The 144,179-nt window shown below is 36.4% G+C and overlaps 5 protein-coding genes and 1 pseudogene across 5 annotated transcripts; 2 read left to right on the forward strand and 4 right to left on the reverse strand.

The window, feature by feature from the left end:
• Positions 1-13,192: 13,192 nt before the first annotated feature.
• LOC133803936 (very-long-chain aldehyde decarbonylase CER1-like) lies at positions 13,193-21,709 on the reverse strand. The gene is made up of 10 exons (XM_062242078.1): positions 21,650-21,709; positions 21,170-21,396; positions 20,832-21,064; positions 20,516-20,735; positions 20,051-20,429; positions 19,837-19,944; positions 19,556-19,756; positions 13,744-13,854; positions 13,488-13,661; positions 13,193-13,372 (listed from the first exon to the last, which is right to left on the reverse strand). The coding sequence occupies exons 1-10, from the start codon at positions 21,707-21,709 to the stop codon at positions 13,193-13,195; spliced, it is 1,893 nt and encodes a 630-aa protein (XP_062098062.1).
• A 2,326-nt stretch (positions 21,710-24,035) lies between these two features.
• LOC133804198 (ureide permease 3-like) lies at positions 24,036-24,775 on the reverse strand. Its single transcript, XM_062242357.1, has 2 exons — positions 24,548-24,775; positions 24,036-24,188 (listed from the first exon to the last, which is right to left on the reverse strand). Exons 1-2 carry the CDS (start codon positions 24,718-24,720, stop codon positions 24,074-24,076), a joined length of 288 nt encoding a protein of 95 aa, XP_062098341.1. The 5' UTR covers positions 24,721-24,775; the 3' UTR covers positions 24,036-24,073.
• Positions 24,776-26,987: 2,212 nt separating this feature from the next.
• LOC133805670 (uncharacterized) lies at positions 26,988-28,693 on the reverse strand. The gene is made up of 5 exons (XM_062243838.1): positions 28,683-28,693; positions 27,975-28,046; positions 27,567-27,624; positions 27,419-27,475; positions 26,988-27,311 (listed from the first exon to the last, which is right to left on the reverse strand). The coding sequence occupies exons 1-5, from the start codon at positions 28,691-28,693 to the stop codon at positions 26,988-26,990; spliced, it is 522 nt and encodes a 173-aa protein (XP_062099822.1).
• Positions 28,694-28,766: 73 nt separating this feature from the next.
• Positions 28,767-30,458, reverse strand: LOC133805671 (zinc finger CCCH domain-containing protein 66-like). Its single transcript, XM_062243839.1, has 3 exons — positions 30,414-30,458; positions 29,721-30,245; positions 28,767-28,958 (listed from the first exon to the last, which is right to left on the reverse strand). The coding sequence occupies exons 1-3, from the start codon at positions 30,456-30,458 to the stop codon at positions 28,806-28,808; spliced, it is 723 nt and encodes a 240-aa protein (XP_062099823.1). The 3' UTR covers positions 28,767-28,805.
• Positions 30,459-54,192: 23,734 nt separating this feature from the next.
• On the forward strand, positions 54,193-54,891 carry LOC133805672 (cyclin-P3-1-like; annotated as a pseudogene).
• An 81,584-nt stretch (positions 54,892-136,475) lies between these two features.
• LOC133805673 (uncharacterized) lies at positions 136,476-139,970 on the forward strand. The gene is made up of 4 exons (XM_062243840.1): positions 136,476-136,935; positions 139,267-139,325; positions 139,415-139,468; positions 139,947-139,970. The coding sequence occupies exons 1-4, from the start codon at positions 136,476-136,478 to the stop codon at positions 139,968-139,970; spliced, it is 597 nt and encodes a 198-aa protein (XP_062099824.1).
• Positions 139,971-144,179: the final 4,209 nt, after the last annotated feature.

A 144,179-nucleotide genomic window follows, 5' to 3' on the forward strand; every position in this document is an offset into this window, starting at 1 on the left:
AACCAGTAGAAATGACTGATTCATGGAGTATATCCAAAAGAGGAATCAACATATATCTAATGCCCAACCAAAAATACACAAACAAATAATAGATATAATAGGAAATGGAGATTCAGAGTTAGAGTCGACTTGGCAGTTGGGTGGAGTAGAAAATCGACTGGGTCCACTGAGTTAGAGTTGCATTCTTGAGGTTACAGCAGCCATGCCGACAAAGATTGAGATGGGAAGACAAATATGGTCTTTTGAAGTGAGAAGGAAATGCATGCACAGATGATGGACGTGAGGGAAGAAGAGAGACGAAGGATTGTTTTTTTTTTAAGCAATTGATTGATAAAGAGTAATAGATCCCACCGAAAAAAAATTCTAACCAGTTATTGGTTTTTAAGGGTAGTGTTGTATTTTAACAAATTTTTACAAAATAAATTGATCTGATGGCTGACAATCTTTATAGTTAAATCTAATGGTTAAAAATCTATGATAGATTTAGTCCCTCCAAAGCAAGTGATGGACTAAAGAATTGCCCTTATAATAATATTTGTATTAAAAATAAAAAAAATATAAATATAACTAGGGTGGGTTCGGAGTGGGTCACATCCCTCGCTATCGCCCCACTTGGTGAGAGCATTGTGACCCTCTGTTAGTGTGGTCTAGGGCTGTTAAATCCCTTAGAGAACTTCTATTTCTCAGTCATTTGAAATTTGGGATTTGGTGTTGTCGTGGCCATGAAGAATCTGTCTTGGAATTGTAGGGGAATTCGTAGATCCATTGCTAAGGCTGTGAGAGCTTTGGGGGAGAAGAGAAGATCACGATATTGTAAAAATAAATGCAATATATTATGATTAATATTGTGAATTAATTTGGTATCATTCTAGGTAGGGAATTCGAATTAAATTGTTTCCTTTTTTTTGTGTGTGTAAAGTGCTTGATTTTTGGACTACAGCTAAGTGATAACCTTGTATACAACCTATTTATAGGCTATTCTTGTATATGTAAAATTATCAATCAAATATATTTTTCCACACATTTTCGTTGTTATGGAGACCAAACTAAGCAAGATGAAAACCTTTTATTTTTATTTTTATTTTTATGGAAACTAAGCAAGATGAGAGTTATGTTAATTCTGTTTGGAGATGCCTGAGTTTTGCTAATGCGGTAGTGGTTTGGACAATTGGTATCACGAGCGGCTTGGGCCTGTTTTGGAAATGGGAAGTTGGTATTGAAGTTATTTCAAGCACTCAATCAGTCATTCAAGTGCATTTTCGGCAAATGGCTAATATGCTTGAGTGGATCTGCCTCTTCACTTATGCATCTCCAAATCGTTAGGACTGATCTAGCGGGCACATTTCAGGATTTCAGTGTTCCTTGGGCTTGTAAAGGTCACCTGAACTATGTGCTTGTTGATGATGAAAAAATTGGTGGGAGGGGAATGGAATGGCAAGGAAATGCTAGATAGGGTAGTTTGTTCCTCTAGCATGGGCTTTAAACATCTCTAAAGCTAGAGTTGAATCCTTGCCAATTTTAAATTCAGATCATGCTTCTATTTTCCTCTTGAATAAGCCTGTAAAGGTCCCTTTCCGTTTTTTGGATGCTTGGAGTAGAGACTCCCAACTGTTTTACACTTATCTCAAAAGCATGACAGATAGTGGTTTCAGATTTTAAGAGTTTTAAGCTAATAAGGAAAATTAACCGTACTTCAAAGGATTTAAAGGTGAGGAAAATTAACAATACTTCAAAGGCTTTAAAGGTTTGGAACAGAGAAGTTTTCGGCTTTTGGAATGAAAAAATAAAGGGTTTATACTTTTTTGGACCCTGTGTTTTTTCCCGTTACCTGTTTGGACCCTGTGTTTTGACAAATTACTTTTTGGACCCTATGTTTTGTAAAATGGTTAAAATATAACCCTAAACCCGATTTTGGTCAATGTTTTTTCAACTAAAATCACAAATAATTTACCAAACTAACAATTCAGAACAAAAATAAAATCATTCTGCTTAAAAACTGTGTTGTTATATTCAATTTTTTCTTCATCAAAATTGAGTTTAGGGTTCTATTTTAACTATTTTACAAAACATAAGGTCCAAAAAATAATTTGTCAAAACACAGGGTCCAAACAGGTAATAGGAAAAAACACAGGGTCCAAAAAGGTATAAACCCAAAAATAAATTTGCTATCTAGACTCCTTACTGAGGTCGAAAATCGTCCCCCTTCCATTAAGCTTGAGATAGCTGAAGTGGAAGAACGACAACATTTTATTTAGAGGCATAATTGAGAGAGTTTTGGTTGAGCAGGGGATTGTAATAATACTATTTATTTCACTCGTCAATTGCTGTGCGGCGAAGTGCAATTATGTATGGGATGTCTTTGAGAATGGCAAAGATTGGATCTTAGGAGGCACATGCGTGGGATCCTATTTCAGAGAACATTTCATCAATTTGTTAAATCAACAAATCCTCCGGAAGATTCAGAGTTGGATGAGTAAATTTTGCCTTCGATCTCGGATGAGTCGAACTTAATATTGGTCTCATGCCTTGACTCAGAGGAAGTTAAACGAGTGGTAAGCCTTGATGATTTCCCTGCAAAGTTTTATAAGCACTACTGGAGTATAGCTAGGCCGGATCTAGTGGATTATGTTAGAGATTTATTTCAAAATGGGCGTTTTGTAAGAGAAATAAACAAAACTTCTTTAGTTCTTATTCCAAAGTAGTCATATGCAGCATGTTTCAATGACTATTTCCCAATTAGTTTATGCAATGTGGCTTATAAAGTGATAGCCATGATCTTGCTGTTGACACCGCTTTTCGTCAACTTAGAACACAAGAGCATGGATTCAAAAATAGAGATATGATAAAATAAATAATACCATATTTTATAGTAGTTCGACCTAAAAAACATGACCTATGTCCACTTAGTCACTTTTATTGATATTTAAGCTTGAAGAACCATAGTTTCCAGCAAACTTACTGTTGTGATATAATTTGGTCAATAATGTGCAAGTGTACATAGTCACAAAACAAGTAATATAATGATAAGTGAGTATCGTCTCCACAGAGATTGAAATAGCAAATAATTGTGCACAAATTAATTACCAAACAATTTAATGGTGGTGAAAAATAAATTGAAAATGCTTGAAATAAACTAAGATGCTAATCTAAAAGCAAGAGAAATTCAATTTGTTGAAATGTGCTTGAACTATTAAATTCCCTTATGTCAAGTAACCTATAACGTTTGCGGTAGCAAAATTCCTAGATTTAACAATAATTCAAAATAAGTTCATTGAACTTTCCCAGATCCTATAGTCTTAATTTTTTCACCTAATTAAATATATTCCTATGCCAATTAAGTTTAAGAAGTCAATTTTAAGCTTCAATTCACAATTATTACACAAAGTAATTAACACATTCATATGCTATTGACAAAACATAATCTAACAAGATTATCTACTTGTGTCATTCAAGTTCCTCCATTATATTCAAACTTTCCATCAAAAATATAACTAATCATCTTGCCATTGATGGCCAAACAACAACAAAAATTCATCATTAAGCACATTTGAATGAACAATGGGAAATTTTACTAAAATAAAGTGCTAGAAATTGAAAACTAAGACATACAGATCGTTAATAATCCAAGCTTCGAAAGATCTAATTCATGACTAACTTAAGAGATACAAATACAAAATCAAAACAATCCATGAGTATTTAAAGAGAAAAAGCTACAAAAATTACAAACTTAAATGAGATTAAAGAGAAGAAAACAAGCCAAAGATGATGAATCAACAATCTTGTCTTCCTCCTCTTCCTTTCCTTCCCTGGATTCTCTTCCTCAAGCTTGGAATTTCTTCTTCTTTTTCTTCATTTCTCTTCTCCCTCTTTCTAAAATGGCAGCTCTCCTCTCAATGGTGGCTACCTCTCTTTTTTCTGATGCTAGGGCAATAATCCTGTCCCTAATTAGAAAGCCCACCACATTTGTCTTTATTTTTGGCCCGCTCATTTTTTTTTCTCTTCTAGAAAATGCTCCAAAATGCAGCTCATTACCTCTATTTTTTCCCACCTTATCATTCCTTGCCAACTCAATTAATGACATGCCAAGTGTCTCTTCTTCATATGCTGAAATTCCCGACTTGAATCTTGATGGAAATGCTCTAGCAAAATTTCCTTTGCTACAACAAAATCTAAAATTTCTGCACAAACAAAACTACTTAGAAGCCAATTTACTTTTCATCTTTTTCCTTGGATAATTCATGCATAAATTCATTATTTTCCTACTTTTAGCTCTTAAAAACTAAAAATACACCATAACTCACAACAACACAAAAAATGAAAATAAATTAACTAAAAATATCAATAATAAACATTCTTCGGATTTTGCATCCTCGGTGAGATCATTCGCCATTCCATGGCCAACACTGTTCAGGTATGTTTCTTCTCTTATTTTTGTACTTGTTATCTCTCCCTATAATTTTCTATATTGATCTCTTTTTATCCTTTGTAGAGAATGATCATTTTGACAAACCTATTTGAGTCTATCGAACAGTTGAAGAATGATAAGGAAAATGCATGTCGCACCCTTATGGCTGAGATAGAAACTGTTTGTGGCAAGAGGAATAGTTGTAGGACTGAGCTTCAGCAACTCAAAAGCTCTTCTTGTACAAAGATCAATCAACTGAAAGTTGAGATTAACCGGCTCCAGAAGTCTCATGCTGTTGAGATTGAGCAACTTAAACCTGATGTTGAAGCTTATCACCTTCAAACCCTTGAAGAAGAAGGAGAGATATTAAATAACATGTTTTTTCAGGTCTGGAAACACAGCCACATTATTGATTTATCATTCCTGAATGGAAGAGAGAAGTCCCTACCAGAGGCTTGCGAACAGAGACTTGTTGATGAGGAAAATGCTTCTGTTCACACATCCTTAGTGTTGGGGTTTTATGCCCTAATTAAAACTCAAATTCTTTGTAATCTCATTTTATTATCAATAAAAGAATAGAAATCATTTTTTGACATGGTCAATCACTTTGTTCACATGTTTTATTTTCATGATTATTTGTTTAATATAAACTTCTATTAAATCCCGAGCATATAGCTAATCTTATTTATAGTGACGTAATCACAGTGGAATATAAATATGATTATATGTTCAAAATAAGTTAGTCCTAAGATTAGTCAGTGCACCGAATTTACACTGACTTGCCAATCTACGATATGATCTACTTACACATTATAGTGTTATGTTCTTTCCAGAACATTAGCAAAGTAGATAAGATCGGATGTATTTGTTACATCGGACTAGACCGATATTGACAGTTGATAAGATAAGTAAACATACCGTTATTATCTATTCTAGTCATATCATATAGTTGACCATAGGTCAATTCAATCTCAATTCTGAGTGGTTAGTATTCTAACTGATTGTATTATTTGAGTTCTTTGACTTGTTTGTTACCAGCTTACCCTACGGACTAGCCCATACTTGCATCTTGGGAACTCGGTAGTATAATTGAGTGGGAGTGTTAAGCATAGATATGAACATCTATAGCTTCTGATGAAGAAGTGAAACGATGGTTTCCTTTTAGTTTGGTTCAAGGTGTTAAATGATAGAGATCTCATTTCAGTAATTAAATTAGTTTACTGAAATATCATTTACAAGGAACTAAGTGTTTTAAGGATAAACTACAATGATGGGTAAAACGATATTTTAGTCCTATCTCATTGTAGACCGTCTATAGAGGATTGAGTGACAATTATGGTTGTAACAATGGATAATTAATAGTGTATCTATATTTGTTATAGAGCGTTCTATGAATTCAAGAGTGCAATTCCAAGTCTATAGTGGAGTTACGAGGAATTAACAAGTTAGTAAATTTATTTGTTAGATTTATGATAACTTATTGAAGCTTGATTTCATAGTCCTATGGTCCCCATTGTACCTTGGATAAAATCATCTAGATAGTCTCAATTAATTGATTTAATTATCAATTAGAATTATCAAAGTTGACCAGGTCAATTTTGGATAGTTTCAGAGAGTTGTGTAATTTTGAGAAGAAAAGAGAAATTATGACAGATTTATTAATTAAGATAAATTGGTATCTAAATTAATAAATAAATTTAAATCAAGGTTCAAATTATAAATAATTAATTTGATAAAGGATTTAAATAATTATTTAATTAATTAAATCAATAGAAAATAATACAGGCCTTGATTTTAAGTCCAATGAGCTTATAATCAAATGGGAAATTTCACGGGTCTATAGCCCATGATAATTTCGACCTAGGGCTTCAAAATGACTATTATTTTATTGATTTTTTTAATTAAATTAAATGGCTTAATTGAGTCTATAAAATGAGTGCTTAGAGAGAAGTCAAAACAGAAGTTTGATAAGTCACAAGTCAGATTTTCTGATAGTTTTAGATTCTCTCTAAACACAAGTCCTTTTCTATGCCTCTTTGTTATTTTCTCTTCTTCTCTCTATATCTATCTCATGTGTTGAGAATTTCCCACACTGGTCTAGGTGGTTGTAAAGATACATTGGAAGATTGTGAAGAAAATAGAAGATCGGTTCAGTTTCTTGATAATACTCTGCGACAGAAAGGATACAAGAGTTAGAGAAACTAAAAGAAGGACTCTTTAATTCCGCTGCGTATACTGTAAGTATTCTATTCTTTGTTTCTCTTGAATTCAATTTTAGAAACATGTTTTAGGCTATCTCGTATTAATTTGTTTAATATTAGATATACATGAAAATAAATAAAGATCTTGTATAAGTTTTTCCAACACTTAGTACAGCCAGGGGATGGTGATGTTAGTTCAAGACCTGAAGATCACGTTACCAGCACTTTTGTTGACCCTTTAGCTACCTCGGGCAACCAAAACCTTGAGCTAGAGTCCTGATAACTTAATGTCTAGTACACCTTATGTTCAAGTATTTTGTACTAGTACACCTTTGACTATATTTTATTTTTGTTGTAGTCTGTACTTATATGTTGTACAGACAGCAGCAGCAGCAGCAGCAGCAGCAGCAGCAGCAGCAGCAGCAGCAGCAGCAGCAGCAGCAGCAGCAGCAGCAGCAGCAGCAGCAGCAGCAGCAGCAGCAGCAGCAGCAGCAGCAGCAGCAGCAGCAGCAGCAGCAGCAGCAGCAGCAGCAGCAGCAGCAGCAGCAGCAGCAGCAGCAGCAGCAGCAGCAGCAGCAGCAGCAGCAGCAGCAGCAGCAGCAGCAGCAGCAGCAGCAGCAGCAGCAGCAGCAGCAGCAGCAGCAGCAGCAGCAGCAGCAGCAGCAGCAGCAGCAGCAGCAGGAGCAGCAGCAGCAGCAGCAGCAGGAGCAGCAGCAGCAGCAGCAGCAGGAGCAGCAGCAGCAGCAGCAGCAGGAGCAGCAGGAGCAGCAGCAGCAGCAGCAGCAGGAGCAGCAGCAGCAGCAGCAGCAGGAGCAGCAGCAGCAGCAGCAGCAGGAGCAGCAGCAGCAGCAGCAGCAGCAGCAGGAGCAGGAGCAGCAGCAGCAGCAGGAGCAGGAGCAGCAGCAGGAGCAGCAGCAGCAGCAGGAGCAGGAGCAGCAGCAGGAGCAGCAGCAGCAGCAGCAGCAGGAGCAGCAGCAGCAGCAGCAGCAGCAGCAGCAGCAGCAGCAGCAGCAGCAGCAGCAGCAGCAGCAGCAGGAGTAGTAGTAGTAGTAGTAGTAGTAGTAGTAGTAGTAGTAGTATCAGTAGTATCAGTAGAGTGTATCAGTAGCAGTAGCTTAGGATCACGTTTTACTCAGTCAAAGTTGTTTTTACCAAACTTCAAGTGTGTTGAAAATGTGCAAAAACGTGTTTAAAATATCAGCGTATGCCGATATATCGCAGCTATAGGAGCCGATACATCGCCTAAGGTTGATACGGAAAATACATCGACTTTGCACGAAAAAAACCACAGAGGCTCGAAGGGGCAAGCGATATATCGCCTATAGGGGGCGATATATCGGCCCTTTGTTATGTTTTTGAAATTTCATGGAACCGAATTAGAACAGCCCTCAACAACCTAGATTTGCTCCTGAATGTTTTTGACCGAGTTCTGGGCATCTGTTGAACTGAAAATTCAAATTTATTCAATTATTATTATTCATTTATTTATTCTTTTTAAAAGGGGTTAGTTTCACTCCTTGAACTCTATAAATAGGACTTAGTACTCAACCATTTCATTCATTATTCAAGCATTCTTCAGAGGCTCCAAGCTGCTAAGTTTATTATAGAGAGAAAACACTAGGCTAGTGGAAATATTTTACCTCACGCTCTTGTGCACTGGCAGAATGTAAAGTCCCCCCATATGTTGCCTTTAGGAAAGTGCCATTAACAACTATTATAGGTTTGGATTTGTTCCAGCCTTGCAACGATTCATTCAATGCCATGAATATGAACAACAAAATGTTGTCTTCAGCTGTTTTGAAGTCCATCACTAACCTAGGATTTTTCTTTTGCAACATATGCAAGTAACTTGGAATCAGGGTATAAGATTCATTTGATTTTCCTCTTAAATTGTTCAGAGAGTTCTCTTTACTTCTCCAAGCTTTCATATAATTCATTTTGATCCCATATCTATCATTCAAATCACCTCTGATGTATGCTGGTGTGCATGTTGTTTTGATGTTGAGGAACTTTGGCTTTATACACTCTCCAATTAATTTTGATGTTGCTTGGCGTTGATCGCTGAATCGTATTTCCAGGGAGCATGTGTGTATTTTGTAGTACTTCCTGATGATGAACGACTGTGTGTTTCCATTCCTAGATGCTCTTTGGTACTACTTGCAATTTTCATCCAAACACACAATAGTGTACTCTCTTGTGCATGATTTTTGTACCTTGTATTGGAAGTGATTTCTAATGGTGAAGTAGCTAAGAACAGTCTTTAGTGTTGCTTTATCTTTGTATATTTGGCCGATTTCAACTTCTTGATGTTGAGGTTCGGTTATCACCAAAGCATCTAGAGTGTCGACTTGAGTTTCTTTATGCTGGATGTTTTTGAGTTGCTCTATAATTTCTTGAGTGACTATTTTCGCATAGTCGATGATGTCAAACATCTCAGTGTATGCTTCTGTGGTTTCTTGGGGTTGTTCGATTGTTAATTCAGCTGTTCGTGGACTATTTTCAATCAGTGGCACGTCTTCTATTATTGTAGATTCCCTATAGTTGAAAAAGGGCACGTTTGATGTTGTTTCCATATTTTCCACTGGGTTGACACATAAGGGATACTTTGTGAAATCTGTTTCTTTGATTTTGTGTTGCATGTAAAATTTGAGAGTATCATCTTCAACTATTTTTAGTGGTGGGTAACCTTCTTTCACTTGATAATGCAGTTGAATTGTTGTGTTTCTGGATTGTTCTGCAATTGCTGACATAGTTTCTGAACAAGATCCTTATATCCACAGTCTTTTTGTATTAATTGCCCACTTGCTTCAAAATCAACATAATTCTTGCTGTTATCCCAGTGTCCTTTGCTTTGTACCAGAATTGGTATTGATTCCATTGCCTAAAATGTAGATTATCAAAGTTTTTGTGGTAAAATTAGATTGTTATGGGTGACTATAATTAATTTAATATCATTTGTTGAGTTAATGTAGCGCAGCTACAACGCAAGAGCAACACAAGAAAAATGTTTGATAGTAAATTTAAAAGAAAACATCCTCATTGTTTTCATTGTATTTCGAAGAAATTAAAGAATCTTGTTCCTACCAGAATCAACCAGAAAGCAATCTCAGATATTAATAAATAACAATAAAATATTATAATCAACCAAACAATAACTAAGTTAAATGAATTGATTATATAAATAACACAATTTCAACACAACGCACCTGAGAATTGAAATTTGTTTAAGAGTTAATTTGTGTGAATTTTGGTTGATTTTGCCAACTTCATTTGGGTTCGATGATTTCCTATTGATTTGTTGTAAATTGCAGAAGAAAGATCGCCAGAATCCATGGAGGTCGGTTGTAGGTTTATCTGGCATTTAGTTGTTGTTTTTCTTTATTTTTTTTCGCATTTTTTATTTGAGTTTTTGATGAATTTTGTTCTAGATCGACTGAGCTTTTGATCTATTTGTTGTTTGCCTATAGCTTCGATCGCGATCAGTGGTGTGACATGGTTGATCGAGAGTTTTCGTCACTCATTGGCCATTGGAGAAGAAATTGCCGAGGGTGAAGAAGAGACCATATTTTTGTTATTTTTTTCGTGCTTCCATATTTTTGAATTTTTTTTTCTTTGGTCGTATAAACAGTATTTTTCCCCTTTTTTTTCTCTTTAATAAATTTATTTTTTCAAACACTCATCTTCTCTATTGTGTGAAGGAATTCATGAACCCAATACCCCCCCTCTCGTTTTTGAAAATGTCAATTTTTGTTTTTGTGAATATGTCGTTTGTTACAGAAAAATCATCATATGGAACTGGTGAATGGGTTTGGCGACTCGCCCTCCTAATATATTTGTTCTTTAACTAAGTCATAGAAAATATCAAATTATTATCTATAACCTGGACCGTTTAGCTCCACCGGCAAATCCACTTTAACTGTATTATATACTTCAACGCCGACATGTGTGTAAGAGTTCTGTATTTTTTATTTTTATTTTAGAGATGTATCAACGAGGTAAAAATGTGAATTTTAAGAAAGTTTGTGTGCGATGTTGATATTTCATTTTTTTCCCCATGATAATGCCTCACGAAATCACACATATTCTATATGTGCGTAATGCCATGACTCCGCGTAGTTAGATGAGTAACCAGAAAAAGGACAGAGATGGTCTTCTCCATTAAGAAGAATGGGTACAAATGATTGGAAAGCAAAAGACTGCAAAAACAAAATTTTACGTATATAAAAAATAATTAAATAATTAAAATAACAAATAAACATGAAAAAAAAAAGAGAAAAACAAGTGACACATTCAATGAGGCACATGAGTCTGTTAAATTAAAAAGCATAACCGAAAAGAATCAAATACAACTAAAGATACTACAAGCAAATGAATCACAACCTTCGAACTTTATATCAACGGATACAAAAAAGCCCCTAAGCGTAGAGGCAAAATGAGTGCCCGTACTTAAGCACTGCCCTATATGTCTATCTATATATATATATATATATATATATATGATAATTTTTTAAAAATATGGGTTTTATACCAGTGCAAAAATATGAGAATTATATATTTTTTAATTTGTATGATAAAATTTATTAAAGAAAAAATTAAAGTATGAAAACCACAATTAATAGCTAACTTATGGAAATGCCACATTTTTTTATATCATAGTTATGTTTTCTTTAATTTTGAAGGTAATTTATTTTATTTTTTTTCAAATTTTCCTTCATTTTTTAATTTTTTTCAGTTATTTTTTTTTCTTACTTATTTTCTCTTCCATTTTTTTTCTTTTTTTTTCCCACATCTTTTTTTTTTCTTTCCATTTTTCTATTATTCTTCTTCTCGTTTTTATTCATTTATTTATTTTTTCTTTCACTTGTATTGTTTTGTTTTTTTTTCTTCATATTTTTTAGTTTTCTTTCCTTTTTTTCCTTTTTCATTTTTTTCCTTATATTTTTTCTTCCTTTTTTTATTTATTATTTTCGCCTTCCATTTTTTTTTCTTTTTTCACACATATGAGTTTTTTTTTCTTTCTTTTTTCTTCTTCCATTTTTCTTTTTTTTTTCTACCAATTTTTTAATTCATACTTTTTTCTTTCTATTTTTTTTATTATTTTTCTTATTCTTCTTTTCATTTATTCATCTGTTTTTTTTTCCTTCATCATTTATTTTGTTTTGTTTTTTTTTTTTCATATATTTTTAGTTTTCTTTCCTATGTTTTTTTCCTTCTTCTTTCTTCATTTTTTGTACTTATTATTTTCTCATTCCATTTTTTTAATAGTTTTTCCACTATATGTAAAAAAATTCAAATAAATTTTTTCAACATTTTCTTTTTACTATAACCCTTATAGCAACACCAAAATTTGGAAAGAAAACTAATAAAAATATGAAAACGTGAATGAGTAACCAGTTATCTTGATGGGAACATTTTCAAATCTAGAAAAAAAATTTATATGAAGAAGATGGGAGAGAAGGGAAAGGGGGTGGATCTATTTTATTTTTCTATCTTCACAGATGTGAAAACTAGTTACCTTCCCGTTCTTTGAGTGTATATTTCTAGGGGTAACTGGTTACCCATGTTACTAAAATCACAGTTACTTCTTCTTCCTTTTTTTAATGAAGTGTTCTTCCTATTTTTCCTTCAAATTTGATGTTTATTTTCATATTTATTTTGATGTTACTCATCTCAGGATAACTGGTTACCCCTTTTGGTACATGTTATTTAACCCAACTCTAAGATTTTTTTTACACAACTGTCAAAGATCAATCAAATAACTGGTTACCTTACCAAGAATTTGAAAAAAGAAACGTAAAATCTAAAAAAAAAGGAAAAAATGTTTATAATAAATAAAAAATAATTTTAAACACAATTCATATTACAAAAAAAAAAAAAAATACAAAACAACCAAAGAAAAAATTAATATAAAATTAGTAATATAAAAATAATATAAAAAAAAATAAGCTAAAAAAATAATACTTAAATTACAAACATACCCTTCCAAATTAATAAAACTTGACTAAGAATAAAATTATGACATAAACCAAATTTTATAAAAAAATATGAGAAAAGAAACTCATAAAAGTGAAAATTCTTAAAAAACCATAGATTAATTTTTTTTTTTGAAAAAAAATCCATATTTTTGCACACTCTATTAAAAATCCCACATGAAATTTAATTTCCTCTATATATATTATGATATAAGTAAAATAATAGACATTAAATTAAAAGAGTTTGGTTGGGCCAAGTATATGGCCGAAGAAACCCTAGCAAAAAGTAGGCTGATTTGGACAGTTTAACCTGTTTCTGTGTATCTAGATTTTTTATGTCATACAGCTAGCACCAATTTGTAGTAGTATCATGCTATGTATTTTATATTTAAATAAGCAAAACCAAACAAATGAAATAAGAAAAAAATATTAGTTATAAGTACTACCTACTAACATGATGAACACACATTAATAAAATAAACATTGATCCCCATTTAGAAGATATTATTATTACAGAACTTTGAAACTATCATATTTGTTATTATGTAAGTTTTATATAAGAAATAATATTAATTTAGTCTTAACTATTATATGTATAGAATAATAATTATAAGTTAAAATTTGTGATGAGCAGATGTGATTGGTAGTGGCTGAAATCCATGACGAAGAGTGGCTTCCCAAACTTTGTGAATATTGGCAATGTGAAAGCCACACTCATGCTCACTCCAGCCTTCTAAGCCATGTACTATTCCTGCTATACGCCATGCACTCATCACTCTTCTTGGCAACCAATTCTGTTCATAAATTCAACATTAATTTTTTCAGTTATATATATACATATATATAATGTAACAATTTTCATGCACTAACATAACATATATGTATAGTCAAATTAAATAAGATATATACCTCACATGAATGAAGATTCTCAAGAGATGTAGGAGTGTGCATTGCTGGTGTGTAGTGGTAAAAGCAATCCTTGCGAAATGGGTGAGGTGGGAATTGCGTGAAGGGAATGAATATTGTTCCCTTTGGAGCTTTTACTTGTTCCTCTTTACTCACTCCATCTCCCACTAACCAAATCTATATATCATTCACTAATTCTTATTATTGACTATAACAACAATTATTATTATTGATCATAAACTTCATTAATATTAATTACCTTTTGAGAGTAACTTTTCGAGAGCACCAAACAATTTTTAGTGGTGGAACTGGATATGTTGATTAATGATTTCTTGAGTTTCTTGTACTCGTCATCCTTAGAAGAAGCTACCTGATCATAAAAATAAAAATATTATTATGCATATATATATATATATTACTATACTTAAAATAAAATCTTTTTTGTATTGTTCATCCTTAGGGTTTTGGTTCCCACATTGATAGAGCAACAATCGTTGATTGAAGGTTTGTGAATTTGGGATAGAGAAAATAGTGATGATTTGTTGTAGTTTAGAATATTTGATGAGTACTAGTAGTGGTGGCTAGAGTAATGATGGGTCATGATATTATAGTTGATGTTGTTGAATGGACAAGTGAAGAAATTTGGGTTTGGAGGAGTAAAGTTTATGTTTTAGAGAGTAGAGGATAGTAGAAAGTAGTAGAGTTTTATTGATGGTTTGTTGTTTCTGGTATACCATTTGCTAACCATAATGGGGTATTTATAATGGCTATCCTATATTTTATATTTGTGGCTAGAATTACTTGTTCTAGATCCTTTTTTTACTAGAATGAATATTAACCACACAAATTTTCTTGTTTCTCAAGCATAACTAGAATGTTCTAGACTTAAGTTTTCTAGAAATGCTTATAAGAAATTCTAGAGTAATTTAGTTCTACAAATATCTAGAAAATTATAGAGTAAAGTATTCTACAAATGTCTATCATATTCTAGAGTATTCAAGAAATGTGTAGCAACTTCTAATACTCCTCCTTGGTACACATTTTAGTAACTCCAATCATGCCTCGTAGTAGCTCGAACTTTTCTCTTGGTAGTGCCTTTGTGAATATATATGCTAACTGTTCTTCAGTCCTGCAGTGCTTGAGTTCTATTTCTTTGTTTGTTTCAGCTTCTCTGATGAAATGATACTTGATGCTTATATGCTTCGTTCTGCTGCGAAATACAAGATTTTTGGCCATTGCAATAGCTGATTTGCTATCGCAGTAGATCTTTGTAGCTTCATTTTGTGATTCTTCCATGTCTTCAAGTATTCTTTTCAGCCATATAGCTTGGCTTATAGTCATTGCTGCAGCAATATACTCTGCTTCAGCTGATGATTGTGCAACTGTCGCTTGATTCTTTGATGCCCAGGAAAATATCCCTGATCCAATTGTGAAAGCATATCCTGATGTACTTTTCATGTCGTCAACCGATCCTGCCCAGTCACTATCTGTGTAGCCAATGAGTTTTGACTCTTGCGTGACTCCATACCATATTCCGTAGTTCTTTGTCCCTTGCAAGTATCTAAGGACTCTCTTGGCTGCTCCGTAGTGAACTTGACTTAGACCGTGCATGAATCTTGATAGGAAACTGACTGCATACATAATGTCTAGTCTTGTAGCTGTCAGATAGAGTAAGCTGCCAATTAAACTTCTAAACTTCGATTCATATGCTTTTGGTGACCTGTCCTCTTTCTTGAGAGCTTTATTGTTGTCTAGTGGAGTTGATACTGTCTTACATCCCTCCATTTTGAACTTCTTCAATAGTGTCTTTGTATACTTCTTTTGTGAAATGAAGATCCCATCTTCTTTTTGAGTTATTTCAATCCCGAGAAAGTAGTGCATTAAGCCCAAATCAGTCATCTCGAAACTCTTCATCATGTCTTCTTTAAATTTCTTGATCATCTCCTTATTGTTGTCTGTATAGATGAGATCATCAACATATAGAGAGACAACAAGTGTATCACTCGTACCTTGAGTCTTGATGTAGAGTGTTGGCTCACTTTTGCTCCTCCTGAATCCTTGTTCAGTGAAGTAGCTATCAATCCTGCTATACCAGGCTCTTGGAGCTTGCTTTAGGCCATATAAAGCCTTTTTTAACTTGAGAACTTTAGCTTCTTGTCCTTGCACCACGAACCCTTGGGGCTGCTCCACATAGATTTCTTCTTTGAGATAGCCGTTGAGAAATGCTGACTTCACGTCTAGTTGGAAAATCTTCCATTTCTTCTATGCAGCTAGAGCAATCAAAGCCCTGATTGTGTCGAGGCGTGCAACTGGAGCAAATGTTTCATTGTAGTCAACTCCATGTTGTTGTGAGTATCCTTTAGCGACTAACCTTGCTTTATGCTTTTGAATCGAGTCGTCTGAGTTGAGCTTTGTCTTGTAAACTCACTTGACTCCTATAGTGTCTTTGTCTTGTGGACGATCTACAAGCTCCCAAGTCTCATTCTTCTCGATCACCTTTATCTCTTCGTTTATAGCTTTTCTCCATACTTCTTGCTTTTGAGCAGCTTCAAAGCTTTCTGGCTCCATAAGCATTAAGTTGCATGTCTCGTAGATCTCTGCTAATGATCTCGTTCGCAATGGTGGTGAGTCTGGCGGGGATTCTATGACTTGTGTCGTTTCCTCCGTGGTTGGTTGAGTTGGAAAATCATTTTGATCAAGTTCTTGTCTCGACAATAGAGGAATGTTGACAATCTTTCTTTCAACTTCTTCTGTCTCCCAATTGTATGTTGCATCTTCGTCGAATTGTATGTCTCGGCTGATTATGAGCTTCTTCGTTCCTAAGCTATAGACTCAATAGCCTTTTGATTGAGTACTATAGCCTAAGAAAATTCCTTTCTCAGTTTTCTCATCTAGCTTGCCTCTTTTTTCTTTTGGAATGTGAGTGTAGCATATGCTGCCGAAGACCTTAAGATGCTTTGCTGATGGTTTCCGTCCACTCCAAGCTTCGATCGGGGTCTTATCTTGCACAACTTTGGTTGGACATTAGTTGAGCAAGTAGACTGCAGTGCTTACTGCCTCTGCCCAAAATCTTTTTGGAAGACCGTTCTCCATGAGCATAGCTCTTGCTATCTCCATAACAGTTCTGTTTTTTCTTTCAGACACACCGTTTTGTTCTGGTGCGTATCCAACTGTGAGTTGATGCTCCATGCCTTCTTCTTCGCAGAACTTGTTGAACTCGTTAGAAGTGTATTATTTTCCTCTGTCACTTCTTATTGTCTTGATGTTACGACCACTTTGCTTTTTTGACACGGGTTTTGAATTTATTGTAAATATCGAAAACTTGCGATTTTTGTCGCAAAAAATAAACCCATGTCATTCTAGTAAAGTCGCCGATAAAGAGAATGAAGTACCTGTTTTGATCATTTGATGCAGTACACATAGGCCCGCAAACGTCTGTGTGGATTAACTCCAGTGGCTCTTTGGCTCTCCAAGCTTTGCCGGATGGAAAAGGTTGTCGATGTTGCTTGCCGAGCATGCACCCTTCACATATTGTGTTGAGCTCCTTGATTGGTGGGAGGTCTCGCATCATATTCTTCTGCTGGAAGATCTTTAGCCCGTGGAAATTGAGATGTCCAAACCTTCTATGCCATAGCCACGATTCATCTGCTTGCGCTTGCATTACGACATTGCTTGCGTATCTCCATTGTAAAGGAAAACATCTATTTTCTTTCATTTTTATCTTTGCAATTTGAAAGGATTTATCTTGCTTGTCATAGATTGTGCAAGAATCTCCTTCAAAATGCAAAGAGTACCCTTTTTCAATCATTTGTCCTACACTGAGTAGGTTCTAATCGATGTTGGGTACTAAGAGTACATCATTGATGTATCTCTTGCCTTTTTTTGTGTCAATGGCAATGGTGCCTTTTCCAACTGCTTCCATGAAGTCACCATTACCAATCTTGATTCTAGTCTTGGATTTATCAAGACTACAAAAGATGCTTTCATTTTTTGTCATGTGATTACTGCAACCACTATCAATATTCCAAGTATCTTTTTCTTCTGATGCAACTTGGCAGACATAGAAGAGATTATTTTTATGATTTTTCTCTTCTAAAAAATTAGCTTGATGGGATTTCTTAAAACGACCAGTTTTTTCAGTGTGGCCAAATTTTTTACAATTTTGGCACTGAGGTTTTCCTTTAAATCAACAGTCTTTCTCCAAGTGACTTTTTCTTTTACAGATGCCACATGGAGAATATTTGTCGTTATTTTCTTTTTGTTTTTCTTGATAACTCCTACTTTTAAAATTTCTAATGATTTTCTCCCATCAACTTTAGATTTTTGAGACCGCGGATTAATTTTAGACTGAAAGACATTTTCAGTCGAATTTTCATTATGCCTTTCCCGCCTACTTTCGTATGCTTCGAGAGAGCCCATTAATTCAGTTGGTGATAGGGTATCTAAATCTTTTGTTTCTTCTATCACAGAGATTATTGCATCATATTTTTCTGTACAAGAAATTAGTATTTTTTCTACTATTTTCTTGTAAAAAATTATTTCTCCATAGGCTCCCATTTTATTTACTATTTCTTTTATTCTAGAATAATAATCTTTTACAGTCTCATTATCCTTCATTTTAAGATTCTCAAAATCTTTTCTGAGCTTCTGTAGTTTAACCGTGCGTACCTTGACTGTTCCTTGGACTCCTCCTGCAACGTGTCCCATGCTTCTTTTGTAGTTGATGCGCCCATAATCCGTGGAAATATATCATCTGCCATAGCTTGCTGCAAGCAGAATAACGCTTGAGAATCTTTTTGTTGATTCTCCTCTAGGGCCTTCTTTTGATTTTCCGAGAGAGACGAAGTGTCTTTTGGAATAGTAAATCCAACCTCAAAAATTTTCCATAGATTTTGTGATCGAAAATAGGTCCTCATTTTGATGGACCAAAAATCATAGTTTTCTCCATGAAAAATTGGAAGAGGTAGAGAAGAGCGGTTGGAATCGGTTGTCATGATGTGCGGAAAGTATTACGCCCAGTGTTTGAATCGACCTGGCTCTGGTACCATTGAAGGTTTGTGAATTTGGGATAGAGAAAATAGTGATGATTTGTTGTAGTTTAGAATATTTAGAGTAGTAGTAGTGGCTAGAGTAACGATGAGTTATGATATTATAGTTGATGTTGTTGAGTGGACAAGTGAATAAATTTGGGTTTCGAGGAGTAATGTTTATGTTTTAGAGAGTAGAGGATAGTAGAAAGTAGTAGAGAGATTTATTGATGGTTTGTTGTTTATGGTACACTATTTGCTAACCATGATGGGCTATTTATAGTGGCAAGCCTACTTTACATTTGTGGCTAGAATTACTTGTTCTAGATCCTTCTTTTACTAGAAGGAATATTAACCACACAAATTTTCTTGTTTCTCAAGCATAACTAGAATGTTCTAGACTTAAGTTTTCTAGAAATGCTTATAAGAAATTCTAGAGTAATCTAGTTCTACAAATATCTAGAAAATTACAGAGTAAAGTATTCTACAATTGTCTAGCATATTCTAGAGTATTCAAGGAATGTGTAGCAACTTGTAATATTGATCTACATCTTCACGCGACAAATACTTTTCATAACTATCTTTTTGATCTCTCTTTCGATTATTTCTCTTTGAACTTTGATTTTGTTGTTCTAATTCATGATTTGGTCATGGTTATCAGATATATATTTTAATATAGATTTTTGAAAACTATATATTAATTTTAGTTTTTGAAAGCTTTCTTTAATATAGATTTGTTATTAGTTTTGTTAGTAAGAGCTATTTTTATTGTGAGAACCTATTGATAGATTGATTTTCTTGAAATGCGTTGATGGTTATGTATTCTTGTCTCTCCTTGATATAGGTTGAGTTTTGCTGTATTTCTCAAAGATTTTTTTTTGAATGTGTGACAATCTTTACTCTTTTTTCTTTTCAGTTAATTTCTCCTTTTGAACCGACTTGATCCTTGTTTTCAAGTCGATTCTGGTACGTAGTGTATGCTTATATCATGACTTTATGTCAACACATATTATTATTTATATTTAAAAAATGTAATTTTATTACCTGGATACCCTTCTGGCATAGAGCTAAAGCAATGGCATAAGCAAACTTAGTAAGATTGCCAGTTAGCAAGACTTGGGTTGTTCCTATTGGTATGGAGTTTAGTACAACACCCACTGCTAGGCTACTGCCATCTACAACATTCACCTTCAACTCAGGGTGTCTTTTCACGTAGACTTCACCATATGCATTCAACTCTTCCTTCTGCATGCATACATGAAAATTAATCATTTTTATATATTAAATATATTTCAATTAAGAGTTAATTAGGGCAATATACATGCCTGATTCAAGAGACCTAGACTCAATACTTTGACACCCTTCTCCTCAGCGTCAAGTATGGCTTTCTCAATCAAATTGTTAATCGATGATTTTTGCCATTGTAGAAAATACTGAAGCAAATACATGCATACATAATGTTATAGTATATGCTAATTCTGTAATATTTGATCATCATGATTAATTTATAAAAGTATGTAGTAGTATATGCATGCATACTTGTATCTTGTACTTTGGTATAGCCCAAGTTTGCAATGTGAGTTTATGGAAACGGTGGCTCTCAACCACGAAAGTTCGGCCATAAATCCCAGCCAATAGAGTAGACCAAGCAGTGAGAGGCCACATGAACCAAAGGTACCATTTTGATGAAGAGTGAGGCCTAGAGGCCAAAGCAGGAAACCCTATCTGCATATGGTATATGGATTCCGGTGTGGTCATATGCGTTAGATACACCACATTTGGTATTTCCTCCTTTCTTTTCAGTGACATTTCATACAAATATTCCGAAGATTCGTCCGCTGTTCCATAGATGTAATCATACATTGGCATGAACAAGCAATAATTGGTTCGAAACTGAGTGTGGTGCAACGAATGAAACCTACAAAATATGTATATATGTATTAATGTTAAGATCTCAATACACATATAATTAAGATTACAAAGCTAGAGAGAGTTTATACGTACGAGGGGGTATATATAAGGTACTTGAGAGGGGGGAAGACATAGAAGAGCCACTTGGGAATCAGCTCGAAGTTGCAGTGACCCAAGTTATTCATGAAATCGATATAAACGATGTAACCTATTAACACAGCTATGGAGCGAGTATCGGTAAGTACTGATGTCAGTAATGGGATTGCAAAGAGAAGGAAATATGCCACGTGCTCTGCAAATGGATGAGCCACAGCTGCAGTAATATACAAATATAATAATCAATTAATATAGTACGTACTCCAACTCAACTCTCATGGGTAATATACAAATATATATTTATATAGCTTACAAGTAATGGGCTCAGTAACAATTGAGGAATGGTGATGAGAATGATAACGAGAGTAGAGATAGCGGTGATGAAGAGCTCTGTGTAGCCAATAGTACAGAAATTCCACAGCACCAACATGAAGCAGAATCGTTATAATGACTCCATCTGTCCTCCATATAGGCACGTTCGTACAATTTGGAAATATATGGGTTGCCAAGTAGAACAGTATTCCATTGAACAGTATTTGGTCATCCCTAATAATATATATATATATATATATATATATAGGCAAACGAATAAAATAAAATAAAAATAGACAATATAATATATATAAAATAATAAACATTTATTTATTATACCAATTTCTTTCTCTATCGACTTGATCAAACTCAAGACTCTTGTCAACTATTCTGTTTTTCCCTTTGGCCAATCGGTAACGAGAAAGAGAGATCCAAATCTGGTTGTGAAGCATTCTTGACAACAAAAATGGAAAAATGAGAAAAGTTGACAAGTCTCTCTCTCTTGGATCCTCCTTTGTTACATACATGTACGTGCTCCTAATCGCCCATGGCGCTAATATTAAATACTGCAAAACGAAGAATATATATATATATATATATTATAGTATATGTGAAAGTTTCTTATTTGATAGCAAAGTTTTTTTATTTTATATATATAATCTTTACTATTTACACATTATTAAATGTTATTATAATGCAAACCATGTAACTACTCGAAGTTAAATATCGTATATAGATATATAGATGAATAGTAGTGATCTGAGAAAGAGAGAGAAAGAGATGCACGAGAAATTTGATATAATGTTTCAGGAAAAGTACCTTAAGTTTTCCGAGAGGCTTCCATGGCCAATCAGTGAGGATTCCAGGCTTAGAAGCCATGTCCACTATTGGTACAGTGCTATAGCTTGTACAATAATAAGCAATCTTGTTCGAGAAATGTATACATGCATGCGTATATATAAAAAGAGTATGCTATAAGCACATGTCAATTTGAAAAATTCTTATCTCACTCAAACTCATCAATTATAAATTAATATATAACATTTTCATATTGAATTAACATATCAAATAGTATCCAATAGAAAAAACATAAATTAAGGAAACAAACCCAACAAACCTAAAGAAGAATTATCGGATTAGTACCCTTGTTTTTGGGTGGTACTTATTGCATGATAGAGGTCACCTACTTAGCACTCACCTTATTTTTTTGCCTGAGATTATCTGACCAAATTAAGTGCACAAATTTACTATATATCTTAACTGTTCCAGTATTGATCAACCAATTTCACTTCATGTAATTGTTGTGAATAACTAACACACACACACACACACACATATATATATCCTTAATTAATAAGAAGTGGCTACTTTAGATAAATTAATGCACTACAAATAAAAGTAACCTTTAGTGACAACTTTTTAGTCACAACATATATTTTGTGTGACTAAATGCCACTTTTAGTAACAACAAAAAATTACTTGTGACTAAAAAGTCATACTTAATCACAAATTGTCACTAATGTAGTTTTAGTCACAACCTATTATTTTTAGTGATAAAGTTTGTTGTGACTAAAAATACATTTAGTGACAACAAATTGTGATCTTTGTGACTAATACTTTTAGCCACGGACTTTTTAGTGATAACATAGGTATAATGATTTTTCTTTAGTCACAAATTTTTTGTTTTTAGTCACAAAATTTGTTGTGACTAAAACTAAGAATTTTTGTAGTGATGTACCACTTTACGCTTGATCCCATTTGTCATTATTATTATTAGTAGTCGACCATGTTGGTGATATTTTGGCTACATATATTAATATTCAGTATTCTATATATATAAATGGTTATTTGTTAGGTTACTTATATTTTGAGAAATATGACTATGATTTTGTTATATTATTTTATAATATGATATTTAGATTAAATAATGTGACAATGAGTATCATATATTGTAACATATAAAAGAGAGTTACAATATTTGGATATATGTGAATATTCAAATATATAACATATCTGGCATTACAAATTCAGTTACAAATTTGTAACTCTAAAATGTTACTTAATAATGTGCAGATTTGATGTTATACATTTTGATTTGAATTTCTCAAAGCCATAAGAGATATGGTTGTTAGAGATGTGATTTTAACTCCCATAATGTGTATGGAAGTTACAAAATCAAGTGGGAATGAATTTGGAATGCTTTGGAAAAGTTTGGAAAATTGGTAGCTGAAAAAGCACTGTGGCAGCGGCCAATGTTTGTCCCAGGCCGTGGCTTGGGGGACAGAAGCCAGTGGCCGTGACCAGAGAGGCTGACAACCTTTTCCAAAAATCGATTTTATCCAATTTTGAACGTTTCCAACAACCAAGTAACTCTCAAATCTCTATTTTAATTCCATAAAATATCAAATTAAACATTGGTAACAACCATCATTACAAGAAAATATGCTTTTAATAACACCAAAAATGTGTTATCAAAACATACCATAACACTTTTTGATGTGTTAAGACCGACTATGTTATCGTAGGTCAGGGTACTTTACATATCACTTTATCATTGTTATACATATGTGTTATTATACTGTCAGCGATAACACACTTTCTGTGTTATTTTAATAAATAGATAAGTGTTTAATTATATTATTTATAGTCGATTATATAACACATTTCAATACTTATAAATTTGTGTTATACTACACTTTAGTATAACACATTTTTTGTGTTATACTACACTTTAGTATAACACATTATTTGTGTTATATAATGAAGTTTGCATAACAAAATTCTTTACTTATAAAAAGTGTTATTGTAATAGATATTATAACACATTTTTCGTATTATTTTAATATTTAGATAAGTTTAAATTCTCATTATATATTCATTTATATAACACTAATTTATTCTATTATATTTTTATTTTTTTTATATAATTAAAATTAACTTTCTAATATATACTAGCATCATCAAATGAACTTGATTTTCAAATAACAAATAGTAAAAACATTCAACATTATATTAACAATCCACAAATTAGTTTAAAACATTCAACACTGCCATCAACAACAAAATGTTCTTAAAGTATTCAAGTAGTCTTAAATATTCAACATATAAGCCTTGAATGATGATTTCGGTAAGTCCAGCACAGGGTAGTAAAGGAATGTGAAGTGAGGATTATAGCAAGGACAAATCAAGATACTGAGAAGTAAAAGAATGCAGTGTAGACAACCAAGTGAGGAACCCCATCTTTCAATGTATGCCATTGATCATTTGTTCCCAAGTTGAATGCTGGTGAGAATAGAGAAAAGCAAACACCAGCAAAGAAACATATGGACAGTCCAATGAGAGTGCTTTTCCCAAACACCTGTAGCAAGAGTTATAATTATTAAATGTGATAGAGAATCTGAGATGTTTGGATTTGAATGTCAGGTGATGAACGTCCAAATATTTTTGTGTAGTATTTTTGCAACACAAGATTATCACTTTTCATCTAAATGTGAGAATTTTAATTGATTTTCCATACTAAAAATTATTGTCTTTTACAGTGCCATCTATAATGGTACAGCTAGTTTTATGCTCATTCTCATTATCCTTAAGTGCACCATCAAACAAAACAATTAAGTAAAAATTGCATCACTCAACAAGCTCGATGATTTAGTTTTAAAAATGAATAAAAACAAGATAATTCTTTGATAACCTTAACATTTAATGAATGAAACATACCCCTCTTTAGATGAAAAACCTTCAAGCTTTTCTTTATTATCAGCTGCATTAGATGAGTGGACAGTAGAAGCAAGGCAAACTGCAACCAAGAAGCAGCCAACACCAGGGAAAAGGATCTCGGCTCTATTAATTCTATTGTCTAAAAAGTAATTCGAGGTTGTTCCTGTCACCATTAAAGATCGCAACAGAAGCAAAAAATTCAGTATCTACAAGAGCAACACAGACAAATATCAACATTTAGAAATGGTCAGAGAGAGAGAGAGAATGAAAGAAAGGACCTATGACAACTGTTATGCTTGTAGTGATCACTTCTATGATTGATAAGCCAACAAAAGCCCAAGCACACTGAGTTGAGAGATTTCCAAGGCTAAGTACCACCCCTCCTGCCATTGCAACCATCACAGAAGGCCAATTATCCTGCACCAATCACCCTAACATGAATCGAAACCAAATACATACAATACAATACAACTCCATTATGGCAAACAGATGAAATTTTCATTATGCTGTGTTCCTTATCACTGGTCTCTCCAAATAGCACCACATTTATCAAAGAGAATAGAGAATGAATGAAATAAACTTTATCTAAATATATGCAAGTGTTGAATATTTGTGATTCAACACTTGTAATGAGCTAAAAAATATAATCAATACTGAATTAATCATGAGAAGGAGCAGCCAAAAGAATTATATAAAAAAAGAAGAGGAAAAACAAAAAAGAATGGATTCTAGACATGTCTCATAATAATTGGACCTTTTTATTAAACTTCATGGAGACAAGACTGTCACAATAAAATTGTCTAGCAATATTTTTATGGCAAACAGATGAAATTTTCATTATGCTGTGTTCCTGCAGAAGGTTGATGACTGATGAGGCTATATTATCCCATATATTTTTTTTTTCTTTCATTGCTATAGTTTAATCCCTCAAATGCTACCAACTTTTTTCATTATGTACTTGTACTAATCATATTTCTTGGAAGTATTTTGCTGAACATAAGCATCTTAATCTTTTAATTCATGATCAAAATCATAATCAAAGTGTCCAACTAAGATACATGTAATAATCATGATCAAATTATATTCCCATTTATAACACAGTCACAAGAAGAATATAAGAAAAGCACACCCACAAGTCAATGTGGAGCAAATAAGTCAAAGGAACACAGTCACAAACACTTGATACTATATTGAGGATTAACACACAAACAAAAAGATTTGAATGCTTAGTTAATCATTTAATTGTAAACAAAGAAAAAAAAAAGACTTATTCCACATACGGTCATGTGTATAAGGAAAATTATTCAAGTGAAATCAAGAAACTCACCCAAATCATGAGATCATACATAAGCATACAAACAACAAATATAAAACATAGAAAGATTTTTTAAACTAATTCATATTACTCCATACTACTACAGTCCATATAAATTACAAAATTATACGGTATAACCTTGCATAAATTTCCCACTGTCTCATTTAGGATGGAGATCTTCTTGCAATGGTAGTAGATGGAGAGTTTCTAGCAGGTATTGCTGCAGAACCCAATGACTCTATAAAAAAAAATCAGTGTGTATAAAAAGATTAGCATATTTGATATAAGAAATAGAGTAAATGATAAATACCCATAAGGTCCTTGGACTAGGCCAAGTGAGCCCAACCTCCATTGTTAAACAACCAAGCTCCATGAAAATAAAAAATAAAAATCCCATGTCCTAAGATCTAAATGGGTAATGTTGTAAATATGTAAAAAGGATAAGTTAAACAAAAAAAATACACATCTAATCAACACTTAAATTGATAACTCCAACAAACATTCAGGAAAAAAAGAAGAAGAAAGCAGAAATTGCTGCCAAATTCAATTAAAAAACAGTATCTTATTTTTTAATAAACTATTTTCAATCAATATATGTATATATTTAAATATATGTGTGAGTGTGTAAGCTTGAAATATAATTATATATGTGGTGGAGAGCTCTCAAGAGCCATCCACCATAAAGATAACATGAATAGAATTCTTAAATGTTGTTAAAAAATTGTACTATTGAAGAACCCACCGTGTCACATGAAATATAAATCAGTTTCACAGTCATTAGGAGAAAAGTATCCAGTACATATTTAAAAGAAAAAAACATCACTTAAATGATAAAAATAAATATGACAAGGGAAAGGGTGATTACTATTTTCATCACTGAAACATGATTCTTAAGCTATTTCTTAATAGTTCTCCTACTTGTTTTAGACAAACGTATCACATAGTTTCACATCCATCAAAAAGCAACCACCAAATAATTTTTTCATAAAAAAAAGGATCATTCAAGCAAAAAAGTAACAGATTGAAGTCATATAAAGGATAAAGTACATTAATAAAACCAGAGTTTGCAAGCAGAAGCAACTAATGTCAAATGCAAACTAAAATCTTTGAATAGACTCCCAATCTTCAAAACTTAGTATCATCGCTACCCTTTAAATAAGCATGGAAATGAGTAGAATTTCTGGTACAATAATAACTTACTCGGAAAATAGCAGCAGACCTTGACAGAAATGGCAGATGTTCTGGATATCGACTTTTTCCACTTAAAATTCGCCATTGAATATCATCCTCTGCTCCATCAATAAACAATCCTTTATCTCCATGCTTCTTAAGTATGATATGTGATAATGAAGCTGGAACAATCTTGGGTCCAAGTGATACCGAATTTTGTAGAGCTATATGAATCCTACTGCAGTCATCACAGCAAAACCACTTGTCTTTTGGGAGTTCCTGCAGTTAGATACACAAAACATAGTAAGAAGATACCAAAATTTAATATAGAGATCCATATATACAAAATAAGTAGCACAAAATCTAATCTAACATCTCTAACTTACTTTTAAATCGCACAGTCCACTTCTACGCAAGCAGCCAACATGAAATTCCTTCTCACACTGAAACATAAGAGAACATTACTATCTTGCAAAGAAAAATAACAAGACAATGTAAGCATATATAATAAAGAAGACAACACAAAATCCATACTTGGTCACACAGCATGACAGTTCGCTCATCAAATTTAGCTGAACTGAAATCGTGGGCCCTAACAAGTCAAAAGAAATCATTAATAACTTAGCAAGAACAATCAATAAAAAATTACACGCAGTCACACAGCATAGCAGAAAGTGGGGAAAAAAAGGCATTCACAATATATAGGCAAATTCAAATCCTCTGTGCTATAAATATCTCAGTCAATCATTATTTTGAGCATTATACCAAAAGCTTCAAAATGTAACTTCCAATAATTTGTTTTTCAGAATATAGACAACTTGTCCTTTTTTTCACCTAAAATCATTATAAAATTCAAGGTCAAACAAAAAAAGTAGAGCAACTGACCTGCACACAACGCAACCACCAATTTCAATTTCAGGTGCCTTAACGACTCATGTCCACCTGATTACTATTGGTCTTGAAATGCTGGACGGTTCTCCAGCAGCTGTCTTCCTACCAGAATCACACTTATCTCTACAATTTGGACAATACCAATTGGTCTTGAAATGCTGGACGGTTGGCCAGAAGAGAGAGCTGGGAAGAGAAGGCAACAACAAAGAACGAGAGAGAAAGAATAGGTAGGAAGATTTGGAGAGAGATGCATGAGAGGAGGGTCGTATAGAGAACAGGGAGCTGTGCAGATGGTGATAGATGGAGAGATGGAGGAAAGAGGAGCTAGGATAAAGAGTGTTTAGCGAAAGAAAAGAAAGAGAAAAAAAATTGAGATATTAGGGAAATTTGGGAAAGTAAAAACACAGTTTTAATTTGTAGCTGAAAATTTTATATAGCTGAAAACAGGATGGTAAGGACTCCATGCAAGAAACAAAATGTGTTGCTGCTATTAGAAGCAATCAAAAGGGGGTGACAAATATAATTTTAAAAAATTAATAAAAATGGAGTACTGAGAGCTTAATGAGAACTTGTATATGAGAAAGGACTAAAGATTAAGCAATAGAATTCAATAAAAAGAAAGTGAGATAAAAATAAAATAAGAGTGTACATGCTTTAAATTCATCCTTAAAATACTCACTAGTAGCATCAAAGAAATAAAAGTTAATTAAATCTCGGTACTTCAAAAAGTAACAGATAAGTTTCTTAGTATGAAAGTACCTGATACCCATTCCACTCTGGATTTTCTGAAGGAACCCCTTAAGTTGGGGAAAGCATCATTGGCATAAAGGGAGCAATCTCATTCAAAGATCTTGGTGAAGACCAAGATGGTAGAGTTGATTGTCATGCACCTTGTAAAGAGACAGGTCTACCATTACCATATCCTGCAGAAGTGCCACTTCCTGCCGCATCTGTTGGATCAGGATGATTAAACCTGCAGTTTCCTCCATACTTACAGGAGCCAGTTCGCATGTAATATGGACATTCTTTCTCACCCTGCGATATAAACCACATAAGATGACCACAAGCAACTATTGCAGCTTTTATATGTTGAAAGGTTAAAATATAGACAGAACAATGATGTTATACCACTTGGATTGGAAGACCAACAAAGTTAAACTCTAGAACTGGTGCTAATGGTGCTGCAGAAGTCTTTCCTCTAGTGTGGTTATATTTACGCGCTTTTCCAAATTTACATCCCCCTGACCTCAAATAATACTGCAAGAAGCTCAAGATTTTATAGCACCATAAATCTATTATTATTCCAAAAGACACATTGCAGTCAAATATGTGGTATTAAAAGAGAGTAAAAAAATCTCCTGAAATCTTATAATATATAACTTTTAACATTCAAATAATCAGAATGAATCAAATGAAAAAAATTCACAAAACAAGAGAAAAAGATCAAATTATAATATCTAGAATTGTTCTAATTATAAAAACCTTACTTTTTGACTGCCTTTCTCCATGCCAAGAGCAAACAATACAGCAAAACGAGTGTCTCTAATGTTATCCATAGCCAGCAAAATTCCCCCAACAAAACCCACCAACCATAACACAACCCAACAAAGAAGTACATCATATATATAGATACAAATATCGGAAAAGGTAAAAGAAAAAAAGACACTACATAGATAAAGACCCACAAAGATAAAGACAACGCATACACAAACAGCTTCATTTTGTGGTGAAGTATTGATATAAAATTATATGGGTAAGAATTGAAGAATTAGAAGAAAAAGAAGAAAAAAAAAATACCTGATTGCTTCTTTTTCTAACTGGGTGATTAAACTTGCAATTGGATCCAAACTTCCACGTTCCAGTCTTGAGGTAAAATGAGCAATCTTCAGCTTCAGGCCTCACTGGATACTGATACTTTCGAATACCACCACCATGCCCGTTCTTCTTATCCATCTCACTGCTACCATTATTTACTTCACTGCCATTTTCAATCTCATTTCCACTCTTATTCTCTCCCACTCCACCATCTTCATCATCGTTCTCTTCTACTTCTCTCTTCCTATCCTCATCATCATCATCATCATCATCCTCATCCTCATTTTCATTCTCGTTCTCACTCCCATTCCCATACCCATACCCATACCCATACCCATCCTCATTCACATTCTCATTTCCATCATCACTTCCATTCCGTCTCCCCATTTCTTCTCCACTCAAATCCCTGTCAACAACCTTTTGCTCATCCTTCGCTTCTTCGTTTTCTTCTTCTTTTTCTTCTTTCTTCTCCTCCAAATCCGATTTCAGAACCGACTCTTCCTCACTCTCTTTCAATTCCAAACTCGCAAGCTCATGATGAATAAAAGCTCCGCTTACCTCCTCTTACTTCTCCTTCTCGACCACCCCATGAGCTTAAGCTAATCGAACCAAACAAAATGAGAATAATAATAAATAAAGAAAGGTGATAAATAAGCTAAGAGTGAAAGAACTGACCGTAAGGGCCTCCCTCATGGCGATCGGAGTGTTGGCTGCTGCCATGGTTGCTCAGATTGTATGAGTTGAACAATTTTTGCCTTGGAAACACAGTCGATGATGGTAGGCGATAGAAAATTGTTTAGAGTTTTGGAAATAAAAAAGTAGAGGCAAATGAAAAAGTAAAAAGTAGAAGATAACTTTACTAATACGCGGGGCTCCAAAATTTGTTACCGCCAATTTTTTTTCCCACCTATTATTTTATTATTTGATGTATCATAATACTTTTTCAATACTATTATATTCATATGTTATGGAAAGGGGTATTTGGTGTAGTGCATGGAGGTTGGTGAAATTTGAAATTCAAAGGGTATCTCAAACTCTATAAATAGGAGTCTAATGCTCACTTGTAAGACACAACAATTTTTATCCACTAGAGCACTTGGCTAGAAATTCACCATAGAGGCTTGTTTATTCCAAAAAACTATTTCTTTTATAAGAGTTCCCTTAGTGCTTCAGATAGGGGGAAATAAGCTTTTGGACAAAGGTTGTAAACTGTAACGCCCTACGTCACTATGACTGCTTCTTGGAATGACGACTGGCCCTACAAACCAACACAAGTCTTTCCAGCATGCTTTGTCCTCACTCGCACGCTTCCTGGGAAAACTTCCCAGGAGGTCACCCATCTTGAGATTACTCCAGATCAAGCACGCTTAACTTTGGAGCTCTCAAGTGCTGGGCTACCGAAAGAAGCTGCATCTTGTTGATATAGGTAGTACCCATCAATCAATTTAAGTCCTCTTCAACTGTGTAGTCACATACGTACACAGTCTCAGAATCATCACACTTGACCTTCCCCAGGTGATGTGGGATTGCACAGCTTTTACCCGATCTTTCCCTCTGCGGATCACGGGATTCTGACTGTCACATAAACCTTGTTCAAGTTGGTGATCCCCAATGCTCTTCACTTTGGTTGTGTGAGAGTTTTTGTTCATTGTTCTTTTTCTTTTTCTTTTCTATAATTACTTTTTATCTTCTTCTCTTATTCTCGATTCACTCTTTTACTTGTATTTTTTGTTTTGGAGTTGTAATCTCCTCTACATCTTTTCTTCTACTACTTCTAGTTTATTTATATCATTTTGTCATAGAGTTGTATTTTCTATTACTATCTTCCTCTACCATTTTCTATATTTACATGTATCTTTTGTTATAGAGTTGTAATCTTATTTAATAAATCTAGTTGTCTTTTGTATTATTTGCTTAGAGTTGTAAGAGTTTTTTTACCATTTCCATTGAGGCAAAATTAAATATCTCTAACATTCAAAAGCTTATCCCTTGTTTGTTTCAATGGATGATGAGCCCATCAAGATCATGAACCAAGATTTAGTGAGGTTGGATAGGTTTGATGGATCCAATTTCACTAGGTGGCAAGACAAGGTGAGATTCCTCTTGACCACTCTCAACATCACCTACATCCTAGAGTCCACCCTTGAACCTCTCCCGGAGCCATTCGACAAAGACACTCTCGAGGAGGTGGAGAAAAGAAGGAAGAGAGAGGAGGACAATCTTCTTTGTACGGGTCATATTCTCAACGCCCTATTCGATAGGCTCTATGACCTCTATACCGAGACTAAGTCGACAAAGGAGATTTGGGATGCACTTGAGACAATTTCAAGGAAATAGAGAAAAGTACCAAAAAGTTTTTGATTTCAAATTTCTTGGTGATAGACCTATTCTTCCTCAAATTCATGAGCTTTAAATAATTGTTAACAAATTGAAAGTTTTGAAGATTTAGCTTCTCGATGCCTTTCAAGTTGGTGCAATACTGGAAAAATTACCACCAACTTGGAGGAGCTATATGAAAAGAATCCTTCATAAAAATGAGGATTATTCTTTGGAGGAAATCCAAAAACATATTCCGATCGAGGAGGAATCGATATGTAGAGACAAACTTCTGGAGGGGTCTACGAGACTTCCAAAGCAAATGTGGTGTCACAACTAAAACATCCCAATAATAAAGGGAAAGGCAAGAAGGGTAATGAGACATCTTTGGGTCCAAAAACCAACCCAAACAAGTTTAAGAGCGAGAAAGGTCCTTGCTTTGTGTGTGGGAAAATGGTCACTATGCTAGAGAGTGTAGGCATAGAAAAGACCAACAAGGACCTAAGGTGAATGCAACTTAAGAGGACAATATAGTTGCTGCCCTTAGTGTGGTGAATGCGGTCCAAGGCAAGGTGAAAGGGTGGTGGTGTGACACATGTGCCACTGTCTATGTCACCTATGACAAATCATTGTTCAAGACCTTTGAAGAGTCAAAGAGCAACCATGAGATTCAAATGGGCAATGAGGGCAAATCCAAGGTACTTGGCAAAGGTACCATTGAAGTGTTTTTCACCTCTGGCAAGAAAGTCACATTAGTGAATGTATTTTATGTTCCCGAAATGGGTAGAAATTTGGTAAGTGGAGATTTGCTTGGCAAGCCCAGCATTAATGTCATTTTTGAGTCTGGTAAACTTTTTCTTACAAAGTCCAATGTATTTTTGGGAAATGGGTACTCTTGTGAGGGTATGATTAAGTTGTGCACCAATGATGTAACTTTCAATGTTATCAATAAAAATGCTAATTCCGCTTATATTGTTGAGTATGCCTCTTTATTTTTATGGCATCTTAGACTATCTCATATAGGTTTTTCAACCATGAAAAGGGTAGTAAAATGTGAAACATGTCACTAAAGGTTTTTTAGGACTATCATTGCGAGTCCTAAAAAAGTTTTTAGGACTCGCGGGGTGCGAGTTTTTAGGACTCGCAACACGAGTCCTAAAAAATCTGGTTGAGTGCCTTTAATTAAGCTTTTAGGTTAAGTGCCTTTAAGTAATTTTTTAGCGAGTCCTAAAAAAATGTTTTTAGGACTTGTAACACAAGTCCTAAAAAATCGGGTTAAGTGCCTTTAAGTAATTTTTTAGAACTCGCTTTGCATGCCCTTAAAAGTAATTTTTTTTTAAAAAAAAAAATGCAGCTACAATTTTCATTTTGATTTAAAAATATATATCTCTTTGAGTGTCGAAAATGTATTAAAAGAAATTTGAAAAGAAAATACTAAAAAAACAGCAAAAAATTTTTGTGAAAGAAATTTAAAATTTCTAAACATGTATTGTAATTAGCTAGCTATAACATCATTCATTTTGCTCTAACCAATTGTAAAAATGACATCGCCCATTCTTCTCGAACTTCGTCAATTTCTTGAGTAGTATATGGTTTGTTGGAGGTGAACTGAAAAAAAAAGAAACAAAACTTTAATTAGAATTATATTAGTGGTAATAAATTCAAAGCATATACAAAAATTATACTAGATTAATATTATGTAGTTGTATATTGTTTGTTACCTGTTTTGACAAGAAATGTTTGATATGAGGGGCATTGATAAGTACATTCTTCATCATCCTCATAACGTAATATCCGTAGTCGATATTGTTTGGTTGTTTACGACACTATATTAAGATTGATAATACATGTACAATTCTTAGTATTAAATATCTTAAACATCTTTACATATACATAAACTATACAAATAGAAACATACCGTAGGTTGGAAATACATTACTCCCGATGAGCGTTTATTGATCTTTTGATGTGCTTTCATTCTTTCTGTGAAATACATCTCAAATGCATCATAGATGGTCTCCTTGATGGCTGTCCTGTTATCTAATGGTGCATTGAGAGGATCGAGAAAACAAAAATAATGCCAATTGGGATATAATAAAAATAACATCCAATACTCCCTGTTGAAAGAATAAGTATTACAAAGTTGTTAACTTTAAATTCTATTTGTTTGTATCAATGAAAAGTATATTAATTAAACTTACCCATGGTTATAAGGCATAACTATCCAATCATGCTTTTTAGACGTGCAATATAACATCCTATCACATAAAGCTTGAGCATGACTATATGCATGAGTCACGGAAGTAGAAACCTTATTCGGATTCATAAACAACAACGATCCTCTCTTTTCCTCGTCTAATAATAGTGTCTGGTACAAAATCCTACCAATAAATATAATTAATTAAAAGAAAACTAAATAGTTGATGAAATAAAATCCTCACAATAAATATTATTAACTTCATATAGAGCATACCTCATGTAGAAGACAATACATGATTGTCCAATCATCTCATTTCTACAAAATTCAAGTATTTCATCCCGAAATAGAGCAAAGTATTCACAAGCATGACCAAACACATCAAAGTCAATGGACACTTCAACGACATAATCATGTTTAGGCCAATCATTGACGATTTCATATACTTGTCTTAACTTAGGCGACAATGGAGATGGTTGTTGCACCTCTTGTGACAATGACTCCTTAGGGGCTCGTTTTGGAACTAGTTTTTGAGTTTGTTGTGCTAATGGTAGAGAAGTTTTTTTTCCAGCTTGCTTTCCTTTTTTTTTCACGACCTCCTAATAAACCCATAACAAATAATTAATAATGGAATAAGTAAATAAAATTTAATAGTCTTAAAAGAATTACCTGTGTCGCTCCATTGAAGATGACTAGCGACTTGGGGCAATGTATCAAACTCCCAATAGCTTGTTTGACTGTATAAATCTCACTGTTAGGGATCGGGTTAACAAGTAGAGCATCAGGTTGGTCAGCAAACTCAATTGCACTGCGGTGTTTTTCTCCATGGATGTCTAAGCTACTAGTAACTAGAATGTATCTCCTACCAACGATGTTGGTGATAGAGCCTAATGCAAATTTGCATTCAATCATTTTATCCTGCACATATTTAGATATGTATAAATATGTTATACAAGTTCACAAATTTAGATTTTAAAAAGATAAAGCTATAGCTGATTTGAGCCAGGAGTGGGGATAAACATAGGTGCCTCTTCTGGTTGTGGGGGCGGTGGTGCTAGAGGTTGATGCTGCGATTTCGGTGATGCCTGATGAGATGGTGTCACCTGATCTATGGGTGATCCATAGTTTGGCACTAACGCATGAGAAGATCCTCCAAGCCACTATGTTGTCCTTTCATCTTTTCCATAAATTGTCGCATCATTTCCTCTTGTCTTTTGATCATTTCCTGTTGTTGTTTCATTATTTCTTCTCGTTGACGGTTTTTTTTCTTCCATCATTGCAAATCGAGCCTCAACTGAGGAAGCCTCAAATTCTTTTCCCTTTTTCTTACTAGATAGTGGGGTTTTCCAGAATTGGCTAGGCGTTACACCGAGCCCAATACCCCTCACTCGCCCTCTGTTCTCAGGGGTGTCTAATGCCTTAGTAAGCACATCCTTAGACCCATCAGGTTCAAATTTTCCATCACTCATGAGCTTAGTATAGTACTCCTGCAAACAAAATATAGAAATATAGTTATTCTCATTAAAAATAAGTAATCCAACCATATAAAATGTAGTGCACTTAATATGTTGCGAGCTACGCTTGTTGCCTCGGTACCAACCGGCTCACCCTTTTTGTTAGAATGTCCCACCAACCACAACTGTGACCTGTCGATTTCAGACACCTCGAGTCCAAAATTTTGTTGTTGCAGCCTTTCCAGTGCCAACAAATACCCACCTCGTGACATATGATGGTCGTGTTTGTTTTTTTTTCGACGATCTTGATGTATTTTTCTTCCAATCATCAGTCATGCGCGAAACACAGAACTCATCCCATTCTGTTTTAGTGATCAACTGTGAGTAACCTCTTGGCATTTTGAACGTTTTGATGGTCGGATTTGCATCAAGCACATCATAGATGCATACCTTAGTCAGATAGGATTTGAATGATCTCCATCGTTTTGTCGCCCTTGACATAATTTTTCTTTTTGCTTTATAGTCTATGTCAATTGTAGCCTACAATTGAAAATAATACATATCGTTAGTCTACATTAAAAATACAAACAACACATATTATAGTGATAGAGAAAATACCTTAATGATTTCCCAAAAATTTTCTTTGTCTGATTTAGGGACTTTATCCCAACTCGCGTGTGTGATTGAAGCACACCTCTTTATAGTTGATCCGATCATTGATCATAATTTTGATCTCATTGTACCGATCACTTGTCCATATTCATTGAACTTGATCAGTACCTTAACACCTTCACTTCGCATCTTGGCTATGTTGGGCATGGTACATAGTCCCCTAATATATCTCACATGCACTATAGCATTATCATCATTCTCCTCTTGACCAACATTATTTTCAAGTCCTGGAAGTGGACAATCATCATCAAAACCTCCTGGATCAGCCATGGAAATATCTGAAAAGGAAACGATCCAACCTTTAGAAGAAAAAAAAAACAAGTCAACATTTATCATAGTATATGATCAACCTATACACCGTCACCATCAAAACGCAAATAAACATCATCGTCATCTACACCATCATCAATAGGGTATTCGGTAAGCTGTGGTTCGGGAATTGTGACAGGTTGTTGAAGGAGTGGTAAGTCATGTACATCATTCTCTCTGTCTCCCCAATCTATCAGTTGAGTAGGAACCACGACTGACCTTTGCTTGTCTGATGGATCATTCACATAAAAAAACTAGTTTGGCTTGTGTTGCCATTATGAAACGGTCATTTTTGTGCCCAATTCGATTTAAATCAATTGATGTAAAACCTAAATCATCAACCTTTACTCCCTTGTCACTTTTCACCCAATCACATAAGAAGACTGACACTCTAGTTGTAGTATAATCTAATTCCCAAATTTCTTGGATTACTCCATAAAATGTCATATCACACTCTACATGATTTTTGTCCTTTGAACTAGAGATTTGCACAGTTTTTGCTACAATAAAAACTCCACTATTCTGTGTGGTTCTTACATTATCTCGTTCCAAAGTATTGAATTGAGCACTGTTGATGATGTATGATGGGTACTTAAACACATTCAAAGAAGGACCACGAGAAATCCACTTAACTATGTCCGACACATGGCTCGATGTGTGGGTCACTTCAATTGCAACCTTTGTTAAAAACAAAAAATGAAATAATAATTAATAACATGTCATTAAATCAAAACAAAAGATTTAAAATTATTTACTCAAATCAATACCTTGTTCTCTAACCAAGTATTAAACGTACGATAGTGTTCATCTTGGATCCATTTTTGGTTCTTTGACTTAGATGGATATTTTTTCCGAAGCCAAACAAAATGATTCCTTCATAAATGTATACAAAATTAGTATGAATCAATACAAATATCACAACAATGTTTTATGATATCATACTGCCTAAGATAACATACTCGATGTAAGGTTGAATCTCATCAATGTTTTGCAATACAAGACAGTGTGCTTCATGTCTTTCATTTTGAGTTATTGAGCATATAACACCACCTTTTCCACCATAACCACCATTACTTTTATTTAATGTAGATTTATCACCCACGCTTGTCACACCATGCAAGTATTCTGAACAAAATTCAATGGCTTCTTCTACAATATAGCATTCAACAATACATCCTTCGGGTCTACTTCTATTTCTAACATAACTCTTAAGAATCTTCATGTATTGCTCAAAGGGATACATACATCATAAATAAACAGATCCGCAAAGTTTAATCTCTCCAACCAAATGGACTCTAAGATGCACCATTATGTCAAAAAAGAAGGTGGGAAGAATCGCTCTAAGTAACACAAGATTATAGCAAACTAACTTCAGTCTTATCCTTGCCAACGCTCTTTCCACGACCCTTCTTCTTCTTAATTGGACAAACAATAGGTTTTCCTACCTTAAACTGAATTACAGATACTTTATTAAGTACTTCATTCCCAGTCAAAGGAACTGGAGCCAAACCAAACTCTTGTTCACCATTGAATGCATTTTTCCAAGTTCTAAAATAATGTCTCCGGGGCAAGAATTTTCTATGTCCCATATAGCACACCTTGTGGGAATGTTTCAAATATTGAGAGAAAGTCTTCTCCTCATAAATAGGACAAGCTTTGCATCCTTTTACACTGTAACCAGATAAATTTCCATAAGTGGGAAAGTCGTTGATTGTCCATAACAACACCGCTCGAAGGGTAAATTCTTCTTTTCAGTATGCGTCATAAGCCCTAACTCCTTCATTCCATAAAGTTTTCAAGTCATCAATTAGGGGAGCTAAGTAGACATCAATATCGTTACCAGGTTGTTTAGGTCCAGATATCAGTAAGGTCAGTAAGGTAAACTTCCTTTTCATACAAAGCCATGGTGGTAAATTATATATGACTAGCATAACAGGACAACAAATATACTTACCACTAAGAGAAGTATGAGGATTAATTCCATCCGTAGAAAGAGCTAGACGAATATTTCTAGGTTCATTGGAAAATGAAGGCCATTCAAAATCTACTGTCTTCCACGCTGGTGAGTCAACAGGATGTCTAAGTCTACCATCCTTTATTCTCTCATTTGCATGCCAAGTCAAATTCTTAGCATGATCAATATTTCGATAAAATCGAATCAAACGAGGAACTGGTGGAATATACCACAAAACTTTTGCTGGTACTCCTTCCTTAACTTCCTCTAAATTCCTTTTCTTTTGCCATCTGGACACACCACAAGTAGGACACGAATTCGCATCTACAAGGCTATTCCGATATAATACGCAATCATTAGGACAAGCATGTATTTTTTCATATTGCAAGCCTAATGAGCACATCGTTTTCTTAGCCTCGTAAAATGATATTGGCACCTCGTTTTCTTCAGGCAGTAATTCTTTCAAAAAAACTAACAATTCCGTGAAACTCTTATCACTCCATCCATTTTTGGCTTTGATATTGTACAATCTAAGAAGGGCTGACAACTTTGTAAATTAGTGCAACCAGAGTAAATCGACTTTTCAGCGTCATTAAGAAGATTTTCAAACTCAACGGGATCTACTTCTGATTCATAATATGCATCGTCAATCATTTCATCTAAATTATCCTCACGATCCAATTGCCTATAATTCCAAACTTCATTCATCATAGGAGGGTCCGGAGTAACATGAAGCTCTTCACCATGCCAATACCATATTTTATAACTTTTGTCTATCCCGTGGAATTATAAGTGCTCTTTTATCATTGTGGCAGTCATCTTTTTCATATTTCCACACTTACTACAAGGACAACAAATAGAGTTTGGATCTTTGGCATGATCCAAACTAAATTTAAGAAACTCATCGACCCTTTTATATATTCTACTGACAACCTATCAGCTGACATCCATTCTTTTTCCATATTGTGCCAATTTGTTTTTAATAAAAAATTAAAATTAAGAAAATAAAATAAAATAAAATAAACATAGAAAACAAAACAAAACTAAGTACAAGAAAATCTATAGAAAATCGGACAGCATAGCCCCTAATCTACTAGCCTAGCCATCTGTCACAATCAACACCAACATGTCAAACAAATCAAACAACAAATAGATTTCCATCCATTTATCACCACAGCACACAAAATTCTCAGAACCTACTTCACTAAGACATGCAAGTTCTCAATCATCCGTTATAACCGCAGCACACAATTCCCATAACCTACTTCACTACGGATGAATATCTAAGATATTCAAACTCCACTAAAGTAGTACAATTATCATTCAAAATTGTAAAATATTGAAATTTTTAAAAAATAAATCAAATGCAACATACCTCTTGCAATTAGCTACCAATCCAATGCTTTAAGACCAATCAAAATATTAACCAATTCATTTTAATCAACATTATAAAAAAAAAAGAAAAAAGGTTAGATTGTAACGCCATGGATAGCCAAGACCGTTACATTGTGTGTTTATAAAGGTGCAAGACTTGCTAATCAAGTCATTTAATTCAAAACGTGTTACTGGAACTATAGTTGAACTAGGGTTAACAGATTTTGGTCTCAAAAGCTGCATTTCTTATAAATAAACATTTTCTTTTTTTTTTACATGGGATCCCAAAAGTAATAAGTTAAGGACTGTTTACAAAAGATTCAAGATTTAAATACAGAGATTAGCCACTCTAAGGCAAAACAGACAGTTAAGCATTTCTCGTCCTGTTCCACTCCTCGGCCGTGGCGGCCGAACAACTGACTATGTACATTCAGCCCCGCAGGTCTCCATCTCAGGGTGGGTCCAACTTTCCTTTGCCTTTACCTGCACCACGTAGCACCCGTGAGCCAAGGCCCAGCAAGAAAACACAATACAGAGCATAGCCATTCAACAGACAATCAGATAACTCATACCGCATAAGCATGTACTCAACAGTCTAAGCACTCATGTTAATCAAGTATTCAACATACCAAGTATATCATTTCATATCAATAATCAAACCACATATGATAACTAGGGCTGGCGCCCTTAGGCCGCACCCTCTATTTATCCCACTGACTCCGGCCCGCTTAAATTGAGCTCAGTGAATATTAAGCTGTCCTCAACTACCAGTGGTCGAGCCGCGCCCTGTGCGCAAGTATTATTTACGGCACCCTTAGGCCGTTTATCACATGTCCCATGGCATAATACCATCTATGACATCATACAGATATAGGGAGCTCTTAGTCCCATCACAAACACATAACCGGGTGCAGTTTTCTTACCTTTAGATTCACTAACTTTGTTCAATTTGATCCTCAGGCACGATCCCGTCCGAGCCCTAGCGTACACCTGGTCACAGCCATAGATCAGAATCATCACCAAACCTCAAGTCCAAAACGTAGCCTCGGGACCAATCCCGAGCCCTCGGGAAGCCCTAATTCCACCAAACGGGGTGGTGGAATCAAACCCCGAACCCCCGGGCAAAAACCCTTGAAAATAACTCAAAAACCCCTTTCTGGAAACAGGGTAGCGCTAAAACACTCTAAGGAGAGCGCTACAACGCTACAAACAGAGCCTAAAACGCCCCAGACCACTTAGCCTAGCGCTACAGTGCCCAATGACTAGCGCTGTAGCGCTAGTCACAACACAACAGACCCTGCATTTTCCTCCTTCGATTTTCCCCGATCCAAACCTTACCAAAACTCTTCCGAACTTCAACCAAACATAAAAACAACCCTACCAACATCTTCCACTCATCCCAAACATCCCAACCACACATAACTCAATCACATGCACTCCAAATCACAAAATTCACCATGGGTGAACCTAAAGCTCAAGATCTCAGCAAAACCACAGAAATCACAAAGCTTAAAGCTAAAGTTTATTACCTTTGATGGATGAGCTTAGCCTAGGTTGTCTCCCAATCTTGCTTAGCCTTCTCCTCCTCAAATCTTCAGCCTCAACTCCCTAGAATTCCCATAGAACTTTGCTTAGAAAAACCAGCTCAACACCAACACTAGGAACTAAATATTAACCTCAAAACCTTACCTCAAATGATGAGCAACCTCAGCTAGTTTCCCCAACTTGATCAAGACCCCAAGTATACAATCTCAGCCTTAAGCTCCTTTGGATTCTAGCCTCAAATATTCAGAAGAAAATGATGAAGAAGTCCCAAACCGTTCTTGAAAATTACCCTGTTTTTCTTTCCCTTTTCCTTCTCTTCTTTCTTTCCTTCAGACTTCTAAGACCTTCTACATATTCCACTAAAGCATAAAGCCTGATAACACTTATCCTTTATAAGCCAAATGACCACAATACCCTCCCATTATCTCTAAGCCTTTAAATCAACCTAGGGGCATTTTGGTCATTACACCCAATTCCTGCTAATTCCTCGAGTGTCTCTAATATTTACCGCTTACTTCCCAACACCTAACCAATCACCAATTATATTCTCCAATATCGAAATAGACTCCAATATATTCTCTAAATTCCCATAAATACCCCCAGGCTTGCCCCGAGCTGGGTATAAATCCCCGCCGTAACTTTTTTGCTAAACCGCTCACTAGGATCGCCTCGAATCACAGATTACAAATATATCCACATAATAATGTGGTCTCAACAATTTATCACATATATATACAGTTATGCCCTCAACGGGCCAAAATTACGATTATGCCCTTCTAACCTAATCAGGGCCTACATGCATACTAATACACATAGTCATGCATCTCAGATATTCAAATAATCATATAACATGCTTTTAATCATTAAATCACATATAATCCAATTATGCCCTCCCGGCACACTAATCAAGGCCCTTAAGCTTTATTAGCAAATTTGGGTCGTTACAACTATCCCTTCCTAATGAGAATTTTGTCCTCGAAATTTACCTGAATAACTCGGGATACTGATCCCGCATCGCTGTCTCAAGCTCCCAGGCTGCCTCCTCGACCCTACTATTCCTCCACAATACTTTAACAAGAGGAATCGTCTTATTTTGTAATACTTTATCTTTCCGATCCAAGATTTGGACCGGTTGTTCCTCATAGGCTAGATCTGTCTGTAACTCCAAATCCTCATACCTTAACACATGAGTCGCATCTGAGACATACTTCCAGAGCATAGAAACATGGAATACGTCATGGACTCCTGACAATGATGGTGGCAAGGCTAACCTGTAAGCCACCTGACCGATACATTCCAGGATCTCAAAAGGTCCAATGAACCTAGGGCTTAGCTTGCCCTTCTTTCCAAATCTCCTTACCCATCGCAATGGTGAAACTCGGAGAAACACGTGGTCCCCAACCTGAAACTCCACGTCCCTACGCTTGGGATCTGCGTAGCTTTTCTGTCTGCTCTGAGAGGCGAGCATCCTAGCTCGGATCTTCTTTGTAGCTTCACTTGTCCTTTGAACCATATCTGGCCCCAAATACTTTCTCTCACCCATCTCATCCCAATGAATGGGTGATCTACACTTCCTCCCATATAATATCTTGTAGGGAGCCACTCCAATCGTTAATTAGTAACTATTGTTATATGAAAATTCAATCAACGAGAGATACTTACTCCATGATCCCTCAAAGTCAATCACACACGCTCTGAGCATATCCTCCAACACTTGAATCGTCCTCTCAGACTGTCCATCAGTCTGAGGATGAAAGGCTGTGCTGAACTTAAAATGAGTCCCCATAGCCTTCTGCAAACCACTCCAAAACTTGGAGGTAAATATAGGATCCCAATCTGACACTATAGACTTAGGAACCCCATGGAGACGTACGATCTCCCTCACATACAACTCAACATACTGATCCACAGTATATGTCGACTTCACTGGAAGAAAATGGGCTGAATTGGTGTATCTATCCACTATCACCCACACCGAGTCATGAAGCCCTATAGTTCTGGGTAAACCTCCCACAAAATCCATCGTAATATCCTCCCACTTCCACTCGGGAATACCCAAAGGCTGAAGCAACCCTGCCGGTCGCTGATGCTCAGCTTTCACCTACTGACAGGTTAAACACCTGGCTACGTACTTCACCACATCCTTCTTCATCCCGGGCCACCAATATAACGTCCGTAGATCCTGGTACATCTTCGTGGTACCCGGATGAAGTGAGTACGGCATCGTATGAGACTCATCCAGTATCTCTCATCTAATCCCCTCATCATTCGGAACACAAATCTGCCCCTGATGCCGCAAAAAACCACCCTCAGATATAGAATAGTCCTTAGCTACTCCCGCTAAGACATTCTCTCTAACCTCCTGTAACCGAGTGTCTGTCAATTGCCCTTCTCTAATCCGCTCTAGTAGGGTCGACTGTAGAATAATATTGGCCAACCGCCCTACCACCAATTCTATCCCCGCTCTGACCATCTCATCAGCTAACTCTTTTGAGATCTGGGTGGAACTGTATAACTGACCTGGGACTCTCCGGCTCAATGCATCCGCCACTACGTTAGCTTTCCCCGGATGGTAAAGAATATCGCAATCATAGTCTTTTACCAACTCTAGCCAACGTCTCTGTCTCATGTTTAGGTCCTTCTACGTAAAGAAATACTTCAGACTCTTATGGTCAGTGTATATCTCGCACTTCTCCCCATACAAATAATGTCGTCAAATCTTCAGTGCAAATACCACCGCTGCTAGCTCCAAATCATGGGCAGGATACCGTTGCTCATACTCCTTCAGCTGTCGTGATGCATAATCTATGACCTTCTCATTCTGCATCAACACACATCCTAAACCCAACCTCGATGCATCGCAGTAAACAACAAACTTCCCTTCCCCCGAGGGAAGACTTAACATTGGCGCAGTAATAAGTCGTCGCTTCAGCTCTTGAAAACTGTCCTCACACTTGTCTGACCAGATAAACTTCAAATTCTTTCATGTCAATTCCGTCATCAGTGCCGCTATCTTCGAGAAGCCCTCCACAAACCATCTATAATAACCCGCTAGACCAAGAAAACTCCGCACCTTCGAGGCGTTCCTTGGCCTCGGCCAATCCCTAACTGCCTCTACCTTAGATGGATCCACCTTAATCCCATCTGCACCCACGATATGTCCAAGGAATGTCACTTCTGGAAACCAAAATTCACATTTCTTAAACTTGGTGTACAACTAATGCTCCCTCAACCTCTGAAGAACCTGTCGAAGATGAAGCTTGTGCTCTGCCTCTAACTGGAGTACACTAAAATGTCGTCGATGAAGACAATAATGAACTGATTCATAAAGTCTTTGAACACCTTGTTCATTAGGTCCATAAAGGCTGCTGGGGCATTGGTCAAACCAAACGACATGACCAGAAACTCATAGTGCCCGTACCTCGTTCGGAAGGCCGTCTTCGGTATGTCCTCGTCCTTGATCCTCAGCTGGTGATAACCAGATCAAAGATCAATCTTTGAGAACACCGTCTTACCCTGCAGATGATCGAACAAGTCATCAATCCTTGGTAGGGGGTACTTATTCTTAATAGTCAACTTGTTCAACTCCCTGTAGTCTATGCACATTCTCAAGGTCCCATCCTTCTTCTTCACAAATAAAACCGGAGCACCCCATGGTGAGTAACTAGGCTTGATATACCCCAAATCCAGAAGCTCATGCAACTCTATCTTCAATTCTTTCAGTTCCGCCGGTGCCATCCTATATGGTGCCCTCGACACTGGCTCTGTCCCTGGCGTCAACTCAATGACAAATTGAATCTCTCTACGCGGCGACAACCCCGGCAAGTCCTCAGGAAACACATCCAAGAACTCGCAAACCAATCTGATCTCCTCCAGCCCTACTGGAAAAACCCTGGTGGTATCCACCACACTAGCCAGAAAACCTATACACCCTCCTTGTAATAGATCTCTGGCTCTTAGTACCGATATCCTTGGTACGCGGGGTCCATTCACCGCTCCCACAAAAACAAAGGGATCCTTGCCCTTTGGCTCAAAGGTCACTATCTTCTTTCTGCAGTCAATAGTAGCTCCATATCTAACCAGCCAATCCATACCCAAAATCATATCAAAGTCCTCCATACTCAACTCAATCAAGTCTACTGACAACTCTCTACCATCAACTATCATTGGCAGTGCTCTAATCCGCCTCCTAGATACTACCAGTTCCCCTGTAGGAAAAATAGTCCCAAACCCTGAAGTACAATACTCACTAGGTCTACACAATCTATCAATCACCTTACTAGAAACAAACGAATGTGTAGCACCAGAGTCAATCAATACAGTAAAAGGAGAGCCATCACTAAAAAGCTGACCTGTCACTACCGAGGGGATAGCCTCGGCCTCTGCCTGTGTCAGGGTGAACACTCGAGCTGGAGTCAAGCTGTCCACCTTCCCCGCATCTCCCTTCTTCACTGTCGGGTAATCTTTCTTGAGGTGTCCCACCACCCTGTACACATAACAGGCCTTAGCTTGACATTCGCCCGGATGACGTCTTCTGCACCTCGTGCACTTAGGATAAGTCCTCCATGTATCACTGCCTCCCTGACGGCCACCCTGAGTACCCCGACCTCTCCTATCAAGACCAGGAGCGGTCGAAGCATCAGGGGTTTTCCTCTTTAAATCACTGGGGCCTCTGCCCCTACCAGAACCAGAATATGGAGGCATCGCCCTGAGGCCCTCCTGTCTTGCTGCACTCTCTCTCCATATCTTATTTTCCGTTTCCTCAGCGGTAAGAGCCTTCTCCACAGCCTAAGCATAAGTTGTCCCTCTAGGAACTGTTGTAATCCTCACATCTTGGGCTATCATTGCATTAAGCCCTCTAATAAATCTGTCCTGCCTAGCTGCATCAGTATGCACAAGGTCGGGTGCGAATTTCGCAAGCCTGTCAAACTTTAGGGCATTCTGTAACAGTCATGCTGCCCTGAACCAGCCCCACAAACTCATTTACCTTCGCTGACCTGATGGCAACATTATAATACTTCTGATTGAATAGGTCCTTGAATCCTTCCCAAGTCAAAGTAGTAACATCTTTGGTCTGTGATGCCACCTCCCACCAGATTCGGGCATCCTCTCTCAGCATATATGTGGCACAGGCCACTATATCATGTCCCTCTACCCTCATAAAGTTCAGAATGGTAGTAATCATGGTCATTCACTGTTCAACCTTCAGTGGATCAAGTCCTCCCTCAAAGATCGGGGGCTGCAATTTCCTGAACCACTCATACAACGACTCCCATCTATTCCCAACCTTCACTAGCTGTACAACAGGTACCACTGCAGGTGGCACAATAGGGGCAACACTCCCCGATGGAGCCTGCTACCGCAGAATCTGGATCTGTTCATCTTGGCTCTGTAGCCGAGCTTGCATGTCTGCCATAAGCTGCTGCCAGTTCTCAGGGACTGGCGGAGGGGTCTGGCCCTGATCATCATCTCTAGTCTCAGACCTGCTAGCTAGTCGCGTAGATTTTCTTGGACGCATAATTATCCAATTCAATCTGCAATCAATGACTCGGCAATCAGACTATGATGACATGGTAATAATCTTTCCATGATCCACCATTAGAACCCCAAACATTCACAAGCAATCGAGATATAACAATTTATCCAAATATTCATCCATATATTCATTCACATGCATAGCAATGCTAATAAGCATGCCTCAATATCATCATACAATAGTCAAGGGCCAGGCCCTATCAGTATCTCATGCTCCCTATTAATCAAGCAGATATCAACAATCATATCTCATTCAAATCATTAAAGCACGCAAAGTCATGTATACACAATTACCCAACCCTGAATCGAGCTTGTCTTTCGCGGCGAATGTACATGTCCAGCCAGTCTTCAGGAACCCTTAAACCTAGGACGCTCTGATACCAAGTTGAAATGTCCTGGATAGCCAAGACCGTTACACTGTGTGTTTATAAAGGTGCAAGACTTGCTAATCAAGTCATTTAATTCAAAATGTGTTACTGGAACTATAGTTGAACTAGGGTTAAAAGATTTTGGTCTCAAAAGCTGCATTTCTTATCAATAAACATTTTCTTTTTTTACATGGGATCCCAAAAGTAATAAGTTAAGGACTGTTTACAAAAGATTCAACATTTAAATACAGAGATTAGCCACTCTAAGGCAAAATAGATAGTTAAGCATTTCTCGTCCTGTTCCATTCCTCGGCCGTGGCAGCCGAACAACTAACTATGTACATTCAGCCCCGGAGCTCTCCATCTCAGGGTGGGTCCAACTTGCCTTTGCCTTTACCTGCAGCATATAGCACTCGTGAGACAAGGCCCAGCAAGAAAACACAATACAGAGCATAGTCATTCAACAGACAATCAGATAACTCATATCGCATAAGCATGTACTCAACAGTCTAAGCACTCATGTTAATCAAGTATTCAACATACCAAGTATATCATTTTATATCAATAATCAAACCACATATGATAACTAGGGTTGACGCCTTTAGGCTGCACCCTCTATTTATCCCACTGACTCCGGCCCGCTTAAACCGAGCTCAGTGAATATTAAGCTGTCCTCAACTACCAGTGGTCGAGCTGTGCCCTGTTCGCAAATATTATTTACGGCACCCTTAGGCTGTTTATCACATGTCCCATGGCATAATACCATCTATGACATCATATAGATATAGGGAGCTCTTAGTCCCATCACAAACACATAACCGGGTGTAGTTTTCTTACCTTTAGATTCGCTAACTTTGTTCAATTTGATCCTCAAGCACGATCCCGTCCAAGCCCTAGCGTACACCTGGTCACAGCCATAGATCAGAATCATCACGAAACCTCAAGTCCAAAACCTAGCCTTGGGAAGCCCTAATTTCACCAAACGGGGTGGTGGAATCAAACCCCGAACCCCTGGGCAAAAACCCTTGAAAATAACTCAAAAACCCCTTTCTGGAAATAGGGTAGCGCTACAACGCTCTAAGGAGAGTGCTACTTAGCTTAGCGCTACAGCGCCCAATGACTAGCGCTATAGCGTTAATCACAACACAACAAACCCTGCATTTTCCTCCTTCGATTTTCCTCGAGCCAAACCTTACCAAAACTCTTCCAAACATAAAAACAAGCCTACCAACATCCTCCACTCATCCCAAACATCCCAACCACACATAACTCAATCACATGCACTCCAAATCACAAAATTCACCATGGGTGAACCTAAAGCTTAAGATCTCAGCAAAACCACAGAAATCACAAAACTTAAAGCTAAAGTTTCTTACCTTTGATGGATGAGCTTAGCCTAGGTTGTCTCCCACTCTTGCTTAGTCTTCTCCTCCTCAAATCTTCAGCCTCAACTCCCTCGAATTCCCACAGAACTTTGCTTAGGAAAACCAGCTCAACACCAACACCATGAACTGAATATTAACCTCAAAATCTTACCTCAAATGATGAGCAACCTCAGCTAGTTTCCCCAACTTGATCAAGACCCCAAGTATACAATCTCAGCCTTAAGCTCCTTTGGATTCTAGCCTCAAATATTTAGAAGAAAATGATGAAGAAGTCCCAAACCGTTCTTAAAAATTACCATGTTTTTCTTTCCCTTTTCCTTCTCTTCTTTCTTTCCTTCAGACTTCTAAGACCTTCTACATATTCCACTAAAGCATAAAGCCTGATAACACTTATCCTTTATAAGACAAATGACCACAATACCCTCCCATTATCTCTAAGCCTTTAAATCAACCTAGGGGCATTTTGGTCATTACACCCAATTCCCGCTAATTCCTCGAGTGTCTCTAATATTTACCGCTTACTTCTCGACACCTAACCAATCACCAATTATATTCTCCAATATCAAAATAGACTCCAATATATTCTCTAAATTCCCATAAATACCCCCAGGCTTGCCCCGAGCCGGGTATAAATCCCCGCCGTAACTTTTTTGCTAAACCGCTCACTAGGATCGCCTCGAATCACAGATTACAAATATATCCACATAATAATGTGGTCTCAACAATTTATCACATATATATACAGTTATGCCCTCAACGGGCCAAAATTACGATTATGCCCTTCTAACCTAATCAGGGCCTATATGCATACTAATATACATAGTCATGCATTTCAGATATTCAAATAATCATATAACATGCTTTTAATCATTAAATCACATATAATCCAATTATGCCCTCCCGGCACACTAATCAAGGCCCTTAAGCTTTATTAGCAAATTTGGGTCGTTACACAGATGTTGACATGCTCTTTTAAAAAGGTTAAAATCAACACAACAAATATATGCATACATACTTGTATATTCTTTTACAAGTCACACTTGTATCAACAACTATTATTTTTCTAATGAACACTTTAAGAGCTTTTTTTATTTAGACATATTTTCTGTGTGTGTGTGTGTGTCTAATTATATTATATATTCAAGGCATGCAAAAAGTTGCTCGTATGTTAATAATAATGGTTTGTGTTTATATGCATTGTTTTCAACAATACTAGAAAGGTGAATAAATGTAAACCACAAGTTACATTAGCTTCATCATTATTCCACTTAAACTAAACAAAGCAAACACTTAAGGAAATTTCCTTGATGTGATCAAATATAGATCCTTGATCTCTCTTCTCTTGGTATATATACTAATAATGAATGATCTCATAATATTACCTAATCAAATCCAAATCCAATTTTTTTTATTATGTTTTTACCATGCAATGCATGAAATCATCCAAATTTTGTGATAAATTGGATCCAAATCACAATGAGTGATTTTGATTTTAAGATCCAATCAATCGCATATATACCAACTAGAATGTGATTACCAAATTTAATGTAATAGTAAAATCATAAAATAATTATAAATTTTTAATAGGACAAAGATATAAAATTTTGGTATCATATAATTTCACTCACATATATACTTAGTATCTTATTATCAAATTTTGTGCAAAAATTAAAACAATAATTAATATATAAGTATGCAAACATATGTAATTAATCCATAAAAAATAATATATACTAAACCGTATATTAATATAGGAAACCAAACCGTAGCTTTCTAAAATAATAAACCAAATAGTATCCAAGCACTCACACTAGTCACACCACTTCCTCTTTTGGGAGAGAAAAGATGAGGATTTTGATTTAAATTCTAGAAAGACCTATCCTGCACTTATAATCTCGAAAGCACAAATCTGTGATCACATAGTTACTCTAAATTGACTCTTTTGAGGCTCGAATTAAGCAAATTTTGTGATTAGTAGCAAAATTTAAATTCAACTTAATTATTAATTAGACGGTCAAATGTTAAATATCCAGATCACAAATTTATCATTGTGGCAGTCATCATTTTCATATTTCCACACAAAACAAAGTACAAAAAAATCTACAGAAAATCGGACAGCATATCCCCTAATTTACTAGCCTAGCCATCTGTCACAATCAACACCAACATGTCAAACAAATCAAACAGCACACAGGTTTTCATCCATATATCACCGCAACACACAAAATTATCAGAACCTACTTCACTAAGACATGCAAGTTCTCAATCTTCCGTTATCACCGCATCACACAGAATTCCCAGAACCTACTTGACTACGGATGAATATTTAAGATATTCAAACTCCACTAAAGTAATACAATTATCATTCAAAATTGTAAAATATTGAATTCTTTTAAAACTATATCAAATACAACATACCTCTTGCAATTAGCTACCAATTCAATATTAAGAATTTTTCAGCGTAAGTATATAATAAAGTATATAATAATGGTCAACCACAAACAATTAAACCACGAATCAATAGACCAATCTCTCTCATTTAAAGTGTTTAAAATTTTGGAAGCTCTTTTAAGTTACCTAAAGTATCAATAAAATAACAAATAATTTTTTTTCCAAACACCCACCCTGTAGAGTCCAAGAACTTTACTTAGCCAGTTAGATAGTAGTAGTAGCAGTTATAGCTAGTAGTAGTTATAGTATGTTTATTACTGTGGATTTTGTTCAAGCCGGGACTTAGTTGGACACTCATAGCAACACTTGTAGATTTTATAAGTTTAACCTATAGTTTAAGAATATTAATTATAACCTAAGGTTTGATTAATATGACTGATTATGAAGTTGATATTTATTATACTATAAGGTTTAGATAGACCCAATAAGATAATGACATTTGTCATGTGCATGATTATTAAGAATTAAAGTATTTTTGAGGAATAGTTTATTAAGAGTAATATTTGAAAATCCCAGAGTCTGCCAGCAACTTTGAAATCGTTATAGGACTCATTCAAAGCTATTTACTCAATTCAAATTAGGCTTAAAAAGTGCAATTACGTGTATAATATTTCAGCGTATGCCGATATATCGCAACTCTAAGGGGCGATATATCGCCACTCGAGGGATACGAAAACACGTGAACTTCGCACGAACACTTCGACGAGCCTTGGGAATAAGAGCCCAGGCGATATATCGCCTACCAGGGGAGATATATCGGCTCTAGGGCATCATTTTTGAATAATTTTGAAACCGAGCTCATTTTAATCCTTAACCTCTTGATAAGCCCAGAATCTTTTTGACCGAGTCTTAAGCCTCTGCTGAACGAATATTCAAATGTTTTTCAATTAAAAGTCATTATTTTTATTCAAGCTAAAAGAAGATCTTTTCATTCTTGAACTCTATAAATAGGACCTAGTACCCAGCCATTTCTTTCATTCTTCAAGTTGAGTTCAGAGCCTTCAAGCTGCTAGGTTTACTTTAGAGTGTTATACACTTGGGTTGAGGTTATAAGCTTTATCTTTATAAGATTATTAAACACTTGGGAAGTAAGGATAATAGTGTGTATTCCGATATCGAGGTGTAATTCGGTTATAGTGCATTCAAGGTATTCCTATTTCTAGTTCCTTTCTGTATTGTTTCATTAGTTTTTATAGTTTTTCTCTACTCAATTCCTAACTCGCTGTTTTCATTCGTGGTTAGGCATCTAAGTTCTTTGAACTTGAGATTCTTGTTGGTAAGTACCTTCTCGGTGGTTTAGTTCATTCCTTTTCATCTCTTTCTTTTCGAATACTCACCTTTCTCATTAATGGTTTTTAGGAGTGTTCTAAAATCCCGTCCTTGTTATCACATCCCGATATTTGGTAAGGAAAATAGGATAGTATTATATGCTTATATGATTATGCTATAGTATGTTTTTATATGTTATATGTTTTGGGGCTTATAGTTGCTTAAATAGCAAACCCCAACACTTTTATGTTTTTGGGGCTTATAGTTGCTTAGCTAGCAAACCTCATTGTAGTATGAGGCTTATAGTTGCTTAGTTAGTAAACCCCAATAGTTACCCTGTACATGGGTTATAATTATGATATATGTTTATAACTTATGTTTATGTTTATGATTCATGCTTGTAGTAGATTTTCCTTGCTGGGCATTAGGCTCATTCCTTTGTTTTATATGTGCAAGAAAATAGTATGGCGGCGGGAAGATTCTTGGCAGCTTGGGATTGTGTATTGAGGGAGAATGGAGTCGGTGGGTTGCGCGAACGATTCGAGGACGAAGTTGTTTAAGTCTTTTAATTATGATTTTTATGTATTTCCGCACTTGATTTTGTAACCAATTCATTTAAGATTTAAGTCATCTTTTACTTTATTTTCAAACAATGGGATCCCATGTCATGTTCTGAATTTTATGTTAACCTTTGTTTTACAGTTTCAATAAAGTTATGACTATTTCATATGTATGTTTTCTTAAGATTAGTATTTATGTATAGTAGTTATTAATGGTCCAAAGTATAGAATATGTTGGGTCATTACACACCCACCCGTGTACTTAGAGCGTCCACTATCTTTGATTGGGTCTGAAAAATTTGTTTGGTCGAAGTTAGCTCATTTTGAAGATTAGCAATGTTCTATGCAACAGCATAAAAATCTTAGAAACTTCACAAGAATAATAGAATTTCTTTAATTTACAACAACTCATAAACAAAGTCATGTTTCTATAAATGCATAGTGATTATAAAAACAAAATACATACAATAAATATGATCAAGTAAATTCACGTTTTATATATGAGTTCTTGAAATCTATTCTGTCATGCAATGGCAAGTAATTAGCAACTTCATACTTGAATACAAGACCTCAGAGTTACAACTCAATAAAGATGAACGCATCAAGAAAGCCTTTAAGACTCTCCATATGAACTAGAATTCAATGAATGAATCAGAAAAAGAACACAAAATTTGTCCCAACAACACAAGATAAATTGCTGCCAGTACTGATGTGAGTAAGTAGAGTGAACAAACACAGTCTTAGGCTCTTAAGCCCCATAAAATATAGATGACAAAGTGACAGTACATTTTCTGTGGTCAACTTTTTGATTTGGCTAAGTGGGACGACATTGTGGAGTAGTATTATTTTGCATGCGAACAAAGACTTTATTTGTCTTCATCCTTTCCCACACAACCAAAACATTTTCTAACTGAAGATATATATAATCAATTTAAAAAATCATAATAATATAGGGGTCATTCTGAAATGCCTAAATGTGCACCCGAGTCTTGCTTACATTAGATGTTGTGTTATGTACTTTGACTGACATTTCGTATGTCAATGCTTAATTTTGCAGATCTAATAATGGGAACTCTGGCAGTTGAGACCGAGAGCAATGTAGGTTCAGATGTTGTTACCTTTCTTTGGGGCTTAATGGAATAGGCAAAGGAGTTATGAAACTACCCCGGGTCTTATCACTTCTCTCCTCACTCCTTGAGAAATCCGTACAAATAAATGAGTTGCAATTGGAGGCAACAAAGGCTAAAGGTGTTCTTACCATATTTCACGGTCTAAGAGCACCTAGTTTATTAAGCATTCGCCAGTACGTTGATCGCATCTTCAAGTACTCCGGATGCAGCCCCTCTTGCTTTGTTGTTGCAAACATCTATTTGGACAGATTTCTCAAGAACACAGAGATTCACTTAACATCTCTCAACGTTCACAGGCTGCTAATCACCAATGTAATGCTAGCAGCAAAATTTATGGATGATGCGTAAGTTCCAAAATGAAAAATTTTAAGTACTAAATCTTGAATAGTTCCTTTTGGTTCTCAGCCTTTAATCTTGAAGTTTCATCATCATTATATTTATTTTTTTTTAATATTTTTGACTTGGTTCTTGCAGATTCTTTAACAATGCATACTATGCTAAAGTGGGAGGAGTAAGCACATCTGAATTAAACAGATTGGAAATGCGGTTTTTGTTCACTATTGATTTCAGACTTCAAGTAAATGTAGAGACATTTGGGAAATATTGTTCCAAAATATATTACATATTACAATAATTATAATAATAATAATATATACTTTAATAGCTCCAAACATGTCACTATGATCAATCCTCAACATAAATTTCCAACTCAACATTCGAGGACAATCATAAACATACACAGATATAATAATAATAATAATAACAATAATAATAAAAAGGTACAGGGTTATTCTCGAACCTACTATGGGCTTAAGAGCACAAGGCCAACTAATCTATAGGCGATTGGCGATTGTTCCAAAATAATTGATGATATTGTTATTGATGTGGTCAGTCCATCGATCGATCAAGCTCAATTTCTTTTCTTTACAATATACTACATATATATTTATATAAGCAAAGAAATAAAAAATAAAATAAAAACAATACTTGGAAACCACCTGCTGAAACCGTGAGAAACCAGCATCCCCACGCCGAGAAGCACGTCGTCGCCGTGAGTGCTGGAGCCGAGAACCAACGCCCCTGTCACCATTCCTATCAACGACGCCAAGAACCCAGCTGCCGTCGAGCGCCGCCGAGAGTGCTGGGACCGAGAACCCAGCTATCGTCGAGCACCGTTCACCACCGTCACTACCGTCGAGCGCCGTTCACCTCTACCAGCCCTAAATGGTGTGATTTTGAATAAATCCCCAAATGTGTAGTGTTGATGAGTTTTCTCTATTGTTTAACCCTATAGTTTCGAAAAATATGATAGTTTTTTTAAGTGTTTTACATAACAATTTTAAGGACTTGCTTTGGGAGTCCTTATTACTCTTTTAGGATTTGCAAGCGAGTCCTAAAAGAGTATTAATGACTCCCAAAGCAAGTCCTTAAAATTATTAAGTAACACAATTATTTTTTAGCCCAGATGTGTTTAGGACTCGCATATTCTTTTAGAACACTCATAGTGAGTCCTAAAAGACTATTAAGGACTCCCAAAGCAAGTCCTTAAAATTATTAAGTCAAACACTTATTTTTTAGCCCAGATTTTTTTAGGACTCGCATATTCTTTTAGGACACTCATTGTGAGTCATAAATTGTGTTTTTTCAGGACTCTCAATAAGTGTCCTAAAAACTCTATAAATATCTTTAAGGACTTGCATTTAGGTGCGTATCCTAAAAAAGTGTCCCGTAAAGGGTATTTTGTAGCAGTGTGTGTTAATGCAAAAATGATTAAGAAACCATTTCCTAGTGTAGAAAGATCATCTAATTTAGTAGATTTAATCCATAGTGATCTTTGTGAATTAAGTGGTGTTTTAACTAGAGGGGGTAAATGATTAACATTGTTTCCAATGAGTAAGATATTATCTACATAAAGAACCAGGAATACCACTATTTGATTTGCCTTCAGTTGGTAAACACAAGGCTCATCAATATTTTGTTCAAAGTCATAGGTTTTGATTATTTCATCAAACCTAAGATTCTAGGAACGAGAAGCTTGCTTAAGTCCATAAATGGACTTATTCAACTTGCAAACTTTTCCTTCTTGTCCAGCTACTTTAAAACTTTCTGGCTGATCCATATAAATGACTTCGTCAAGCTTCCCATTAAGAAAAGTTGTCTTGACATCCATTTGGCAGATCTCATAGTCAAGAGTGGCTGCTATGGATAGGAGGATGCGAATGGACTTGAGCATGGCTATCGAACTAAAAGTTTCCTCATAGCCCATGCCTTCTGTTTGGATATAACTCTTTGCCACTAATCGAGCTTTATAAGTCTAGATATTTCCATCAACACCTTGTTTCTTCTTGTAGATCCACTTGCACCCAATGACCCTAAAGTCACTAGGTGCTTCTACAAGATCCCAGACAGAATTTGAGTACATGGACTCCATTTCTTGTTTCATGGCTTCGATCCATAGTTCCTTTTTAGGGTTAGCCATTGCCTGTTTGAAAGACAACGGATCATCATCACCAGTGTCACCAATAACCATATTGGTTCACCATCCAAACCATAACGAACTGGGTTCCTAGAAACCCTCCCACTACGACGAGGCTCTTTGACTGTTGCTCAGGAATAGTGGTACTTTCTTCATTTAAATCGACTTGCATCGGTTGGACATGAAGAGTGGGAATTTCATCATCAACTCGCGTTGATGACGATGGAACATTGGTTGGAGTTAATTCTTTAACCATCTCCTCTAAAACTACTTTGCTGCGTGGTTTGAAGTTTTGGACATAGACATTTTCCAGAAAAGTAGCATTCGTAGAAGTAAACACTTTCTTTTTCAAATGAATATAGAAAAGTCCACCCCGAGTACCTTTAGGATAGCCAACAAACATGCAAAATTCAATTTGCGGTTCTAGCTTTCCTTCATTTTCCTCAGGACGTGGGCGGGACACCCCCAGATTCTATAATGGCGTAAACTAGGTTCGCGACCATTCCAGCGTTCTAAAGGTGTTTTGGGGATTGATTTGGATGACACGACATTGAGAATTTCATTCGCGGTTTCAATTGCATGTCCCCATAACGAAGTTGGTAGAGTTGAGAAACTAAGCATGCATCTAACCATTTCCAATAAAGTTCTATTCCAGCGTTCCGCCACACCATTTTGTTGCGGAGTACCTGGGGCAGTAAGTTGTGATAAAATTACAAGTTCAGTTAAATGATATTGGAACCGCATATCCAAATATTCTCCACCCCTATCAGATCGCAAGATCTTTAACGTTTTACCTAATTGGTTTTGAGCCATCGCTAGGAATTCCTAAAATTTTGAAAATGTTTATGATTTCCTATGCATTGGGTAAAGACATGAGTATCTAGAGTAATCATCAATGAAAGTGATGAAATACTCAAAACCACCCCTTGCTTGTACATTCAAAGGTCCATAAACATCTGAATGCATAAGTCCAAGTGGTTCTTTGGCCCTATCACCCTTTGCAGAGAATGGACGTTTGGTCAGTTTGCCTTCTAGACAAGATTCACAAATAGGTAATTCACCTAAGGTGAGTTCCCTCAAAGCCCGTCCTTTGTAAGCCTTTGAATCCTATCATAGCCAATGTGACCTAGTCTCAAGTGCCATAAATACGTCATATTATTGTTATTGGTCTTTTGACATTTATTGGTCCTAGGTTTAGCTACTTTGAATAAATCATTGTTAAGAGCTCGGGGTTCGTTAGGTCGAAGAATATAATGCCCGTTTTCCAAACATGCAATACACAATTGTGATCCATTGAAGGAAATATATATATTAGAACTTGTGAAAGTCAAAACAAATTGTTCTAATTGCAACATGGAAACTGAAATTAAATTTCTACTAAAATCTGGAATAAAAAATACATCTTTTAAAATTAAGTATTTATTTCTGAACATCAGACGAGCTATTCCTCTAGCTTGAACCTTAACGAACGCTCCGTTCCCAACTCTAAGCTTTAATCCGCCTTCTTCCACTTCCTCCCACGATTCAAGAAGCTGTAAAGAGTTGTAAACATTGTTGGCAGATCCAGAATCAATAATCCAAACAGATTTATCATTCTCTAAAACATATGTTTCTAAGATAAATGAACTATAATCATTACCTTTGTTTGTTTTTTTGCTGCTAGAAAATTGGGGCAATCTCGTTTCCAATGCCCCTTCCCTTTGTAGTGAAAGCACTTATCTTTTCCTTTCTAGTTTTTCTTGTTCTTCCCCTTAGATGTTTGTACATTTGGTTGTGCACTCGTCTTTGTAGCCTTTGCAGGCTTGGGGTTTTTGATTTTTCCACCTTCCTTCTTGTTTCCAGCTTTTGAAGACGAAGCTTGGTTAGCTTCAGCCTTAGTTGGATCAACGAAAATAGTAGTAGTCTTATTTTCTCCTCCTTTACTAGGTCCACCCATGATAGGCTTAATAATCAGAAGCTCGTTCATGAGCTGTGTCAGACCATAGTTGAGTTGATCACAAACGTGCAGACACGGTGCCATTCAAGCATTCACGGTGTCATCACGTATGTGCGGAGACGGTGCTATCCAAGCATTTATGGTGCCATCACGAACATTGACGGTGCCATCACGAACGTGCAGACACGGTGATTGTTCTGGGGATTCCTCAATCATGACGAACTTGAAGTTGTCACCAATCAACTCTATGTTGATATTCTGTTTCCAATTAAGGAATTTTTCTCCAGTGAGTTTCTCCATCGAAAGTTGAGAAAGGATGGGAGTAGACACAGAAACTACTTAACTTAAAACTAAAAATTATCAATAAAATAGAAATCAATCACATTTTCTCAATGAAACTCCTATTCACACAAATTTCAAGAAATAACACAACATATACCAAAATATGTAAGTTATGAGAAAAAAATACCAAAATAATCATATCTCTATTTCTTAGGTTTTTAACTAATCTGTGATATCATTGTCCCAGTTGGTGAGAGTCAAAAATACCATTAGTTAAATAGAGTTGTAAACTCATTTAATAATGGACACCATTATTAACAACATACTATTCGATCAAAATAAGAAAACAAAATCTCTTATTTTATGAGCTAGACCCACGATTTCGATAATCATAAATTTAATCATAGTAGTCACCGTTGGGGTGAGTCTAGTAGAATTTTGACCTATAATTATCTATCTTTCAAAATCTAACCCTGTCAAAATAACTAATGAACACCTTTCGTAGGGGGACGAATCAAAGCGTCTCGAGGCCCCATTAAGCTATTGACCTTGTTAAACCAATAGTGGAGATCGAATATAATTATTAAAATAAGCTCATTATGAAATTAAAAAAAATAGTATTTTTATTATTTATTTTTAGAAAATTAATGACTATGGTTCTCCAAAAAATTGAAAAAATTAAATTTTTAAAACCAAAGTCCTATAATTTCCTATTAATTCTAAAGTGTCACATTGAAACAAATTCAATTAATTTAGAATTAATTTGTTGCTAATCAATATTTAGGTTTAACTAATATAATGAACATATACAATTAAGTCCAACTCAGGTAAATGAGCCTTAACAATTGGGATTGTATGGAGGAGGGCTGGGTCCAGTATGTCGTTCCCACTACTAAGGCCCCCATACTTCCATACAAGGTCCAAAAGATAGGAATTTAAACCTTTGTTTTATTAATTGATTAGGCCCACTATAGTCATGCAAAGCAAATGAGCCTTCACAAGAGGAATCACCCACAAGAGAGGGATTTAAACTTTACATTTTCTAATGGGCCCAAATAAAACCTATCATTTTATGAATATTTTATTTGGCAAAATCCATATATCTAACAAACATATGGGCCACTATATGCATCTAAGCCCAGTTGCAAAAATACCACATATAGTGCAAACAGACATGTTATAATTGGATGGGCCTAATCATGTTACTATATGAGCAAGTCTATGAATTTATGCAAAAATATCACAATTTATTTCATTTGCAAAAATACCACAATTAATTATCTAGAATTTATCAAAAAGTCGAATTAATTAAATTTTTACAAAAATAAGTCAATTTAAGTGAAATTGATCAACAATTAACAAAAGTTCATTTAAATTTCATTTATCAACAATCAACTTAGTTTTAGGTTAATTTGAAAAAAAAAAAAAAAAATTTAAATAGGATTTATCAACAACTAACCAAAGTTAATTTAAATCCCATTTATTAAAAGATATTTTATTAATTGGTTGAAAAAAATGATATTTTTCAAAATTTAACCAATTTTAAATTTTAAAATCAATATCTTAATTGTTTTTCAAAAAATATCTTGTGTTGTTACAACTATAAGCTAATATTTTAAATATTTAAAAAAAATTAATAGTTATAATAACCCTAAAATATCTTAAAACAGTTAAACAAATTAAAATATCCATAAAAATATCTAACTAACAAATTTCAAATTTCAAATAATTTAAATATTTAAAACTATAGAATAAACGAATATTTATATTTTCAAATAAAGATTTAATAAAGAATATCAAGTGATGAAAAGAAAATATATTAAATATCTAATATCTTAATTATAATATTTCAATATTTTAAAAGATTTAAAATTAAGTTGTAAGTCTATTTTAAATTTGAATTTGAATCTTTGTAGAAAATATCTAATTATTTAAATCTCAACTAACAAAATATCTTATTTTTTAAAAACAATTTTAATTGATTAAACAAATATGTATTTTTGGCTTTGATTATAAATAATCAATTTTCGCAATTTTTTATTTTCTTTAATTTAAAATTTTTTTTTGGATGAAGCGGATGCATGGCTGCTGGTTGCTGGACGCGCGCGCAGGAGGGGCAACGCCGAGGGTGTGTGTGCGTGTGCGCGCACGCAATGACAACAAGGCCAAAAAATTTCGGAAATTTTTTTGTGCGATTTTTCAAACCAAAATCATTTTCTAATTTATTTTTAACATGTTTTTACACAAAATAAAGCATATATAAAAATTAATGGCATAGAAAACACAACAAAATAACCTAAAAATTGCTAATAATCACATAAAATCAACATGCTTCATAAAAACATGAAAATCCATCCAATTATTCAAAGACAGCAAATAATTCAATTTTTAACATGTTCATGTATGAAAATAAAGATTACCAAATGCTCTAAGGCCAGTTGTTAGGAAAACTTATACATGATCATTATTTATTTTCATGTAGATCTAATATTAAACAAATTAATATTAGATAACCTAGAACATGTTTCTAAAATTGAATTCAAAGAGAAATAATGATAAGAATACTTACATTATATGCAGCGGAATAAATGAGTCATTCCTTCAGTTTCTCTAACCCTTGTATCATTTCTGTCGTAGAGTATTACCAAGAAACTGAACAGATCTCCTATTATCTTCACAGTCTTCCAAAGTATCCTTAGAATCACCTAGACTGGAGTATGAGATTCTCAACACATGAGATAGATACAGAGAGAAGAACAATAAGGCTTAGAAAATGACTTATATTTAGAGAGAATCTAAAACCTATCAGAAAACTAGTGTTTCAGAAATCTGAACTTCTTTTTTGACTTTTCTCTTAACATTCCTTTTATAGACTCAACTAGGTCATTTATTTAATTAAAAAAATCAATAAAATAATATCCAATTATCAGCCCTAAGTCGAAATTATCATGGGCTTTAGGCCCGTGAAATTTCCCATTTGATTATAAGCCAATTGGACTTAAAATCAAGGCCTGTATTATTTTCTATTGATTTAATTAATTAAATAATTATTTAAATCCTTTATCAAATTAATTATTTATAATTTAAACATTGATTTAAACTTATTTATTAATTTAGATACCAATTTATCTTAATTAATAAATCTGCCATAATTTCTCTTTTCTTCCAAAAAATACACAACTCTGTGAAATTATCCAAAATTGACCTGGTCAACTTTGATAATTATAATTGATAATTAAATCAATTAATTGAGGCTATCTAGATGATTTTATCCAAGGTATAGTGGGGACCATGGGCCTATGAAATCAAGCTCCAATAAGTTATCATAAATGTAACAAATAAATTTACTAACTTATTAATTCCTCGTGACTCCACTAAAGACTCAGAATTGCACTCTTGAATTCATAGAACGCTCTATAACAAATATAGATACGCTATTAATTATCCATTGTTACAACCATAATAGTCACTCAATCCTCTATAGACGGTCTACAATGAGATGGGACTAAAATACCGTTTTACCCCTCATTGTATTTTATCCTTAAAACACTTAGTTCCTTGTAAATGATATTTCAGTAAACTAATTTAATTACTGAAATGAGATCTCTATCATTTAACACCTTGAACCAAACTAAAAGGAAACCATCATTTCACTTCTTCATCAAAAGCTATAGATGTTCATATATATGATTAACACTCCCACTCAATTATACTACCGAGTTCCCAAAATGTAAGTGTGGGCTAGTCCGTAGGGTAAGCTGGTAACGAACAAGTCAAAGAACTAAAATAATTAGAATACTAACCACTCAGAATTGAGATTGAATTGACCTATGGTCAACTATATGATATGACTAGAATAGATAATAACGATATGTTTACTTATCCTATCAAATGTCAATATCGGTCCTGTCCGATATAACAAATACATTCGATCTTATTTACTTTGCTAATGTTCTGGAAAGAACATAACACTACAATGTGTAAGTAGATCATATCGTAGATTGGCAAGTCAGTGTAAATCCTGTGCACTGACTAATCTTAGGACTAACTTATTTTGAACATATAATCATATTTATATTCCACAGTGATTACGTCACTATAAATACGATTAACTATATGCTTGGGATTTAATAGAAGTTTATATTAAACAAATAATCATGAAAATAAAACATGTGAGCAAAGTGATTGACCAAGTCAAAAAATGATTTCTATTATTTTATTGATAATAAAATGAGATTACAAAGAAATGGGGTATTTGCGACATAAATACCACATATTTTCAGTTTTATAGACTTATATACCACATCTTTTTTTTTGACAGATTAAATACTAAATGTTATGATTTTGGCAATTCCGTCACTACCACTCCGTTAAATACTATTACGGCTGGTTAGGATGCTAGGTATCATGATTTTATTAGTCCATTTCACATTAATTTTTTTAAAAATAATTTCAACATTATTTAAAATAAAAATAATAATTACAACATTAAAAATATATATATTAAAAAAAACTAATTGATTTTTAAATATTAAAAAACTGATTTTCTCTTTCCTTCCTCTCTCTCTCTTCTCCTTTCTCCCTTCTTCTTCATTTTCTTCGAAATCTGTCTCAAAACCACCTCTCTACATTCTCTCTCTCTCTCATTCACCTACTCTTCTTCCCCGATTCTCTCTCTCTCCCTCTCGGACATGTGGTCACCGTCATCCCAAGTCCTCTTTGCGGGGCTTTGTTTCTCTTTTTTGGCCCTTTGCCACCGCTGCCATTGCCGCTGCTACTACACATTTGATCTTGGTGATCCTCTTGTGCCATTCTCGTTGTATTCTTCGTCCATATAACAATCTATTCAACTCATTAGAATGAACAAGGGAGGGCTCAACAGTAGTAACTTAAAAATCAAATCTTGGGTGCAAAAATCAGCAGATTTATATTGAAACTAACATAATAAAAGATAACCCACAAAATAAAAAAAATTTGAAAATCTCAGAAAACCCAGTACACAAAAATCCAAATTGACAATACACACATATATATGGCTAAAAAGGAAGAACCAGTACATCAAAATCTAACAAAAAAATCCAATAAATTATCAAAACCCAGAACTATTAATCACTAACAATAATCAAGCAAAGAGAATTCCGGGTCTTTAGTCACTCAACTTTTCTTAAGGTGGATTTTTTTTCCTTCACTTACAATATCATCTTGGGAAGAATTTATATATGATCTTCATAGCAAAAATGATATCTGAATTTCATTTATGAAACAGATCAATAAACTTAATCTAGCTCTATTTACAACATAAGTTCAACCGTTCCAAACTCCCCCACACCCGAAACTGAATAAAATAAATTCTATAATCCGACAAGCAATAACTCTACAATTTTAAACTGGTGGAAGAAATTCATCAAATTAATAAACTGAATATTTGAACATTCGGATCACAAATAAAAAAAATGCAAAATCTTTAGAGTATATGTGTAATATAGTCTGTCTTGTTTGTCGCCCAAAACCTCGCTCCAACTCCTTATTTGGCTCCTACTCCTAGGCCGACTCTCATGAAAGTCTGTGTGTCTCTCTCCCCTTCTCTGTCTTCAGTGAGACAACACAACACAAAGGTTTCTCTCTCTCTATCAAATGAAGATGAGAGAGAGAGAGAATCGGGGAAGAAGAGTAGGTGAATGAGAGAGAGAGAGAATGTAGAGAGGTGGTTTTGAGATAGATCTAGAAGAAAGACCTGGAAGAAAATGAAGAAGAAGGGAGAAGGAAGAGAGGAAGGAGAGAGAAAATCAGTTTTTTAATATTTAAAAATCAATTAGTTTTTTTTTAATATATATTTTTTAATGTTTTAATTATTTTTTTTATTTTAAATAATGTTGAAATTATTTTAAAAAAAATTAATGTGAAATGGACTAATAAGATCATGACACCTGACATCCTAACCAGCCGTAATAGTATTTAACGGAGTGGTAGTGACGGAATTGCCCAAATGATAACATTTAGTATTTAATCCGTCGAAAAAAAAGATGTGGTATATAAGTCTATAAAACTGAAAACATGTGGTATTTATGCTGCAAATACCCCCAAAGAAGTTGAGTTTTAATTAGGGCATAAAACCCTAACAAGTTGAAATTCAACTGATGGGGTGAAGCGTTATTGACCGCTTGTCACATTCTTAATCGAATACCAATGAAGAAAAATGTGATATCTCCATATGAGTTATGGAAAGGAAGAAAACCCACCGTAGGGTACTTCAAAGTGTGGGGGTGTCTTGCATATTGCAAGAAAAACGAACCTAATAGAACAAAGTTAGGTTCAAGAGTCATAAGGTGTGCTTTTGTTGGTTATGCCAACAATAGTAAAACTTATAGGCTATTAGACTTAGAGTCTAATGTTGTGATTGAATCTAGAGAAGTTGAATTCTTTGAGAACATTTTATGTGACAACAATTCTTAAGCTTCAACATCTCAAAAGGAGAATTTGTTATATGAGAACAATTCTCAAGCATCTACATCCAAAAATGATTCTCAAGAGGAGAATTCTCAAAGGAATGTAGATCAACCCATTGAACTTAGAAGAAGTAAAAGGGCAAGAAAAGACAAAAGTCTAGGATTGGATGAGATAGATTCTTAACAAATTTCTTTCTACATGGTAGAAGGAAATAGAGAGGAAGGTATTAGAAAAATTCCTATTGTACTTCTCGTTGAGGATGATCCTAAGACTTATGGAGAAGGCATGAAATCTAGAGATTGTGCATTTTGGAATGACGCCATCAATGATGAGATGGATTCCATTTTTTCCAACAACACTTGGAAATTGGTAGACCTCCCATCGGGGTCTAAGCCAATTGGGTGTAAGTGGGTATTTAGGAGGAAATACCACACTGATGGCACTATCCAAACCATTAAATCTAGATTAGTAGCTAAGGGGTTTAGGTAAAAAAAGGGTATTGATTATTTCGATACCTATGCGCCTGTTGCAAGAACAACATCTATACGAATTTTATTCGCTTTGACTTCTATACACAACTTGTATGTTCATCAAATGGATGTCAAGATGACATTCCTTAATAGTGACCTCAATGAGGAGGTCTATATGGAACAACTCGAAGGGTTTGTCCTACCAAGATATGAACATAAAGTGTGTAGGCTTGTAAAATCCTTATAAGGATTGAAACAACCTCCTAAGCAATGGCATGAGAAATTCGATCAAGCCATCATGTCTAATGGGTTTAGGCATAACAATGGAGACAAGTGTTTGTATTCCAAAAATTGTAAGGGATATGTGATCATTGTTTGCCTATATGTGTATTACATGCTTATTCTAAGTGATAGCATGAAAGGGATAGAAGAAACGAAGAGGTTTCTATCATCAACCTTCAAGATGGAAGATCATGGAGAAGTTGATGCCATACTTGGTATCAAAGTGAAGAAACATAGTGTGGGGTTTTGCGTTGGGGCAAGCCCGCTATATTGAGAAAGTATTGAACAAATTTAACCATCTCAAGGTTAAAGATGCCAATACTCCATTCGACCATAATGTAAAACTAGAGAAGAATGAAGGAAGAGCAGTGGCTCAATTGGAGTATGCAAGTGCTATAGGGAGTCTTATGTACGCTGCTAAGTGTACTATACTTGATATAGCTTTTGCGGTGAGTAAACTTAGTAGGTTTACAAGTAATCCAAGTGTGGATCACTGGAAGGCTATTGGAAGAGTCCTAGGTTGTCTCAAGAAAACCAAAGGACTAAGCCTTCACTACTCCAAATTTCCCTCAATCTTAGAAGGGTATACGGATGCAAGTTGAATATCCAATCTAAGGGACAACTTTTCCACCACTGGTTGGGTATTTACACTTGGTGGGGGTGCAATTTCTTGGGGTTCCAAGAAACAAACATGTATATCTCATTCTACTATGGAAGCAAAATTCATAGCTCTAGCTTCTACCGGCAAAAATGTTGAATGGTTAAGGGATCTTTTGATGGAGATACCCATAATCAAAGAGAATGTATCATCGATACATTATGATAGCCAAGAAACATTGGCTAGAGCATATAGCAGAGTGTATAATGGGAAGTCTAGACATATAAGTCTAAAACACGGATATGTAAGAGAATTGATTCAAAGAGGAGTTATCTCAATATCCTATGTGAGATCAAGTGAAAACTTGGTGGATCATTTTACTAAGCCACTAACGAGAGATGAGTGTCTACCTCATCTCGAGGGATGGGACTTAAACTCCCTAAAGAGATTCACGATTGATGGTAACCTGTCTTAATGCTATTTACTTAACTAGTGTTAAGTTCAATAGGTGATAACAAGCCAGTCAAGTGAATATTAGTTGTACTCAAAATAGTCCCATATGAGATATGAGTACTTGAGAGTTACCCATTTGAGGATTAAAATCGAGAGGTTTTTTTAATAGAACTCAATCTTGAGTAAGACAAGTATTTTATGGTAACAAAATACTATAAGAGTTATACCTATATGGACCTAGTGATAACTCTACAAAATGGAGTTATTTTACTATATTTTATATGCTAATTGTTGCTTAGTTCTTGAGTTTTTAATTAACTTATTAAGTTTTTATGTAATTTTTAATTTATTAGTCTTATTGTAGTTTTATAGATTTTTATATGTTTTTATAGATATTTTATTATAATATGTTGTAATTTAATTATATGAAATTTGTATTGTTAAGTTAGAAGTTAAAAGTGTAATTCTTTTGAACTTAAATGCTATATTAAATTAGATTATAATCAATATTTTCAAATAATTAATATGATTTATTTATAATTGAAAAGATTTGATTGTTATTTAATTTAATTTTTTTATGGTGTAGGAATTATGTTGTATCTTTGTTGTGTTTGAAAAATAAAGAGAAAGAAAGAAGTTTGGCATTTGTGAAGAAGAAATAGAAAAAATTGGCACAAGGCCTTTCTCCTTCAGCAGCCCACCAAGGCCCGAAGCCCAGACCCACGCCAGCCTTCAGCCTTCAGCAGCTCCCTTCCAGCAATCAATCATCCAGCTGCCACCTGTCCCATTTTTCTCTCAGAATTTCTCCTCCCAGCAATGAAGCTCACGCCTCTAGCATAATTGCCCAAGACAGCCACCCATTCGGCCAGCTTCAACCACGCATGCATGAGGCCCATTTCCTTCCAGGCCCATTAGCTTCACCAAGCTGCCAGCCCAACCGGCCCAAGTCCCCAGCAGCCTCCAACTGCCCAGCCGTACACTGCATTCACCAAAATCCTCTTGAGCCCATCAACATACTCATTTGTCCCCTATGACAAAAATGCCAACCTTATTACCCTTTTTTTCTACACACTTTTACCCCAAAATCATCATCACTCCTATAATTTACCCCTATTTACCATATTATGATTATTTTAATAATGTCATTTTGGCTATAAATAAGGGTTTTGAGGACCATTTTTGGGTGCTTAATGTTTTGGTTACCATCTTTTTCTCTCATTTTCTCTCTACCATTCTCTCTTCCATTTGGGTTTTTCAAGAGCATTTTGCAAGTATGCATGTTATTTATTTTGTAATTTCTATTCTAGTTATGTGCTTCTAATCTTTTTCATAAGATTATTAAGATCATGATGAAGCAACTTGTAACTAAGTAATATTTATGTTGTATGTTGATTTCCCTTGTAATACAACAAAGTTTATGGATTTTTCTTCTACATATATTTCTTTCATCTTAAATATCTTGTATTTTAGATTGTTAGAACATATTTACACTTTGTTCTTCATTAGTGCATAAACATAATATTCTTTGTGTAAGATGTGTCATTAAATTGTACACATCCATGCTTAGAACAAAAATATTATGTTTTGCCTTATAAATAATGTTCATTGATTTATTTGTTATTTCATTAGATTGATTTACACTAAATGCTTTGAAATTATAAATTTTTGAAAAGTGAAGAAAAATCCTATCTTTTGATAAGAAAGTTGTGCTTAAAATTATAAATATTTTCGGAAAATGATAGTTTAAATTATTGTAACTATCACTAAAACTTGGGAATCAATATACTAATAAATATTATTAAACTTACATTTTGTGGATTCTAGTATCTTTATAATCTTTTCTTTTAACACTTATTGTCAACTCATTATTGCTTTATTTTTATTCTCTTAAATTGCTTTATTTTTCAATATTTTATTTTATGTTCATAATATTAAAACTCATCAATCTTTGGAGCTAGGTTAGAATTTATTACTTTTGATTTAAAATAGTTTTCTTTTTTATTTTAGACAACTCCTTTGGGTTCGATCTCGTGCTTACACGAAAACTATTCTATGAATACGATTCGTGCGCTTGCGAGTATAAATTTTTAAACATACCCATTTTGGGTCCAACACCTAGGGGTGGTGCCACCTCTCATGAGAATTGGGAGTATTCTCAAGAACGTCCATGAATGGAAAGTGCACATGGCCATTAACGGTGCAAAGCGAGACAAAGATGTCTAAAGTGAACATAGCAAATGTGTGTGTTATCAACGATTTGTTATTATGGAAAGTTGGTTCAATGTCCAGTGCAACTAAATTTTCAACAAACTTTGTGATAATTACACTATAATAAAATTCAAGTTGAAGAACACTTTACTTTATGCACCAATGCAATGGCTTCTATATGAGATAATTATATTAATCAAGTGGGGGAAATGTTATATTTTAAATATAATGATGATTAATTAAATAAGTGTTACAATGTCGAACTATTTAATCTAGTGGGGGAATGTTATATTATTTTATAATATGATATTTAGATTAAATAATGTGACAATGAATGTCACATATTGTAACATATAAAAGAGAGTTACAATATTTGGATATATGTGAATATTCAAATATGTAACATATTTGGAGTTACAAATTTGTAACTCCCAAATATTACCCAATAATGTGTAGATTTGATGTTACACATTTTGATTTGAATTTCTCAAAGTCATAAGAGATATGACTATTAGAGATGTGATTTTAACTCCCATAATGTGTACGGAAGTTAGAAAATCAAGTGGGAATGAATTTGGAACGTTTTGGAAAAGTTTGGAAAATTGGTAGCTGAAAAAACACTGTGGCCGCAGCCAGTGTTTGTCCCAGGCTGTGGCCTGGGGGACAGAAGCCAGTGGCCATGGCTAGGCTTATCCCAGGCTGCGGCTAGAGAGGCTGACAGCCTTTTCCAAACATCGGTTTTATCCAATTTTGAACGTTTCCAACAACCAAGTAACTCCAAAATCTCTATTTTAATACCGTAAAACATCAATTAAACATTGGTAACACCAAGGTTAGTGGAATTTGAAATTCAAAGGATATCTCAAACTCTATAAATAGGAGGCTAATGCTCACTTGTAAGACACAACAATATCTATCTACTAGAGCACTTGGCTAGAAATTCGCCATAGAGACTTGTTTATTTCAGAAAACTATTTCTTTTGTGAGAGTTCCCTTAGTGCTTGAGTGTAACGCCCTAATTTCTCATAGATTACCGAGAACACAGCGTTGGGTCATAATCGTAAATATTCCTCTTTTATTTAATAAAAAATTAAAAATAAATACATGGATCTATGGTTTTATAAAAATAAAATACTTGTCTTTAACATAAAAATGAGCAACATTTAAATAAAACAAACTTTAAAATAAATAAATAAATAAATAAATAATTTGGCCCGCTTGATCTTGCTCGACTATATGGTCCCCAACGAATACATCACGAAGCTCTTAGGTCCCACTCGCCACCGACCTTTCTATCCTTAATTTCCTGAAATAACAACATCATAAGGAGTGAGCTTCTAAGCCCAGTAAGGAAAATACAAACAAGGGTTAGTCATATAATCAAACATAACATATATTCACCAAAGTCATACAAACACAACATCTAGATCATATCATACCTTAAGTCATAATTCTAAATCATAATCTAAGCCATAAATCATAAATCATACTCTAAGTCATAAGTCATAGGTCATAAGTCATAGATCATAAATCATAGGTCATAAATCATAGCTATAGGTCATATATCATAATAATAACTAAAAATAACAAATCAGATATAATAAAAAGATAAGTGCTTATACAGGGGTGACAATTAAGCCCCGGACAAAAGTCCATCATATACCGAACATAGTCCGTCATACATCATTGGACACCTTAGGTCCAGACACACTTACCCCTTTATTGTACCTGAAATGTTAGGTCATACAAACATAAAATATATCATACATTACATAAACTAGATCATAATACTAAACTATCTAATTTTCCTTACCAACACCGGGGTAATTGAGAATAAATGCGGAACTTGGAACACTCCTAAAACCAGCAATAAAAATAGTGAGTATTTCTAAAGGACAGAGATGAAAGGAATAGAACTAAACCACCAAGAGGAAACTTACCGAAAAGACACCTTAAGTTCAAAGAACTTAAAATCCTAACCACAAAACCATAACAAAAGTTAGAACCTGAATGAAAACTAAAGAAACTAAGGAATCAAACATAATGAAACTTAAGAATAAGGGTACCTCAGTTGACCTTATGGATTAGTCTAACTCCAATACCGAACACTCTAAGCTCACTTCCCAAAGTCTTTTATAAAGTTTAAGAATAGAAAATCTTTTTCCCAACCCAAGTGTTTATCACTCTTATGGTCTCACTAGCACTTTGGAGTCTGATCACAGCTGAAGAGTAAGTGAAAGGGCTGGGTCCTAAGTCCTATTTATAAAGTTCTAGGAATAAAAATCTTCTTTTTGGCTTGAATAAAAATAATGAATTTTATTGAAGATATTTGAATAATCGTCAGTCAAACGCTTAGGACTTGGTCAAATTGTTCAGAGAGAGGTTTAAGGAGTCAAGGCTTGATTTTTTAAAATTAAAAACAAATAGAATCTTAGGGTGTGATTGGTATGTGATTAGAATTCAATTTTATGTTTCCAAAAACTAAAAATAAGTGGACCCACAATAATTCATGATTGGTTAGTTATTTCCTAAAACAAAATCTAAATATGATTTTAAACTTTTGCCTATATAATTGAAAACAACAAAACATTGTTTTCTCTATTTTTCAATTTTTTCACTGTGACTTACTTTTAGTGTGTGTTAGTATATATAATATATATTTATTTATATATAAGTATATTTTTAATGATTACTATATATGGATGATTACTTTAATATTATTGGATTAAAATCAATGATCCATATTTATAATTGTTAATTAATATTTCTAAACATAAATTTTAGATTTTTCAAATTTTTAGAAGGGTTACCTGACGAAAAACGTGTATTTATTATAAAAATATAATATTGTAAACTTTTCATTTCTCAAATGTATGTCAATTTCTAAATATACCTAGTGTCTCTCATTAGTTGGAAACAACATTAATTATGACAAAAAAAAATGAAATTCGAAATTATTGTAGAAAAAAAAATATTTATTTGTTAGTGACTTACTATACCAAGTCACTATGTTGCCACATCATCATAATTGTTAGTACACATCTATGGGTAGTTGTAATGACCCACTAATCTAGACTTTTGGACCATTAACGAAACTATACATAAACTTACATTTTTGCGGAAATACCATAATTTTATTGAGTAACTTGTAAAAATAAGAGTTACTTACAAAATAAAATACTAAGAAGGATATGGGATCCCATTGACTTTAAAACAAAACATGATTTAAAATAAAAAGACATTACATAAGAAATTCGGAAAATACATGTAAAACCATAAAAAGGTAAAACGAGACTACATCCTCGAATCGAATAACGCTCGGCCCCTTGACTCCATTCACCATCGATACACATCCTCTAAGCGTCCACGAATCTTACCGCCTCTAAAAGCTATTTTCCTGCACATAAAACAAAAAGGAATGAGCCTAATGCCCAGCAAGGAAAATCTAACACAGTCATAAACATAATTTCATAAGAAACATAAAGACATGTCATATCACTTATTACATACACTTATTATAATGGCCATTATTACTTGGGGTCCTATAGACTAAACAAGCATATGCCCATAGGATTAGTGGGGTCCTACTAGCTAAGTAGGTCATATGCCCATAACCCATTTGGGGTCTTGTTAGTCATATGGGTCATATGCCCAAGCCTACAAACATATATACATACATATCATAACACATTTAATAACATAAAACATAAGATAACATAAACATATAACATATTGATTCTAGCCTATTTTCCTTACCAAAGTTACCGGGATATGTGGACTGAGTTGGGACTTTTGGAACACTCCTAAAACCATATATAAAGGGTGAGTAGATTTGAAGAAAAGAGATGAAAAGGAATGGGAAGACTAAACCATTGAAAGTCACACTTACCAAAACTTATGTGCTCAAGAATTTAGATTTCCTAACCAAAATAAGAATGAGGTTAGGAAACTGAGTAGAAGACTAAGAGAAGGAAACATAACATAAAACAATGAGTTAGAGTTTTGGTTTACCTCAAAGACTTGAAAGACCAATCTACACCACAACCGAAATACTATAGAACCTCACTTCCCAAAGTGTTTGATAAGCTTATGATGTTTAACCTTATGATTTTCCCAAACCCAGGTGTTTAACTCTCACACTCTCCTAGCACTTGCAGCTTCTGAACATAGAGTAAAAAGGTGAATAATGGATGGGTACTAGGTCCTATTTATAGAGTTTGGGAATGAAAGTATCTTGATTTTACTTGAATAAAAATAATGGCTTTTTAGGTGAAAATAATTTGAATAATCGTTCAGCAGAGGATGAAGACTCGTTCAAAAGATGCTGGACTTATGAAGGAGTTTGAATGGCTGAAAGGAAAAGAATTCAAAAATGTTTGAAAACATACTGGAGGAGGCGATATATCGCCCCCTGTAGGCGATATATCGCCTGGGCCAGTATGCCCGAGGCGACCGTGCATCGTCTCGTGTTTTTCGTATCTACGTGCTGCGATATATCGCTCCCTATAGCTGCGATATATCGACACGCGCTGAATATTTAAACACGAAATTACACATTCTTAGCTAAGTTTGAATGGAGTAAACAGCCTTGGCTAAGCCTTCAACGTATTCAAAGCTGCTGACTGACCCTATAACATTCAAACTTTACCCTTATTTAATTTAATCCTAAAAAATACTTAATCCTTAATTACCCATTCATAACATGTGCTTAAAATCCTATTGGTTGATATCTAAACCTTATAATATAACAAATATTATCCTTAATATCAGTCATATAATCAAACCTTAGGTTATACTTAATATTATTAAACTATAGGTTAAACTTAGAAAATCTATAAGTACTACTATGAGTGTCCAAATAATTCCCGGTCTGAACCAAAAATCCACAGTAACAAAGATAATACTATACATACTATAATACTACTAAATAATTAGCTAAGTAAAGTTCTTGGACTCTACAGTAGCAACCATTGAGAATTCTTCCATATATATATGACAATTCTCCAATAGGGGCTTCACTTTAAGCCCTACCGGTAGGGTTCTCACTGTTTCTCAACCCCTGAACAGTTTTCGGCGTGGTTATTTTTTATGACCATGTATATTGTAGCTATTTAGAGCATCCTACAAATTTTTAGAAAATTCCGAATAGTTTACAGTACCGAAAACTAGGTTCAACCATGTTGCTTTCCACGCGCATAAACAAAATTAGTCACGCGTGCAACAACATGTTTGAACCTAGTTTTCGGTACTGTAAACTATTCAGAATTTTTTGAAAATTTGCAGGATGTCCTAAATAGCTACAATATACACAGTCATAAAAAAATCGCATCGAAAACTGTTCACGGGTCGAGAACACTGAGAGCCCCACCGGTAGGGCTTAAGCCCCTATAGAAGAATTTAATCAATGCACTATTATTAAATTTTAATTTATCAATATTGTTAAATTTTACTTAATTAAATCTATTGATAAATCAAAATTTAATATTATACAACCTATGTATATAGAATATATAAAATTAAAATAATATTCAGATTCAGTTGAACCAATTACACATTCAAATTTAATACCAATCACAAATTCAATTTTTTAAAACTCAAAAACAGTTTACAGATATTGAACCAATCACATTTTCAGAAACATGTTTTTAGTCACTAAATTCAGATTTTCATTTCAGAATCTCACTTTTCAAAAATACAGTTTTCCAATCGCGAACCAATCAGACCCTTAACTTGTAACTCCCTAAATCTCGTAACTCTAAACTCACCTTCAGTAAAATCAACATAAATGGAGCTGTAGTACTCCAATTTAGACCATCTTTATACCGTTAGAAATATAATTCAATTATCTACAATTTTCTAGAAATACAATTTTTCGAAATTCATAACATAACTGTGTTAACAATAGGTCGGAAGTTACAGTACCCTAAAGTTACGGAAAATCTATTTAATTATCTAAATAACAACCTAATCCACAAATAAATGAAATTGTGACAAATGTCATGCTCCTAACAGATTCTGGTGAAGACTAAGTCTTATATTTCCCTTATTTTATCATTAAAATAATAATTCCTTAATAATGATGCATATGACAAGTGTCATAATCCTATTGGCTCTATCTAAACCTTAGGAATAACCATGCTCATGACAAGTGTCATATTCTTATTGGCTCTATCTAAACCTTAGGTTATAATAATTATGATATTAATAACCAACAATATTAATCAAACCTTATGTTATAATTAATATTCTTAAACTATAGGTTAAACTTATAAAATTCGTAACTATTGCTATGAGTTTCCAACTAAGTCCTGGTTTGAACCAAAATCCATGGAATCTAAAATACTACAACTACTACTATCTAGCTAACTAAGTAAAATTCTGAGACGCTACAATTCTCCCCTACTTAAAAGAATTTCGTCCTCGAAATTTACTTACCAAACATCTCAGGATACCGCTCCCTTACACATTCCTCCAATTCCCATGTGGCCTCTCTTTCTGTGCTACTGGTCCACAAGATTTTAACCATAGGAACACTTTTGGACCTTAACTCCTTAGTTCCCCGTTCTAGAACGCGTACTGGCCGTTCTTCATAACTAAAATCTTGTTTTAACTCTAGAGCCTGGTAATCAAGCACATGGTATGGATCTGATATGTATTTTCTCAACATCGTCTCAACATCGATACATGAAAAACGTTATGCGTTTCAGCTAATGATGGCGGTAAAGCCAATCGATATGCTACATGCCCTACTTTGTCCAATATCTCAAAAGGACCTACAAACCTCAGGCTTAACTTTCCTTTCTTTCTAAAACGCATAATCCCCTTCATCGGAGAAATTTTGAGAAAGACTTGGTCGCCTACTGAAAACTCAACACTTCGTCTCTTTGCGTCGGCATAGCATTTCTGGCGACTTTGAGCGGCAACCATTCGTTGTCTTATCTTTTCTACTGCCTCTGTTGCTTCTCTTACAGCCTCGGGTCCTAAGTATCGTCTTTCACCCACCTCATCCCAATGAAGTGGTGATCGACACTTCTGTCCATATAGCATCTCATAAGGTGCCATGCCTATCGTCGCTTGATAACTATTGTTGTAAGAGAATTCTATTAATGGAAGATACTTGCTCCATGATCCTGAGAAGTCTAAAGCACACACTCTCAGCATATCTTCTAATATTCGTATGGTGCATTCTGACTGGCCATCGGTTTAAGGGTGAAATTCCGAACTTAGTTTTAACCTAGTGCCCATTGCACGATGTAAACCTTCCCAGAACTTTGATGTGAAAACCAATCCTCTATCAGAGACTATCATCTTTGGAACTCCATGTAGTCTCACTATCTCCGCCACGTAAAGCTTTGCGTACTGCTTAGCATTATAAACTGTTCTTACTGGTAAGAAGTGAGCAGATTTTGTGAGTCTATCTATTATCACCCAAACAGAGTCATGCTGCTTGGTGGTCCTTGGTAATCCCGTCACGAAGTCCATCGCTATATCTTCCCATTTCCATTCGGGAATCTCCAATGGTTGCAAAGTTCCAGTGGGTCTTTGATGTTTGACTTTAACTTGTTGACATGTAAGGCATTTCACTACAAATTCTGCTATGTCTTTCTTCATCCCCGGCCACCAGTACATTGTCTTGACATCGTTGTACATCTTGGTCAATCCTGGGTGAAGTGAATATGGAGTAGTGTGCGCTTCCTTCATAATACTTTCTCTTAATTCACCATTATCGGGCACACATATCTGATTCCTATATCGTAGCATGCCTTCTTTTGTCAAGGAGAAATCAGCATGCTCTGAGCTTTGTAGTGCTGCCTTTATCTTAAGAAGAAACTCGTCTTCTTGTTGTTTCTCCTTTATTTCCTCCATTAGAGTTGACTTGATTGTGAGGTCAGCTAGTTGTCCAGTTATTAGCTCAATTCCGGACCTCTTAATATCATCTTGTAAGTGTTGAGCTATCCTCTTAAGTGTTGACAAGCTTCCGTAACTCCGCCTACTAAGTGCGTCTGCCACGACGTTAGCCTTTCTCGGATGATATAAGATCTCACAATCATAGTCCTTTACTAACTCCATCCATATTCGTTGCCTCATATTGAGCTCCTTCTGCGTAAAGAAATACTTTAGACTTTTGTGGTCCGTATAGATTTCGCACTTTTCTCCATACAGATAGTGCCTCCAAATCTTTAAAGCGAAAACTACCGCTGCTAACTGTAAGTCATGGGTCGGATACCGATGCTCATACTCCTTTAGTTGTCTTGAGGCATAGGCAACCACTCTTTCGTCTTGCATCAAATCACATCCAAGTCCTTGCTTTGACGCGTCGCAATATACTACAAACTTTCCCTTATCATTTGGAACGCATAGAACTGGGGTTGATATAAGCTTGTCCTTTAACGTTTGGAAGCTTTCTTCGCATTTCTCCATCCATACAAATTTCTGTTGCTTCCGTGTCAAATTTGTTAAGGGTGTAGCTATTCTGGAGAACCCTTCAACAAATCGCCTATAGTATCCTGCCAATCCCAGAAAACTTCTCACCTCCGTGGCAGTCTTAGGTTTGGGCCAATCCTTCACTGCTTCGATCTTGGCTGGATCTACTTCCACGCCATTTTTAGACACAATGTGTCCTAGAAATGCCACCTTCTCTAACTAGAATTTTCATTTCTTAAACTTAGCGTATAATTGATGACCTTTGAGTCGTCCCAACGTTGGTTGCAGGTGCTCTTCATGCTCGGCTTTCATTTTTGAGTAGATTAATATGTCGTCTATAAACACCACAACGAATTTATCTAGGTAGTCCTTAAATACACGATTCATAAGATCCATGAACACTGTTGGTGCGTTTGTTAATCCAAAAGACATTACTAGAAACTCGTAGTGTCCATTACTAGAAAAGCCTTCTTTGGGATATCTTCTTTTCGTACTCTTAGCTGATGATACCCTGACCTCAAATCTATCTTTGAGAATAATGTAGATCCTTGTAGTTGATAAAAAAGATCGTCTATTCAAGGTAAAGGGTATTTGTTTTTTATCATCACTTTATTAAGTTCTCGATAGTCGATGCACATCCTCATACTCCCGTCCTTCTTTTTGACAAAAAGCACTGGTGCTCCCCAAGGCGAATAACTCGGTCGAATGAACCCTTGTCTAAAAGCTCCTGCAGTTGTATCTTTAACTCCTTTAGCTCAGTAGGCGCCATTCTATAGGGAGCTTTCAAGATTGGTGTCGTCTCAGGTGCCAATTCTATTTCAAACTCGATTTCCCTACTTGGAGGTAATCTTGGTAGATCTTCTAGAAACACCTCAGGAAATTCGCATACAATATGTACATCCTTTGGTTCGATCTACGTCTCTTGTGACTTGTCCACCACACTAGCTAGAAATGCCTGGCAACCACTATTGATTAATCGCTGAGCTTTGAGAGCTGAGACTATCGGTATGCGAGTTCGAGAAACTTTTCCTTTGAAATTGAACTGCTCTCCGCCTTCTGGTTGAAAGTTGACTGTCTTACCCTTACAGTATTTTGTTGCCCCATGTTTTGCTAACCAATCCATGCCTAAAATTACATCATAATCCTTAAGGTCTAACTCGATCAAATCTACTAGTAATTCTTTTCCTTCAATTCTAACTACAACGTTACGCACCCCTCTACTAGATAGCATTCTTTCCCCCGAGGGTAACTCCGTGACAAACTTATCTCTAAAAAGTTCGCATGGTCTATCTAAGCTATCGATCATATTTATAGAGACAAAAGAATGCGTGGCTCCTGAATCGAATAATACATTGCATAGTTTACTAGAGATAGTGACCTGACCTGTTACCACAGTATTACTAGTTTCTGCTTGACCCCTAGTAAAAGCAAAAACTCTAGCTGGCACGAGCTTGTCATCTTTCTTTTGATCTTTCAACTTTGGGCAATCCTTTTTAATGTGTCCTTCTTCTTTGTAGTTGAAACAACCTTTCGTCTTATATCTGCATTCCCCCGAATGCTTCCTCTTACAGATAGGGCACTGGGGATATTCCACATAGGGCTTTTTATTCCCATTACTTTCTGACGCAGTCTTATTCTTTTTATCGGCCTTTTGATTTTGACCAGCGTCATGTTTTCATTTGTGGTCATTCTGGTCATTGTTATTCCTTTTGGCCTCCCTTCTGGACGCGCCTTCTTTCCAAATCCTTTCTTCAGCCTGCTCAGCTTCCAAGGCTACCTCTAATGTTTCCGCATAAGTGGTTATCCCCTGAATCAACTTCACATCACGGGCTATCATAGGTTTCAGTCCCTTCATGAATCTTTGAATTCTTAGCGTCTCAGTGGGTACCATGTCCGCTGCGAACTTAGCCAGCCTATCAAACTTCCTGGCATACTCTGTCACAGAAGAATTCCCTTGAGTAAGCGCGATGAATTCGTCCACCCTTGTGGCTAGAATCACAGGACTGTAGTATTTCTTGTTGAACACTTGGATAAACTCATCCCAAGTCATAACGTTCACATCTCTAGTCTATTTGACTATATCCCACCAGATGCGGGCATCTTTCTTTAGTAAACTCGAAGCGCATGAGACTCGGTCCTCGTTCTCCAATCGCATGTGTTCTAGTATGGACTCCACCGATCGAAGCCATTCTTCTGCTTCTATTGGGTCTGACCTGCCATCGAAGTTCGGTGGTTCCTGCTTCCTAAAGTGTTCATACACTGCCTCGTAGCGAGGTTCTGCCAACTGTAGTAATTGTGCTAGAGGAATGACTTGTTGCGCCACTTGTTGTTGCCCTGAATTTATTTGGAATTCTTCTTCCCTTATCCTTAGCTCTGCCCTAAGACGGGCATTTTCTCTTTCCAAATTTATTCTAGTAGTAGCAGCTGCCGGCTCTTCCACTACATTGGGTGCTTCTGGCATTCCCGGGGTTGCTGGAAATTCTTCATATAAAGGGGTGGTGGCTACTCCTCTTCCTCGCCCCCTTCCCCTTCCCCTTCCTCGGCCTCTGCCTCGACCTCTTCCATGGCCATTTAGTCTTTTAGATCTTCTTGGTTCTTGTTCCATATTTCTTTTCTGTTTCCCCAAAAGAGAAAAAGAAAAAAAATTGAAAAACTAAGACAAACAAAACAAAAGAGGGTACAACTAAGCCTATTGCACTACTGTCTATTAGATCAAGCTATCTATAAAAACTACCTAATTACAATTAAGTCCAACTCGGGTAAATGGACCTTAACAATTGAATCTTCCATGGAGAAGGGCTAAGTTCAGTATATCGTACCCACTACTAAGGCCCCGTAACTTCCACTTGGACCCAAAAGACAGGAATTTGAACCCTTGCTTTATTAATTGTTATTTATTTGAAATTGGATCCAATCTAATAATGCAAACCAAATGTGCCTTCACAAATGAGCTAACCCATAAGAGAGGAATTTAAACTTTACACTTTCAATTGAATCCAAAATTTTCTTAACACTTACTAAATAATGAAACAATAATAAAAGCAAATAACATGTAAAAAAAAACAACTAACAACATATAATAAGATTTAACGATGTGTTCTTATATGCGTCTAATCTTCCACATCGGATCCATCATCATACTCAGGGTTTGGTATTTTTCATATAGCTTTAACCTTTGTCCATTGGGCTAATTTCTAAAAATAACACAAGAAAAGCATTATAAACATATTTGGAAAACAATGTATATACTTACTTGGTAACGAGTAGGTCCTTTGTAGCTATCGTGTGTATTTCGTGGGAACGTTCAGGACCAATATAGCCGTGGGCTCTGATACCACCTGTAACGCCCTAATTTCCCATAGATTACCGAGAACACAGCGTTGTGTCTTAATCGTAAATATTGCTCTTTTATTTAATAACAACTTAAAAATAAATACATGGATCTATGGTTTTATAAAAATAAAATACTTGTCTTTAACATAAGAATGAGCAACATTTAAATAAAACAAACTTTAAAATAAACTTTAAAAATAAATAATTTTGCCCGCTTGATCTTGCTCGACTATATGGTCCCCAACGAATACATCACGAAGCTTTTAGGTCCCACTCACCATCGGCCTTTCTATCCATAATTTTATGAAATAACAACATCATAAGGAGTGAGCTTCTAAGCCCAGTAAGGAAAATACAAACAAGGGTTAGTCATATAATCAAACATAACATATATTCACCAAAGTCATACAAACACAACATCTAGATCATATCATACCTTAAGTCATAATTCTAAATCATAATCTAAGCCATAAATCATACACTAAGTCATAAGTCATAGGTCATAAGTCATAGATCATAAATCATAGATCATAACTATAGGTCATATATCATAATCATAACTAAAAATAACAAACCAGATATAATAAAAAGATAAGTGCTTATACAGGGGTGGCAATTAAGCCCCGGACAAAAGTTCGTCATACACCGGACATAGGTCCGTCATAAAGTTTTGGCAATCGAGCCTACCGGACATAGTCTGTCATACATCATTGGACACCTTAGGTCCAGACACAATTACCCCTTTATTGTACCTTAAATGTTAGGTCATACAAACATAAAATATATCATACATTACATAAACTAGATCATAATACTAAACTATCTAATTTTCCTTACCAACACCGGGATAATTGAGAACAAATGCGGAACTTGGAACACTCCTAAAACCAGCAATAAAAATAGTGAGTATTTCTAAAGGACAGAGATGAAAGGAATAGAACTAAACCACCAAGAGGAAACTTACCGAAAAGACACCTTAAGTTCAAAGAACTTAAAATCCTAACCACAAAACCATAACAAAAGTTAGAACTTGAATGAAAACTAAAGAAACTAAGGAATCAAACAGAATGAAACTTAAGAATAAGGGTACCTCAGTTGACCTTATGGATTAGTCTAACTCCAATTCCAAAACACTTAACCTCACTTCCCAAAGTCTTTTATAAAGCTTAAGAATAGAAAAGCTTTTTCCCAACCCAAGTGTTTATCACTCTTATGATCTCGCTAGCACCTTGGAGTCTGATCACAGCTGAAGAGTAAGTGAAAGGGCTAGGTCCTAAGTCCTATTTATAGAGTTCTAGGAATAAAAATCTTCTTTTTGGCTTGAATAAAAATAATGAATTTTATTGAAGATATTTGAATAATCGTCAGTCAAAGGCTTAGGACTTGGTCAAATTGTTCAGAGGTTTAAGGAGTTAAAGCTTGATTTTTTAAAATTAAAAACAAAAATAATAAAAACAAATAGAATCTTAACTTCTAACTCCCGAAATCTCGTAACTCTAAACTCACTTTCAGTAAAATAAACATAACTAGAGCTGTAGGACTCTGATTTAGACCATCTTTATATCATTAGAAAGATAATTCAATTATCTACAATTTTCTACTAAGTCTTATATTTCCCTTATTTTATCATTAAAATAATAATTCCTTAATAATGATGCATATGACAAATGTCATAATCCTATTGGCTCTATCTAAACCTTAGGAATAACCATGCTCATGACAAGTGTCATATTCTTATTAGCTCTATCTAAACCTTAGGTTATAATAATACCTTATGTTATAATTAATATTCTTAAACTATAGGTTAAACTTATAAAATTCATAACTATTGCTATGAGTTTCCAACTAAGTCCCGGTTTGAACCAAAATCCACGGAATCTAAAATACTACGACTACTACTTTCTAGCTAACTAAGTAAAATTCCGGGACGCTACATTGAGATAGGGGGAAATAAGCTTTTTAACAAAGGTTATAAACCTTGTTCAAGTTAGTGATCTCCAATGTTCTTCACTTTGGTTGTGTGAGTGAGAGTTTTTGTTCATTATTCTTGTTTTTTTTGCTTTTCTACTATTGCTTTTTATCTTCTTCTCTTATTCTCTATTCATTCTTTTACTTGTATATTTTATTTTAGAGTTGTAATCTCATCTACATCTTTTCTTCTACCACTTCTAGTTTATTTGTATCATTTTGTCATAGAGTTGTATTTTCTACTACTATCTTCTTCTACCATTTTTTTATTTACATGTATCTTTTGTTATAAAGTTGTAATCTTATTTAATAAATTTATTTGTCTTTTATATTATTTGCTTAGAGTTATAAGGGTTTTTTACCATTTTCATTGAGAAAAATTAGATATCTCTAACAGATTTCATAAAAGTGTTTGGAAGAAATTTTTACATAAAAAATAGGAAAACATTGGTCATATATATATATATATGGAAGACTTCTCAATGGTTACTACTCATAGATGGGTACTAACAATTACGATGATGTAGCAACATAGTGACTTGGTATAGCAAGTCTCCAACAAATAAATATATTTTTTCTATATTAATTTCAAATTTAGTTATTTTTTTTGCCATAATTAATGATGTTTTCAACCAATGAGAAACACTAGCTATATTTTGAAATTGACATACATTTGAAAAATGAAAAAATTTACAATATTATATTTTCATAATAAATACACATTTTTCATCAGGTAACCCTTCCAAAAATTTGAAAAAATCAAAATTTATTTTTAGAAATATTAATTAACAACTATAAATATGGATCATTGATCTTAATTCAATGGTTAATGTTAAAGTAACCATCCATGGGTAGTAACCATTAAGAGTGCACCCATATATATATACATATATTTATAGTGTTCGTGTTTGTAAATATTTACTCATTATGTATTTAAACTTTGTTCCATTCATACACTGAAAATGTTTTTTTATATATATTTTTTCGTCTTTTATTCAATTTTGTATTAGCTGCAAAATATTAATTACCTCAATATTTTATTTGGATCACCGTCGTCTTTAATTAAAGTATATATAGATCTCACCCTTTACTTTTTTTTATTTTTGTGATCGTTTCAATCTCTTTTTCATTTCCCTTCTTCTAATATTATTTTTCTTCTTCTTTTTTCCTTTTTTATAACTTCCCTTCTCTCAGAACTAGACAAATTTCGTTACCTCATAATCTACCCAATCCTTTATTATTCTTTTATGTTTTATTCCTAGACAGGATTGATTCAAACAAAACTATCAAAATTTATTCATATTTAAATCATACTCAATAATATAATAATATCTAAATCTATATATAATTAGATATGCTTATATTTCTAATACAAAATCTACCTCTACATCACAAAATACAATAAAATATTACTATCTAAATTTACTGGTTAACTATTGCTACTCAATTACCCATTCAATTTATCAAATTAAATCAGATTTGAATCAAAACTAAGTGCAAGAATAATAAAAATGACACAATCATTTTTACAAGATTCAGTCATGATTTATCACAACCTATTTCATGAGACCTAGTCCAGAGGTGAAGCAATCCACTAAAATAATTAGAGTTTTTACAAATACAAACAACTGAAACACAAATTAAAACTCCATTCTAATTTGGTTTACAAACAACAAACAACTCCCTATTTTGTGAAAGTCTTCAAGCAATAACCAGCCTCCCACTGGTTTTGTACGTTACTGGACTCCCTCCAGCTATTGCTCAAGCTCCCCTTGAGACTTAGCTTGAAATCACTTCAAGCTTTACACCATAAAATGTAAGACGAATGGTGAGAAATCACCAAAACGCCATGGGCAATGAACAATGAAGCATCAAATGCTTCAAACCTTTTTCAGAGAATGTTTCTTGGAGAAGACAATTTTTAGCTGCTAAAAAAGGTAAGGGAAACATGGACAAAATGAATATATATGCTAGGGCTCAAAATAGAAAAGTCAGCTAAGCAAGTCATGTGCTGAAATAGAAATCACGTGCTACTGGGCTTTCAGTGTTATAACACGAAAACAATGTTTAAACATGAAAAACAATGCATGACAAAAATAAACACTTACAAACTCCCCCTTTCGCATGCATATGAAGAGTGAACTTGATTTATACTTTTAGCACACAAAGTTGACAAAAAATAGCAAGAGACAGATTTTATAACAACATCTAACTAAATTAGATAAAATGTCATATCAATGATACCAATAACAAATCCACATGCTCAAAATACAATCAGATACCAACAGAGAATATTCAAAAGCAGCATGTAGTAAGATTAGTTCAAACATAACTAAAAAGACGACAGACAAGGATAGATAACAAAAGAGAATCTAAAGAAACTACCCCTCAATGTTCAAAGGGCATGCCAAAGCTGAACCACAACTACTTGGAGGAAGAAGGTTGCTTCTTCTTCTTGTGACGCTTGAAGGTTCCCGGAGGCACAACAAACTCCCCCTGAGGGGCAGTGACAGGAGGCACAGACTGGGTATCAGTAGGCAGGGAACTAGTGGCAACAGGGCTAGGGACTTGCTCCCCCTGGGATGGTGGTGCTTCCTGAAATGAGTCATCAGCAGCGGAGGATGGGATTGAGAGAGGAGGTAGACCAAGGTGGCTAAGAACTGCATAATGAAAGGCTTGATTCTGAGCTTGGGCCAATCTAAACTTAGATTTGAAGGACCGAAACTCAGTGGTGAGAGAATGAATCCACTCAAACAATCGATACTTCCATGAGGATTGTTTGACAACCAAGGAAGAGGCAGCCATAGGATCCTTAACTGAGGGACCTTTCTTCTTAGATTTGGACCTAGAGGAGGCCAAGCTTATGGCCTCGAGAGAGATGCGGGTGTCCAAGATTTTGGATGGGAAAGCAGAGAAATAGTGAACTACGTGCTGAATCAGACAAGGAAAGGGGAAAATCCTAGATAACCTAGGCCACAAGGCAACATCCAATATAACCTGAAACATGTAGTGAGGTAAATTGATAGTTTGGTGGGTACCCACTGCAAAAAAAGAAAGCGAGCCAGATCAGCCCCAACCGTGGACTTGTGAGTGGTGGGCTGCCAATTGAAGATAGCAACAATGTGCAAAATGGGGTAGAGAGGGTGAGTTCAGCACCAAGAACCGCATTGGAAGCGAGCGGAATGAATGAGTCATTCCTTCAGTTTCTCTAACCCTTGTATCCTTTCTGTTGCAGAGTATTACCAAGAAACTAAACCGTTCTTCAATTTTCTTCACAACTTTCCAAAGTACCCTTATAATCACCTAGACTAGGGTGGGAAATTCTCAACACATGAGATAGATAGAGAGAGAAGAAAAGAAAAGAAAAGAATATTTAGGCTTAAAAAATGACTTATGTTTGTAGAGAGAATCTAAAACCTACTACAACTTCTGATTTTGAGTCAGATAGTCCTTTTGTAATCTAATTTCAACTCTCACTTAGCATTCCTTTTATAGGCTCAATTAGGTCACTTATTTAATTAAAAAATTAATAAAATAATAGCCAATAATCATCCTTAGGTAGAAATTCTCATGGGCGTTAGGCCCATGAAATTTCCCTTTTAATTATAAGCCCATTAGACTTAAAATCAAGACCTACATTATTTTATTTTGATTAATTAATTATTTAAATTCTTTATCAAATTAATTATTTATAATTTGAACCTTGATTTAAACTTATTTATTAATTTAGACACCAATTTATCTTAATTAATAAATCTGCCCTAGTTTCTCTTTTTCTTCTCTAAAATACATAACTTTGTGAAACTATCCAAAATTGACTTGGTCAACTTTGATAATTCTAATTGATAATTAAATCAATTAATTGAGACTATCTAAATGATTTTATCCAAGGTATAGTGGGGACCATGGGCCTATGAAATCAAGCTCCAATAAGTTATCATAAATCTAACAAATAAATTTACTAACTTATTAATTTCTCGTGACTCCACTAAAGACTAAGAATTATACTCTTGAATTCATAGAATGCTCTATAAGAAATATAGATATGTTATTAATTATACATTATTACAACCATAATTGTCACTCAATCCTCTATAGACAGTCTACAATGAGATGGGACTAAAATACTGTTTTACCCCTCATTGTATTTTATCCTTATTACACTTAGTTCCTTGTAAATGATATTTCAGTAAACTAATATTAATTACTGAAATGATATATCTATCATTTAGCACCTTGAACCAAACTAAAAGGAAATCATCATTTCACTTTTTCATCAGAAGCTATAAATGTTAATATATATGATTAACACTCCCACTCAATTATACTACCGAGTTCCCAAGATGTAAGTATGGGCTAGTCCGTAGGGTAAGCTGGTAACGAACAAGTCAAAGAACTAAAATAATACAATCAGTTAGAATACTAACCACTAAGAATTTTGATTGAATTGACCTATGGTAAACTATATGATATGACTAGAATAGATAATAACGATATGTTTACTTATCCTATCTACTGTCAATATCGGTCCAGCGCGATGTAACAAATACATCCAATCTTATCTACTTTGCTAATGTTTTGGAAAGAACATAATACTACAATGGCTAAGTAGATCATATCGTAGATTGGCAAGTCAGTGTAAATCCTGTGCACTGACTAATCTTAGGACTAACTTATTTTGAACATATAATCATATTTATATTCCACTTTGATTACGTCACTATAAATACGATTAGCTATATGCTCGGGATTAAATAAAAGTTTATATTAAACAAATAATCACAAAAATAAAACATGTGAGGAAAGTGATTGGCCAAGTCAAAAAATGATTTCTATTCTTTTATTGATAATAAAATGAGATTACAAAGAAGTTGAGTTTTAATTAGGGCATAAAACCCTAACAAACTCTCACTTGCACTAATTGAAACTAATGCCTTAATTCTAATAATCTCATTTCCTTGATATGCTTATCAAATGTAGCTTCTGGTAGTGTCTTTGTAAACGGAACTGCAAGATTGTCTTCAGATGCAATCTTCATAACCTTCACATCTCCCCTGGCCACATATTCTCGAATAATGTGATACTTCCTTTCTATATGCTTACTCCTCTTGTGACTACGAGGTTCTTTTGAGTTGGCTATCGCTCCTGTATTGTCACAAAACAACACAAATAGTTTATCCATTTCTGGAATAACATCAAGATCCGAATAGAACTTCTTTAGCCAGAATATTTCCTTAGCTGCTTCTAACGCGACTATGTACTCAGCCTCCATGGTGGAATTTGGGATTGCAGACTGCTTTACACTTCTCCATATCACAGCTCCACTCCCAAGAGTAAACACCATTCCAGAAGTAGACTTCCTATCATCAACATCAGTCTGAAAATCTGAATTGGTGTAGCTTACATGGTTCAGAACACCACCCTTGTAGACTAACATATAATCCCTAGTCCGTCTTAAATACTTCAGGATATGATTAACTGCTATCCAATGTTCTGGTCCTGGGTTTGACTGATACCTGTTCACTACTCCCATTGCATAGTAGATATCTGGTCTAGTACACAACATGGCATACATCAGACTTCCAACTGCAGATACGTAAGGAACTTTTCTCATTGCTTCTTCCTCTTCAAGAGTCTAGGGAGACTGCATCTTTGAAAGATGTATTCCATGGCGGGACGGTAAACGTTCTTTCTTGGAATTTTTCATTGAGAAACGTTCAAGAAGTTTATCTATGTAAGCTGCTTGAGATAGAGGTAAAAGTCTGTTCTTTCTATCCCTAATGATCTGGATACCTAGAACATAACTTGCTTCACCCAAATCCTTCATCTGGGATTGAGTGTTCAGCCAATTCTTCACATTTGATAATTTCTTAACATTGTTTCCAATGAGTAAGATATCATCTACATAAAGAACCAGGAATACCACTATTTGATTTGCCTTTAGTTGGTAAACACAAGGCTGATCAATATTTTGTTCAAAGCCATAGGTTTTGATTATTTAATCAAACTTAAGATTCCAGGAACGAGAAGCTTGCTTAAGTCCATAAATGGACCTATTCAACTTGCAAACTTTTCCTTCTTCTAGCCACTTTAAAACCTTCTGGCTGATCCATATAAATGACTTGGTCAAGCTTCCCATTAAGAAAAGTTGTCTTGACGTCCATTTTCCAAATCTCATAGTCGAGAGTAGCTGCTATGGATAGGAGGATGCGAATGGACTTGAGCATGGCTACCGGACTAAAAGTTTCCTCATAGTCCACGCCTTCTCTTTGGGTATAACCCTTTGGCACTAATCGAGCTTTATAAGTTTTGATATTTCCATCAACACCTCATTTCTTCTTGTAGATCCACTTGCACCCAATGGCCCTAAAGTCACTAGGTGCTTCCACAAGATCACAGACTGAATTTGAGTACATGGACTCCATTTCCTGTTTCATGGCTTCGAGCCATAGTTCCATTTTAGGGCTATCCATTGCTTGTTTGAAAGACAACAGATCATCATCACTAGTGTCACCAACAACCATATTGGTTTTACCTTCCAAACCATAGTGAACTGGGTTCTTAGAAACCCTCCTACTACGACGAGGCTCCGTGACTGTTTTCTCAGGGACAGTGGTACTTTCTTCATTTAAATCGACTTGTGTTTGTTGGATATGAAGAGTGGGAATTTCATCACCAACTCGCGTTGATGATGATGGAGCATTGGTTGGAGTCAATTCTTCAAACATCTCCTCTAAAACTACTTTGCTGCGCGGTTTGAAGTTTTGGACATAGTCATTTTCCATAAAAGTAGCATTCATAGAAGTAAACACTTTCTTTTTTGAATGACTATTAGAAAAGTCTACCCCGAGTACCTTTAGGATAGCCAAAAAACATGCAAACTTCAGAACGTGGGTGGGACACCCCTAGATTCTATAATGACGTAAACTAGGTTCACGACCATTCTAGCGTTCTAAATGTGTTTTGGGGATTGATTTGGACGACACGACATTGAGAATGTCGTTCGTGGTTTCAATTGCATGTCCCCAGAATGAAGTTGGTAGAGTTGAGTAACTAAACATGCATCTAACCATTTCCAATAAAGTTCTGTTCTGGTGTTTCGCTACACCATTTTGTTGTGGAGTATTTTGAGCAGTAAGTTGTGATAAAATCCCAAGTTAAGTTAAATGATCTTGGGGCTGCATATCCAAATATTCTCCACCCCTATCAGATCGAAAGATCTTTAATGTTTTTCCTAATTGGTTCTAAGCCATAGCTAAGAATTCCTGAAAATTTGAAAATGTTTCTAATTTCCTATGCATTAGGTAAAGACATGAGTATCTAGAGTAATCATCAATGAAAGTGACAAAATACTCAAAATCACCCCTGGCTTGTACATTCAAAGGTCCACAAACATCTAAATGAACAAGTCCAAGTGGTTCCTTGGCCGTATCACCCTTTGCAGAGAATGGACACTTGGTCAGTTTGCCTTCTAGACAAGATTCACAGACAGGTAATTCACCTAAGGTGAGTTCCCTCAAAGGCCCGTCCTATGTAAGTCTTTGAATTCTATCATATCCAATGTGACCTAGCCTCAAATGCCATAAATACATCGTGTTATCGTTATCGGTCTTTTGACGTTTATTGGTCCTAGGTTTAACTACTTTGAATAAATCATTGTTAAGAGTGAGAGGTTCATTAGGTCGCAGAATATAAAGCTCGTTTTCCATACATGCAATACACAATTGTGACCCATTGAAAGAAATAGATATATTTGAACTGGTGAAAGTCATAACAAATCGTTCTGATTGCAACATGGAAACTGAAATTAAATTTCTACTAAAATTCAGAATAAAAAATACATATTTCAAAATTAAGTATTTATTTCTGAACTTCAGGCGAGCTCTTCCAAAGTCATAACGAATGCTCTATTCCAAATTCTAAGCTTTAAGTCGCTATCGTCCACTTCCTCCCACGATTCAAGAAGCTGTAAATAGTTACAAACATGGTTGGTAGATCCATAATCAATAATCGAAACAGATTTATCATTCTCTAAAAAATATGTTTCTAAGATAAATGAACTATAATCATTACATTTGTTTTTCGCTGCTAGAAACTTGGGGCAATCTTGTTTCCAATGCCCATTCTCTTTTCAGTGAAAACACTTACCTTTACCTTCTTGTTTTTCTTGCTCTTCCCCTTAGGCGTCTGTGCATTTGGTTGGGCACTCATCTTTGCAGCTTTAGCAGGCTTGGGGTTGTTGTTTTATCCACCTTTCCTCTTGTTTCCAGCTTTCAAAGAAGAAGCTTGGTTAGCTTCAGCCTTATCTGGATCAGCAGAAGTAGTAGTAATTGTCTTCTTTTCTCCCCCCTAACTTGGTCCACTCATGATAGACTCGAAAGTCTAAAGCTCGTTCATGAGCTGCGTCAGACCATAGTTGAGTTGATCACCAACGTATGGAGATGGTGCCATCCGAGCGTTGGTATATTTTTTGGTGGCCTTAAAACGAGTCTGGGCTGACATGGCACAAAATATGTCTTGGAGCTAATCCATGATTTTGTAGGCCGTCTCGATAGTCTCCACCTTTGTCTTGAGAGTGTCGACCATACTAGTCAACATGTAGTACCGCGCCTTGTTATTAGCTGCCTGCCATCACTCATATTTATCTCTTACAGACTTGGGAGCTCCTTTAGCTGGAACTTCCGGGGATTCCTCATTCATGATGAATTCGACGTTGTCACCAATCAACACTATGTTGATATTCTGCTTCCACTTAAGGAAGTTTTCTCCAATGAGTTTCTCCATCGAAAGTTGAGAAAGGATGGGAGTAGACACATCTATACTTAAAACTACCAATTATCAATAAAATAAAAATCAATCACTTTTTCTCAATAAAACTTCTATTCACACAAATTTCAAGAAATAGCACAACGTATACTAAAAATATGTAAGATATGGAAAAAATACAAAAAACAATCAAATCTCTATTTCTCTAGGTTTTGAACTAATCTATGATATCCTTGTCCTGGTTGGTGAGAGTAAAAAATACCACTAGTTAAATAAAGTTGTAAACTTATTTAATAATGGACATCATTATTAACAACCTACTATTCGATCAAAATAAGAAAAAAATTCTCTTATTTTATGAGCTAGACCCACATTTTTGATAATCAATAGATTTAGTTCTAGTAGTCACCGTAGGGGTGAGTCTAGTAGAATTTGACCTATAATTATCTATCTTTCGAAATCTAACCTTGTCAAAATAACTAATGAACACCTTCTGTAGGGGGACGAATCAAAGCATCTCGAGGCCCCATTAAGCTATTGACCTTGGTAAACCAACGGTGGAGATATAATATAATTATTAAAATAAGCTCATTATAAAATTAAAAAATAGTATTTTTATTATTTATTTTCGAAAATTAATGACAATGCGGTTCTCCAAAAATTGAAAAGTTAAATTTTTAAAACCAAAGTCATATAATGAACAATGTGTCACATTGAAACAAATTCAATTAAATTAGAATTAATTTGTTGCTAATCAATATTTAAGTTTAACTATTATAATGAACATATACAATTAAGTCTAACTCAGACAAATAGGCCTTAATAATTGGGCTTGTATGGAGGAAGGTTGGGTTTATTATGTCGTTCCCACTACTAAGGCCCCCATACTTCCATACAAGGTCCAATCGACAGGAATTTAAACCTTCGTTTTATTAATTGATATTAATTGATTAGGCCCACTATAGTCATGCAAAGCAAATGAGCCTTCACAAGTGGAACCACACACAAGAGAGAAATTTCAACTTTACATTTTCTAATGAGCCCAAATAAAACCTATTATTTTATGAATATTTTATTTGACAAAAACCATATATCTAGCAAACATATGAGCTGCTATATGCTTCTAAGCCCAATTGCAAAAATACCACATATAGTGCAAACAGACATGTTATAATTGGATAAGCCTAATCATGTTATTATATGAGCAAGTCTATGAATTTATGAAAATAGTTAATTTAAATTTTATTTATCAACAATCAACTTGGTTTAGGTTAATTTGAAAAAACAATATTAATTTAATTTAAATAGGATTTATCAACAATTAATCATAGTTTATTTAAATCCCATAAAAAATATTTTATTAATTGGTTGAAAAAATGATATTTTTCAAAATTTAATCAATTTTAAATTTTAAAATCAATATCTTAACTGTTTTTCAAAATAAATATATTGTGTTGTTACAACTCTAAGCAAATATTTTAAGCATTTAAAAAAATATATTAATATTTATAACAACCCTAAAATATCTCAAAACAGTTAAACAAATTCAAATATGCATAAAAATATCTAACTAACAAATTTCAAATAATTTAAATATTAAAAACTATAGAATAAGCAGATATTAATATTTTCAAATAAAGATTTAATAAAAATAACAAGTATTTAAAAGAAAATATCTTTAATATCTGATATCTTAATTCTAATATTTTAATCTATTAAAAGATTTAAAATTAGGTTGTTAGCCTATTTTTAAATTTGAATTTCAATCTTTGTAGAAAATATCTAATTATTTAAATCTCAAACAAAAAAAATATCTTATTTTAAAAAACATTTTTAAATGATAAAATAAATATGATATTTTTGGCTTTGTTATAAATAATCAATTTCATATTTTATTTTCTTTAATTTTATATAAAAAATATTAATTCTTTTTTTGGATGAACAGTACCCGTTACAGTGGCTGCTGGCTGGGCGTGCGCATGCACGGGCAGGGGTGCTGCGGCAAGGGATGCGCGCGAAAGGGGAGCTAGGTCGAGGGTGTGCGTGTGGTGGCAGGGCGATGCACGTGCATAGGGGGGATGCGCTCATGCGTGCGTGTGCGACTGTCAGCCAGGAAAAATTTTCCAAAAAAATTTTTGTGCAATTTTTCAAACAAAAAACGTTTTCTAATTAATTTTTACCATGTATTACACAAAATAAAGCATTTATAAAATTTAATCATAGAAAACACAACAAAATAACTTAAAAATTGCTAATAATCACATAAAATTCAATATGCTTCGTGAAAACATGAAATCCATCCAATTATTCAACACATCATCTAATTCAATTTTTAACATGTTCATGCATGAAAATAAAGAGTACCAAAGGCTCTGAGGCTAGTTGTTGGAAAAACTTATATATGATCTTGTTTATTTTCATGTAAATCATATATTAAACATATTAATATAAGATAACCTAGAACATGTTTCTAAAATTGAATTCAAACAGAAATAATTATAAGAACAATTACATTATACGCAGCGGAATGAATGAGTCATTCCTTCAGTTTGTCTAACCATTGTATCCTTTATGTTTCAGAGTATTACCGAGAAACTAAACCGTTCTTAAATTTTCTTAACAACTTTCCAAAGTATCCTTAGAATCACCTAGACTAGGGTGGACAATTCTCAACAAATGAGATAGATACAGAGAGAAGAAGAGAAAAGAATATTGAGGCTTAGAAAATGACTTATGTTTGTAGAGAGAATCTAAAACCTACTAGATCTTCTTATTTTCAGTCAAATAGTCCTTTTGTAATCTAATTTCAACTCTCACTTAGCATTCCTTTTATAGGCTCAATTAGGTCACTTATTTAATTAAAAAATAAATAAAATAATAGCCAATAATCAGCCCTAGGTCGAAATTCTCATGGGTTTTAGGCCCATGAAATTTCCCTTTTAATTATAAGCCCATTAGACTTAAAATCAAGACTTGCATTATTTTATTTTGATTAATTAATTAAATAATTATTTAAATCCTTTATCAAATTAATTATTTATAATTTGAACCTTGATTTAAACTTATTTATTAGTTTAGACACCAATTTATCTTAATTAATAAATCTGCCATAATACATCTTTTTTTCTATGAATTACACAACTCTGTGAAACTATCCAAAATTGATATGGTCAACTTTGATAATTAAATCAATTAATTGAGATTATCTAGATGTTCTTATCCAAGGTACAGTGGGGACCATGGACCTATGAAATCATGCTCCAATAAGTTATCATAAATATAACAAATAAATTTACTAACTTATTAATTTCTCGTGACTCCATTAAAAACTCGGAATTACACTCTTGAATTCATAGAACGCTCTATAAGCAATATAGACACGTTATTAATTATCCATTGTTGCAACCATAATTGTCACTCAATCTTCTATAGATGGTCTACAATGAGATGAGTCTAAGATACCGTTTTACCCCTCCTTGTATTTTATCCTTAAAACACTTACTTCCTTGTAAATGATATTTCAGTAAACTAATATTAATTACTGAAATGAGATCTTGATCATCTAGCACCTTGAACCAAACTAAAAGGAAACCATCGTTTCACTTCTTCATCAGAAGCTATAGATGTTCATATCTATGATTAACACTCCCACTCAATTATACTACCGAGTTCCCAAGATGTAAGTATGGGCTAGTCCGTAGGGTAAGCTGGTAACGAACAAGTTAAAGAACTCAAATAATACAATCAGTTAGAATACTAACCACTTAGAATTGGGATTGAATTGACCTATGGTCAACTATATGATATGAATAGAATAGATAATAACGGTATGTTTACTTATCCTATCTATTGTCAATATCGATCCAGTCTGATGTAACAAATACATCCGATGCAATCTACTTTGCTAATGTTCTGGAAAGAACATAACCGTACAATGTGTAAGTAGATCATATCGTAGATTGACAAGTCAATGTAAATCCTGTGCACTGAATAATCTTAGGAGTAACTTATTTTGAACATATAGTCATATTTATATTCCACTGTGATTACATCACTACAAATACGATTAGCTATATGATCAGGATTTTATAGAAGTTTATATTAAACAAATAATCATGAAAATAAATCATGTGAGCAAAGTCATTGACCAAGTCAAAAAATGATTTCTATTCTTTTATTGATAATAAATGAGATTACAAAGAAATTGAGTTTTAATTAGGACATAAAACCCCAACAGTTCACGGGGTGGAGAAGGGACGACGGATGGTGGGGAGGGTGTGGGGTTAGTGGGATCAGGGAGTTCGGGTGCAGGGAGTACGGCAGGGAGTACGGGTTCGAGGTTGGGGTCGGGGAGCACGACAAGGAGGTTGGGGTCAGGGAAGGTGGGTTCGGGGTTCATGGGTGTAGGGAGTTGGGTTTCGGGGAGGGTGGGTTCGGGGCTCATAGATGTGAGTTGGGTTTAGGGAAGGGTGGGTTATGGGTTGGTGAGTGCGGGGTGTCGGGAGAGGGAGGTGCGGAGGAGTCAAAGGATTTAGGGGATGCGATGGGGAGGAAATTACGACGATGAAGGGCGTAGAGGCGGTTGGCATTGGGTATCGACATCTGAGAAGAAAGGGAAAGTGCACAGGTTAGAGAAAAAGTGAGTTTGGGAGAGGAAAAAAACTTAAGAGAGAAAAAATCTGAAACCCAAAAGTATTTAATAATAGTTTTTTTAAAAAAAATACTTTTATTTAAATTTTTTTTTTTTGTATTTTGAATTTTTTTAATATTTTTTTTAATTTTGATAAAAAAACTACAGAAAATGGACAGAAACAACAAAACCAAAGACTCACTAACAATGCTGATTTGAGAAAAATATAATTTTTTGTTTGAAATTTTTTGGAAAAGTAAGAACAATTGTTTGGACATAAGAGAACACACAAAATTTGAAATATTTAAGCTAGAAAAAAAAATATGAAACTAAGCACAATATAGACAAAGATAAACATCAACTTAAAAGACACAAAGCAAAATTAAATAATTTCTACACATTGTTTAAACAGACATATAGTATGTTGTAACATAAACCTGACAGATGCAAAAGTGAGTCTTAACAAGACACACGATAAACCTCAAAAAGGTAAAAGCAAAGAAAGTCAATCTCCATTGGTGTGTGGAGTGTCATCGTGATCTGCCTGCTATAGAAGTACCAGGCAAACTCTCCTTCAAGATTATTTCCTTTTTTTTTTTTTTTTTGTGATTTTTATGTTTTTTGTTTTTGTATTATTATTTTTTTGGTTTTATTTTTGTTTTTGAAATCCCCTCAGAAATTACCAATTAGAGAGTCAAGCACATAGGTAGTGTGACAGTCAGAATCCCGTGATCTGCAGGGGGAAAGACCGGGGAAAAACTGTGCAATCCCACACCGCCTGTGGAAGGTCAAGTGTGATGATTCTAAGACTATGTAGGTATGGGACTACATAGCTGAAGAGGGCTTAAATGGATTGATGGGTACTGCCTATGCCAACAAGATGCATCTTCTTTTCAGCAGCCCATCACTTGAGAACTCCAAAGTTAAGCGTGCTTGACCTGAAGTAGTCTCATGATGCGTGACCTCTTGGGAAGTTTTCCCAGGAAGCGTGCAAGTGAGGAGAAATCAAGCTGGAAAGACTCGTGTTGGTTTGTAGGGCCAGTCGTTATTCCAGGAAGCAACCATAGAGATGTGGGGCCTTACAGATAGCCCTATCATCGGGCACACAGTCCTAAGTGAAGGAGCAAACTACACAAAGCAAAGTGACCCAATGGTAGCTTTCACACTAAAACATAAGGCATCTCTAATAGGGGAGACAATTCAATGCAATAACCAAGACTGAGAAGTCAAACATCAAGTAAGACTACAACTAAGCATAAGCAAGCTCACATTACTTCAGGACATATGACTCTGAAAAGCAAGTTGAAGAAAGACTCACACATGCAAATAGTCAAGTTAGAAGATGAAATCTGTAACGACCCAAAATTGCTAGTAGGGCTTAGTGCCTTGATTATCGTGTCGGGAGGGCATAATTGGATATATGTATGTTTAATTTGTTAAATGTGTGGCATGCATGATTAATATGATTATATGGATATATTATATGCATGTTTTTGGAAATATTAGATATGTATGTGGGCACTTTATAGCTTATAAGGGCATATTTGTAATTTTGGCCCGTTGAGGGCGTAAATGTGATTTATGATTGAGACCACATTATTATGTGGATATAGTTGCATCATATGGCTCGAGATGGTCCTAGTGAGCGGATTAGTGAAATAGTCACAGCGGGGTTTAATACCCGGATCGGGGAGAGCCTAGGGGTATTTTTGGGAATTTAGAGATAAATTTTGGCGGTTATTAGATAATGAATAAATAATTGGTAATTAATTGGACATGATAGGGTTAACTGGTAAATATTAGGGGTACTTGAGGAATTAGCGGGAACTGGGGGAAAAGACCATTATACCCTTAGAAACCATTGGAAGGTTGAATTAACTCAAGGGAAAAAATGTCTTTTTAGGGGTTAAGGAAATATACTTAGAAGTGTAGGAAGTAATCAAAAACTCTAGGAAACCTCTCAAATCTCACCCTTTCTCTCTCACTCACGTTCTAACTCTCACTCTCCCTAGAGAACCCAAGTGAGCTTGAAGAAATAGAAAGGAACAAGCAGAGAATTTTGCAGAGCTTCAGCTGGAAAGCTTTGGAATTTAAGCTCAGGAATTGAAGGTTTGAAGCTGAGGGTTTAAGCTTCCATTGAGGTAAGAATTTTGGTTTGATTTCCGTTAAGATTATGGGTGTTATGATGAATTGGTTTAGGTCATTTAGTGGTGAATTGTTGTTGGATGAATTGGTGGTTCGAGTAGAGTTTTCTAGGATATATTATGCTTAAGATACTTTACTAAAGGTCCTAGACTTGATGCTAGGCTTGGTTTGAGTCTGGAAATGTGTTAGGGGTTGAATTAGTAAGAGTTAGCTGGGGAAAAACGCTGAAGAAAGTTGGTTTTTTTGGGTTTAGGGGCTCGGGTCACGACCCTATTCTTCAGGCACCAAGGCCCACATGAGTTTTGAGGTTGGGAGCCTATGTTTTACAAGTGCGTGCTGCGACTCGGGGAGGGCAGGTCGTGACTCGTGTCCCCCAGCAGGGGGGATTGTGTCTTTGTTTGAGGGGTGGGCCACGACCCTCAAGGGAAAGTTGCGGCCCTAATTAAGGAATTAAGGGAAATGAAGTTTAAGGCTCGGGGAGGCTCAGGAGTTCGAACTTAAGCGCTCGGGATGATTTCTACTACCCGGTTTAGTAGAAATCGAGGTCTCGGTGGCTAGCTAATGTTTCCTAAATATTTTTATGGATTCGAAATTGATGATTACCCATTGGTCACTGTGACTAGGTTTATCGCCAAGGCTCAGGACTGAGGCTCGTGCTCGAGACCGTTTTGTATTCTCCGCTCATAATTCGAGTTAAGAAAGCTGCACCCTTGATTGGTTGTGAACGGGACTGAGATTCCCAATATTTGAGTATGTGTATTGTATGACTAAATGACCGATATGGTATATGAGAATAAACGGCCTAAGAGAGCCAGGGCTGATGACTTGCGCACAGGACGCGGCTCGGCCACTGTGAGCTGGGGTCAGCTAATTAAACAATGGACTTGGCCTAAGCGAGCCGGAATCAATTGAGTAAACAGAGGGCTCGGCCTAAGGGCACCGACCTTGAGCATTTGTATATTGATTAAGATATATTTATGAACGTACATGTTCACTATTATTAGTTTGATGCCTATGATTTGTTGAACTTCTGGATGACTGTCTTATGATTGATTGATTGGTACTACTGATTATGTATTTGCTGTTATGGTTTTCTTGCGGGGCCTTGGCTCACAGGTGCTATGTGGTGCAGGTAAAGGCAAGGGAAAATTGGGCCAACCATGAGTTGGAGTGCTCTGTGGGCAAGGCATACATTGTCAGCTCCTTATCTGCCACGACCGAGGGATAGTGCCTTAAATTTTGTATTTTTCCATTAAAGTGGCTACTGGTTGTACACAACTTTTGGGAGTTGTAAATTGTCTCTTAAACCCTGTTTTTGGGATCCCATGTACCAAACATCTATTTTAATGAAAATTATCCAGTAATGATCAAAATCTTTTAACTCTAACGTGATAGTTAACTTTAGGAACACATTAATGTTCAAACGACTTGATTAGCAAGTCTTGCACTGTTTTAAAATACACAGTGTAACAGACTTGGTTATCCAGGGCGTTACAACTTGGTATCAGAGCCATCTAGGTTTAAGGGTTCCTAAAGACTGGCTGGGCATGTACACTCACCGCTAAAGACAAGCTCGACTCAGAGTTTGGTAACGGTATATATGCGATTACATGCTTGAATGAAATACAAATGTTTTAATTTGTGTGATTAATAGGGAGTATGTGATACTGATAGGGCCTGGCCCTTGACTGTTCTGTGACTGTTATGAGGCATGCTTATTAGCATTGCTGCTGCATGTGAGTGAATATTTGAATGCCTGTTTTCATTTTGATTGCTTTTGGATGTTTCGGTTTTGATGGTGGACTATGGAAAGACTATTAACCTATCATAATTGCCTGATTGCCGAGTCATTTATTGCAGATAAACTTGGATAGCTATGCGTCCAAGGCGATCTATACGACTAGCTGGGACAAGGTCTAAGGCTAGAGATGATGATTAGGGCTAAAACCCTCTGCCAGTTCCTGAGAACTGGCAACAGAAACTTGCTGATATGCAAGCCCGATTACAAAGCTGAGAAGAGTAGATCCACTTCTTGAGACAACAGGCTCCATCAGGGAGTGATGCACCTATTTATTCATCTGCTGTGGCACCAGTTGTACAACCACCTAAGGTTGGGAACAAGTGGGAGCCACTGTATAAGCGGTTCAGGAGACAGCGTCCTCCAACCTTTGAGGGAGGACCAGATCCACTAAAGGCCGAACAGTGGATGAGTATGATCACTTCTATCCTGGATTTTATGAGGGTGGAAGGTAATGACAGGGTGGCCTATGCCACCTATATGCTTAGAGAGGATGCTCGTATCTGGTGGGAGGTGGCATCACAGACTAGGGACATTTCTACTTCGAGTTGGTATGACTTCAGAGATTTGTTCAACCAGAAATATTATAATGTTGCCGTCAGGGCAGCGAAGGTGAATGAGTTTGTTGGGTTGGTATAGGGCAGCGTGACAGTTATAGAGTATGCTTTGAAGTTTGGCAGGCTTGCGAAGCTTGCACCAGACTTAGTGCCTACTGATACAGCCAAACAGGATAGATTTATTCAAGGGCTTAATGCTTGGATAGCCCGAGATGTTTGAATCACAACAGTCCTTGGGGGAACGACTTATGCCCAGGTTGTTGAGAAGGATCTTACCGTTGAAGAGGCGGAGAATAAGATTTGGAGGGAGAATACGATGAGGCGAGAGGTTCGTAGGGCGGTGCCTCCATACTCAAGGTTTGGTAAGGGCGGAGGCCCCAGTGATTTGAAGAGGAAGACCCCTGACACTTCGACCACTGCTGGTCCTGATAGGAGGGGTCAGGGTGCTCAGGGTGGCCGCCAGGGAGGCGGTGAGATATGGAGAAGTTATCCAGAGTGCACGAGATGCAGGAAGCGCCATCTGGGCGAATGTCGAGCGAAAGCTTGCTACCTGTGCGGGGTGGTGGGATAACTCAAGAAGGACTACCCAACAGCGAGGAAAGAGGAATCAGCGAAGGTGGATATCTTGACTCCAGCTCGAGTATTCACCTTGACACAGGCCGAGGCTAGTCCCTCGGTAGTGACAGGTCAACTTTCTAGCGCTGGCTCCTCTTATACTGTATTGATTATCTCTGGTGCTACACATTTGTTTGTTTCTAGTATAGTGATTGATAGATGGTGTAGACCTAGTGAGTATTATACTGTGGGGTTTGAGACTATACTGCCTACAGGGGAATTGGTGGTTTCTAGGAGATGGATTAGAGCACTGCCTGTGATGGTAGATAGTAGGGAACTATCAGTAGACTTGATTGAGTTGGGTATGGAAGACTTTGATATGATTCTAGGAATGGATTGGCTGGTTAGATATGGGGCTACCATTGGTTGTAGGAAGAAGATGGTGACTTTTGAGCCTGAGGGAGAGGATCCCTTTGTTTTCGTGGGTGCTGTGTGTGGACCCCGCATACCCATGATATTAGCATTGAGAGCTAGGGACCTATTGCAGGGAGGTTGTATAGATGTTATAGCTAGTGTGGTGGATACCACCTGGGTTATGCCAACAGTGGAGAGAGAGACCAGATTAGTACGTGAGTTTTTAGATGTGTTCCCTGAGGATTTACCGAGACTGCCACCGCACAGGCAGATTCAGTTCATCATTGGGTTAACACCGAGTACTCAGTCGATGTCGAGGGCACCATGTAGGATGGCTCTGGCGGATTTGAAACAGTTGAAGATAAAGTTACAAGAACTTCTTGATTTGGGGTTTATCAAGCCTAGTTTCTCGCCATGGGTGCTCTGGTTTTGTTTGTGAAGAAGAAGGACAGGACTCTGAGAATGTGTATAGACTACAGGGAGTTGAACAAGTTGACCATCAAGAATAAATACCCCTTACCAAGGATTGATGACCTGTTCGATTAGCTGCAGGGAAAGACGGTGTTCTCGAAGATTGATCTTCAATCTAGTTATCACCAGCTAAGGATCAAGGACGAGGATATACTGAAGACGACCTTCCGGATGAGGTATGGGCATTATGAGTTTCTAGTCATGTCATTTGGTCTGACCAATACCCCAACAACATTCATGGACCTGATGAACAGGGTTTTCAAGGACTTCTTGGATTAGTTTGTGATTGTCTTCATCGACGACATCTTGGTTTACTCCAATCAGAGGAAGAACATGAACAACATCTTTGATAGGTATTGTAGAGATTGAGAGAACATCGATTGTATGCCAAATTTAAGAAGTGCGAGTTTTGGTTACCAGAAGTGACATTCCTTGGACACATTGTTGGTGAAGATGGGATTAAGGTGGATCCAGCTAAGGTAGAGGCAGTGAGGGATTGGCCAAGGCCAAGGAATGCCTCAGAGGTTAGGAGCTTCCTTGGATTAGCAGGATATTACGACGGTTCATGGAAGGGTTCTCGAAGATTGCTGCACCGATGACAGAATTGACACGGAAGAATCTGAAGTTCGTCTGGTCAGACAAGTGTGAGAATAGTTTCCAGGAATTGAAGCGACGACTGATTACTGCCCCGGTGTTGAGTCTTCCTTCGGAGGGAGGGAAGTTTGTAGTATACTGTGATGCATCTAGGTTGGGATTTGGGGTGTGTATTGATGCAGAATGAGAAGGTTATTGCTTATGCATCACGGAAGCTGAAGGAGTATGAGTAGCGGTACTCTACCCATGATCTAAAGTTGGCTGCGGTGGTATTCGCACTGAATGTTTGGCGACATTACTTGTATGGAGAATAGTGTGAGATATACACCGATCCTAAGAGCTTGAAGTATTTCTTCACCCAAAAGGACTTGAATATGAGGCAGAGACATTGGTTGGAGTTGGTAAAGGACTATGATTGTGACATCCTTTACCACCCAGGGAAAGCCAACGTAGTGGCAGATGCATTGAGCCAGAGGGGCTCGAGACAGTTGTTTAGCTCTGCACAGATATAGAGAGATATTAGATGAATCTCATACTACACTATACTCACTCCATCCAGGCACCACGAAGATGTATCAGGATCTACGGATGTTATATTGGTGGCCTGGGAGGAAGAAAGATGTAGTGGAGTACGTGGCCAAGTGTTTAACCTGTCAGTAGGTGAAGGCTGAGCATCAACAACTAGCGGGGCTGTTACAGCCTCTGGGTATTCTCGAGTGGAAGTGGGAGTGTTCTATAAAATCGATACGCAAGTGAACGTAATCGTAACAAGTAATAAAGAGTAAGTGAGATCGTTTCCACGAGGTCTGTATATTAAGTAGCAAAATTTAACTCCTATTTCTATTTGGCTAACGATAATCGAGTCAGAAGAATTAATTAAAAATATAAAACAAAACCTGAAATTAACTTCAAGAACTGAAAATAAACAACGTTAAGAAAATTCAATGGATTAAGAACTAGGGCAGTCAATTTCATCAACCATCCCCTTTAATTCTCATCAACACAAATCTTACTATTCAATTTTCTCTTGTGATAGCAGGTCAACAATAATAACTTATATTCGTACTAGGATATATAAGTCTCAATCCTATGCAAATTTTCTACATCTCTGTGATAAATAAACATAAGATAGGCATTAAGATTAACAACCCTTAAACTATACAGACCACACAGGTACTCTCATCCTAAAATAAAATCTATGTTCATTCAGTTACAACATATTCAATTCTCACTTCTCATATTTCAAATCAAAATCATATATTTCATGTCGATGGTGATCAATCATTCACAAGCATTAGATTCAAATTGAATAAATCACAAGATAAAATTTAAATCATAAAACTTGCATTAATTTAAAATAAAAGTTCAGGAGAATCCATTAACACCCTAGAAAAAGAGTTTAGTTCATAATAGAATTCATAATAACCATAGAAGAATTAAAAAGCATCTAAAATACATAAATTAAAAGTAGAAAAGAAGAAAAACTATGATGAGTTCTTTGATTCCACTTGCAATCCTACACAGTGTGCTTTTCTCCGTCTCCTAGGGCTAATCTCATCTTTAAAAACGTCATTAAGAAAGCTTTTATAGTCCCTAATTAATTATGTGCGAAAGGACAAAATTGCCCTTGAAAAATGCCCTAAATTCGACTTCCGTACGAACTGGCGCCGCGACTCCATATGATAGTGCCACGACTCTGGTGTACTTTGCGTTCCAGATTTCATCTCTGGAGTAGGTAGCGCTGCAGTGTTGTCTGGTAGAGCCGCAACTCTAATTCTGGCTGACTTTTGTTTTCTTCTATGTAACTCTTAGGGCTGCGGCTCTAATTCCAAATTTTCACCAAATCATCAAGTTGACCCCCGGTTTCACCTAGTTCCCATTCCTTAGCTCATTTAACATTGTTTCTTCAAGAATTAAGCGATTTTCCTCAAATTTTAAGCTATTTCCTTAATAACCACACTTAATCATGAAAACACAATAAACACCTGCATAATATCGCACAAAACCAAATAAAAGACTAAAATTACATCTTAAAACATGCCATAAAAACATACCAAAACTAATCCTAACAAATTCCGCCAAACTTATCCTTTACTCGCCCTCGAGTAAAGAACACAACTAAGACTCAATAAAACCTAAACAAATCAAATTGACAACCATAAAATAGCCTAAAAAATCATGAATACCATATGCATATAATTCTAAAGAAAAGTAATGTGCCACTTCAAAAATGAATCCATAATTTCAATCAAAATACTTCACACATTCACTGTAATCTATCAATACTCATGCTCATTCACTCATAACCAATAAATGTAAATAATTGAACCAATCTATGCATGCCAAATTCTCACCATCAATCCACTCAACATTGTTATTACATATGCTTGCTATACTTACTATTCTCCACTAATGTAAACAAATACACACTTAAAAATCAATAGGACTTTACAAAGCTTGTAGTAGATGGCTTAGGTAAAGTTGGATGAGAAGAAATTTTAGGCTCAAGTATACCATAAGCATTCAAACCAAGCAACCTATCCCTTTAACTCAACTTCACATCCCACTGTTACCCTTTGTTTTTCTTCTTTTCAAGATTGAGAAAAGTTGACTATTTATTCGTTACACTTTTTTTTTTTTTCAAACTACATTCCCCCAAACATAGATTTTTCACTAAACAACTTAAGGAATGTAGTTTATTCTTAATTTATAATTTCTTTTCTCTTTTTTTTTTTCTCTTCTTCAATCTTTTTTTTATGCATTGAGTAATCACATTTTTCTTCATATGTCCCTTTAACATTCACTCCCCCCTCAAATCAAAATATATGTTTTTAAGCTCATGGTATAGGACAAAGGAAATAATGAATACACAGATGCAAGTATAGACTCAAAACATGTGTTAACCAAGGAAAAAGGTCAATTATCAGGCTCAAATAGGGTAACAAGAGATAAAATATATAAGGGTTAGCTTGAAAGGCTCAATCGTTCCAAAGATGGCCTATATCCTCTTGTTAAGTGTGTATTGCTTAGGATTTTTTCTCAAATAGCAAGCAAGAAAGTTCTAGAAATATTTCAAATTGAACAATCCACAGTCCAAATTCAACCTGCATATACAAAGTTCAACTCCCACAGTTACAACTATGAGCAATAGTTCGAACAAGTATTCAATTAACCACAGTGAAGTGACAAAGTATTTCAATCAAGCACACAAAATATTTTATATGCACAACTCTTCCTTCGGATTATACAACATAGCATTCATTCAATCTCATTGGCAAAAAATTATCAACTTGGTTTACACTCTAACAACACCGTGAAAACTAGACTCAAACACAATAACAACTAATACTAAACTTAAAAAAACAACAAAGCTAAGAGTAAATCCCTTCCCCAAACTTAAGACTAATATTGTCCCCAATGTTAAACTCAAATAAAAAGAAGAGACTTACCTGAGACCCCATTGTAGAACATTAAAATGGAGGAGGCGGTGGAGGCAGGTACTGTGGTGGATAAGGCTGGTACAGGGGTGGAGAAGGGAAGTAGTTTTGCTCCGCCTCATTCAATGACCATCGATTCACAAGAGTATTCAGACGGTCCACATGAGCAACCTCATAATCACGCCTTTAACCCATGTATTGATGCATCATCTGATGTTGTTGGACCATATATTGATTTTGCTGAATGAGGTAGTCGAGACGAACATGGGTATATTGGGTGTTGGAATTAACTGGATCACCCAGTAACAGTGGTGAATCCAGATGCATCGGGTCAGGGACATTTCCATAAGCATTTACTGAAATATTTCCATCGTTTCCTTCCCCACCATGATTTGGGTCGTCTTCTTCTTGTTCTACTTCACCTCGATTCCAAGGAGGAGCTGGGACATATGGAATAGGAAGTGGATACTTGGTGATTTTCACTCGAGTGATGGGAGGTTTTGCCTTTAGAGTCACATCATTGTCATAGACTGGTACCTCGTAGGTAAGGCATAAATCCATTAAAAGGTGGATGTGAGGCAGCCCAATAGTGGTGGAACCACTCAGGACATGGTTGATACTTTCACGAAGTTGATGACCAACATCCACATTAAGCCCATTCATCAAAGCATAGACTAAATAAATGTGCTCCATATTGATTGTAGACAAGTGCCCATATGGCATCAACCGGCAACTAACAAAGTATAGCTACGCTCGAGCTTCCTGAGTGAACTGACACAAATGCAACTCAGCATACTCATCATGAGTAATTATCCACTCCGCTCCAGGGAATGAAATTGTATTAACAATTTTATTATGATCAATTGCACCCCCAACTAACACCTCATAATGTTCTCATAGTTAGGAGTACCATAGAGGGCATTCAATGTGTTCACAGCAGTGGGCACCCACACACCCTTAACAAAGCACTTCATTCTTCCCTTCGTTTCCGAATAATTGGCATAAAATTCATAGCAAATAGAAATATTTTCTTTTACAATATCCTTGTCTACAAACCCTTGCCATGGCCGCTATATTGGCTCAGATGCGCGTATTGAGTGGGTCATTATCATATGGTTCATTACGATACTCAATACCCCTCTCGTGAATGACCGACTGGTGCATAACTTGAGATATCTATCCTGAGCCTTTTTATTCACAAACCTCATAGCATCGAAGTCCGATGGGGTTGGTGGTGGAGGGTCATCCTGATCCCTCGACGTGGAAGCCTTACCCCTGTCTTTGGTCTTATTTCTTGTCTTAGGTGCCATTATGTCACAAAAGATGGCACAAATACCCTAAACAATCAGAATTAATCTGAGCAGCACCTCCCCTAGATTTCTTAACTTCCCAAACTTTCACAATCACCCAAATCTTTAATCAAAATGCCAGAACACAACCCACATCAACAATTCCCAAATCTATAACACTTTCTTACAAATAAAACCCGCTCTACTATTCACAAATCACTATGCATCCACTTTGCAATGTAGAAAATTGAGAAAGCCCACTTACTTGAAGATGAGAAAGATGATCTTAATGATTAGAGATGCCTAAAACTCCAAAACTTTTCCAAGATTACTACAAGATTCAAAATTTAGGGTTAGGTGTTTCAAAAAGTGGAAAATAGTGTGTTTTAGGGAAGATTGGAGAGGATTTAGGTTGTTGAATGAATGAGAAAGGGTAAAAAAAAAATTGGTTTTAATGGAAGTTTAAGGGTGGTATGGTGGCTATGGGGTTTTGGGACTGATTTGGTCGGAGAAGAGGGAGAAAAGAAGAGGGAGGCAGAGTGGAATGGAAATTGGGGGAAAAAATCTGATGAAAACCCTTAAAATGTGATTCTGGGCCCAATTGGCGGCGCGACGCTGGTGTGTAGAGCCGAGGCTCTAATTCAGAACTGGGAAAACATGGGGCTCAGATTCTTTTAGGGCCGCAGCACTGCACTATAGAGTCGTGGCTCTAATTTTGATTTTTTTTTTCAATACTGCCTCTCTAACTTACCTAGAGCTGTAGCTCTACTCCATAGAGTTGTGGCTCTAATTTCTCCCAAAATCCTCAATGCCTCTAACTTAGGCAGCGCTGCAGCTCTAACTCCTTGAGCTGCGGCTCTAATTCAAATTTTTTGGCTCCTCCCCTTCTGATCACATTAGAGCTGTGACTCTAATTTCTAGAGTTGGGGCTCTAATTCAATGTTTGTGCTATTTTGTTGCCCCCTTCTTCTTTCTTTTTTTTCTTCACGTTTTTCACGATTCTAATTACATAAAATATTTACGAAAACTAAACAAAAATAAAATAAAATAGTATTGTTCAACTAAAAATAACATATAAAGAAAAAATAATGAAAACATAAACTTGAGATGCCTCTCAAGGGCGCTGTCGTTAACGTCATTTAGCCGGACGGTGGATTCCTCATCACAGATGGTTCAAGAGGACGATCGACTTGGCTTGATCATAGGGACCCCCCAAGTACAACTTGAGTCTTTGCCCGTTCACTTTAAAGGTTCTTTTCTTCTCGTTGCTTACTTCAACTGCTCCATGTGGGAATACTTTCACAATTGTATAAGGCCTGGACCATCTAGACTTCAGCTTTCCCGGAAAGAGCTTCAACCTTGAATTAAATAATAACACATGCTGCCTTGGGTGGAATTCTTTTTGTACAAGGTTCTTGTCATGCCATGCTTTAGTTCGTTCCTTATAGATTTTAGTGTTTTCATATGCCTCATTCCGAAACTCCTCTAACTCATTTAACTGCAACATTCTGTTCTCGCCCGCTGCAGTCATGTCCATGTTCAGTTTCTTCATTGCCTAGTATGCCTGGTGCTCTAGCTCAACTGGTAAGTGACACGCTTTACCGAAAACTAATCTATATGGTGACATACCAATTGGAGTTTTGAAAGCTGTCCTATATGCCCATAGTGCATCATCAAGTCTTTTGGACCAGTTTTTCCTCGAGCTTAGCACCGTTTTCTCCAAAATACTCTTCACTTCCCTATCTGAGATTTCTGCTTGGCCATTGCTTTGAGGGTGATAAGGCAAAGGAATTCGATGTCGTACACCATATCGAGACAACAATGCATCAAATTGCTTATTGCAGAAATGACTCCCTTCATCACTAACTATAACTCTAGGAGTTCCAAACCGAGTAAAAATAAATTTTTGAAGGAAATTGAGAACCGTTTTACCGTTGTTAGCTGGTGTTGCTGCTGCTTCAATCCACTTTGATACATAATCAACAGTAAGCAATACATAAAGATTGTTGTATGATAAAGAAAAAGTCCCCATAAAGTCAATTCCCCAAACATCAAAGAGTTCCACTTCCAAAATTCATGTCAAAGGCATCTCGTTCCTCCTTGAGATGTTACTGGTGCGTTGGCAAGGATCACATGCCTTGACGAAGCTATGAGCATCATTAAAAAGACCAGGCCTAAAGAATCCCGATTGAAGTACCTTGGCTGTTGTTATATTGCCCCTAAAATGCCCTCCACATTGCAGCGTGTGGCAATGAGAAAATATGGAATACATTTCCTCTTCAGGCACACAACGACAAATGATTTGATCGACACAATGATTGTAGAGGATCAGTTCTTCCCAATAATAGTGTTTTACTTCAAAATAAACTTTTTGAACTGCTGTCTAGACATCTCCGAAGGAACTGTGTTAGCTGCCAAGAAATTCACATAATCAGCATACCACGGGACAATCAGCTTTCCTCTGATTGTAAATAATTGCTCATCGGGGAAGCTGTCATTTATCTACACTTCTTTCATGCTCGATGTCTCTGCAACCTCCAACCTCGACAAGTGGTCTGGTACCAAATTCTCTGTTTCTTTCTTATCTCTTATCTCCATATCAAACTCCTGCAATAACAGTATCCACCGAATCAATCGATGCTTGGCATCTTTCTTTATCATGAGGTACTTTATTGTTGAATGATCAGTGTACACTATGACCTTATTTCCAACGAGATAGGGGCGAAACTTATCAAAGGCAAACACTATTGCAAGCAGTTCCTTTTCTGTTGTGGCATAGTTTAACTGAGCGTCATTCAACATTCTCCTTGCATAATAAATAGTACGAAAGACTCTATAAAATCTTTGACCCAAAACTGCCCCAACTGCATAGTCACTGGCATCACACATCAATTCGAATGGAAGGTCCCATTTTGGTGCAAAAATTAACTTCTTTTTTAACGTTTGGAAAGCTTTTAAACAATCTCCATTAAAATAAAATTGCACATCGTTCATTAACAAGGTTGAAAGAGACTTAGAGATTTTTGAAAAATCCTTGATAAATCTTCTATAAAATCCAACATGCCCAAGGAAACTTCTTGCCCCTTTCAATGACACCGGTGGTGGAAGATTTTCTATTGTTGAGATTTTGGCTCGATCCACCTCAATACCTTTACTAGAAATTCTGTGACCAAGTACTATACCCTCTTTTACCATAAAATGGCATTTTCCCCAATTTAACACCATATTTTCTTTTTCACATCGGTTCAATACATTCTCCAAGTTACCCATACACACATCAAACAAAGAGCCAAAAATAGAAAAATCGTCCATGATAATCTCAATGCTCCTTTCCACCATATTCGAAAAGATAGCCATCATGCACCGCTGGAATGTTGTTGGTGCATTACCTAGTCTAAATGGCATTCTCCTGAAAGCAAACGTGCCATAGGGACATGTAAATGTCGTTTTCTCTTGGTCCTCTGGTACGATGGCAATTTGATGATACCCTGAGTAACCATCTATGGAAGGAGGTGTAGATCGCCCATTCATTGGGATGAGATGGGTGAGAGGAAGTATTTGGTATCGGAGATGGTTTAGAAGACTAATGAGGCTATCGAGAAGATCCGAGCTCGAATGCTTGCTTCGCAGAGCAGACAAAAAAGCTACACTGATCCTAAGTGTAGAGACTTGGAGTTCCAGGTAGGGGACCACGTGTTCTGCGAGTCTCACCACTACGAGGGGTGAGAAGGTTTGGGAAAAAGGGCAAGCTGAGCCCTAGATTCATAGGACCTTTCGAGATCCTGGAGAGGATCGGGTTAGTGGTTTACAGGTATGCACTGCCACCATCTTTATCGGGAGTTCACGATGTATTCCACATTTCTATGCTTTGGAAATACATCTTAGATATGACTCATGGGTTAAAGTATGAGGATTTAGAGTTGTAGATAGATTTCTCATATGAGGAGCGACCGGTTCAGGTCCTAGAAGGGAAAGACAAGGTTCTACGGAACAAGATAATTCCTCTAGTCAAAGTGTTATGGAGGAATAGCGAGGTCGAGGAAGTGACCTGGGAGCTTGATTCAGCGATGCGAGATTAATATCCTGAGTTATTTAGGTAAATTTCGAGGATGAAATTCCTAGTAGGAGGGAATAGTTGTAACGACCCAAATTTGCTAGTAGGGCTTAGTGCCTTGATTAGCGTGTTAGGAGGGCATAATTGGATATATGTATATTTAATTGGTTAAATTTGTGGCATGCATGATTAATATGATTATATGGATATATTTTATGCATGTTTATGGAAATATTAGATATGCATGTGGGCCCTTTACAGCTTATAAGGACATATTTGTAATTTTGGCCCGTTGAGGGCGTAAATGTGATTATGATTGAGACCACATTATTATGTGGATATATTTGCAGCATATGGCTCGAGACAGTCCTAGTGAGCGGACTAGCGAAATAGTCATAGCGGGGTTTAATACCCAGCTCGGGGAAAGCCTAGGGGTATTTTTGGGAATTTAGAGATATATTTTGGGAGTTATTAGATAATGAATAAATACTTGGTAATTAATTGGGCATGACGAGGTTAATTGGTAAATATTAGGAATACTTTAGGAATTAGCGGGAATTGGGGGAAAAGACCATTATACCCTTAGAAACCATTGGAAGGTTGAATTAACTCAAGGGAAAAAAGGTCTTTTTAGGGGTTAAGGAAATATACTTAGAAGTGTAGGAAGTAATCAGAAACTCTAGGAAATCTCTGAAAACTCACCCTTTCTCTCTCACTCACGTTCTCACTCTCATTCTCCCTAGAGAACCCAAGTGAGCATGAAGAAATAGAAGGGAACAAGCTGAGAATTTTGCAGAGCTTCAGCTGGAAAACTTTGGAATTTAAGCTCAGGAATTAAAGGTTTGAAGCTGAGGGTTTAAGCTGCCATTGAGGTAAGAATTTTGGTTTTATTTTTGTTAAGATTATGGGTGTTATGTTCAATTGGTTTAGGTCCTTTAGTGGTGAATTTTTGCTGTCTGAATTGGTGGTTCCAGTAGAGTTTTGCAGGATATATTATGCTTAAGATACTTGAATAAAGGTCCTAGACTCATTGCTAGGCTTGTTTTGAGTCTAGAAATATGTTAGGGGTTGAATTAGTAAGAGTTGGCTGCGGAAAAATGCTAAAGAAAGTTGTTTTTTCTGGGTTTAGGGGCTCGGGTCGCGTACCTGTTCTTCAGGCGCTGCAACCCACATGAGTATTAAGGCTGGGAGTCTTTGTTTGCCAAGCACGCATCGCAACTCAGGGAGGGCAAGTCGTGACCTGTGTCCCCCAGCAAGGGGGGATTGCGTCTCTGTTTGAGGGGTGGGTCGCGGCCCTCAAGGGAAAGTCGCGACCCTAATTAAGGAATTAAGGGAAAATGAAGTTTAAGGCTTGGGGAGGCTTGGGAGTTCAAACCTAAGCGCTCGGGATGATTTCTACTACCCGATTTAGTAGAAATCGAGGTCTCGATGGCAAGCTAATGATTCCTAAATATTTTGATGGATTCGAAATTGATGATTACCCATTAGCCACTGTGACTAGGTTTATCGCCAAGGCTCAGGACTGAGGCTCGTGCTCGGGACCGTTTTGTATTCTCCGCTCATAATTTTAGGTAAAAAAACTTCACCCTTGATTGGTTGTGAACAGGACTAAGATTCCCAATATTTGAGTATGTGTACTGTCTGAATGAATGATTGATATGGTATATGAGAATAAATGGCCTAAGAGAGTCGGGGTTGATGACTTGCGCACAGGACATGGCTCGGCCACTGTGAGTCAGGGTCAGCTAATTAAACAATGGACTCGGCCTAAGCGAGCTGGAGTCAGTTAAGTAAACAAAGGGCTCAGCCTAAGGGCGCCGACCCTGAGCATTTGTATATTGATTAAGATATATTTCTAAACGTACATGTTCACTGTTATTAATTTGATGCCTATGATTTTGTTGAACTTCTGGATGACTATCTTATGATTGATTGATTGGTACTACTGATTATGTATTTGTTGTTATGATTTTCTTGCTGGGCCTTGGCTCACATGTGCTACATGGTGCAGGTAAAGGCAAGGGAAAACTGGGCAAACCATGAGTTGGAGAGCTCTGTGGGCGAGGTGTACATTGTCAGCTACTTGTCTGCCACGACCGAGGGATAGTACAGGGATAGAGCCTTAAATTTTGTATTTTGCCATTAGAGTGGCTACTGGTTGTACAAAACTTTTGGGAGTTGTAAATTGTCTCTTAAACCCTAGTTTTGGGATCCAATGTACCAAACATTTATTTTAATGAAAATTAACCGTTAATGATCAAAATCTTTTAACCCTAACCTGATATTTAACTTTAGGAACACATTAATGTTCAAACGACTTGATTAGCAAGTCTTGCACTGTTTTAAAATACACAGTGTAACGGTCTTGGTTATCTAGGCCGTTACAAAATCTCAACCTATATTGCTTATTTTCAAATGCCACATGTTATCACTCAAATATACAAACTCCTATTAACTTTTTGTAGTGAAAAAAAGTTAAGGAACTCAATGCCTTTGTAAACAAATCAGCAAGTTTCCTTTCAGATGCAACATTAGATAAGACAATAAGTTTAGACTCAACTAACTCACGTAGAAAGTGGTGGCGGGTATCGATGTGCTTAGTGCAAGAATGTTGAACAGGGTTTTCAAAGAGATTGATGGCACTGGTATTACCGTAATAGATGGTCAAGGTGCCAAGACAAAGGCCATAATCGTGCAACATTTGTTTCATCCAAAGAAGTTGAGTGCAAAAACTTCCTGCCGCAATGTACTCCACTTCAGTGGTGGAAAGCGAGATGGAGTTTTGCTTCTTTTTTTTTTTTTGTGCAAGAGACCAGGTTGTGTCCCACATAAAAACAACCACCTGAAGTACTTTTCCGATCATCAAGGTTACCTGCTCAATCAGAGTCACTAAAACCAACCAAAGAAAGATTAGTATCACAGGAGTACCAAAGACCAAAGTCAGTGGTACTAGTCAGGTATTTTAGAATTCTTTTCACAACAGTAAGATGCAGTTTAGTGGGGGCAGATTGATATCTAGCACAAACCCCAACACTGAAACAAATATTAGGATGACTAGCAGTAATGTAAAGTAAGTTGCCTATCATACTTCTATACAATGTTGCATCAACCTTTTTTACCTGTTTCGTCTATGATCAATTTGGCAATGGTGCCCATAGGAGAGTGAGCATGTTTTGCATTTTCTAAACCAAACTTTTTCAGCATGTTTTTGACGTATTTTGATTGAGACAAGAAAATGCCATTATCAACTTGTTTAATTTGTAAACCAAGAAAGCAACTTAGTTCACCAACCATGCTCATTTCAAAGTCCTTTGTCATTAGTTGAACAAAAGAGTGAGTGTGTGGATGACAAGTGGATCCAAATACTATGTCTTCTACATAGATTTGGGTACAAACAATACCAGGATTCAGAGGTTTAATAAACAAAATTTGATCAGCATTACCTCTAGTATACCCATTTTCAAACAAGTAAGATGTAAGACGATCATACCATGCCTGAGGGGCTTGCTTAAGCCCATAAAATGCCTTGTTCAGTTTGTAGACATGGTCTCCATGATGAGGATCCTCAAATCCAGGAGGTTGTGACACATAAGCCTCTTCCACAAGGATACCATTCAAGAAAGTACTATTGACATCCATTTGATACAACTTGAACTTCATGTAACACGCCACATCCAACAAGAGTCTTATAAATTCCTATCTAGCCACCGGAGCAAATGTTTTCTCAAAGTCTACTCCCTCAATATGAGTATACCCTCGAGAAACTAATCTGGCCCTGTTGGGCACCACATTTCCCACTTCATCAGTCTTATTTATGAATATCAACTTAGTACCAATGATGTTGGCATCCAAAGGATGAGGAACAAGGGCTCACACTTCATTTCTCTCCAATTGTTGAAGCTCATCTTGCATGGCAGATATCCAGTGCTCATCTTTAAGGGTGTCCTTGAATTATTTAGGCTCCACTGAAGAAAGATAACAAGCATTAGAAATTTCATTGGCTAGTTTCTTCCGAGTCACCATCACCTCATTTGGATTGCCTACAATGGAAAATAAAGGATGAACTTTGGGTATCCATGTGGGTGGTCCCTTTTTCTGATGAATTCCTAAGTTAGAGGAAACAATATTTTCTGGAATGGAAGACACATCAGAAGCCTCGAAAGTTTCAATGGTAGCATCAATTTCCTCAATTTTAGATCCACTTGGTTCATCCGCAGTCCGTGATGTAACAGGTAGAATGAATGTGTCAACAAGAGTGTGGAATTCTTCTTCTTCTGAGTAACTAGCAAAGTCTTCTAAGTCACTAAACACAACATTGATGGATTCCATGGAGGCCTGGGTTTTCATGTTGTATATTCTGTAGGCACGACTGTTTGTAGAGTACCCCAAAAACTCTCCTTCATCACTCTTGGCGTAAAACTGACCAAGATTTTCTCTATCATTGAGAATGTAGTACTTGTAACCAAACACATGAAGATAAGCAAAATTTGGTGTTCTGCCTTTCCACAGCTCATAAGAGGTTTCTTTAGTACCAGGACAAAAATGGACTCTATTGCTAATGTAGCAAGCATTATTCACCGCTTCAGCCCAAAGTCTCTTAGATAATTTCTTGGCATTTAACATAACACGAGCCATCTCTTGAATAGTTTGATTTTTCCTTTCCACAACCCCATTTTCCTAAGGAGTTTTAGGTGCTGAGAACTCATGAGCTATCCCTTCTTGGTTGCAAAAATCATCAAAGATGTTCTCAAATTCCTTGCCATGGTCACTTCTAAGACGAATTACTTTCTTAACATTTTCACCTTTTTCAGCTTGCAAAGAGAGACACAATCCCTTGAAATTCTCAAAAGAGTCAGATTTTTCTCTAAGAAATCTAACCCAGGAGAATCTAGTGTAATCATCGAAGCACACCATAACATATCTTTTTCCACTCAGACTTTTTGTTTGCATATGACCCATCAAATCAACATGAAACAGCTCTAAAGCTTGGGAAGTAACTAGAAACTTCAAAGGAGGATGACTACTTTTGACTTGTTTGCCAAGTTGACAAGGACCACACACTTTGTATATCAATGGAGCCAAGTTTGGAACACCTCTAACTACTTTTAATTTCACAAGTTTACTGAGATCTCTATAATTTAGATGACCTAACTTGTAGTGCCATAGTTTAGTTTCATCCGTCTTTGTTGCATTGCACACTAAGTTAGTGCTCAATAGATAAAAATTGCCATTAGATCTCATCCCTATTAAGACATGGATTCCAGATTTGAAACAACAGTGCAATTAATCTTGGAGAAAAGAACCGTGCACCCTTCAGTACAAATTTGACTAACACTTATCAAGTTAGCCTTTAAACCTTCAACATAGAGAACATTTTCTAGAGGAGGTAAACCATGAAAATGCAACTTCCCTCTTCTTGATCCGTCCTTTGCTCCCATCACCAAAGGTGACATATCCCTCAACATAAGACAAAAGATTAGTGAGAAGAAGCTTGATTCCAGTCATGTGGCGAGAATACCCGTTGTCAAAATACCTATGGTCACTGTTACAAGCCAGTAGAGAAGTATGAACCACAAGAGCCTTAGTATGAGCATTCTTCGGTCTCCATTGTTTTGTTCCAACAAGAGAGACTTGAGGCTTATCTTTAGAGATGTTTATAAGATGAGCCAAGTAGAAATTCAACTTGTAACATCTTGGAAAAATATAACCCTTTTTTCCACAGAAATGGCATATAGGAATAAATTTTGCTATGGCTGGAGGTTTTGTAGGAGTAGCAAGATGTGAAGGGCGAATGGGAGGTACTTCTTGAGATGAACTTGGAAGATCATTCTTTTTGATAGCCAATGGTTGATTGAAACGAACCCCATGTTTATCTCTAGCAAACAGACCAATTCTCATCATGTTGTCAAATAAATCTTGACCAGCAGTGTATGCCTCAATGGTTTTGTTAGCATAGTTCAGCTTCTCTTGCATTTCTTCTAGAGCAACCCTCTTCTCTTCAATGTCCAAGGTGAGAAAATCAACTTTTCCTAACAAGTTTCTCCTTTCTTATTCGAGTTCTCTCACTTTAACCTCTAGACTTTTAGCCTTCTTTATCATGCTAACCCACTGATTATATATTTGTTCATAGGCAGTTTTCTGGTCCAAGTCATCCTCATCACTACACACTCCACCCGAGTCAGTGTCTGAACATGGTGTTTCTGATGTCTTAACGGTGAAAGCAACGAAGTTTTCTTCCAAATCTGAACTATCCTCTTATGCATCTTTTTGATCCTCTTCACTGTCACTCTAGGTTGCTGCTAGAGCTCTCCCCTTTTTCTTCAAAGTGTTTGCACACTCATCCTGTATATGCCCGAAGCCTTCACACTCATGGCGTTGAATACCCTTTGGATTTCACTTTTCTCCCATATGAGTAGTATTTCGAGGAAAATTGGGTGGTTTTCTTGAGTTTTCTCCTCTGTAATCATTGCTGCCTTTTTTCATATTGTTCCTCAGAAACTTAGCATAATTTTTTGTGAGCATTGCAACCTTCTCCTCATCTAAATTCTCAAGAGAATCTCCCACAAAAAGATTTTCGACAACTTTGTGAGATAAGGCAACTCCACTAGAAACCTTTTTTTCTTTCTTTTCTTTGGACCACCTTTTCATAGTGAGTTCATAGTTCTGCAATGATCCAATCAACTCATCCAAATCAAGGGTATCAACATCATGACATTCCTCAATGAAAGTAACTTTTGACTTGAACTTCCTAGGGAGAGCTCCGAGCACCTTCCTTACAAGTTTGGAGTTCGAATAAGTTTCACCTAGAGCAAAAGATTCAGTAGTAATATCACATAATCTAGCATGAAACTTAGTGATAGATTCATCATCTCTCATAGTTAAATTTTCAAATTCAATAGTGAGAGATCTCAATCTAGATTTTTTGACATTTTTTGTTTCTTCATTTTTAGTTTGCAACTTATCCCATGCATCCTTGGCTATTTCACAATTTGTTATAGCCTTTATTTGACTCACAAAATCTGTATTAAAGATAGCATAAACTCCTTTAGAGTTCCAATTAGCCTTTTCAATCCTAGTCGTAGTCCATTCTGTCGCAGGCTTTTGTTTAGTGTCCTCACCATCCTTGATGGTAGGTGGAGTCCAGCCGTCAACCACGACACTCCAAACAAGTTCATCCATAGCTTTGAGAAAAGCTCTCATCTGAGCATTCCAACAAGCATAGTTGGTTCCATCAAGCATAGGGGGTCTAGTAGTAGACCTGCGTTCTTTGAAGCAATCCATTAATACAAACATAGCAGCAAAAAACAACAAGAAAATGCAAAAACAACACACACACTCAGCTCCTAAGGTACCAACCCACACGATAACTAGAGTAGAAGCAAATAAACTAACTAAAGACAAGCAATGATTAATACACAAGCTCTAATACCAATTGAAAGTTGGTTAACTACTGCTACTCAATTGCCTAGTCAATTACCCATTCAATTTATCAAATTAAAATCAGATTTGAATCAAGACTAAGTGTAAGAATAATAAAAATGACACAATCATTTTTACATGGTTCAACCATGATTTCTCACAATCTACTGCATGGGACCTAGTCCAGAGGTGTAGCAAATCCACTAAAATATTCAGAGTTTTTACAAATACAAATAGTTGAAACACAAATTAAAATTCCCTTCTAATTTGGTTTACAAACAACAAACAACTCCCTATTTTGTGAAAGTCTTCAAGTAACCAGCCTCCCACTGGTTTTGTACGATGTTTGACTCCCTCCAGCTACTCATCAAGCTCCCCTTGAGACATAGCTTGAAATCCCTTCAAGCTTCACACCAGAAAATGTAAGATGAATGGTGAGAAATCACCAAACCGCCATGGACAATGAACAATAAAGCATCAAATGCTTCAGACCTTTTTCAGAGAATGTTTCTTGGAGAAGACATTTTTTAGCTGCTAAAAAATGTAAGGGAAACACAGACAAAACAAATATATATGCTAGGGCCCAAAATAAAATAGTCAGCTAAGCAAGTCATGTGCTGAAATAGAAATCATGTGCTACTGCACTTTCAGTGTTCTATCATGAAAAACAATGCATGAAAAAAATATCACTTACATATATACATAACTTAGACAAACTAACAATATTATTCATCAAATATCATTTATAATCATTAATATAATTAAAACCAATACCAATATGAAAACATGAAATGAATTTGTAATAATCTTTATGTCAATAAACAAATAAATCCAAACTCCGAAATTGATTCTACCCGAAACTCAAATTCAATGCACCATATCCTTCAATATTCAAGATAGAATAAACTCGAATGAATGGATTTCAAGTAAAATTGGCATTGCTATCACCTCTCAACGTGAACAAAGTCTAATCAATAATAATTCAAAATTTCTAAGTCATATAATTATGTAGCATCTAGCCTTATAAACATGTAACATACGTACCCTATCAAAATATAGTCCAATCCAAATTTGATTCCCCAACAGGTAATATATATAAAAATACATAAGTTTGAAGCAGTGCCTTAATTAAGTTAATCAAGGGTGGTTTGAACGACTTGTGACCAAAGTCCCCTGGCTAGTCCAAAACGTGCCTAATATTTTTTAAAGATTTTTTTATTCAATGAAATGTGCACATATACCAGACATGCATTACATTATTGGCTGGGACTTTTCAAGTCCGTTGTACGTTTTTATGTTTAAATAATTTATTCAAATATATACAATAAATTATAGGCTATATATAAATATAATTTTTTTTTCTTTTACTTTTTTTAATAATTTTACACTTCTTTTTTCTTAAATGAGCTCTTTCACACTTAATTTTTGAAAGGTTATCTTAATTTGCATTAGAAAGAAGACCAAAGAAAGAAAAAAAGCATAAAGTATATGCTCAACTTTTTATTTAGTTATAGAGGAATGGGCAGAAACCCCTTATTTTTACTTTTTTCTATACTTAACCTTCTATTTTTTTAAAAAACAAAATCTCCCAATCTATTATGCCGTTAGCAAATTTAAGATCCCTGTTTATTTTTTCCGTTATCTACTATTGTGAATATGCATTAACTCATGCGCGTGATCTCTTATTCGTTCACTAGTTATTTTAAATTAAAAAATAACTAAATTAATTAAAAGCAAAAAAAATCATTTTAAATTTAATTTATTTCTTATTAAAAGTTTATTTAAATCCAAAATTAAAAAAACATTTATTTAGGAAACTAAAAAAAAGGATCGATTGTTTTCAATACAAGTTTGAAAACTTAGAAAAACTAAAGAAAAAAAATCAAGATCGAATTCTATCGATTCCCTTCTTCTATCGATTTATTCATTCTTCCTTCTCGACCCAGTAAAACCAGATCTGAATGGTGTCTTCCACCTGAAGCAAACTCAACCAGATCTGAGGCAAACTCAACCCCGAATTCAAACCCTGTAAATCAATAGGTGAATATGGTGTCTTCCATCTGAGATGCGATAAGAACAGGGGCAGCAACAAAATCCAATCTCAAACTCAAACTCAAACTCACTTCCCACCAAGATGATTTCTTCCACCTGAAACACGACAAAAACTGGGGTAACAACGAAGAGCAGCTGCACACTTCAACCAGGGATGGCTTCGCGAGCGAAACCAGATCTGAAGCAACTGAAAGCAAGAGTTTCCCAACTACTCCGACGACTACCTGCAGACAGAGACCATCAGTGAAAAGCTTCTGGTTCTGTCGAAGATCGGATCTGATCGGAGACGAGGCGAACTAGTTGCAGTCTGTAGCCTTCGTCGAAGTTGAAGATGGAAGGGGTTTGGAGGCTGTTGCCGTTCAAGTCGAGATGCGAAGAGGGAGATAGAGAGTAGATGACAAAAAGAAAGAGGGAATGTGTATTCAGCTGGGGCTTCAAGAAGAAGAAGAAGAAACAGGGAAGAAAATAAAAAGAATTAGGATTTAGTATTTTAATGTATTTTTAAGTAATTATTTTTAATATTAATTAATCTATTTTTAAATTAAAATAATATATTATTTTAAATTAATTTGCTAGGTGGCTACCGTTGGCAGTTAACAGCCACAACAAATATTGACATTAAATTTGCTAACGGAAAAATAGAATGAGATGTTTCATTATAAAAAAAAAGAATGAGGGTTACGTATCGGAAAATGTAAAAATAAGGAGCGTTTTGCTGCCATAATTTATAGGTTTCTGAATTTTATATTATTTAACACAAAAAATATATGTCTAAGCCAGACATGACATAACACAGAAAGCTTGAGAGCACCATACATAAGCACGAATGATTTAAGCCCAATAGAATGGTATAATATAAAAACTTGAATTAAGTCCAATAATTTGACAATAATAATAATAATGAAGAATTATATTTTAATTAAAATGACAATGAAAGTCTAATATAATTTTTTTTTTCAGCAAGTCTAATGTAATTTTGAGTACGTATTTATAGTCATGCAATTAAAGGAATTATAAAATATAAAATTAAAACTATATTAATTTGTTTTAAGGTTTGGCAGTTGCAAATTTAAATATTTATTAATAGTTATTCAAATTTTAATAATTGATAATCATATAAATATTCTTTAATATAAATGTGTGCAAAGTATTATTGAGAAATGTTTAAAAATAACTAAAACTATAATTGAAACAAAAAAAGTGCATCTACCTTAGTGATTAGTCTCTTAACTATATATTTGAGAGGGATTTTTGAGTTTAAATCCCCAATCTTATTGTTTTTAGTAATAATTAACTATGTTTAAATTTGGACCTGACTATGAGTTCAAATTTGTAAAATAAGTCGTGTTGGCTCACCCTCCTCTATATGATCCAACACGGTCCGATTCACATTTTTATTCTGACCAACTCGACTTGGCGTGGATTTTTTAGAGATGAAAATGTGGGTATAACAGCTCTAAATAATATATTAATTAGAAATATCTATAGATATAAATATATATATAAAACAATAGGAAGAAACAAATGCCCATGTCCTACAAAGTGGTAATGTTACTAACACTGGACCAACCCAAGACAGCGACCCAATATCCTTGGATCCTGAAGTAATACAGAACAGAGTCCAGGATTGCATTGACCACTCAACTCAAGCAGTTGAAGCCCATAAAAAGCTACCAAAGGGCACCACACCAACAAAGGAGAAACAGAACATGGTTGCCATGGAGACGGACGTCCTGCACGTGAGAAGAGATTGCGCATGAGACTCAGCTGGCTTAAGGTGTTTGTTAGAATGAGGGGCATTGAGAGAGGCAGCAAGGGATTTCTTTTCTGTTAGAATTATTATTTGTTTTTTTCTCTTTCTCTGGTTTGAGTGTAAGTAGCCAGTGTAATTGAAACCAAGAAAAATATCTGGAATGAAAAGCTGAATTGGCTGAGGGAGTTCGACACTGACTCGAAGAATGCAACTTGTGTATTACTGGTGCTTTCATTGCTTCTACTACCCATGAAGAATAAAGACATTGCTGCAATGCTTCAATCCATGGAGCTCAGTTTCAAGCAGTACCCAGACGCTCAATTGGAGAAGCAATTTGAGAAGTTTTTGGCGTTACTGGACCAACATGTTGTGAGGACAGAGGAACGCATGGCTCATATGCCGCCTCCGCCAATGATCGATTTGGACGAGGAAGGAAGTATAGCTCAGGAGGGGGGTCGTTCAACGCGAAGGCGATCAGAGGCTGCACTGGATTGCTGGGAACTGAATTCAATCCTCAAAACACTCAGGGTCAAGGTTCCGCGATTTGATGGTTTGAGTGTAGAAGATTAATTTACAAGATTAATAAGTTTTTTGACTTGCACAGGGTGGAATATGCAATGCTGTTGTCAGTAATAGCTTTCCACTTGGCTGGTGCTCCTTCAACATGGTTCCAATAGATGGAGAAGAGTGGTGCGACTACTGATTGGGAGTCGTTTCTTAAGGCTCTGACACAACAGTTTGGTACGTCCATATATGACGATCCTTTGGGAAGGATTTCTAAGCTGACTCAAACGGGAAGAGTTTCTCAGTATCAAGCTGAATTCGAATCAATCATGCCTCGGATAACTGGGGTGGCCAAATCCATGTTCTTGAAGTTCTTTATTTGGGGTCTGAAGTTGGAGATTAGACGAGAGCTTCTTATGGCAAAACCAGTGGACTTGGCAGACGTTATGGCTAAGGCACAACTATTTGAGGACAGCAATGACGATTTCGTCAATCATCAATGCACAGAAGTACTCGGACAGGGTGGTCTACTCGAACTTCTACTCTGGTTCAAGGAAATTCTTCAACTCACAGTGCTACCCCCAAGTCAGGAACTACTGCAATTGGTTCAGCTGGGTTGCAACCTATGTCTCGTACAGGTAACCCAACATTGCCAATCAAGAGACTCTCTCATATTGAACTGCAAGATCGTAGGGATAAGGGACTTTGTTTTACTTGTGATGAGAAATTTAACTTTGGCCATAAATGTAAAAATAGAATGCTAATTTTGTGTGGCCAAGATGAGGATGAATGTGAACCAAGTACAGACACTGAAGAGCACAAACCTGTAGAGGCGGCTGAAGACAAAGTGAGTCTAAACTCGCTTTCAAATTCGATGAATCCTCGAATCTTTCGTATTATGGCGAAACATGGTATTGAATCCTTGGAGGTCCTCATTGATACAGGTAGCAACAATAATTTTATACAAGAATCATTGGCGGCTCAATTGAAGTTATCTTGGGAGGAGACCAAATGTTTCGGGGTCTATATGGGAAACTGTAACACCCTACTTCCTTAGAGACGTTACTAAGTGAGTTTTAAACGTGCAATTAACTCGCTAATCGAGGTTTTAGGTTAAAAGTGCGGCTAAACAGTAATAAAGGTCATGTAATTTTCGAAATGTAACCATTTATTGAAATTATAAAGCGTTATACATTTGGGATCCCAAAATACTGTTTAGAAATATTTACAACTCAAAATATGATTAAAGTCGAGTAAACGACAAAATTTGGGTCAAGACATAACATCTCCCAAAAATACCCCTGGTCGTGACCGCCAGGCAGGCCGAACATGTACACGCCACTTCATGCTCTCCATACTCATGGTTGGTAGACCTTTCCCTTGCCCTTACCTGCACCATAGAGCACTTGTGAGCCAAATCCAAGCAAGAAAACTCAACGCAAACAATTAACATATGCATAGCTATCAATCAGCATATAACAAGGCAGCCAGAAACCTAAACACATAGCGACCATGTTGTCCCAGGCGCTTTACCAGGCCTTGGGTTCGCGGTCTACAACGTGAGGATGACTCAGGCATCCGAGAAGGGTATCACCCTAGCGACTTGTACTCTGCGTGCTTAACGCCGCTCCCGGCCCTTGCCGTACTCGGCCTCGCACTCCACGTGCTTAACGCCGTTCCCGACCCCTTGCCATACTCGGCTTCCTGCCGTTCTTGGCCTTCGTCGTTCCCGGCCCTTGTCATTCATTCACAGATATGAAATACATATCATATAATCAACAAATACTTAAACATATACAAACATAAACAATAGGGCTACGTCCTGCAACACAATCACATAGGGCCATGCCTTGCAATACAAACTATAGGGCCACGCCCTGCTATACAGGTACAATAGTTTTCTTACTTGTGTCCCAAACTTTCTGAGCACCGATATCCTGAGCACAGTCCCTAGTCTGAGCCTCGCTGAAAACCTAGTCACAACATATCAAAAACATCTATCCATCAAGTTCTAATCCATTAAATAACTTTGGAATGAAATTCTAATCCCCGGAACCTTGAATTCTATCAATCTGGGTGATAAAATCCATCCCGAGCCTTAACTTTTGGATTCCCAAGCCTAAAACCTTCTCGAGGTCCAAACACCCCTTAAGAGTCGCGGCCCCAAGGCCTTGTGCCGCGGCCCGCCTCAACTAGAGGCTCAGCCTCCCTTTTTGTAGACACGCGCCACGGCCCAACCAAAGGGGCGCCGCAGCCCACCCTTCATTTTTGCCTCCCCTCTATTCTACAGGGTCGCGAATCACCAAGAATAGAGTCGCGGCCCGACCCCCTTCGAACCCAGAAAATCCCCAATTTAACAACCAAAACCCAGCCAATTTAACCCACAACTCAATTAAATTATCACAGTAGTTCTAGAATGGTCCCAGCAGCAAAACCTACAAAAAACTAATCCCAAAACTCACCTAAATAACCAAGAGTGATCCACCATTCAACTTACATGCATGAACTTACAATTCTAACAAAACTTAGCATAAACTCAGATAATTTAATGCTAGGCTTCTTACCTCAAGGATGAATTCAGGCCACACTTGCTCTTCAACTTCCCAAGCTTACTCCTCTCACAATCCAAGCCTTAGATTTCTGAATTCCTAACTTAATTCCCCTAGAACTTTCTTCAGCCTTCAAGCTCCCAAAGAGATAGAAACCGAGTGATAGGGAGATAGGGTCAATTTGGAAAAATTCTAAGTGTTTCTCTGCTTTGTCTTACTTAGCCTAAGCCACTTAAGTTACCTCCAAGGCTCAGGGCACTAAAAACGTCCTCGAGGGAAAAATGGTAAATTTCCTCGATATTCCCTCCTAAACGTTCTAACTTCAAATATATCTCCAAATATTTAGTTTCATAACCCGATAATCGAGTAAAATGTCTAATACCCGAAATACCCCTTGACTCGCCCCGAGTCGGGTATCGGGTCCCGTTGTGACTTCCTAGCTAAACCACTCCCTAGGACTGTCTCAGATCGTGCATCACAAATATATCACTACTCACACGTGGTAAAGATCACAATATTCACAAATATTGCATTTATGTCCCACAGCGGGCTAAAATTACAAACATGCCCCTAATAACCAAATGGGGCCCACATGCATATTTAATTCACCTAAACATGCATTTCTATTCACATGCTCATTAAATTCACATATTAATATAATAAATCACTTATTTCCCTCCAGTCATGCTAGTTAAGGCCCTAAGCCTTATTAGCAAATTTGGGACGCTACAACTATCCCCTCCTTACAAAAATTTTGTCCTCGAAATTACCTAAATAACTCGGGATACCGCTCCCTCATATCTGACTCAAGTTCCCATGTCGCCTCCTCAACCTTGCTATTCCTCCACAACACTTTCACCATGGCGATGGTCTTGCTCCGCAAGACTTTATCCTTCCGGTCGAGAATATGAACCGGCTTCTCCTCATATGATAAATCCTGGTCCAGCTCCAAGTTCTCATAACTCAGTACATGCGTAGAATCTGCTACATACTTTCGGGGCATGGACACGTGAAAAACATCATGAACCTCTAATAGATCTGGAGGCATCGCCAATCTGTAAGCTACCTCTCCAACCCATTCCAAAATCTCAAAGGGGCCAATAAACCTAGGGCTCAGCTTGCCCCGAACACCAAACCGTTTCACTCCTCTCGAGGAAGAAACTCTAAGGAACACATGGTCACCGACTTGAAACTCTATGCTCCTACATTTCAGGTCAGAGTAACTCTTCTGGCGACTCTGGGAGGCGAGCATTCGAGCTCTAATCTTTTAAATTGCCTCATTGGTCCTCTGAACCAACTCAGGACCCAAGTATCTCCTCTCACCCGTCTCATCCCAATGGATAGGTGATCTGCACTTCCTCCCATATAACATCTCATACGTAGCCACTCCGATAGTCGCCTGATAAATGTTGTTGCATGAAAACTCAATCAAAGGGAGATACTTACTCCAAGATCCCCCAAAATCCAACACACAAGCTCATAGCATATCCTCCAGTATCTGCATCGTCTTCTCAGACTGTCCATCCGTCTGAGGATGATAAGTGGTACCAAACTACAACTGCGTGCCCATAGCCTTTTGCAAGCTCTCCCAAAAATTGGAGGTGAAGGTGGGGTCCCTGTCAGATACTATCGACCTCGGAGCCCCATGGAGTCGAACAATTTCCTTCACATACAATTTAGCATACTTCTCCACAGTATAAGTCATCCTAACAGGAAAAAAGTGGGTGGACTTGGTATACCTATCCACAATCACCCACACTGAATCATGTTGTCCCACAGTCTTCGGCAAACCAACCCCAAAGTCCATGGTGATATCCTCCCACTTCTACTCTGGAATCCCTAGAGGCTGCAATAACCCTGCTGGCCTCTGATGTTCAGCCTTTACCTGCTGACAAGTTAAGCACTTAGCCACATAGTCCACCACGTCCCTCTTCATTTCCGACCACCAATACAAGGTTCTTAAATCTTGGTACATCTTTGTCGTACCTGGAAGTAAAGAATATGGAGTGGTATGTGATTCATCCAAGATCTCTCACTGGATATCAAAATCCATCAGAACACAGATCCGACCCTTGTACTTCAGTAGTCCCATCTTCGACATAGAGAAGTCCTTAGCCGCTCCAAATAAGACACTCTCTCTGCGCCCTCTCAATTGGGGATCTTCCCCCTGCGCTTCCTTGATCCTCTCAAGGAGTCTAGACTGAAGAGTGATGTTGGCTAACTGACCAACCACCAACTCTATACCCACTCTAGTCATCTCCTCAGCTAACTTATCAGATATCTGCCTTGAACTGAACAATTGTCTCGAGCCCTTCCGACTCAATGCATCATCCACTACATTAGCCTTCCCAGGATGGTATATGATATCACAATCATAATCCTTTACCAATTCTAGCCACCGTCTCTGGCGCATATTCAGATCCTTCTGAGTAAAGAAGTACTTCAAACTCTTATGGTCGATGTATATTTCACACTTCTCACCATATAAATAATGTCTCCAAACCTTAAGTGCAAATACCACTGCTGCCAACTCCAGATCATGCATGGGATATCTCTGCTCATACTCCTTTAGCTGTCTTGATGCATAGGCTATCACCTTTTAGGCTTGCATCAGCACACACCCTAAACCATGTCTGGAAGCATCACAATAAACCACAAACTTCTCGTTGTCTGACGGCAGACTCAATACTGGGGCGATGATCAGTCACCGCTTCAATTCCTTGAAACTATTCTTACACCTGTCTATCCACACATACTTAGTCTTCTTTCTCGTCAATTCAGTCAACAGTGTGGCTATCCTAAAGAACCCCTCAACGAACTACCTATAATATCCCGTTAATCCCAAAAAGATCCTAACTTTCGGGACACTGCTTGGTCTAGGCCAATCCCTCACTGTCTCAATCTTACTTAGGTCAACCAAAATACCCTCCTTACTAACAATATGGCCTAGAAATGTGACTTGCAGTAGCCAAAACTCGCACTTACTGAAATTAGCATATAACCTATGCTCTCTCAACCGCTACAAATACCAGGTGTAAATGCTGTTCATGCTCTACCTCTGACTGAGAGTACTCCAGTATGTCGTCAATAAACACAATCAAGAACTTGTCCAATTCGTCCTTGAAAACCCTATTCATCATGTCCATAAAAGCTGCAGGGGCGTTGGTTAATCTAAAGGACATAATCAGGAATTCATAGTGTCCATACTTCATGCGGAAAGCAGTCTTTGGTATTTCCTCCTCTTTAATCCTTAATTGGTGATAACCTGACCGGAGGACGATCTTAGAGAACACTGTCTTCCCTTGTAACTGGTCAAACAAGTCGTCGATCCTAGGTAATGGGTAATTGTTCTTAACGGTCAACTTGTTCAATTTCCTGTAGTCAATACACATCCTAAGAGATCCACCCTTCTTCTTGACGAACAACACTGAAGCACCCCATGGCGAGAAACTCGGTCTGTTGAACCCCAAATCTAGTAACTCCTGCAACTGAATCTTCAATTCCTTCAACTCTGCCGGATCCATTCTATAAGGTGTCCTAGATACTGGCTCCGCCCCTAGTGCCAACTCTATAACAAACTCGATCTCCCATTATGGCGGCAACCCTAGCAAGTCAGTTTGAAATAAATCTGGGAACTCACATAAAAATCTGGTCTCACTCGGTCCAATAGGCACAACTCTAGAAGTATCTACAATGTTCGCTAGGAATCCTATGCAACCTACCTGCATCAGATCTGTAGCCTTCAGTGTTGAGATCATAGGTACTCTCGGTCCACTAACTGTCCCCACAAACATAAAGGGTACGTCCCCTTCTGGTTCAAAAGTCACCATCCTACGCTTGCAGTCAATCGTCGCCCCATACTTCGATTGCCAATCCATCCCTAGAATCATCTCGAAGTCATCCATCACTAACTCAATCAGATTAACAACCAACTCTCTATCATCTTTCTCTACTGGAAATGCTTTAATCCATCTCCTAGAGACTACCAGCTCCCCAGTCGGTAACAAAGTCTGAAATCCCCTAGCATACAACTCACTAGGTCTACACAGCTAATCTATCACTCTAGCAGACACAAACGAATGAGTAGCCCCCGAATCAATCAATGCATTAAAAGAAGAACCAACACAAGAAATTTGATCTATCACGACCGAGGGGCTAGCCTCAGCCTCAGTGTGGGTTAAGGTGAATACTCTGGCAGGAGTGAGGATGTCGCTCTGCTTCGACTCCTCTTTCTTGGCTTATGGACAATCCTTCTTCAAATGGTTGACACTCCCACAAATAAAGCAGGCCCTGATCCTGTACTCTCCCTATTGTCGTTGTCTACATCGAGGACACACTGGGAAACTCCTCCAGTTGTCACCTCCGCCCTGACGGCCGCTAAAAGCACTCTGCCCTTCTATCCGAGCTAGGAGGATCGAAAGAATCTGGGGCCTTTCTCTTCTACTCACTGGGGCCACTACCTTGACTAGATCCAGTGAAAGGAGGCACCGTCCTCCTGGCATCGCTCATAGCAGCACTCTCTCTCCATATGTGATCCTCGGCCCCCTTAGCTGTAAGGGCCTTGTCCACTATCTGAGCATACGTGGTAGTCCCCAGGTCCAAAGTTATCTTAACATCATGGGCGATCATGACATTCAACCTCCGCACAAATCGATCCCTTCGGGCTGCATCAGTCGGCACCAAATCCAGTGCGAACTTCACCAACTGGTCAAATCTCAAGGCATACTCTGTAACCGTTATCCGGTTCTAGGTCAGATTGGTAAACTCATCAACCTTTGCAGCTTGGGCTGCAACACTATAATACTCCTCATTAAAGATGTTTCTAAACTCTTCCAAAGTCATAACTGCAACATTTCTTCTCTGTGTCACTACATCCCACCAGATGCGGGCATCCTCTCTGAACATGTAGCTGGTACATGCTACCTTCTCATTCCCTTCCACCCTCATGAAATCCAGGATGGAGGAAATCATATTCATCCACTGCTCTACCTGCAGTGGGTCTGGTCCACCCTCGAAGGTGGGAGGATGCTGCTTCCTGAACCTCTCATACAAAGGTTCCCACCTATTCTCCATAACAGGTTGAACTGGCACTGACGCTGCAGCCTGCTGAACTTGCAACCCAGTGCCTTGAGGAAGGGCCTGTTGCCTCAGCGGTCGAAGCTCTTCTTTTGTTCGGTGCAGTTTGGCTTCCATGTCGGCAAACAACTGTTGCCAATTCTGTGGGGTAGATGGACGGTCCTGACCCTAGTTTTCATCCTCAGCCATATTGCCACGGAGTCTGGTTGATTGTCGAGGCATCTCAACAATATGCCTGCAATCAACGACGCTACTCATCAGGCATGATAACAACATCCAAAACCACCTCCCAATTCACATCAACCAACCATAAACAACAGTCCACAATGCACAAATAACATACAACACTGAAGGGGCCATGCTCTAACATCATGCATATGTTAACTCATTCATCATGCTCTATATAAAATTATCAGGCAAATAGGGCACTCAAGCACATAATCAAGCATATAATTCAATCATTACCAACCAACCCTGAGTCGAGCTTGTCACTGACATCGAGCGTACATGTTCGGTCAATCTCCAGGAACCATAAACCTTGGCTCGCTTTGATACATGTTGTAACGCCCTACTTCCTTAGAGCTGTTACTAAGTGAATTTTAAACGTGCATCGAGGTTTTAGGTTAAAAGTGCGGCTAAACAGTAATAAAGGTCATGTAATTTTGAAAATCTAACCATTCATTGAAATTATAAAGCATTATACATTTGGGATCCCAAAATACTATTTAGAAATATTTACAACTCAAAATATGATTAAAGTCGACTAAACAACAAAATTTGAGTCAAGGCATAACATCTCCCAAAAATATCCCTGGCCGTGATAGCCAGGCAGGCCGAACATGTACACAGTGCTTCACGCTCTCCATACTTATGGTTGGTCGACCTTTCCCTTGCCCTTACCTGTACCATAAAGCACCCTTTAGCCGAAGCCCAGCAAGAAAACTCAACACAAACAACTAACATATGCATAGCTATCAATCAGCATATAATAAGGCAGCCAAAAAGCTAAACACATAGTGACCATGCCGTCCCAGGCGTTTTACCAAGCCTTGGGTTCACGGTTTACACCGTGAGGATGACTCAGGCATCCGAGAAGGTTTTCACCCTAGCGACTTGCACTCAGCGTGCTTAACGCCGCTCCCGGCCCTTGCCGTACTAGACCTCGCACTCCATGCGCTTAACGCCATTCCCGACCCCTTGGTGTACTCGGCTTCCTGCCATTCTCGGCCGTCGCCGTTCCAGGTCCTTGCCGTTCATTCACAGATATGCAATACATAGCATATAATCAACAAATACTTAAACAAATACAAACATAAACAATAGGGCTACGCCCTACAACACAATCACATAGTGCCATGCCCTGCAATACAAACTATAGGGCCACGCCTTGCTCTACGGGTACAACAGTTTTCTTACCTGTGTCCCAAGTTTTTTGAGCATCGATATCCTGAGCACAATCCCCTAGTCCGAGCCTCACTGAAAACCTATTCACAATGTATCAACAACATCTATCCATCAAGTTCTAATCCATTAAATAACTTTGGAATGAAATTCTAATCCCCGAAACCTTGAATTCTATCAATCCGGGTGATAAAATCCATCCCGAGCCTTAGCTTTTGGATTCCCGAGCCTAAAACCTTCTCGGGGTCCAAAAACCCCTTAAGAGCCGCAGCCCCAAGGCCTTGTGCTGCGGCCCGCCTCAACCAGAGGCTCAGCCTCCCCTTTCTGTAGACGCGCGCCGCGGCCCAACAAAAGGGGCATCGTGGCTCGCCCTTCATTTTGGCCTCCCCTCTGTTCTAGAGGGCCGCGCCTCACCAAGAATAGAGCCGCGGCCCGACCCCCTTCGAACCCACAAAATTCCCCATTTTAACAACAAAAACCTAGCCAATTTAACCCACAACTCAATTAAATCATCACAATAGTTCTAGAATGGTCCAAACAACAAAACCTAACAAAAACTAATCCCAAAACTCACCCAAATAACCAAGAGTGATCCACCATTCAACTTACATGCATGAACTTACAATTATAAAAAAACTCAGCATAAACTCAGCTAATTTAATGCTAGGCTTCTTACCTCAAGGATGAATTCAAGTCACACTTGCTTTTAAACTTCCCAAGCTTACTCCTCCCACAATCCAAGCCTTAGATTTCTGAATTCCTTGCATAATTCCCCTAGAACTTTCTTTAGCCTTCAAGCTCCCAAAGAGAGAGAAATCGAGTGATAGGGAGATAGGGTTGGTTTGGGACAATTCTTGGTGTTTCCTTGCTTTGTCTTACTTAGCTGAAGTCACTTAAGTTACCTCCAAGGCTCGGGTACCAAAAACGTCCATAATGGCAAAATGGTAAATTTCCCCGATATTCCCTTCTAAACATTCTAACTTCAAATATATCTCCAAATATTTATTTTCATAACCCGATAACCAAGTAAAATGTCTAATACCCGATATACCCCTTGACTCGCCCCGAGTCGGGTATCGGGTTCCGTTGTGACTTCCTAGCTAAACCGCTCCCTAGGACTATCTCAGATCGTGCATCACAAATATATCACCACTCACACGTGGTAAAGATCACAATATTCACAAATATTGCATTTATGGCCCATAGCGGGCTAAAATTGCAAACATGCCCCTAATAACCAAATGGGGCCCACATGCCTATTTAATTCACCTAAACATGCATTTCTATTCACATGCTCATCGAATTCACATATTAATATAATAAATCACTTATTTCCCTCCAGGTATGCTAGTTAAGGTCCTAAGCCTTATTAGCAAATTTGGGACGCTAGAGTAACGGGAACTTTTTATTGTGCTCAAAGATTTGCAAGGGAGTTGTCTTGGTTTTGTAGATTCATCGCTTTGTGGTTGATCTCTTCATATTGCCGATATGGGGTCTCGATGTAGTATTGGGAATGCAGTGGTTGCAAATGTTGGGACCGTGTATCCATGATCATAAAGGGTTGACAATGGAGTTTCATTGGCAGGCTAGTGTAGTTAAATTGGCTGGTTCCAAAGAGGTGACTGCGCATCACTTAACTTTCACTCAATTTCATGCTTTATTGCGTGAAAGGGGACATTAAAGACTTGTATCGCCTTAGTGAAATGGTGGAAGAGCACAGTCAAAATACCACTGAATTGAGCAGTTTGGAGGTGCATTTTACAGAGGCCGGAAAGGGAATACTCACTGAGTTTGCTACTGTTTTCGACGAGCCAAAACAATTGCCATTGCACAGGAGTATCGATCATTGAATTTTCTCGTAGCCAGGTTCCGCTCCAATCAATGTACAACCCTACCGATATCCATATTTTCAAAAAGATGTTATTGAGCAGCTAGTTAAAGAGATGATGGCTTTTGGGTTTATTCGCCCAAGTACCAGCCCTTATTCTTCATCGATGTTGGTAGTAAAAAAGAAAGATGGCACATGGAGTTTCTGTGTTGATTACAAGGCACTCAATGGAATCACTATGTGAGATTGGTTTCCCATTCCTACTATTGATGAGTTGTTAGATGAATTGGGACAAGCATAAGTATTTTCTAAGTTGGACCTTCGTGTCGGTTATCACCAAATATGAATGGATCATAGAGACATTCACAAGATGACATTTCGCACACATGAAGGGCACTTCAAGTTTGTAGTAATGCCTTTCGGGCTCACTAATGCTCCTTCCACATTTTAAGCGGCTATGAATCAATTATTCAAACCTGTTTTGCATCGATTTGTCATAGTCTTCTTTGATGACATCTTGGTATATAGTCGTAATGCTCACCTTAAATTTGGACAATAGTTTTTATGCCATCCACTTGGCATGCTCACCATGTGAGACTTGTATTACAACTACTTTGGGACAATAGTTTTTATGCCAAAGTGAGCAAATGTCATTTTTTTTTCAAACTACTATTGAATATTTGGGTCACTTGGTTTCGGCACAGGGGGTTCGGCCAGATCCATCAAAGATAGCGGCCATAGTGGATTGGCCCACTGAGAGGCTTTCTTGGTCTTACGGGATATTATCAACGTTTTGTAGCACACTATGCCTCTGTCGCGGCACCGCTGACGGACCTCTTAAAGCGAGATAATTTTCACTGGACCACACAAGTAGTCGCAGCCTTTGAAAGACTCAAGTGTGCGATGACTACCACCCCTGTTCTAAACCTGCCTAGTTTATCAAAAGAATTCATAATAGAAACTGATGCTTCCAACATAGGAATCGGGGGAGTATTGATGCAAGACAATCATCCCATAGCTTTTTTTAGCAAGAAATTCGGTCCCAAGTTTGTTGGAACTTCTGCGTATATACACGAAATGAGAGCTATTGTTGAAGCTGTCACGAAGTGGCGCCAATACCTGCTGGGATGGCATTTTGTTATCCGAACAGAGCATAAGAGCCTCAAAGAGTTATTGACACAAGTAATCCAAACGCCTGAGCAACAACACTTCCTTCGGAAACTACTTGGATTTCATTTTTCCATTGAATACAAGTTGGGGAAAACGAACTTAGTTGCTGATGCTCTTTCAAGACGTCATGAAAGGGGTTATTCTTTATTGCAAATGGCCATGAGTATAGGTTGTTTTGAGTTTTTGGAGGAACTAAGGCAAGAGAATATCACCTGCCCCGACCTCAGACTTTTACATACTCAGTTGCAGTAAGGAGAGTTAGATATGTTAGTTTATTCAGAGAAAGAAGGTCTCCTTTACTACAGGCAGAAAATTTTCATCAGCAAACACTCTAATTTGAAGCAACAATTATTACATGAATTTCATGCCACTCCGGTAGGGGGTCACGCTGGGGCTGAATGGACTTATTTGAGATTGGGGGCTAATTTCTTTTGGCATGGCATGCATCAAGATGTCAAAAAATTTGTGCTCTCTTGTTCAGTTTGTCAAATGGTAAAATACTATCCAACAACCCCTTATGGATTTCTCCAACCCCTTGCGATTCCATAATGTGTTTGGGAAGATTTGGCCATGGACTTCATAGTGGGATTACCCAATTCTCATGGAGTGAGCAATATCTTGGTGGTAATAGACAGTTTCACTAAGTATGCTCATTTTGGAGCTTTGCCGAACCATTATTCTGCTACTAAGGTGGCTGAACTCTTTACTAATATGGTGATTCCACTACATGGGCTGCCTCGCACTATTGTTTCCGATAGAGACCCAATTTTTACAAGTGCATTTTGGAAAAAATTATTTGAACTTATGGGGACCACCCTCAAAATGAGCTCAGCCTACCACCTCGAAACGGACGGCCAGACTTAGGTAACCAACCGATACATGGAGAAATACCTTAGAGCTCTTACATCTGACTACCCAAAACAATGGAGCAAGTTTTTATCTTGGGCAGAGTATCACTATAACACCAGTCATCATTCAACTATCAGAATGACTCCATTCCAAGCGACCTATGGGCAACTTCCACCTACCATAACTGCTTATACTCGGGGCTCCACGACAATTCAAGCAGTGGAGGAAGATTTAATGACCAGGGACACTATACTACGACAACTAAAACATAATTTACAGCAAGCACAGAATCATATGCGGCAGCAAGCTAACAAGAAGCGACGGAACATCAACTTTAACATTGGAGATTTAATATTGGTAAAGCTTCAGCTGTACCAACAGTCCACTGTTGCAAGACGACTCAATTCAAAGCTTTGTCGTCGTTACTTTGGACCCTTTCCCGTGATAGCTCGAGCTGGTTCGGTCGCTTATAAACATAGCCTTCCTGCAGGTAGTCGTATACACCCACGTTTCATGTGTCACTGCTGAAATCGTTCCATGGTGTACCTCCGCCAAACTGCTACCCCTTACCGGAATTAAGTTTTGCTAACAAACTAATCATGCTGCCGTTAGCCATATTAGCAACACGCATCCAACGTACAAACGACTCAGAAATACGACAAGTCTTGGTCCAATGGTCACTAAGTACCCCAGAAGACGCAACCTGGGAAGACTTCAATACTTTCTGTCAGATTTACGATTTGAGACCCAGCTGGCTTAAGGAGATTTATATGCACCTTCTACATTACTTGGTGGAAATCGTAATACCAACCTCTTAATATTGAAATTATGATATTTATTTATTGTGGAAATTGTAATATTTTCGATCTCCAAGCTAAGTTCACCTGGGGGAAAGACGATAGAAACTGTTAGTTTTCGATCTAATGGGTGAGATAGAGGGATTTAATTAATAAAAGTATAGGCTCAGAATGGGCAGCGACTCAATTTTTTTTCTTTTGCCTTCTTGGATGTCATCAGTTTGACGCCTATACGAGTTGCTTATATTTTCTCTCTATATTTCTTTATCGTACTCATTGATAAGCCTTTGGTTTCGAGAAAATGGTGATTCTGCTTGAGGTGAAGGTTTTCGATAAGGGATAGCTCTAGCTGAGAACCCCCACTAGTCCTTTTCACGATCAGGTTGTGTCATCTACCAAGAGAAAGACAAAGGTGATGGCTCTCTCAAGTAGGAGCAATAGCTCAAAGATTATAAGTATGACTCAAAAAGGGAATCGGGAAAGTTGAGGAGAATGATGGGCTTTGTTTCACTGTGAACTATTTAAATTCTATCCCTACAATCTTAATCCTCTCATACCAATATAAGATTGTAGTCACAATAACGAATTTGTGAATTTTTTGATATTCATATAATATTATTCAAATAATAATAATAAATCAATATATGAAAACAATTCATCTTAATTATTTATTTCATAAAACATTGTCCAACACATGCTTTCAAGGGCAAAATTCCTAACATGACATGTAGTACCCACTCGAGTGTTGGTAGGTGGTCACGTATCCCGATAAAAGAAATTCAAGAGTCTCTCTCGAGGTGATACAAGCATATACTTTTGAGGGGGCAAATGTTATACTCGATTTTCAAGGTGAATAATATTAGCTTGGGGATTGGTATAATCAGCTCGAAAAAAAGATGATAAACTCTGCTTGAATGTCAACCGAGTCAGCTCGAAAGCATGTTAAAAAGCTTGGACATAACAGAATATCAATATTTGAATCAACGCTTCCATTTTTATTGGAAACTGACTAGATATTTATGTTGATATAAGCGATTTTGTAATTTACATTTGAAAGGAGATATTTTGTAACTTCCTCCTATAATCGTGGGAAGGTAATTAGATACCAGTTCTATAAATACTTGTTGTATTCATTTATTTTCTTTCACGCATAAATTCTTGTACTCACAAACTCTATGAAATTGCATCTTGGCTTTAACACAAAACTCATTAATAAGAGTGACTCGTGAATGTAAGTAGATTTTGATTATTGAAACACGTGAAAAATCTTGTTTTATTTTTCTTTTTAACCGTTTAATCCATTGCGAGTAAAGCACTCTACAACGATGACTTCTACTATGATGACACAGAATTCATCACTGAATATAGGCGAATCCCACAAAATAATTTTTTTTTAAATTTATTGAAAATATTGAGCTTCTGTCGCTGTAGGGTTCCAAAAAATTGGAGAGAACAGAAGGTGGGCAAATGAAAATCCCTTCAAAAATTATTGACTCTACAACTGCGATGTGTCGTCGTTGTAGAGTATCGGGGAAAAAAAAGGGAGAGAAAACTGGACTGACCCTCCAAAATATCTAGTCTCGCTATAAACATAAAAAAAATGGAGGGAAAGTTGACCGCCAAAAATTGGCTGTCAAATTTTTTCCATCTACAGTGACGACATGTCGTCGCTGTAGGGTCCCAAAACTTACTCTTTGCGACGGCTTCTTCATTACCTATAGCGATGACATATCATCACTATAGGCTACGTCGATATAACCTCCTAGGCAGAACCTTTCTTCTTCATATCTGTCAAATTTTGGGAAAAACACAAAGGTGATTTCTCCGTGGTTCTCTGCCGCACAGTGCCACCCAAGGTGTTTCGGCGTCATTTTTTGCCCTCCCTTTCTAAGGTTAGTCCATTTACACCACATACAATCAATTGTGTTCTTGAAAATTTCATTTTTTGATGATTATTTGGGTGTAATTTGTAATTTATTGTAATGGGTTTGTTAAATTTTTTGTAGTTTTTTTTTTGTTTTCAGATTATATTGGAGCATCTCGAACCCTAGCCCATTTCCTTGATATCATCCCAAGCCTTTGGGTATTTTTTTTTAATTTTATTTTGTTTTGAAATTGATTAGTATATTAATTGATAAATGATTGTTAAATTTTTTGTTGTTTTTTTTCCAGATAGCATTGGAACATCCCGAGCCCAAGTCCATGGATATCATCCTGAGCCTTTGGGTATTGTTTCCAATTTTTAATTTTTTTTGTTTTATGATTGATTAGTGTATTGATAAATAATGATTGTTAATTTGTATTGATAACAAATAGTTTTTAAATTAAATTTGTTTGTTTGTTAATTTGATATTTAAATTAAATATTAAGTTATTAAAAAAATGTTAGGTTAGATTAATTTTTTGTTTTGAATTGTATATATGTTAGGTTGAATAAATTTTTTGTTTTAAATTGTATATATGTTCGGTTACATTAAATTTTTGTTTTGAATTATATATATGTTAGCTTAATTAGATAGATTTATGTTAGATAATGATAAATTTAAGATTATAGTTTATAAAGAAATGATGGTGATTTATTTTAAAAAAAACTTTAACATTTTGTACTATATATTTATAATATGTTTTTTGTTGTTGATTTGGGAATTTAAATGATTGTATTCAATTTTACGTATGTTCTGACTGGTTTTGTAGTTTTTATGCAGATTTTAAATTTTGGGACATGTTAGATTACAACCGTTATGCTACCAAAATTATAGTAGATTTAGAAAAACTAAACATTACAAAATAGTTTTAAAGTTAGTGTGATTAAATTTTTTAATTAATTTTAATGCAATTAATAAAAAAATTATAAATTGGAAAATTAAAATGATAATTTTATAAGGATAAAATTTTATTGTTATTCTAAAAAAAAATGGAAATTAAAATAATAATTTGATAATTATCAAATAAATTAATAATAATCATTAATGGTAAATTAATAAATTTATAATTAAATATTTGTTTATATAATTAAATATTATATTATATTTATAAAATTTGATAATATATATTCATAAAATTTAATATTTTATTCATAAGATGAATAAGATATCATAATTTACTTTAAAAAAATTAGTACTTTGGTGATAAAATATTATTATCAAATAAATGTAATGTTTATTATTATCACATTGTGGTAATTTATTTTTCACTTAAAACAGTTATGACGATTGATAAGAGTTGGATAACCAATAGACGGCGTAACTTTGATGAGTTTTGAATGATATTCAAGCATTTATACAAATGGCCAAGAATCATGTGAATTCTTCAAGAGAAGTGAGCTGCCCATGCAATCAATGTGTGAATATACTAAGTCATAAAATAGATGTGGTGGAGGCTCATATACACCGATATGAGTTCTGCAGCGATATGTAAATGGACTTACCATGGTGAAGTTGATATTACTCCAGTAGTGGACGACGGGGCTCTAGTGACAGATAAGATGATTGACATCATCAGTGATGTTATTGGTGAACAAGACACTAACAAAGAAGGCATAAATGAAGGAATTTCAGATGGTGGTGACAATAGTGCGGATAATCAATTTGATGACCTGTTTCAAGAGGTCGAAGCTGAGTTATACCCTTGTTGTACTTGGTTGTCTTCCTTGAACTTCTTGGCGGAGATGTTGTACATAAATGTAATGAATAAATGGAAAAATAGTTCATTTGATGAACTTTTGAAAATTTTAAAATTTGCATTCCCGAGGAGAATAAGATTCTGGCTTCATACTATGAATCTAAGAAAAAAAATGAGGAAGTTAGCGTTAGGTTATCAATCAATTCATGCTTGCAAATATGATAGTTTCACTTTCTAAGGCCAACTTGACGGCCAAGAACCGATGATTTCACTTGTAAATACGATGATTTCACTTTCTAAGGCCAACATGACGAGATTGTAGAGTTATGCTATTCCCATGGTAACTCGATAGTAATTTCATTGTAAATGGTTCAACACCGATGTAAGCAAGGGTCGAAAGGTAACTGAGAATAGCATCACTGGTATCATGGTTAATTATGAATGGTACAAGAACGAGCAGATTATTCTCGCCACTCAAGCAAAACAAGTTTTCTACTTGGAAGAACATTCAATAAACAAAAATTGGAGGGTAGTAGGAGAAGTTAATTATCGAAAGATCTGGGATCATCCAAGTATCAATGATGATAACAAGGTCGATGTGGTGCATGATAGTACTTCATCAATTTTTTTACTCATTGTCGAATTAGGACAGTTAGAGGTTATGACTTTCAATCGACAAGGTCACACCAGCATAATTGGCGAAATGTCTCGATCTGTTCCAGATGTGGATGATGATTTCATCAATGATGATGAAGACGACAAAATTAGTGAAGATGATTTAGAAAGTACAAATGATGATGATGTAGGAATAAATGTTGACGAGGAATAATACTTTCTTCTGAAAATTCTTATTGTAACTTTAACGTGGATGTTTTCATTTCAATACTTTCCAATCAATATTTGCTTTAATTTGGATGTATACATTTCAATAGTTTCCAATGCATGATAGTACTTTAATGTGGATGTTTACATTTCAATAGTTTCCAATCAGTATTTGACTTTAATGTCGATGTTTACATTTTATTACTATTATTTATGATTTATTTTAATGTAATAATTATATAAACTATAAAGATATGTTTGCTGCTATTGCTCGTTCTTATGGCGGTGATGGGGTAGGTGATCATCCTCTAGATCCTTCATGGGTACCTACTTCCTGTGAGACAAGTAATATAATATAATTAGTTTATGTTTTATCAATAAATGAGAAATTGATATTATTTTATTCAATCTAATTTTATTGTTGACTTAAAATATGCAGCGCCTCCCCCGAGATGAAGAGGTCAGTCTCGATCCAAAAATATGCAAGAAAATAAATGCCTGTTGACTCTACAATACGATCCGGAGGAGGGAACCTACAAAGCAGTTGGTTATCATGGGATATTGTTCACAAGGATCATTGGTAACCTTATTGGTCACCATGTGCCATTATATTTTGACTTGTCGCAATGTGTTCCAAAGAAGCACAAGACAGGATTAATGGAAAACTTGAGGTAAATTTATAAAGATATTCACATGTAATATTTTTTATAATTTAAAAATTCTAAGAATTTTTTATAAAGGAATATTTCATTCTCCCTAGGCATCTCACTGAGTGGGAACTGATAGAGACCAACATTGAGCAAAGGTTTCAAGATTGCTACCAAGAAAGAAAAGGTCGAAAGAAAAAATATTTCGATGAACATGGCAAATATGATGATATTAAGACAGCAAGGTAGAATCCACTAAAGGACATGGATAATGAAAGTTGGTCGAAGTGTGTTGACCTTTTCACCTCTGAACAGTACATGGCACACTCAAAGGTAAATGATGCAAATAGAGCAAAAAAGAAGTATCAAAGTATCTATGGATCGACATCTTACGCTTCTGCTTGATTAAAGAAGGTAAATAACAATATGTATATAGTTTTAGTATTTTCAGTTATCTTTGTTGTCCCTCAAAAGTCAAGAGATGATGTGGAAAATGAGAAAGCGGTATGTTGCATCACAAGTTAGGAAAAAATAACAAAGTATTGAAAAAAGACCAATGAGAAAAAAAGATAGGTCCAAGACCTATAGGGAAGTCGACCAGGCCTAAATCTCCGAGGGGTGGTCGGCCTGGCCCTAGCCCCTAGGGGTGGTCAGCCTAACCCCAACTCCTAGGGATGGTCGGCCCACCCTATTCTTCATAGGGTGGTCGGCCTAAACTCCCAAATAGACCTTGATGGATGAAGTTCACGCTTGTTCAAGCTGAAATCAACAGGCCTAGCACCCAGAGGATCAACATGTAGGGTCATCAGGCCTAGCACCCAAGTTCTGAAGGGTGATCAGGCCTAGCAACTAAATCTTATGGACCAACCTAGACTTAGCAGTTTCCTAGAGGTTTCAATCGTGCATCGTTTACCATGATCTAGAGAAACAACGGGAAGACCCACGATCTCATAATCATGGGGAGGTGGACACATATCTCCACTACCCAATAATCATGTACCAAACCACAATCCTAGTATTATTGATCATGTAACAGCCCCTGGGTACTATAAATAAAGGACCCAGGGCTTCATTGAAGGGGATCTGACGAATATTTTGGAAGAAACTCTGGGCAAATTAGTAACGAGTGAATACTTCTGTTCATCTGTGTAATTGTCTATCGAGTGATTCAATACTAAAGACTAAGTGGATTAGGTTATTACTGTTCATCAGAATAGGGATGAACCACTATAAAATTTCCATGTGTTTGTTTAAGATATTTGTATTATGTCGTATATTGTATTTATTTCGTTCAAAAGGTGTCGTATATTGTACATATGACAGTTGGCTAATTTCATAGGTCAACATTTTGGTGTTTTCATTAAGATTATGAAATCAAGAAACACACTTCATCAGTTTTACGATGCCTCCAAAATCTAGTCAGACAAAGAAGATGACTCCTAGGGATTCCACCACTCAGGATCCCATCGATCCCATCAACGAACCTTAGGTGGAGGTTGGAGATCAACCTGATGTGGAAGATCCACAAGATGCTCACCAAGAGGAGATGGCGCAATTTCTGGCAAGGCAGAAGGCCTTTGCTGCAGAGATTGCCCTCCAGAGGGAGACTATGGAATGGCAACAATGGGAGATAGATGAGCAGGTCCAGAGGATGATCCAGAGGGAGCATAAAGCTAACCAGAGGCACCAGGAGATTGCTATGGCCCTAGAGGCGGCTACCCAGTTAGCCCGAGCTAACGCTGAAGCTGCTGCTCAGGCAGTGAGGGAGGCTCAGTGTAACGCCCTAGTTAGCCAAGACCATCACACTGTGTACTTTAAATAGTGCTTAACTACTAAACGAGTCATTAG

The sequence above is a fragment of the Humulus lupulus genome, chromosome X (assembly GCF_963169125.1).
Source record: "Humulus lupulus chromosome X, drHumLupu1.1, whole genome shotgun sequence".
Taxonomy (NCBI): Eukaryota; Viridiplantae; Streptophyta; class Magnoliopsida; order Rosales; family Cannabaceae; genus Humulus; species Humulus lupulus.

Coding starts and splice junctions, on each gene's coding strand:
- LOC133803936 (XM_062242078.1), bottom strand. CDS start 21,709: ATGGCTTCTAAGCCTGGAATCCTCACTGATTGGCCATGGAAGCCTCTC. Junction 13,855..19,555: donor TATGCCAGAAGGGTATCCAG/GTAATAAAATTA, acceptor TTTTATGATCAG/GTAGCTTCTTCTAAGGATGA. Junction 13,373..13,487: donor AGAATCTTCATTCATGTGAG/GTATATATCTTA, acceptor ATTTATGAACAG/AATTGGTTGCCAAGAAGAGT.
- LOC133804198 (XM_062242357.1), bottom strand. CDS start 24,720: ATGGTGACAGGAACAACCTCGAATTACTTTTTAGACAATAGAATTAAT. Junction 24,189..24,547: donor GGTTTTTCATCTAAAGAGGG/GTATGTTTCATT, acceptor CTCTTGCTACAG/GTGTTTGGGAAAAGCACTCT.
- LOC133805670 (XM_062243838.1), bottom strand. Junction 27,625..27,974: donor TCAAGACCAATAGTAATCAG/GTGGACATGAGT, acceptor TTGACTTGTTAG/GGCCCACGATTTCAGTTCAG. Junction 27,476..27,566: donor CTGTCATGCTGTGTGACCAA/GTATGGATTTTG, acceptor CTTATGTTTCAG/TGTGAGAAGGAATTTCATGT.
- LOC133805671 (XM_062243839.1), bottom strand. CDS start 30,458: ATGGCAGCAGCCAACACTCCGATCGCCATGAGGGAGGCCCTTACG. Junction 30,246..30,413: donor CCATGAGGGAGGCCCTTACG/GTCAGTTCTTTC, acceptor GAATTGAAAGAG/AGTGAGGAAGAGTCGGTTCT. Junction 28,959..29,720: donor TTAGAAAAAGAAGCAATCAG/GTATTTTTTTTT, acceptor TTTATATCGCAG/GGTGAGAAAGAATGTCCATA.
- LOC133805673 (XM_062243840.1), top strand. CDS start 136,476: ATGGAGAAATACCTTAGAGCTCTTACATCTGACTACCCAAAACAATGG. Junction 136,936..139,266: donor TAAACATAGCCTTCCTGCAG/GTAGTCGTATAC, acceptor TTTTGTTTTCAG/ATTATATTGGAGCATCTCGA. Junction 139,469..139,946: donor ATATCATCCTGAGCCTTTGG/GTATTGTTTCCA, acceptor GTTTTTATGCAG/ATTTTAAATTTTGGGACATG.